This window comes from Hemicordylus capensis, chromosome 9 (genome assembly GCF_027244095.1).
Source record: "Hemicordylus capensis ecotype Gifberg chromosome 9, rHemCap1.1.pri, whole genome shotgun sequence".
Taxonomy (NCBI): Eukaryota; Metazoa; Chordata; class Lepidosauria; order Squamata; family Cordylidae; genus Hemicordylus; species Hemicordylus capensis.
Window position 1 is genome coordinate 21,189,585 of NC_069665.1, and position 144,179 is coordinate 21,333,763.

A 144,179-nucleotide genomic window follows, 5' to 3' on the forward strand; every position below is an offset into this window, starting at 1 on the left:
ATACACTGGAGGCCTGATACAATTTTGACATTAATGTATATAACTTTTATTAAGGCAAGGGTTGCACATAGGTAAATATGTTCAGCATTGGCTGTCAATAACAACAGTGATGGCAAAAATCATACTAGCAGCAACAAAGACAAAAATCCACATTTCAGTTATGACACTTAATGATGTACCTCATTCAGTCAAACATTCATAGTTTAACTTTGGAGCTGGCCACACTCCAACAATTAATTGGTCCTTGGGCTTGATCAGGACAGAGAAGCGTGGTGCGCCATGAAAGACCTGGTTCCAGATGGAGGCTTCTCTGCTTTAGCTCTCCCAAAGGGTCTCCTTTATAGTCCAACTTCAAAGGAGGCGTCTTCCTGGCACAATCTCCTTCTGATCACCCCGTTTCTGGAGGCTGGGGTGAAGAAACCCGCTTACTCAGCATGTTGGAAAGTCCCCCAAGGTTTTATCTGCTTCAGGTTGGTCCCACGAGGCCAGGTTTTGGCTGCCTGCCATCTCAAGAGTTTCGTAGGATGTCTATCTTTCCAGGAGACGTGTTCCCTTGCTTCTTTGGGGTGCAGATCTATGTTGTTCTGCCTTCAGCCAGTAGCTTGCTATTTCCCATGGCATGCCATGCTTACATTTTCCATGCACACACTACTGATCAATAGCAAAAGTAAACATTAGGCGACTATGACATCTAAGCTGAACTATGTCATGCTTGAGCAAACAGTTGATATGGCATCTGGACTTCAGCAAAACCCTTACTGTACCTCTTATATTTGAGGCCTAAAGCAAAAACTTTCCATGACTATTATTTTTCTTAGCCCTCTCTATTTTCATCCCCCTCTTGCTACTGAATTGGTACTTGAGGGAGTGCATGTTCATGAACATACTTGGCTTTCATCACAAACACCATTTCATTCTATTCAAGCAACAATCAGTATAAATTCCGATACCATAGATATTTTTCTTCAAATTCTATTTAATGGTATAATATGATGTATTAGACCCTAGGTGTAAGTCCTATTCACTGATTTACCTCAGTTTGGTAAATAACATTGTAACAAGTGGTGTTCTGTTGTGGTCATGCATTAGCATTTGTGCATCCATGGCAGCTCTTTTCCCATATTTTGTTGTATAACTGCTGTGTAGCAAGACAATACCTAAACACATTCTATTTCTATTGAGCATCACCCTAAGGTGTTGCTATATCATGTTTCTAGGTGGATTTTGGTTATGCTGCCAATAACCCTGTGATGAGATGTATCCCCCCCAACAATAATGTGTATTAGGATGTATCCACAAGATGTATTCAAAAACTTATAGCATTCTTGGAAATTAACTAAAAATGAGCATATCTCTCAAAAAGCCTTTTAATATTAGAGACTATAGAAGAAACGATATACAGTGGCCCCCTTTAGCCCTATGGCTTATACTGAGGTCTATTTTTGGGCCTTATGATTGCATAGAAACATAGGAAGATGCCCTATACTGAGTCAGACCATAGGTCCATCTTACTCAGTATTGTCTACACAGACTGGCAGCAGCTTTTCTAAGGTTACAAGCAGCCCTCTCAGCCCTATCTTGGAGATACCAGGGAAGGAACTTGGAACCTTCTGCATGCAAGCAGGCAGGTGCTCTTTCCAGAGCAGCCCCATCCCCTAAGGGCAAGATCTTACATTCATGCTCGCACATGTCTCCTGTTCAAATGCAAACCAGGGCAGATCCTGCTTAGTAAAGGGGACAATTCCTGCTTGCTACAGCTCTTCTCCATCTAGTTGACACGAAACACTTGGTTAAAGCAAACGTATATTACATTTCCACAATTTGGGAGGCTAATTGTCCAAACTGCTTCTTTGGTTGGTTGGATGGATAGGTAGAGATAGAATTAAAAGACCCCTCTCTAGATATCTTTCAAACTCTTGTGGATAATGTTTAGACTCTTGCACGCAGAAGTGGGCAAAAATATGTGGGTTATACTCCAAAACTATTTCTCTTTTTATAGCCAATCACCCTTGAATTACTGAAAACATCCAAAATGCAAATGTTTTAATATCTCGGTGCCAGGGCTGTTTTGAATACTGCTACGACCCACAAGAGTCTGTATCATTTAATATTTTTTTAAAATCTTAATGTGTTTTTATCTAATATGATTTTATCTTTTCATGAATTTTAAATGTGTTATGTTATATGTTTTTAATTCTGTACACCGCCTAGAGGTTTTTATACTAGGTAGTATATGAATTAAATAGATAGACTGACAGACAAACAAACAAACAAATAGAAAGCCCTCTTAGGCTTCTGAGTAAGACCCAAATTCTCTGTTCAGAGTACAAACCATCATGTGGAATATATATTGATAATTCTCTAGTGATTCCCATTTTCATTCCACAAGATATACAAACTGGGATTAATGGGTGTGGTGCTTGATGTTCCATCTGGTGCTGCCCAAAACATGCTCAATTAGTGGGAGATCCACTGTCCTCACTGACAACCACATATGCAACAGCTGTGTGCACAGGGCAAAGTTGAACATGTGGGAATTTCCTGGAGTAAATTAGCCTGCTCAGATGTTCGGCACCATCTGGGGAAATGAAGGCTCATTGTGATTTTTCAGCTTATGCCCCTAGAAAGGGGAAAGCAGTGATAGCATTGCAATATTTGCAGTCTTCTGTGTCTTACCTTGCTTTTATAGTCCTGACCATTGGGCCTGCAGCAGCCACGTTTCCAATGGTGTTTTAAAAGCTTTTTAAAAGTTTGAAAAACACAAAAATCAATACAAAATTTTATGGATGTTGTCAGAGGAATAGAAAGGAAAACGGGCAGGAATGTCTTCCAAAGATCAGTCCATGGAGAGACTACTACAAAGTGTTCATTGTTACCTAAACCTGAACCCTTTCCTCTGTGCAAGAATGCCTTCAATTTTACTCTAATCGTCTGGGGATAGGGATAAAGAAGGGGAGATAACAGTTGTAAGTGTGACAACACTATAGCCTATTTTTCATCTCTTAGGGGGCAGATGTTGCCAAATATCATCATGAGCGTTCATCCCCTAAGATGGTACTGATGGCAAAAATATGTGGGCTGATCAAGTAAAGTGGGGGAACTAGGGATTGTGAGCCAATGAGGCAGGGGGGGGGGGAAGCATTGGTTAGATAGGAGAGCCAGCATGGTATGGTGGTTATAGTGCTGGACTAGGACCGGGGAGACCTGAGTTAAAATCCCCATTCAGCCATGATACTTGCTGAGTGACTCTGGACCAATCACTTCTCTCTCAGCCTAACCTATATTACAGGGTTGTTGTGAGGAGAAACTTAAGTCTGTAGTACACCACTCTGGGCTCTTTGGAGGAAGAGCGGGATATCAATGTAAAATAACAACAACAACAACAACAACAACAATAATAATATTGCACAGACTGACTACAAACAAAGGCATAACAAGGTAGCAAGGATGATACACTGGAACATCTGCAAAAAATACAAGCTACTTGTAGCAAAAATTGGTGGGACCATAAAATTGTAAAAGTTGTAGAAAAGGAAGATGCAAAAATATTATGGGACTTCCGACTACAAACAGACAAACATCTGCCACACAATACACCAGATATAACTGTAGTCGAGAAGAAAGAAAAACAAGTTAAAATAATCGACATAGCATTACCAGGGGATAGCAGAATAGAAGAAAAAGAAATAGAAAAAATCACAAAATATAAAGATCTACAAATTGAAATTGAAAGGCTGTGGCAGAAAAAGACCAAAATAACCCCAGTGGTAATTGGCACCCTAGGTGCAATTCCAAAACAACTTGAAGAGCACCTCAACACCATAGGGGTGACAGAAATCACCATCAGCCAATTACAAAAAGCAACTTTACTGGGAACAGCCAATATTCTGCGACGATATCTATAATAACCAACAGTATTGATGATAAAATTCAGCCATCCCAGGTCCTTGGGAAGGACTCGATATCTGGATCAAACAAACCAGTCAATAACACCTGTCTGACTGTGTAAATAAATAAATAAATGATAATGATAATGATAATGATAATGATAATAATAATAATAATAATAAGAAGAAGAAGAAGAAGAAGAAGAATCTAGATTTGGCCTGGTTTTCCACGGTTTTAAAAACTGTTTTAATTGTTTGAATAATGGTATTATGTTGTTTTTACAGTTTTTGATTTTAATAGTTAATTGATTTTAGTTTTGTTTTAATGTAAACTGCCATTAGCCATTTTTGGAAGGGCGTTATAGAAACCAAACAGATAGATAGATAGATAGATAGATAGATAGATAGATAGATAGATAGATAGATCCCAGATTATATCTGTTGGGACACTGAATGACATTGCTGCTTTTTACCACTGCTAGGAGCCCTTAAAACCTATCAGTCTGGCTTGGCCTTCTAGGGTTTTAAAACTGTTTTAAATGGTTTAATTGTTAATGGTTTTATGCTGTCTTTAAATTGTTTTGTAATGATGGTTTTTAAAAGGATTGGTTTGTGGGTTTTATTTTTGTTGTACACCGCCCAGAGCTATATAAATGGGGTATATAAATGTTACAAACAGAAAGAAAGAAAGAAAGAAAGAAAGAAAGAAAGAAAGAAAGAAAGAAAGAAAGAAAGAAAGAAAGAAAGAAAGACCTGGCATCTCAAAGAGGAAAAAAAAGTCCACAAAGCAATGTTAATGGGGCCATTAAATTTCACATCTTGATTTCAACTAACTCGCCAGCGTTTTGGCTCCAGGATTCTAGTAATAATACATTGGAAGAGTTATTTTCCCCTTGCTCATATGTGACCCCTGTTCATTCTAACCGGGCCTCTGCCCCGAAAGAAATTTGAGTGGCTTGCAGTTACAGGTTGCTTCGACTCTCTTATCTAGCCAGGGTCAATACAATTCCCATTTGCAAGGTCTCCAGTAATAAACAGGGGCTAATCCCTTGTTCTGTTTTCCTGGCATGTATTTTTAAGCAACAGTAAGCCAAGAGTATATGCCTGTTTTTGCTACAAATCCCTCCTGATATGAGTCATTCCAGTATCTAATGGTTGCCTTAATATGTATTTGAGCCGATGGTCTATACGGATTGGAAGGAAGGAAGCACTTTTAAATTGAGTGCAAGAGGCCAATTGGTGGAAACGTCGCTCGACTCGGAGGCTGGAGATTGTGAATGTTTTCATCCCTATAAACATGCGGCAACGGAGGTACTGAAAACAAACTTCTCAACCGGAGCAATCTTAATCATGTTTTCCTGCAGCATGGAGATTAGCCCTTTCCGTCAGCCCTTGCTCTCACTCTCTCTCTCTCAAAAAAAGTGCAGGCTGTAAGATTGACCTACCATGGGTTTAAATTAACGCAAGCCAGGTTGCATAGATGTTTATCTGGATTCTTAATTATTCTCGTCTCTTCTCAAGTGAATTCTGTAGGGTTGCCACCTCACTGCAATAAATTACTTAAAATTCTAATTATATTTTAATAGGCCCTGCGGCTGTGCAGCTGTACAGAAGGACGCAATGCACCTTGCTTCCATGTTGTGCACCTTGAGATTCCTGTACACAGCTTTCTGGACACAGTGGCCAAAAGTTTCCTAATGAAGTAGGAAGTTAGAGAACTTTGCCCACCAGTTTCTTTGTTAAGGCCGACAATCTGTGTCATGCCAATGCATTGATTGATTGATTGGTTAAGTGCCGTCAAGTCGGTGTCGACTTTTAGCGACCACATAGATAGATGCATAGAGCTCTAGATGTTGTTCAGTCGGGCAGTCCTTGATGCTCAGAAGGATTCCGTGAGGAAAAGGAACTTAAGGAGACTGTGAATATTCTCTCCAAGCCTCTCTTCCAGGGTGTACCTGTTCCATGCCTGTTCATTGTTGTTCTGTGTCCTCCTGAGAAGTTTCTTTAGCTCCGTTATTGGTCAAGGGGCTGCAATGGCCCTTGGCTGGGGATTGTGGGAGTTGTAGTCAACAACATCTGAGAATCCCTGTTAGAGGGAACAATGGAACCATCTTATTTTTTTTAAAATTTTTTAAAATGAAATTGCTGTGCTGTGGAATGGGATGGCAGAGGTGGCGACGAGGGCTCTTTCCACCCTCCCAACTGATGGCCCGTGCTGGCTTTTGGGCCTCTGTTCACACAGAGCTGATCTGGGCTAGCCAGTTCCATGCACATCCCTGTTCACAATGGTGATCGTATGGAACCCGTGCGATACGCCAGTATCATCCTATTTCATTAACAGGGAAATGAGCAGAATAAAATAGATTCCACTGTGTTTTAACACACATTGTTCAATAGGCATCCAAAATCTCAGTGGGCGGTTTCTGCTTTCGGATTTCTGGATGCTTCTTTGAAATAGATCTGACTGCTATTGCCATTTATTTTTCTGAGCATTGTTTTGAGTGATTTCACTGCCTTTAAGTGGCTTATTTACTGATCAGCTGGTTTTGATAGCTGCTGATTATTTGTCATAGAAACGACTGTTTTACATATAAATCCACCCTATTTTACATATTTGTAAACCGTCCAGAGATGTGAGTTTGGGGAGGTACAAAAATATGTTAAACAAAGAAAGAAAGAAACAAAAGTAAATCACATGAATGGCAAAACAAGGTGTAGGGGCCCTGATCCAGAATCCTAGGTGCTCTTGTGCACACAGTGTGATGCTGTTCAAGGAGGTTTCCCCTGCTAACTGAGCAAAGAGGCACCTTTTTAAAGCGGTGATTCTCTTTATTTAGCAGGGGAAGAGCAACTGGCCCTATCCATTCCCAACACAGCATCCCTCTAATGGCTGTTGCTGGTGTCTGTCTTATGTTTCTTTTTTAGATTGTGAGCCCTTTAGGGACAGGGAGCCATTTTGTTTGTTTATTTATATCTAGGTAAACCGCTTTGGGAACTTTTTTGAAAAGCAGTATATAAATATTTGTCGTATTTCTATTTTGTGAGAACGCCCTCTCTTTTATGAGCCCTGCCACCTATTGAGCTCATGTGTGGAGGTCTGTCTGCAGTTGCCACCAGCTCAGCTAGTGGCTACTCAGGGATGAGCCTTCTCTGTTACTGCCTTGAGGCTGTGGAATATACTCCCTGTAGAAATAAGAGCCCACCCCACATCTCTGACAGCTTCCAAAAGGTCTGTGAAGACACACTTATTCATCCAGGCTTTTAATTAGATTAATAGGATCTGTTGTGTTAAATTTTCTTTTAATTTATGCTGTATTGTAAACCATCCCAAGACACAAGTCTGGGCTTTGTGTAGATACACATGCTAAATAAATCTCTCAGTGGGGTTGGTAGTGCTTCCCTGATATCCCTTGACCCACACAGAGTAGCCTCCTCCATTGGAATGAATGGGGCAAGCCAGGGAGCTCTCTGAGTGTTTTGGTGCTCCTTTGCTTCCAAGGAATCCCTGGTTTGGGACATCCACACAGGACTGGCACCCTAGTCTACGTTTTAGCACCCCTAGTCCAAGTTTGAGTTTGGCACGCACATCCCAGCCGAGAAGAGCAGATTCCCAGCTTTCACTTGAGCCGTGCAGGCTGCCCATTTGCAAGGTCGAATGACCAGCCTGCATGGATGACCAGGGGATGATCTGCTTGTGCTGGTTTGAAGACGGAGCAGGAGAGAGTTCCTCGTCCATTACGGAGGTACATAAGAACAGCCCTGCTGGATCAGGCCCAAGGCCCATCTAGACCAGCATCCTGTTTCACACAGTGGCCCACCAGATGCCGCTGGGGAGCATACAGGCAAGAGGTAAAAGTCTAACCCTCCAAAGATGCAAAGATGATGCTGTTAACTTGGGAATCCATCCCGAGAGTCCTGAGAGTCCATTTCTCTTTGGAAATGAATGCTGAGACAGGCCATTCGTAATCCAGAACCGGGATGCAGCTGATGAACTAGCTGTTGATTAGGGAAGAGGTGCAATGATCAAAGCAGACTGTGGATCTGGGGGTGCAGGGTTCTGTCTTACATCGCGCATCATTGTGCAGTACTTCAGGGGTGCAATACAAGTGGGTGAGAGAGAATAATTCGCAGTGCTATATTGTTTCTATTTTGCTGCACCATGTTTCTATTTTGCTTCTGTTCATGCATTGGGAGGAGAGCTGGTCTTGTAGCAAGCATGCATTGTCCCCTTTGCTAAGCAGGTTCTGCCCTGGTTTGCATTTGAATGGGAGACTATATGTTTGAGCACTGTAAGGTGTTTCCTTCAGGAGATGGGGCTGCTCAGCATCCACTTGCTTGCATGCAGAAGGTTTCAAGTTCCCGCCCTGGCATCTCCAAATAGGGCGGAGAGAGACTCCTGCCTGCAATCGTGGAGAAGCCAGTGCCAGTCTGTGTAGACAATATTGAGCGAAATGGGTCAATGGCCTGTCTCAGTATATGGCAGCTGCCTATATTCCGATACACCCCTAAGAACTGGTACCCCACCTAGGCCTGCCTACTGGATGGGCCAGATCTGCATCCACTGTTTCTTTGGAAATATTATATTCAATATATTCAAGGTTGCTTGGAAGTCGTGCTTTCTGACTCAAAATTCTTTCCCTCACCACAGGTATTTGGGGGGGGGGGATTTCTTGGCAGAATTGTAACTTAACATTTTATTTTTAAATAATGCATTAAGGTAGATGATCGATCTAGTGCGGGAAATCAATAGCACAAATCCATTATCATGTCATCCTTATTACTTGTAATTCTATTGATCTGTCCATTGTGGAACAATTAAATTACCTACTTAGTTGAAAATTTAGTTGGGGGCCATCAAATTAAGTTTGTCGGGTATGTTAATTACAGTTCATAATAAGATTAATCTGAATATGCAACTGAGATCCATTACAATTCTTCTCTCAACTTTGAATGGTGATAATAGAATTTGTTTTAAAACTGTGGAGAAGGTTGTGAGGATTAATTAAGAGAGAAGACATCTGGGGAACCAAGAGTGAAGCACCATAATTTTAAAATGCAAATGGGGTCAAAAAGTTGAAGCTAATATGCATGTGCCTAAAAATGAATTGTAGCTAAATAAACAGAGCATGGGAATGCCACGAGAGACTACAACTTCCTTAGCACACCTAGGAGATGGTTGAAAAACAATCATCTGTTTAGTATGCAAAAGGAGCAGAGGATCACAAAAATTCAAATCACACAGACCTTGGGGGCCTTTTCACACTTTCTGCAGAGGTAAATCCAGGTTGGTCACCAAGGACCAAATTACACATTACAGCACTACCTCAGTATTCACAGGAAGTTCCGTTATCTGCAAAAAACACAGATAAGGACACCGTGTATACCAAGTTTCTAAGTCTATGGAATTGCAGGGTTTAGGTTCCTGGAGGTACGAAAATTTTGTCAAAATGGTCAAAAAGGTCAAAATTCATTCATTCATTCATTCATTCATTCATTCATTTGATTTCTATACCGCCCTTCCAAAAAATGGCTCAGGGTGGCTTACACAGATAAATAATAAATAAATAAGATGGCTCCCTGTCCCCAAAGGGCTCACAGTCTAAAAAGAAACATAAGATAGACACCAGCAACAGTCACTGGAGGTCCTGTGCTGGGGATGGATAAAGCCAGTTACTCTCCCCCTGCTAAATAAAGAGAATCACCACGTTAAAAAGGTGCCTCTTTGCCAAGTTAGCAGGTCAAAATTAAGGTGCCTGCTATGCTCTGTGGGCCTCCAGCGACCCAACAATTCCCCTAGAAGTTTAAATTATGCCTTTTTTCCCCACTGAAAACCCTCTTTTTTTAAAAAAAGAGAAGAGCCACAAAATGGCTCCATTTGACAAAATGGCGGCCAGAAATAACCTCCAAGGTAATTTCCAATGGTCTCCAAAGCATGGATACATGCCATGTTTTCATGTATGCAGAGGTTGGGTGTCAATTACCCGGCCGTAGATACGTAAAACTGAGGATGCTGGATCCATGTATAGCAAGATCTACCTGAATATAAAGCATCTACTTGGCAACTGCATGCTGATATTTTTCAACCTAAAGAGCAGGTGCTCTGGGAAGGGATTTCCAGATTGCCACTAACACCTTGCTCAATAAGGACATAAGAAGAGCTTTGCTGGATCAGGCCCAAGGTCTATCTAATCCAGCATCCTGTTTCCCGCAGTGGCCAACCATATGCCTCTGGGAAGCCCACAAGCAGGAGATGAAGGCTTTAGGCCTGTGCATACTTGCAAATGTTAGGCTTGGGTCCAACCCAATCTGAACTGATCCCACAAATGTCAGTTTAGGGTCCTTTGGAGCCTTCAGAATTTCAGGGTCAGTTTTTTTCCAGTTAAAAACAAGAGAGTTAAAATACCTAAAGTAAAACTAGGAAGTTCTGCTCACGGTGAAACCCAAAAGAAAAGTAACGCAACACCAGAGCATTACAAGGAAATGAACATCCGAGAATCTCAGGGAGAAACCTAAGAATTGGACTCTTAATTGTAGAAGAAAATAGGCTAAAGAGCTTTTATTTTTTGGGGGGGGGGAAGGAAATAAATGCACAGGCAGGTGCATAGACAGAGGGCGGAAAGTTTTTCCCCAGCCATAAACATGCCCCCCCTCCAAAGGCTTGCAACCATTTGGAGCTCTGGAAAGCTCCGATTTCTCCTGAACGAGGTCAAAGAAGTCTCAACTGAAATGGGCCTTCCTACTTGAGATTGGGAACTTCTCCAACCTCCTCCGAAATGGCCCATATCAGGCCATTCCCGTCTTTCCTGATGTGACATTGCACAGCCCTAGAAGGCATGCCCCCTCTCCCTCCATTGCTCCCCTGCAACTGCAATTCAGAGGCTTCCTTCCTCCAAACCTGGTGAGAGCCATGGATAGATTTGTCCTCCAAGAATTCGTCCCAGCCATCCAAACTGGTGGCCACTACCCAGTGGCATAGAATTCCATAGATATAATTATGTGTGGGAAAGTACTTCCTTTTGTCTAGCCTAAATTTCCTGGCCATCCATTTCATGGGATGACCTCTAGTTCTTGTGTTGTGAGAGGGAGAAAAACGTCTCTCTACCCACTCTTCCAGCACCATGTATATTTTTATAAACCTCTACCATGCCTCCTCTTAGTCGCCTTTTTTCTGAACTCTGGGGATACTTTTTGCTGAATGATAGGGAGCCACTATGGGGACTCACTATGGTCCCGACCCCGATTGTCCCCCTGAAACTACCATATGCCCCAAGAGGAAAGTTCCCATTGGCATCATGGAACTTGGAACCTTCTGCATGTAAGCATGCTGGTGTTCGTCCCAGAGCAGCCCCATCCCCTGAGGGGAATATCTTATGGTACTCACACATGTCTCCCATTCAAATGCAAACCAGGGTGGGCCCTGCTTATCAAAGTGGACAATTCATGCTTGCTTTCGTAAGACCAGAGCTCCTCCTTTGTGTTGTCCATCCTGGCCTGCTGTGGTGGTGGTGTGCCAGCACTGAGGATTCTTGGCATGGGGGTGGGGGTCTGATACTTCTGGGGGCCTAGGCTCAGCAAGTGCTGCCTCCGAGGGGTCTCTTCTGGGGTCTCCTGCAGGGAGCAAGGGGGAAGCTGTCCCTCTGGATTCATGGCCAGATTAGATTTCCATTTCCATCATAAGAACATAAGAACAGCCCTGCTGGATCAGGCCCAAGGTCCATCTAATCCAGCATCCTGTTTCACACACTGGCCCACCAGATGCTGCTGGAAGCCTACAGGCAGGAGTTGAGGGCATGCCCTCTCTCCTACTGTTACTCTCCTGCAACTGGTACTCAGAGGCATCCTGCCTCTGAGGCTGGAGGTGGCCCACAGCCCTCCGACTAGTAGCCGTTGATAGACCTCTTCTCCATGAAGTTATGCAAACCCCTCTTAAAGCCATCCAGGTTGTTGGCTGTCACCACATCTTGTGGCAGAGAATTCCACAAGTTGTTTATGCGTAATTTGAAAAAGTACTTCCGTTTGTTGGTTCTAAATTTCCTGGCAATCAATTTCATGGGATGACCCCTGGTTCTAGTGTTATGGGAGTGGGAGAAGAATTTCTCTCTATCCACTTTCTCCACACTATGCATGATTTTATAGACCTCTATCATGTCTCCCTGCAGTCGTCTTTATTCTAAACTAAATAGCCCCAGGTGTTGTAGCCTTGCCTCATAAGGAAGGTGCTCTAGGCCCCTGATCATCTTGGTTGCCCTCTTCTGCACCTTTTCCAGTTCTACAATGTCCTTTGTGCTCTACGTGGGACTGCCTTTGTAGTTTGGAAACTTCAGTTGGTTCAAAATGCAGTGGCTAGATTGGTCTCCATGGTCTCTAGGAGAGACCATATTATGCCTGTTTTAAATCAATTACATTGGCTACCAATAGGTTTCCAGGCAAAATGCTGGTGATTACCCTTGAAGCCCTAAATGGCTTCTTCTGCATGATCCCCGCAGCACATTGAGATCATTGAGAGAGGTCCATCTCCGTATGCCACCGGCTCGTCTGGTGGTGACTCGAGAGCGGGCCTTCTCTGTAGACGCTCCTGGGCTGTGGAATGCACTCCCTACAGACATTTGTGGCTTAACATCTTTACCAGCCAGTTAAGACACAGGCTTTTAATACTCTCTGAATGTTCTAAAATTTTTAATTGCTGATTTTCACAGTTTGTTTTAGTTTGGTTTCCTGCCGTGTATTTTTTGTGAACTGCCTAGAGTCTTTGGAGTCAGGTGGTATATACATGTAATGAACAAATAATAAATAAATAAATAAATAAAATTATATCTGCATGTATCTATTTTGCTCCCTACCCCCAGGAAAGATGCCCATAGACCCAGGCTTCAGCCTGGTGTCAGGACTCAGGATTAGGTTGGTCCCCTCTTTCCATTGTGGCTGGAACCTCCTTATCAGGACACTGAACCACTGCCCCAAGTGAGGGACATGGCAATACTATGCTACTGATCCAGTTTGAGCACCCTGGCACTGTTCGTTAGGGGGACCAAGCAAGCAATAGACATGCATGTGCTTTACACAATCTCTACCTTGACTTCTGGCAAGTGCACCAGCCCAATCACAGTTCCCTGGGCCTGGATTCCATTTGCAGTTTCCTCCAAGGGTTATGCCTGGGGCCCCTCTGGGAACCATCAGGTTTACCCAAGGCCTGAGTGATGGATTTGGTTGAATGGCATGGCTTAGCTGACGGATGGTCTCATTAGCACCCACGCTCTGGTCCCAGGGCTGAATTGGCCATGTTTTCTCCATTAAGTCATCTATTGGCTATGCGTATACATATCTTTCTGTTCAGCAAAGGTTTGATGGATGCAGCAGAATGAAAAAAGTGACAGGTGCCATTTTCTACAGTCTTTGCTAACCGTTACAGGCTTCGCTTTATAGAACAATTTCCTGGTTTTCCCTATTATGGTCATCACGGTCTCTAAGGTTCTGAAGTTAGACCATTTCTCTCCTTCAAGTGGACATGGCCATTACTATCCAGTAGTCGCTACAGAACAGAAGTGTGGTGCCATGTGCAGGATGCATCTGAATACTGCACACTGGAGAGAGAGAAATGGGTTGCTTGTGAGTTGCCAGGTGGTATCTGACTGTCTCCTGATCTAGTCCTGTTGCAGCTAGTCACAACAGTGGACAGACACAATTAGACACATGCTTAGCCATTGCTCCCCCTAGAAAACAGCTGCAGGGCATGCTCAGACTGAATCAGGAACATGGTATTGCCATGGCTCCAATTTTAGACAGTGGTTCAGAGTCTGACTTTGATAAGGAGGTTCCAGCCAGAATGGGAGACCAACCTAGTCCTGAGCTAGGCTGCACAGTGGATGCACAACTTTGGCTCTCAAACTGATTTTTTAAAAAAATTGGACTACAACTCCCATAACCCCTAGCCACATTGGCCAATAGTTGAGGATTGTGGGAACTATAGTCTGACACCTGCAGGAGGGCTCTGGATTGGGCATACTTTTGGAATATTTTATTTTATTTTATTTTATTATTATTCTGTCTATCTATCTATCTATCTATCTATCTATCTATCTATCTATCTATCTATCTATCTCTCATATTTATTGATGATATTTATATACCACCTGATATTTACATCTCTAAGTGCTGAGATATTTGCATATGGGATGATATAAAAATGAATGAATGAATGTTCAACACACATACAGTGGGATACATCTTGGGGTTGTTCTCACAACCCGAAACAGGGTCGAAGGAGCACCCAGCCAGGCTAGAAGAGTTTTGCATGCTTTTGGTCAGTGGTCATGTGCTTGCAAAGATCAAGGTAGAAGGAGGGGAGAGTGGCCATGGGGAGATGGGAGCCAGGTAGGGAGGCTTGTTGCTCACCCTCAATACAATGCTGGGGAGAGAATGAGGATTGGCCATGCCCTCCTTCTCAGCTCCCACAGGATCACTTTTCCCTGCCCCTACCTGGATCTTTGCAAACACATAGCCATAGTTTGGGTGGGCACACAGCCCTCCTACCCTGTTCCGGGTCATGAGAACAGCCCTCCTATCTATACTATACCCTGTCTTTGAGAGGGCCAGTTTATGTTCCTTTAAAAAAAATGTTTCTACAATCATTCATACAAAAGCAGGTACTTTTGTTTAGACATCTGTATGCCCACACAATCTAATGTCCAAATAGGTGCATTCGCTTGAATAATAGTTTTGGTTTTCCGTGCTGACCATAAGCATTCCGCTTAAGAAACCTCTCCCAGCTAGGTGGCAAATAAAGATTTCCATTACTGTTACTTTCCATAAAATGAGATTCCTCCGGCCAACATTATTTTATATTTGTTCAAATACAACGTCTCAGAAAGCCTCCGTTGTGAGGGTGCAGGGCCTTTTATTGTCTGTGACGCAGTTCTTCATTTATAGTATCAAAGCAGAGGCCTCTCTCTGCCAGCCAGACTGTGCATTCCAAATAAATCGTACTTCAAGGGAAGCATTTCAAGCTCATAGCACAGTCTTTGAGTTCCACTGCAGTGTGTGTGAAGACAAACAAGTCTCAGTACGCTTTCGCACTTGGGCTATTACTGGATCATAACAAAGAAAAATTGAACTCTGTTGATAACACATCATTTGCCGAGAATGGAAAGGCGGGGACATACTCGTGCACACACAGAAATGCCATTCCAAAAGTGTACACAAGGCCATGGAAGCCTCTATGGAATGGGAAGTACATATTTTGACTAGGATTCTGCACACACTTCAGAAACAGAAGAACAGAGCTTTGCTGGATCAGGATCAAGGCCCATCTCCTCCAGCATCCTGTTTCCCATGATAGCCTACCAGATGCCTCTGGGAAGCCCACGGGCAATAGATGAAGGGATGCCCTCACTCCTGCTGTTGCTCTCCTGCAGCTGGTATTCAGAGGCATCCTGCCTCTGAGCCTGGAGGCAAGCAATAGCCATCCAGATCAGTAGCCATTGGTAGATCTGTCCTCCATGGATTTGATTAAGCCCCCTTTAAAGCCATCCAAGTTGGTGGCTATCACCACATCCCATGGCAAAAAAAATTCTCTAGGAACACAAGGAAATAGGAAGCTGCTTTATACCAAGTCAGACCATTGGTCCATCTAGCACACCACCCTTCCATCTCCTGCAGTTGCCCCTCCTCGTCCCATTAGGACAGCTCTTCATTTTCTCTTCATAAGAACACAAGAGCCTTGCTGGATCCAGCCCAAAGCCTCACTCCAGCATCCTGTTTTCCAGTTCAACCCAATGAATGACCTTCCTTCCTTCCTTCCTTCCTTCCTCTCCCAACTTCTCACAGACAATATTACCTCATTGATTTTTCTAGCACTAGGGATGTGTGACATCGAACTGGCCTGGCTTGAGGGCTCACCTCGAAGTCGAACTGAACCCATTGGGCCGGGGCCAGCTCAGGGTTCTTTTAAAGTAAAAAGAAGGTGGGCTTATCACCATTGCTGAGTTTTAGGGGTGGTGTTGCAGCCATGGAGGGGGTCTCCTGGTTTCCCCCTCCCCCTGCTGCTCTCACAGTCATTTTTGGCCCTTTAAGGGCCATGTTAGGCCCACTTTAGGCTGTTTTCAGCCTGTTACAGGCCTGCCTGTGGCGGCGGCAGCCATTTTGGAGGTCACAGTGCATGCCCAATGGACTGCTGCATGGCCAGGTGATGACCAAGGCCATGCAGAGGTCTATTGGGCATGCATGGCGGCCTCCAAAATGGTTGCCATCACCACAGGCAGGTCTGTAACTGACCAAAAATGACAGGAGGCAGTGGGGGGGGGCATCAGGAGACACCCCCATGGCCACGACAGCACCCCTGGAGCCCTGCCATGGTGATAGGTCTGCCTATATTTTTACTTTTTAAAAAATCCTCCCCTGAGCCGGGCCCGAACCGGTTCAGACAAGAGCTGGACTGTGCCCGGCTCTAGTGTGCCTAGAACCGGAACGGACCCAGTTCAGTTCGAGTATGGTTCTCGAACTGAACACAGTTTTCCAGTTTTGTGCACACCCCTATCTGGCACTTCTTTTTATCCCTGTTGGAGAAAATTGACATAACAATCCAAAATCTGGTCTAAATATATGAATATTCAGTATTCTCGAGATTAAAATATTTACTTGTGATTATCTGGACCAGCCAACCTCAGCATCCTTAAGGGCACAGAACCTTAATTAAAGAGTAAACTACGATAAACAAGCTCCTAAGGGAAACAACTCGATAATTCCAACTCCGCTGAAAATTACCTGTAAGGTGTGCTTTATGTGCCTCAATTTACAAGGCTGTCCAGCAAGTGTTGTTTATCAATCTAATTAGGCCAAAAGCAACCTACAGTAAATCTGTGCAAAACAAGTTTTGCACAGGGAACAAATGCATGCTCCTGAACATAATTTTAACCAGCACCACAAACACTGAAATTAAATCAACTTTTTCTAAGTCAGATTCCCTGGAGCTCTAGAGCTCTAATTCCCCCCTTTAAAAAAAAGAAGGAGGGAGAGGAGAAAGAGAAAGAAGCCACTTACTGAGTTAATTTAGTACCTGACTATTTTGGTAATTCTGAATGGTCTCATTTTATTGAGGATCTCACCATAAATAGGTTGCTTCCACTCTAGTTCTTGTTTTTTGAATTCCTATCCTCTATTTACTCACTTTTAATGCAACATCCAGGTAAAATCATTGTCAGTTCCTTGCAATCCCAACCCATGTTTTCCTGTATTGCCCTACCATGGTTTTTCAGATTTGATTTGTGGCATTTTTATAGGTAGTCCGAATATAGTCCAGTGTGGACAGACAAAGCACTATGAAGGCTCTTCAGGATCCCCATGCTTATAAGTTAAACATCTCCTGGATGCCCATGCCTATAAATTAAACATCTCCTCTTTGCAGGTTCATTTTATTGCTTCCTGTTGATCTGAGCTGGTGATTTAGTGAGTAATTTTAGTGAGTAATATGTTTCTTTTTAGACTGTGAGCCTTTTGGGGACAGGGATCCATCTTATTTATTTATTATTTCACTGTGTAGACCACCCTGAGCCATTTTTGGAAGGGTGGTATAGAAGTCGAATAAACAAACAAACAAACAAACAAATAATTGCCCCTTGAATTGCCCCACTGTTCATATCTGTTCTCACAGGTATTTTTGTGTGGGTCTTACAGGTGTGTGTGTGGAGGGGGGCTTCAATTACTGGTTTACTTTTATTTTTCTTTTATTTAATAGCAAAATATTTTTCAGTGTATTTCATGTTTGCTGATATATGATATTTCTACTGATGTTCTGCTGGCATAGATTTTTATTGATGGTATTTATTTTCTTACTTTATTGCACTGTCTGGAAAGCCACCTCTCAAATATAGATATTTATCCATTTTCAAATAAATAAATAAATAAACAAACAAACAAACAAACAAACAAACAAGCAAGCATCTGCTGAAATGCACACTGCAGCATAGGATTTGTTATGATCAACCTGGATCCTTTGAAGTTGCACAGCAAAACAGGATTTGAAGATTAGACAAGGTGGATTCTAGGTATGATTCTAGGTATGATTTACTGTTGCACTTTCTATATGAACATACATGAAGCTAACTTATACTAAATCAGAACATCAGTCCATTTGGCTAAATATTGGCCACATTGACTTTCAGTTGGTTCTCTAGGGGTTCAGACAGGGGTCTTTCACAGACCTACCTGGAGATTCCAGGGATTGAATCTGGAATCTTCTGATTACAAAAAGTGCACTACCTCGGAGCCTCCTTAAGAAAAGCATACACTTTTTTAAAATACTAAGTTGCTCCTATAGGATTATGCTAAGCCAACAAGAAACCTTCCCTATTGGTCTGTCAAAAGGCAACAATCATGTATACCAAACACAGTTATATCCATTCCAGATCAGTTATATTTCAAATCGCAAATTAATCATAAATACAGAATGATTGTTTTTCTCCTCGCTCTCATGGTGTGACTCTTTTCACTCATAGATTTAATTTAGATTAGCAAGAAGAAAAGGAAGTTAGGTTTTTTTCCCCATAGAAGTTAATTCTTTTTCATCCCACACCTGTACCAATTATGGGGATTATTCATCTAGGCGAGACAGATTTCCCTTGTAACACATCTGAAAGAAAGGCAATGCATATGATAAACAACATTCAAAGGCAAAAAGAGAGTTAAGGATATGTTACATAAAAATGAACGTTACAGGAACATTGTGGTACTTTCTTTAAATGTTATTGTTACAAGCAAGATGCTCATTCATACAACAGGGGTGTGTGCATGAGCGGTTCATTGCCGAACTGGTTCGCCTCAGACTGGGATGGTTTGGAGGAGCCTCTTGGGGTAGTTTGGTCCATGATCTGGCCTCTGCATGCGTGGAGTCCAGAACTGAGTCACCGCATTTGGAAGAACCAGTTTGGTAGAACGGAACCAGTTTGGTAGAACCGGCTGGCCGGTCATGTCCATTTGATCAAACTGGTTCAGCAGTTCAGGCAACCAATATACTTGTAAAGGGGAATCTGGTGAGGATTCCCCTTTCCAAGTACAGAGGGTGGGGGACCCTTCCAAAATTAAGGGGTGGTCAGACAGGGGCAGTGAGAGAAGTAATTATCACTTTACCCAGTCGATGTGGCTGCTGGCACCACTACTTGCTGCCACTTGCCCTCCCTAGTGTGGCTCCAAGCACACTCCTCCTTCACTCCAGCCCGATTGGCTACATGAGCTGTCCTTCTGTCAAGAAGGAAGCCCGCACAGCAGCTGCCCCGCCTCTCTGCAGCCTCTCTGACTGCAGAGAGGCAGCTCTCCCTGTCATTCAAACATGAACAGGAGAGTGGGGGAGGGGGTGCGGTTCCGCGGGTCCATTGGACAAGAGGTGCTGTGTTACGTCTGAATGGGGCCTACCAGTCTACCAATCAGAAGCTAGAGCAGAGAGAGACAACCAGAGGTGAAACAAAGGAAGACCCTTGCTTACTCTCTCTATTCTTAATGCTCCGAGTGGTCAATAGGATAGAAGGTGTAAGGAGTCAATGCTGCTGGAGCTGTATCTCCAACATTTTTGAAGCTGCTAGATCTCAAGATGGATTTTATTTTATTTTATTTTATTTTATTTTATTTATATACCACCCCAAACCCACATCTCTGGGTGGTGTACAAGAAAAACAATACCAAATAATCAAAATTTAACATGATTGAAATATTAAAATCATTTAAAACCCAACATTAAAAACTATTAAAACTGTAAAGGTAAAGTGTGCCGTCGAGTCAGTGTCTACTCCTGGTGACCACAGAGCCCTGTGGTTTTTCTCTGGTAGAATACAGGAGGCGTTTACCATTGCCATCTCCTGTGCAGTATGAGATGATGCCTTCCAGCATCTTCCTATATCACTGCTGCCTGATATAGGTGTTTCCCATAGTCTGGGAACCATACCAGCGGGGATTCTAACCAGCAACCTCTGGCTTGCTAATCAAGTCATTTCCCCACTGCACCATTAAAACTGTACATTGAATTAAAAGCCTGGGTAAACAAGTGTATCTCCAGTGCCTTTTAAAACATTGCCAGAGATGGGGAGGCTCTTATTTCAACAGGGAGTGCATTCCAAAACCCAGGGCCAGCAATGGAGAAAGCCCATCCCCAGACGAGCTGGTGGCAACTGGAGATGAACCTCTCCAGATGATCCCAACAGGTAATGGGGCTCATGGCGAAGGAGATGTTCTGTTCAATACCCAAAGCCTAAGCTGTTTAGGGCTTTATAGATAATAACTATTTGCTTCCAGTGCCTTCAGTTGAGATTTCTGGGAGAAGGAGATGACTTTTTATATATTTATTTATTTATTCTTCCCTATATTAAATATGATGCAACTGTGGATGTGATCTTGGAATGGAAGAAAACAGCACCAGAATAGGCGATCCACTTAGAATTCACCACAGGGAGAGATGTAAGAATAATGAATCTTACAGCAAAAAGTAACAAAGGATGCCATATCTGCTCAATGGGAAACTGTGAGTCCGGCTGACAGATTTGGCAGGCGATTTACATAAAAATCGACGCAAGTCTGCATATCCAGATAATAAGGCTTCTAGTTCAAAAGAGCACCGAGATGACAAGGGAGGATTTAAACTTCAGAGGGGAAGACATGATATTAGATCTTAGACAAAACATGCTAATGACAATATAAATATCAAATCGCAAGGACTTATTAAAAAAAAAACATTTTGCAAAGGCAAGGCACGAATGCGCTCCGAGCATCCTATCCAGACACCAAGGTGAAGTTCTAAGCAAGAATGACGGGGAGGAGGAGACAGGTGTAAGCACATGGTGTTTAATATATTAATTGTGTGTGTGATCTCCAGAGCTGCAGCTGCTGAATAAAGGCAAAGAGGACAGAGAGGGCTGGATTGTGGTGCACAATCTGTATATGTTGGTTTATTACTATTTATTTATTTTTACATTTCTATCCTGCTGTTCCGCCGAGGAGCCTAAAGTGGTGTACATAGTTATGTTTATCCTCACAACAACCCTGTGAGGTAGGTTAGACTGAGACTGGCCCAGAGTCAGCCAGTGGGCTTTATGGCCAACTGGGTATTTGAACTCGGGCCTTCCCGGTCCTAAATTGTGGACGATGCAAGTCATTTAATGGGACTAGAGCAAGACATGCTGTTCTGGTAGCTCCAGGTCTTAACACTCTCATCAGTTTTGAAGGATGAATACAACTGAAGGAAGCCTGGGAGGGTGCGTGGCTGGGGGAGTCAGTCATGTGACTTGCCTCAGGGGGGCCCCCTCAAGGCAGTGGGCCCCCAGACAACTATGTCCCCTACACGCCGCGTTCCTTCTAACAGGGAGTCCCAGATGTTGTTTACAAATCCCAGAATCCCTAGCTGCAATGGCTTTTGCTTGGGGATTCTGGGAGTTGTAGTCAACCACATCTGGGAATCCCTGTTAGAGGGAACACTGCTTGCTATACAGCTTGGGGCCAGGGTATCTGTTGAACCGCATTCACCCATAGGAATCAGCCAGGGCCAGGGGCGTAACTATAGGGGGGGCAGGGGGGCACGTGCCCCGGGCACCACCCCGGCAGGTCACGTGGGGGGCGCCAAAAAGTGGCTCAAAAAGTGGCAAAAAGTGGATTAAAAAGGAAGGCATGAATAAGGAGTCTTTAGCACTATCACCCTAGTCCCTTGAATTACTCTGGAGTCCTTGGTTTTCGGTTTGTTAAAATACAGTCACTCACAAGGGAAAGTCAGGAACAGAACCAGGGCGTGAGGGAGGGGCATCATCATCATCATCATCATCATCATCATCGCATCATAATTCTGATGTTTGAGATACAGGCCAACTTCACAGGGTTGTTGTGAGGAAAAACCTAAGTATAATGTAGTATGTATCATCATTGCATCATAATTCTGATGTTTGAGATACAGGCCAACTTCACAGGGTTGTTGTGAGGAAAAAACACATGTGTGTCAGTCAGATGTATGTTGGGGGGACGGCGGGGGGTGGGGCGGGGGGCGCAATTTCAGTGCTTGCCCCGGGCGCCATTTTCCCTAGTTACGCCTCTGGCCAGGGCTCTTTGTTTATCATCTGGAGCCCTGCTTCTGGCACTGCCATTGACTGAGATCCAGTTGGTGGGGACAAGAGACAGGGCTTTCTCAGTTGTGGCCCCTCAGCTCTGAAATGCCCTCGCCATGCTCCCTCCCTTAGGGATTTTAAAAAAGATCTCAAAACCCATCTGTTTAGAGAGCCTTTAAATTTTTTTTATTGCTAAATTGGTGGACTTAAAAAAATGTATTTGTTTTTATTGAGTTTGTTTTAAATCAGGGATTCTCAACATGGGGTCCCCAGATGTTATTGGACTTCAACTCCCATAATCCCCAGCTATAGTGGCCTTTGGTTGGGGATTATGGGAGTTGAAGTCCAATAACATCTGGGGACCCAACGCTGCGAATCCCTGTTTTCAATGATATTATTTTATGCGGTGTTTAAAAAAAACCCCAAAACCCTTTACATTACTTTTACAGTTGTGAGTTGCCCCGAGCAGTATTGTACTGGAGAGGCAGGTTATCAATATTTTAAGTAATAATAATTTATCAACACAACAACCCTGTGAAGTAGGTTAGGCTGAGAGAGAAGTGACTGGCCCCGAGTCAGCCAGTGAAGGTCATGGCTGAACAGGGATTTGGACCAACACTTTAACCACTACAACATGCTGGTATACCAGGGTCCCACAAAAGTATTGGCTGACATTCAGACCAATTTACTCAGCAGTTCAACTCAGGAGTCCGACTAAAGGGCTACTTAATGTAAATAGGGCTACTCAGGAGTAATTTAGTCTGGATGTCAGCCATCTGGGGAGGAGAACTGGTCCTCTGGTAGTGAGCATGAACTGTTGCCTTTGCTTTGGGTGACGACATGCAAGCACCGTCTGCTGTAAGATATTCCCCTTGGGCGATGTGGCCATTGCTCAGTGGTAAGAACATCTGCTTTGCATGTAGAAGGTCTCAGGTTCAATCCATGGCATCTCCAGGAATGGCTGGGAGACACGCCCACCTGGAAACTTGGAGATACACTACCAGTCAGAGTAGAGAAGAGATTTCTCACAGTGGTTAGCCAGGACAGGCCACTGAGGCTTTTAATGTTGCTACTGCCCCAGCAATGGACTGTCTTTGGAGTGGGAACCTTGTAAACGTTCAATTTCTCCAAGACTTATATATGCTCTTGCAAAACCGATGATTCAGTGGCCATGCACTCTGGTACATGCTCTCTTCATGGCGATGAGAGAGCATGTACCACCAACGCAGGAGAAAGAAATCTCCCAATACTTCTCAAGCTTCATTGCCCTTGGTTTTATGTATTAGGAGAGGAGAGCTGAGCTTTCAGTAGCGAGTAGGAATTGCCCCCTTTGCTAAGCAGGGTCTGTCCTAGTTTTAATTTGGATGGGTGACTACATGTGAGCAGAGTAAGATACTCTCCTTAGGGGAGGGAGCCATAGCTCTGTGCATCTGCTTGGCATGGATAAAGTCTATGGGAGGAGAGCTGGTCTTGTGGGAGCAAGCATGACTTGTCACCTTAGCTAAGCAGGGTCTGCCCTGGTTGCATATAAATGGGAGACTTGATGTATGAGCACTTAAGATATTCGCCTTCGGGGATGGAGCTGCTCTGGGAAGAGCATCTAGGCTCCAAATTCCCTCCCTGGCAGCATCTCCAAGATAGGGCTGAGAGAGATTCCTGCCTGCAACCTTGGAGAAGCCACTGCCAGTCTGTGAAGACAATACTGAGCTAGGTGGACCTATGGTCTGACTCAGTATATGGCAGCTTCCTATGTCCCTATGTCCCAGATTTACTCCCTGGCAGCATCTCCAGGTATTATTCATTCATTCATTCATTCCTCATAGTTTTATACTGCCCGATATGTACATCTCTAGGCAGTGTACAAAATTTAAAACAATATTTAAAAATCAGCACAGATTAAATTAGAACACAATTAAAACAGTAGCATAAAAACAGTAACACAAAACAATTATTAAAACAAATTATTAAAGTAATTAGGGCTGGGAGAGATTTCTTCCTCCTGATTGGCCGCTGTCAGTCTGTGTAGGCCATTCTGAACTAGATGGACCAATGGCCAGACTAGGTATAAGGCAGTTTCTTATGTCTTTGTTTCTGGGTCACCGTGGATTTTTTGGGACTTTCCAGAATCTCTCCAGTTCTTCAGCCAAATGTGAGATTTTTCTGTTCTTTACAGAACAGAAATGTAAATTGATAGCTAACTCTTTTTTCTCCTATGCACCTACATTCAGACCTGATACATATGTATATCTCTGCTATATCCTATTTTTCTGTTATCGATAAGTATATGGCTATAATTCATGAATACAAAGCAATTATATTTCATTCGATTTCATCTCACCTCTTTCCACAGATTTTGGGAGCCTTCCTGTGACAGCTGGGACCCTTCCAACCATCCTAAAGACTCCCGTTCCTCTAATTAACAGCCCCTCCTTACTGTTTCTTGGCAGTCTTTCTCATGGGAAACAGATTTTGGCATATTTATTGCAAAGTGCAGGTCCAGTTATACAAAATTCTTAGGTGGCTGGTTATATAAAATCCATACGTTACTTAACTTTGGACTGTAATATCTGGTGCTCTGGGGATTAGAGCTGATCTTGTGTGGTAGTGAGCATGAGCTGTTCCCTTTGCTAAGCAAGGTTCACCTTGGTTTGCTTTTGAATGGGGGACAACATGTGAGCTCTGTAAAATATGTGGCCATAACTAAGTGGAAGAGCATCTGAGGTCCCAGGTTCAATTTCCAGCATTTCCTAGGTAGGTCCTGGAGAGACTCCTGCCTTAAATCTGGGTGAGCCACTGCCAGTCAACACTGAGCTAGATGAACAAATGATTTGACTGAGTAAGGCAGCTTCCTATATCCCTGTGTCCCCATGAAATATTATACCTATGTGTGACAAGTTGGGATGTGCACGAATCGAAAATCTCGATAAGAAGTTCAAATCAAAACGTGTTGTTTCAATTCGGACGTGTGTGTGTGTGTGTGTGTGTGTGTGTAAAAACTGGGGATAGTCCAGCCATTCTCCATGTGGAGCAAAATGAGCAAAGGGACATAGGAAGCTGCCGTATACCGAGTCCGACCATTGGTCCATCTAGCTCAGCATTGTCTACACAGACTGGCAGCAGCTTCACCAAGCTTGCAGGCAGAAATCTCTCTCAGCCCTATCTTGGAGATGCCAGGGTGGGAACTTAGAACCTTTTGAATGCAAGCATGCAGATGCTCTCCCCAGAGCAGCCCCACCCCCTTAGGGGAACATCTTACAGCGCTCACACATGTAGTCTCCCATTCCAGTGCAAACCAGGGTGGACCATGCTGAGCAAAGGGGACAATTCATGCTTGCTACCACAAGACCAGCTCTTATGATGTTACTGCAAGTTCAGTGTAATCCTGGATTATCCAGTAATAGCATTGCTCTATTTTTATTATTAAATAGGGAGTTGGCCGCAGATCGCTAATGGCTAATGGTAATTATAGGCCTTATTATCCCACGCAGCAATTTCCCCAACAAACACTGCCATGCATTTATATTTCTACAAAACAACTCACCCTGGGTTGCACTTTTTCTTGCAGCCATTCCTTGCTGCTTGCAGAAGCTCTCTTTTGCAAGCACGCACTGGCCTCTGTCCAACAGAAAGTGGCATAGACGTACTTTGCCATCCTGGGTGCACTTACCTGGGAGCAGGTCCTGATGACCTCACTTACATTTGTATAAACATGCATAGGGGGAGCCTACCCAGGCCAAAGAATGTTGTATTCACAGAAAATGTGGGCAAACTCTGTCCAAGTCATGTTTTGAACTTATAATGGATGAAGCTCCTGAAAGACAAATGGCTCATAAAACGATGAAAGGCTATCAAGCCTATGGTTTCCATGGTGTGTACTGTATTTACCTGAATCCCAGGGTTTTTCTTTTTCTAAGTTAAATCAGAACATAGGAACAGCCCAGCTGGATCAGGCCCAAGGCCCATCCAGTCCAGCATCTTATTTCACACAGTAGCCCACCAGATGCCTCTGGGGAGCCCACAGGCAAGAGGTGATGAGTGCATGCCCTCTCTCCTGCTGTTGCTATTTCGGCAGGGAGCGTGTTCCAAAGTCTTGGGGTGGCCACAGAGAAGTCCTGTCCTTGAGTAGCCACCAGGCAAATGCGTGGTAACTGCAGACGGACCTCTCTGGATGATCTCAGTGGCCGGTGGGGCTAACAAAGAAGGCATTCTCTTAAATACAGAGAACTAAATATATCTTAATCTCTCTCTCTCTCTCTTAAATATCTATATATTTAATTCTCTTAGCCAGCATGCATGTCCTGGATTTGGCGGCGGAATTCTCGCAACACGTTGTGAGAGTTCCGCCGCCGAAGGGCGATAGTAGCGGGCAAGACAAATGGCAGCGGGTGGTATTGGCGGGTCGCAAAACAGCCTGAGGAGGCGGGCCGCCAAGAGGTGGCGGGATGGCCTGGCCGTCCCGGGAAAGGACAAGGCGGCAGCACAGCCTGGCCTGGCCTGGTCCCCGGGAGTGGGAGCAGGAAGCGGTAGTGGCAGGATGGCTGGAGGAGGCGCCAGCGAGAGGAGTGAGTGGGAAACAGGCAACAGCGCAAAGCCCAGGCTTCCGTTGGAGGCCGGGGTGGGAGGGAAATGGGTGGTTGGACTTCGCTGCCCGGGAGGAGGTTCCCTGTTCACCACCCGCTGAGGTAAGATGCACAGCGCGGGGGGGGGGGAGGAGAGGAACGGAAGGGGAGGGAGGACAAGAGAAAGGGAGGGGGGCAAGAGGAGAGCAGGGGGGGGATATGGGCAGGAGGGAGGGGGAGAAGGGTGGGAGGGGCGGGCAGGGGCAAGAAAGAGGGGAGCAGGAGGGAGGGGGCAGGAGGGAGGGTGGTAAAGAGAGTGTAGGGCAGGAGGGGGAGGGAGGACATGAAAGTGTGGGGCAGGAGGGAGGGAGCAGGAGGGAGGGCAAGAGAGTGTGGGGCAGAGAGAGTGGGGCAGAAGGGAACAGCCAGCCCCAGCATACAGATGCTCTGTGCGGGTAGGCTAGTATAGAACTAAAATTGTAAGAAATATGGTCCCACATTTGGAAGTCTTCCCAAAAGTGGGTTATCCCATCATCCATGCACAAACAGCTGAATATATGTGACTCTTCTTTGGAGAAATGTCAAAGCCTTTGTATGAAAAAAGCAAACCAATAACTCCCTGTAAGAATTACTAAGCCAGAACCCTTGGGCTGAGCTGTACATTCAAACTGGAAAAACAGAGGCTTCACAACCCAAACTGTGAACGTGAATGGGAATTTGATACCAGTTGACTCCCTTTGAAAAAGATATTTACATTTTCCATGAATTGAACAAAACACGTTTCTTGCAATTGCTGAACGTTCCCTGCTCCTAAAACTGTATTTCTAAAAAAGTAATTTAAACCTTAATGTTTTCTAGTTAATTCTGAGCATGCAGTTAATAGCTGCTAAGCTGCTGAAAACCAATCTGGTCTATCCAATTCAAGAATCAGATTCAAAGATTGGTTTTCATTAACGACTCTTCAGATTTCAAGTAATAGCCTGGGAACGTTCACATGAACTCTGACTTCAGCGAGTTTGGTTGGTTTGATGTTTTTAACGAAGTTGGACATTGATTAATTTGACTCTTTAATGAATCTGAAATCCACATCAATTAATCCTTTAAATGATACTGCCAAGGTTGATGTCAGGTGTTACACTTGAGGGAAGGAATCAGAGATTTGTCTTTTGGTGTGTTCCAGCACCTTGACGTCCATTCATTTGTGATAGTCATCCAGATGTCCACAGTGGTTGAGATAAATTTTTTTACATGTAAATAGAAAAGTAGGAAGTGTGCTTGAAGAACAGGGACTGAGATACTATGCAAGGGTATGTCAACTAAGTAAAGCTGCATGCTGCGCCACCAGGGGCAAAAGAGCCCCTGGTGGCGCAGTGGTAAAACTGCCGCCCTGTAACCAGAAGGTTACAAGTTCGATCCTGACCAGGGGCTCAAGGCTGACTCAGCCTTCCACCCTTCCGAGGTCGGTAAAATGAGTACCCAGAATGTTGGGGGCAATATGCTAAATCATTGTAAACCGCTTAGAGAGCTCTGGCTATAGAGCGGTATATAAATGTAAGTGCTATTGCTATTGCTATTGCTATACAAGTTGTGCAAGTCATGGAAATAGAGAGTCAGTGTGGTGTAGTAGTTAGTGTTGGGCTAGGACCAGGAAGACCCGAGTTCAAATCCCCTTTCAGCCATGAAACCCGGTGTGCAACTTGGGGACAGTCACTTCTCTCTCAACCTAACCCACCTCACAGGGTTGTTGTAAAGATAAACATAACCATGTACACTGCTCTGAAGTCCTTGGAGGAAGAGTGGGATATACCGTATGTTACACAAAAGTAAGCCCATTATTCCCAGTGGACTTTTGCTTGTGTAACACCATTTGCACAATTTGCATGACTTGCATACATGCAGCATTATTGGGCTGATGTTTCCTTGTGCATTATGTCACCAAGAGGTGCACCTAGGTAATTTGGGAGCCTGGATCTAAAGGCCTTTGGAGGGGCCACCTCCCCTGCAAATTAAGCATCATCATGCTTGGCCGGGTGAACACACCATCTGGGACAGAATAAAGAGGATTTGGGGGCCACCTGGGTCTGTGGAGGCCCTGGACTGTTCCCCCTCCCCCGCCAGCCTTCCTTCTCTCAAAAAAGGCCCCATTCAGGTGTTCTTCGGCCCATTCGGACCTTTCCCCTGGTGCGGTGGCCATTTTGGAGGCTGCCACACCTGCACAATGGGCCTTTGTGTGGCCCAGATGACCCGTCAACAACTTCGTACGTTTCACCTTGCACAGCTCTGCCGTTCGCACCACATCATGCTTTATGTGAAATTTCAGTGCAGCAGAGATGTGCAGAAACCTCTTGAGAAATGTCACTTGTCTTCCAGAATCTCATTTGAATTCCCTTGAGAATTCCCACATATTTCTCTTTGAGAAGAACTCTGACATTTCTTTTAAATATCACGTTTTCCAAATTTGTGGTGCAATTCCTAAGATCAAGTACAACGGAGCACATATATGTGCATGCACACAAATATACCCATCGAACGATATGAACAGAAGAGCTCTGCTGGATCAGGCCCAAGACCTATCAAGGCCAGCATCCTGTTTCCCACATGTGGAAAACAGATCCGTTTGGGAAGCCCACAATCCAGAGATGAAAGCATGCTGTTGTTCCCCTGCAACTGGTATTTAGAGGCATCCTGCGTCTGAGCCTGGAGGTATTCTATAGCCATCAAGACTAGTAGCCATTGATAGACCAGTCCTCTATGAATTTTTCTAAGCCCCTCTCCAAGCTTGGGGCCATCACCACATCCGGTGGCAGATTATTATGTGCTGTGTGAAAAAACTTCCCTTTTTCTGTCCTAAATTTCCTGGAAATCCATTTTGTGAGATGACCCCAGATTCTGGTGTTGTGAGAGAGGCACAAAAATTCCTTTCTGGCCACTCTCTCCACACCACACTAATTTTATAAACCTCTATCATGCTTCCCCTTAGTTGCCTTTTTTCTAAACCAAAAGGCCCCAGATGTGGCCTTGCTTTGTAAGGAAAGTGCCTTGCCTTGTAAGGACCCCTGCTCACTTGTCAAAGAGGCACCTTTTAAAGTGGCGATTCTCTTTATTTAGCAGGGGGAGAGCAATTGGCCCTAACCACCCCCAGCACAGTACCTCCAGTGACTGTTGCTAGTTTCTATCTTATGTTTCTTTTTGGATTGTGAGCCCTTTGGGGACAGAGATCCATCTTATTTATTTATTATTTCTCTGGGTAAACCGCCCTGAGCCATTTTTGGAAGGGCGGTATAGAAATCGAATGAATGAATGAATGAATGAAGTGCTGGATAGTCCTGGTTGCCCAGTTCTACTCCTTTTCCAGTTCTGTAAACCCTTCTTGAAATATGGTGACTGGAACGGTATACAGTACTCCATATGTGGTTGCACTGTAGTAGATTTGTATAAAGGCATTCTGATCTCCCTTGTGCCAATATCCTGGCTACACACAAGTTATCATAGCAAAATGAATTTTAATCATATCAACTCACCTGCTAATTTGTTTCAAAGGAATGATTCATTTTGTCACAAATATTTGCAATTATACAAACATCAAGGTGACGTGCATGCAGTTGATTAAAAGCTGTAGCACAGCACCGAAATTGTACTTGTTTAGTAGGAAACAGATAATTGCAACAACTTGAGGGTTTTTTTGGTTCATCTCTGGCAGATATGCAATTCAGCAAGCTATCTCCAGTTTATTTCTCTCTTTCTGGCTGCTAAATTCCCGTCAGCCATGTTAATAAATATAGTGCTCTTAACACTGCAGATTAATGTCACACCTTCATAGAGCAGAGTGTGCTAGTTTTTTTAAAGTGATTGGTGTGTCTGTACGTGAGATACACATACACACACACAAACATAAGACACACACACAGAGGCCAAAAAAAGAAAAGAAAAGCAAGTGTTGAGTCTTTGACAGCTGATCAGTGCTGAGATGTCTGGAAAGCTCTGGAGAGCAGAGAGAGCTTTTTCATTTGGCAGCCGGTTGAAAAGGCAAAGCAGAAAAAGCAGAGGAAAGTAATAGAAAAAAATTAGGCAGTGGCAGTTTTGGAGACCCAGATGGCCCGTCTCTGGTCTGCTGCAGCTGGACAAAGAAAACAGAGTTTTGTCAAATGTTTAGGTATTTATTTAGCAGATTTATATCCTGCCTCTTCACCACTGGATCTGCAAGGCCTATAATGTCTCATATTTTATTTATTTATTTCATTTTATTAGAAGCATTTAATATACCGCCCACTCCCAAGACTCCGGGCGATGTACAATGACATGTAAATAAGGTAACATTAAAAATTACATTAAAAATTGCAAACTAAAATAGATAATGGAAAGGAAATAAAGTAGACTACAGGGCAAATGCCCAGCGGAAAAGAAAGGTCTTCAATAAGGATTTAAAGACCGGTAAAGAGGGGGTGAGACGAATCTGAAGGGGAAGAGAATTCCAAAGAAGTGAGGCGGCAACCAAAAAAGCCCTTCCTAGAACTCTGAACCTCTCAAAAATCAGGGACCGACAAAAGGGCCATCTGAAATGATCTAACAGGACGGGATATAACTGGATGGGAGAGGCGATTCTGTAGGTAAACAGGCACCAAGCCCCGCAAGGCTTTGAAGGTCAGAACCAGGACTTTGAATTGAATTTGGAAGTGGATGGGTGACCAGTGCGGTGACTGCAAAGAGAGGTGTTACCCTGTCATATCTTTTGGCACCCATAAGTAGGCAAGCCGCTGCATTCTGGACCCGCTGAAGCGTCTCGATCCTCTTCAAAGGTAACCCTAGTACCTACACTCATAGTACAACTGTATTTGAATGTGTTGTGTTGTGAGCTGCCCAGAGAACAATTTCTTATGGGGCAGCTAAGAAATAAAGTTTATTTATTATTGTTGTTGTTTACATAGTCAGACAGGTGTTATTGACTGGTTTGTTTTATCCAGACATCGAGTCCTTCCCAAGGACCTGGGATGGCTGAATTTTATTATCAATGCTGTTGCTGTTATTATAATAGATATCGTCGCAGAATATATAGGCTGTTCCCAGTAAAGTTGGTTTTTGTAATTGGCTGATGATGATTTCTGTGGCCCCGATGGTGTTGAGGTGCTCTTCAAGGTCTTTTGGAACTGCACCCAGGGCGCCAATTACCACTGGGATTATTTTGGTCTTTTTCTGCCACAGCCTTTCAATTTCAATTTGTAGATCTTTGTATTTGGTGATTTTTTCGATTTCTTTTTCTTCTATTCTGCTATCCCCTGGTATTCCTATGTCGATTATTTTAACTTGATTTTCTTTCTTCATGACTACAGTCACCAAGTTGAGCCAGAGATAAGCCCCCTGCACGAATTTGTAAATTGGGCCTCTATAAATTATTCCAAGCATTTTGTTTGTCTTAAACCACCTGTCTCAATGATAAGGTAGCCATATTAGCAATACCTTTTCCTGACAGATTCCAAGTTTCCCTTCTGCACAAAATATGTTTTTTTCTTATCCCCATCCAGTGCTAGCAGGCAAAATACTGCTTTGTAGTCTAGTAGTTCGATATACTCTCGGAGCAAGCACTTTTATCTCTCATGGCTTTATTTTGGCTAAAGGCCCAGATGCAGAATCAAGCCTTGCAGGCAATCCAGCATAGCAAGAGTCGAAAGGACCAAGGGAAATCAGTTCAGCCGAAATCATAACTGTAACCAATGAAATTGGAATCTATTTAATGCTCCCGTTATGATTTTAAGTTGGGAGGGGCCTTCCTGGTTAAAAGGGATTACCCCCTCTGATGAATAGAGTAATGCTCTTGGCAGAAGTTTGGAGCAAGGTATATTTTTGTTGTGTTCTCCAAAGTTCTTTCTCTGCATTATCTACACAATTTTGTTCAGTGTTTGTGTTTTTATTCTCACTATCACAAATGGGAGGAGAGCTGATCTTGTGGTAGCAAGCCTGAACTGTCCCATTTGCTAAGCAGGTTCTGCCCTGGTTTGTTTTTTAATGGGAGACTACATGCGAGCACTGTTGGGTATTCACCCTAGGGGATGGGGCCATTAGGGGAAGAGCATCTTGGTTCCATGTTCCCTCCCTGGCATCTCCAGATAGGGCTGAGAGAAACCCCTGCCTGTAATCTTGGAGAAGCTGCTGCCAGTCTGTGTAGACAAAACAGAGCTAGATGGACCAATGATCTGACTCAGTATATGGCAGCTCCCTATGTAACAAATATCCTTTCGGCCCTGGATTATGCTAGCAGAACCTTTGGAACATTAGGTAAGACACTAGCACAATATAACACACACACAACAAAACAAAACAAAACAAAACAAGCCCAGCACATTAGAAAACACACAGAGATACTTCAAAACTCCATTGAAACCAACTGGGATGTCTTACCCTATTTAATTTATTATCTTATATCTATTTCTGAAAAAGCTAAAAATGTGAGGATCCTTTTGAATGTATAACCAGAGCATCTGCAGGCAGGAGGTGCCAGCAGAATACAGGGTAACTCACAGATTTGTCAGTTTCACAAAAATTGAGAGCGGGGTCCCTTAGGGGGGAAATCCCACCTAAACTGCTCAAAGGAACAGAGTGTTTGTAGACTCAGTTAACAGATAACCAGGTCGGGGGAGCTAATGGGACTCAGTGGTGAGGAAGGGGAATGGTGGGCTTGGACAAATAGAGCAGGGAATTTCTCAGCTTGAAGAATACTCCCTCAAGACACAACTTGTTCTGTTTCTGAAAGGGAAAAGTGTCTAAAACTTTCACCATGCTCAAGCACAGGCTCAGGTAACGTATGCACACCAAGGTTATACTGCAACATTTTGTTATAAAAGAACTTTAAAATTTCATCTTTCAGTTCAAGAATCCTAACTTTTTGGTGTTAGAATAACAGTTCTGCAAGATAACTTCCCAATCAAATATCATAAGGACCAAAGCACATTATCTGGCATGATTACTCATATCCCTAGAGCATTGATCAGTTGTCAAAGTATGTTCTAGATCATTTATTTCACCTTTCCCCTCTCAATGGCCCACAGAGGTAATGCCAGAGGATCTTGACCAAGAAGAATCTAAACTCGGAGCGTGAGAAATGACTATCTCTCCCTAGCCACATACTGATGCTCTGAATTACTAAATTCACAGTACACTCAGTCCTTGAGAGATCCATGTGTCAACTTTATATAAGTGACAATAATCTTAATTAGAATTTGGGACATTTTATTTTCACAGGACTATAATTAGGCCGAGATTAACAGCTCGGCTAATCTGCCCAACTGGCAGTTTGTGAAACAGAACATGAAACTGTGCAACCAGTTCTGGAAAGTACAGTCAACCCCCATTGGGGAACATGCACTGCTTACCGCTGAAGACTGCTTACCGGCTGTAATTTCACGTGCAGTGAAATCTGAAGGCAAACTGCAGAATCCTGCAATGGGAGAACTTCTGGGTTTGTTTGGGGTGTTTTTATGGAAGCAACACAAATATTTGAGAAGGCCAGTAAACATTTTCAGGAGGATTCCACTGGACATACCTGATTGTTTATACAGCGCAGGTTGGTGGCAATCCAAACCAGTGGGTGTGCTGCTCATGTGTGGGCACACTGCCACTCTTCCCACTTCTCAGCTAAGGTGCCTCTTTGTCCCTGCTAACTGGGCAAAGAGGCACCTTTTAAAAGTGGTGATTCTCTTTATTTAGCAGGGGGAGAGCAACTGGCCTCATCCATCCCCAGCACAACATCCCTCCAGTGGCTGTTGCTGGTGTCGATCTTATGTTTCTTTTTTTAGGTTGTGAGCCCTTTGGGGGACAAGGAGACAGTTTGTTTGTTTGTTTGTTTGTTTATATCTATGTAAACAGCTTTGGGAACTTTTATTGAAAAGCGATATATAAATATTTGTAGTAGTAGTAGTAGCAGCAGCAGCAGCAGCAGCAGCAGCTCATAAGCTTCCCTTTCAAGAAGCTGTTCCTCATACACTTCCAGAAAGTCCCTGGAAGGAAATTTTGCCCCCCTCCTCCCAAGCACAAGCAGAGACACTTTTTATTTGGTCATGGGGAGGGGGGTTGAATCTTACCTTAGGTCTGGCTAAATATTTGAAAGTTCAGCCTGAATTTGGGGGTAGTGTTGGGAATGAAAGAGTGGATGAAATGCTCTCTGCTCTTTAGAATATCTATAGTTTTATAGAGGGCAAAATTCACCAGAGCTTCTCCAAGCTCCAATCTGCTAGCAAATGTCTTTGTGTTTTTCTGAGATTGCTTTGTTCTCAGGGACATCTTGGGAGGGTGGGGGATGGCAGCTGGTGTGTGTGTGTGTGTGTGTGTGTGTGTGTGTGTGTGTGTGTGTGTATACCCCCACTCCACAGACACACACATAACAGTGGTCCCAACAATCAACCGCTATATTTTGTCTTTGGAAAGTGGCATTCTGGGGAAAACAAAATGGCAGATGGCAGCCATCAGTTGATAAATAAAGGCGAAGTGTGCCATCAAGTTGGTGTCGACTCCTGGTGACCACAGAGCCCTGTGGTTGTCTTTGGTAGAATAAAGGAGGGGTTCACCATTGCCTCCACCCATGCAGCATGAGATGATGCCTTTCAGCACCTTCCTGTATTGATAAGAGCTCTGATTAATTCCTGCCCCCAAATTACACCCTGTCAAGCGTTGGTCCTTGGAAGGATAGACAGCTGCTAATTTGGCCTTAGTGGTTTCAGGTGGGAGGGGAGATTCACATCACCTCCAGCCCCCTTCCTCACCTTGTTGCTGCATTGGCTGGTTTTGGCTCAGAAACACGGGGCTAGCCCACAAGACTAAGCCCTCTTCCTATGCCAATCCCTAATCATCAGTGGGTTCTGGTTTAAATAGTGCTTCAAATCCAGTTCATCCTGGCGGAGGTCCTTTCTTGTGAGTTCTCACTAGCTCAGAGGAGAGGCAGGAGGCATTGCTCTCTTAAAGGGGTTTGCTCACCGGCCAGCATCCTGGGTTTCCCCAGGCTGGCAGCCAATAACATTGGCTGCCTGATGACATCAGCTGCATTTCCATGTCAGGTTGCATGTTAAAAGGAACACACCCGGCTAAGTGGTGGGTAGGTGCCAGACGCATCCCGACACACCCCATTTCTTTCAAATTCTTATATAGTCCCCACAATTTTGTATCTTGTGAATGGAGCGGTTGGGGGGATGCAAATTGATCTAGCAGTATTCTAACAGAATAGATGCATGCTGGGATGAGTGGCTGAGAACAGAACTTCAGACTCACACATTTTTAAAGTCCCCTAAACATAACCAAGGAATCTCTGATGTTTATACTGCTGTCCTCCCTTTCCTATTTATACCACAAGTTCTTGAGGTCAGGAGTTATTTTTTTAAAGCTATAGTTTCTTTCCTCACTCCTTGGAGTCCAGATACGTCGACACTCCCAATTAATGCTCATGCTGAGATCCCTCTATTGTGTTGGCAATAATTGTTCAGTCAACTCATTCTTGGGGTAGGACATGATAGAATCTCTTCTACCAAATAACATTCTGAAAGGTTGCAATGAGCACATGTGCACCGAACCCCCTGCGGTGAGAAACCTTCCCCAGCAATGTGAGACTATAAATTGGATTCCTGGAGACATTTTAAAAGGAAAGGTATTTTTTATATATATATTGGCATTTGTGTAACTGCTTTTCTCACAGACACAAAGCAATCTTACAAAGATTCTTTATTCTGAAACAACTCAATTTTCTCCTTCTTTCCCCCCTCCCCTTTTTTCTGACTCCACCCCCACACCTCCTACAGGATCCTGATGAAGCAGAGAGCAATCTTAACCACCTAAGTGATAGAGCCCACACTTCCAGGAAACTTCCAGGCCATTTTCAACTGGTCGTTATTGGTTGATGAGAGTGGTCTGACATGCTAGTTAAGGGCTAGGCAAGTTGTTGTCTGTAATGATGTGATTGGTGCATTATAGGGAGGAGACACATGTTGATTGGAGGAGTTTGCAATTCTAGGCTTATGCATAAATGACTGTGATTGCCCTTATACACTCGGAGATTCCTTTGTTCTTGGCTCCTCCCCCATGTTCTGAGTAGCTTGGGTGAGGAGACCAGCCCGTTGTAAATCAATAAAACATGATTCAAACATAACAATGAGCCTCTACTCATTAAAGAACCCGAGGGTTATTTCTCCAACAATCCCCATTGGGGCAAACTTCTAATTAACAAAACATAAAAGATTGGTCGATAGAATGCAATGCAACAAATCCCTCCCCTTTATACTAACCAGAACTTAATTGATTTAAAATTTTGTCACATCTTGAAGTTTTTTAGGTGGTCTCCTGTCACGGACACTTCTCTTAAGTCTTGGGGTCTCTGGCACAGTGATTTGTTTTCTGGTACGGAGGATTCTCCATCACTTTCATTGGCCTCGTCTGTGAGGTCAAAACTGGAGGCAAGATCAAATTCCTCTCCAGTTTCTTTCCGGAGATCAGACTCCCTTCCCTCTTTTCTCATAGTATGTATGCTGGAAAGTCTTCAGTTACTCCATTTCTTTCTATTATCCAATAAGACAGAATCTCCTCAGATTTCAGTTATTTGGTTTTGTCCAGAAAATCAAGAACATCCCTTTCTTAATTTATAAGGCAGCCATACTTGAACAAAGTCCCCCACCTGAAATGTTTGCTGTTTTGTACCCCATTTCTGATCCACATTTTATTGCTTCTCCCTTACCCAGTCATGGATCTCTGCATCTTCAGGGTGGGATGGCATGGATAGACGAATCAGTTGTTGCCATTGGGTAAGTTTGGTGATAACTTTGTGTTCTCTCAGTAGTTCAAAAGGTGATTTTCCTGCAGCAGATTGAGGAATAGTTCAATAAGCAAATAAAGTTTCACAGATTGCCTCCTTCTAGGGTGGTTGTTGCATAGTTACCAGTTGTAAACTTTCTTTCACTAATCTGTTCTTTCTTTCCACTAACTAAGCCATTCCCACAAGGATGGTACAAGGAAATAGTCTTGTGTTTTATCTCATGGTTATGCAAGTATTGCTCCATTTCAAATGAGGTAAGCTGTATTCCATTGTCAGTCACTAGTTCTTTAGGAAGTCCTTTCCTCGCAAAAACTGCAGCTATGAACTGCATCATCTTGTTAGTAGTAATGTTGTCAGCACATGAAAATTCTGGTCACCTGGATTAGTAATCCACCATCACTATAGCACATTTTTGTTTTGTGAGTTGGTTTTCAAAAGGCCCCATTATATCCAGAGCAAGTTCTTCCCAGGGATTGTTGGGATACCCTACTGGAGTCAAGGGGATGGTAAAAGTCGGCAATTTGTCAGATACAGCACAAGCCATACAGTGCCTGATTACATTTTCAGTGTGTTTGCCCACATTGAACCAGATTGAACCACGGACTTTTTGTGTGCAAAGTAGATGCTTTACCATGGAGTTACTGATGTGGAAGTAATGGCTTGTGCCAGAAGTGTGCATACCAGCCCAAGGATTCATGGTGCCCATGATGAAGCTGAACCTTGGCTTCCCCTGCCCCCTTTGCCCACACGGACAGGCACCTCCTATTGGGAAGGCAGGTGGTTCCTGTTACCTGCCCACCTGGCCACCCACCTGGTCACCCACCTGCTCTCCTCACCACCTCCACCTACTGCTCCTGCTGGTTACTTCTGGACAGTCGGCCTGCCACAGCGCATTATGATGGCATCGCAGCAATGTGATGCATGCATGTGATGATAATGCACCTGGCGGCAGCAGGAGCAGTGGGCAGAGTTAGTGAGGAGAGCAAGTGCGTAGCCTGGTGGGCAACAGGGATGTGCAACAGGGATGACGCTTGCATGCCTGCAGGTCAGGGGCATGTGACCCAGACCCTCATGCCCCTCCTTGCTTGGAGCCCTAGGCAGCTGCCTAGTTTGTGTAGTGGACTCGTGGGGAACCAGCAGTTGACAAAACGTCTGGTACTGCCAATATGTGTGACATGAATTATAACATCAGCCCTAGCTAGAACTAACCCAAGGAACATTATCGGTTAAGGCACAAACCTTAGGGAACACTATCCAATGCCATTGATTCTCCCATCCTCCCCCAATATACCCCGCTCCCTATATTCACCCTACGTCTCTTTTCGTTTGCCATGAAAGCTCTTTGTCTGTCTCTTTGATCTTGACTGTAGAATGAAGAGGCTCTCTAAAAGGTTAATAGAATAGACGAAGTAGTCAAGGTGAACAAAACAGATGCACACGTCCCAGCTACTCTTGAAAGCTCGCAAGGCCTCCGAGGTTACTGCTCTGAATAGGCTGGCAGATCATTTCAACTTCCTCATTCACTCTCCCGTTTTTATTTATTTCCTACTTATTGCTCCTTTTTGTATGCCTGGGGAAAAAAGCGAGAGGCAATAAATCTATTTAATCTAAAGAGACCAAGGCAGCGTTTGTCATTAAGGCCGTCAAAGGCAGTCGAGGAGAATTCCGTCAATAAGCTTAATGCTCCTTTTGGAGAGAGTGTGGTGAGTTGCTAGTGCCGAGGTGGAAGGGAAGGGAATGAGCCGGCCAGACGGTTTTGTTTTATCAACCGGAGTTGTTTTTGCTGAGGAGTGTCTGAAAGGCGATGATGAGAAACCCAATCGGTAAATAGCATTTATAATTTGGAAACTCATGCAAGACGCTATGGTGTGTGCTATTCAGCAGGCAGGATTCTGTGGGGAAATGTCAAGAGCTTTACTGCAGGGGTTGTGAAAAACCAAACTGATATTATACATTGTGCCTCAAGCCAGACCCAATTCTAGGAACACTGGAGGAATATAGGAAGCTGCCATATACTGAGTCAGACCATTGGTCCACCTAGCTCAGTATTATCTACACAGACTAGCAGCGGCTTCTCCAAGGTTGCAGGCAGGAGTCTCTCTCAACCCTATCTTGGAGATGCTGCCAGGGAGGGAACTTGGAACCTTCTGCTCTTCCCAGAGTGGCTCCATCTCTGAGGGGATTATCTTACAGTGCTCACACAAAAAGTCTCCCATTCATATGCAACCAGGGCAGACCCTGCTCAGCTAAGGGGACAAGTCATGCTTGCTACCACAAGACCAGCTCCAGTGGCATGACATTCTGTCCCGTGTGCTGAGGAGTAGTGCCTGTGAAGAAGCTAGGGATCTGGAGGAAGGATTTGCCTCACAGTGGGCAATTCTAATGGAATCATACCACTTTTTCAATGACTGTAGCCACTGTAGCATAATGGCAATTATGTTTCCCCAATTGTTCACCATGGCATGGGCAGTTCCTGATTTATTTTCACAACAATCCTATGAGGTAGGTAAGGGGAAGAGATAGTGACTGGCCCAAGGTTGGCCAGCGTGTTTCATGAAAGTTTGGGAGTTGAAGCTGGTCTCTCCAATCTCAGTCCAACAGGATACCCAATAAATGACATTGGTCCTATTCTGAGACAATTCCATGGGTAACAGAATCCGGCATGTTACCAGGGGCGTAACTATAATAGGGCAAGGGGAGACAGTTGTCTGGGGGTCCACTGCCATGGGGAGCCCCCCGCAGAGGCAAGTCACATGACTGACTCCCCTAGCCATGCACCCACCCAGGCTTCCTTCAGTGGTATTCATCCTCTGAAATTGATGTGAGTGTTAAGACCTGGAGCTACCAGAACAGCATGTCTTTATCTAGTCTCTAGTCCCATTAAATGACTTGCATCGTCCACAATTTACAAAATCTTAAAAAAAATAAATTAGGATGATGTTCTATTATCTATATCTATATCTATATCTATATCTATATCTATATCTACACACACACACACACACACACACACACACACACACATACACACACACATTTTACTATGCTTTTTATTACTACTGTTCAGCCTCATTTAAGATTTCTTTACTTCATGAGCTGAGCTTCAGTGAGGGGGAGCCCCATTTTAAAATCTTGTCTCTGGGCCCACTCCAACCTTGCTACGCCCCTGCATGTTACCACTTTTTCAATGACTGTACCCAATATCAGATTTCCAGGTTGATGTTATGTATACCCACTGGCAAGAGAACATCTACCATAAGGCTCTTCCCCACCCCAAGGCCCTTAAATATGACAGGTAGTCTCTGAAACATGCATAATATGTCGGTAATGAGATCAGAAATGTCCAAAGTTCCGATTCCTGACATATTATTACTGACATATTTTGCATGTTTCAGACACTATCTATATTTTAGGGTTTTGTAAGAATGTGTCCTTATAGTGGGAGGTGTTCTCTTGCCAGTGGGTATATAGAAATTATAATATCAACTTGAAAATTGGCTTATGGCTACAGTCAAGTAACGTGTCTGATTCTGTTCCTCTTGAACCAATATAGAACCAATATTGTTTAGTGAGTGGATTGTTGTTTGACTGAGACTGGGGAGACCAGCTTCAACTTCCATCTTTCATGAAACAATCTGGCCAGCCTTGACCCAGTCACTATTTTTTACTCTCACTTACCAATACAAATACGACAAATATTTATATACCACTTTTCAACAAAAGTTTCCCAAAGGAGTTTACATAGAAATTTTTAAAAAAGTAAATAACTAACTAAAATGGCTCCCTGTCCCCAAAGAGCTCACAATCTGAAAAAGAAGTGTTAACACCAGCAACAGCCACTGGAAGGATGCTGTGCTGGGGATGGATAGGGCCAGTTGCTCTCCCCCTGCTCAATAAAGAGAATCACCAATAAAAATATGCCTCTTGGCTCAGTTATCAGGGGACCTACCTACTTCACAGGATTGTTGTCAAAATAAAATGGGGACAACCCCCATACCATTGTAAATACCTTGGAGGAAAGTTGAGATAAATACATCATATACCAATGATATCATATCCAGGACCAACTTCACAGAATGTGGAGGTACGATTTAGTCTCTCTCTCCATCCCACTATGGATTTAAAACAATTGAACGCAGTTTGCAGAGAGATCTGCCAATTTTTCTCCTGAAAGATATATAATTGTATAACTAAGTAGGTTTACATAGTCTGTGGGCAATCTCCAGATGGCAAAGAATTGTGCTTACCCCCTTTTGAATTACCCTAATCTATGCATGGTTTTTAAAGCATTTGTACCTTCAAGATCTGACTCTGGAATTATCTGTCATTCTTCTCTATCTCCGTCCTGCCTCTATCATTTACTTACAGAATTTAATTTTATAAGTTTCCTAAACTTTAAGTTCTTCTCTTCCTTTCAATGGCTTCAATTATCTCGATTTAGTAACTTTTCCTTGACTTAACTCTAAGTGAGAGAACAATTTAACAACTTGCTCTCTCCAAACAGTTAGTTATAGATGATTAATCTCCATCCCATTAGTTTTTAAGACTCCCTTAGTGCTCTGTGTCTTCCAAGATATTCTGATGAGGAATTGACTAACACTTAGTAATAAAAGGATAGGCCAGTTTCTTCACAGCCCTTGACAACAGTCAAATCTGAACCAATTCCTACATGTAAAGGGTTTGAATCAAAGTTGTTAGAATCAATGAAGCATATTTTACTTGGGCTGATAATATTGTCCAGTAGAGAGAGAACTGGCCTCTCTCTATGGAATTTATAAGCAGTGCCTGAGCCCAGTCAGTCCAGGTTTGGATATATACAAAGCCACCTGGACTCTGGTTCTTGCAGATGGCCAGATAACCCATCCGCTAGCTGGGTACCAGTAATGGATTAGCCAGGGACTGTAGCTCAGAGGTAGAGCACATGTTCTGCATTCAGAAATTGACAGTTTCAATCCATGGTATCTTCAGCTAAGAGGATCCTGATGCGTAAAGCTGTGAAAGGAGCAGAGCTGGTATTGTGTTAAAGTAAAGTAAAGTGTGCCGTCAAGTCAATGTCGACTCTTGGTGACCACAGACCACAGAGTAGAATACAGGAGGGGTTTACCATTGCCATCTCCCACACAGTATGAGATGATGCCTTCCAGCATCTTCCTTTTTCGCTACTGCCCAATATAGGTGTTTCCCATAGTCTCGGAAACATACCAGCGGGGATTCGAACCGGCAACCTCTGGCTTGCTATTCAAGTCATTTCACCACTGCACCATTAGGTGGCTGCCGGTCTTGTGGTAACAAGTATGAACTATCAAGAGTTTAGGAATATAGAGAGCCAGCGTGGTGTAGTGGCTAGAGTGCTGGACTAGGACCTGGGAGACCCGAGTTCAAATCCCCATTCAGCCATGAAACTAGCTGGGTGACTCTGGGCCAGTCATTCTCTCTCAGCCTAACCTACTTCACAGGGTTGTTGTGAGGAGAAACCTAACCTAAGGATGTAGTACACCGCTCTGGGCTCTTTGGGGGAAAAGCGGGATATAAAATGTAAAATAAATAAATATAAATAAATAAATATAGGAAGCTGCCATATACTGCGTCTGACCATAGGTCCATCTAGCTCAGTATTGTCTACACAGACTGGCAGCGGCTTCTCCAAGGTTGCAGGCAGGAATCTCTCCCAGCCCTATCTTGGAGAAGCCAGGTAGGGAACTTGGAACCTTCTGCTCTTCCCAGAGCGGCTCCATCACCTGAGGGGAATATCTTACAGTGCTCACATGTGGCCTCCCATTCAAATGGAACTAGGGTGGACCCTGCTTAGCTAAGGGGACAAGTCATGCTTGTTACCACATGACCAGTTTGCCTTGGTTTGCATTTGGATGGGTCACTACACGTGATCATTGTCTGCTATAGGATATTCCCCTTGAAATACAAATACAACAAATATTTAGATATCATGTTTCAGCAAAGGTCCCAAAGTGGTTTACATAGAAGGAAGGAAAGAAAGAAAGAAAGAAAGAAAGAAAGAAAGAAAGAAAGAAAGAAAGAAAGAAAGAAAGAAAGAAAGATGGATTCCTGTCCTCAAAGAGCTCTTAATCTAACAAAGAAACATTAGAAAGACAGCAGCAACGGCCACTGGAGGTACTGTGCTGGGGCTGGATAGGGCCAGTTGCTCTCCCCCTGCTAAATAAAGAGAATCGCCACTTTAAAAAGGTGCTTCTTTAACTGAGGATGGGGCTGTAGCTCAGTGGAAGAGCATCTGCTTAGATGAAGAAGTCACCAGGTTCAATGCCTGGTGTCTTCAGGTAGGGCTGGGGAAAAATCCTGCCTGAAACCTTGGAGAGCTGTGGCCAATCAGTGCATACCAGGGATTCTCAATGTTGGGTCCCCAGTTGGTATTGGACTTCACCTCCCATAATCCCTAACCAAAGGCCACTGGGGCTGGGGATTATGGGAGTTGAAGTCTAATAACATCCGGGGACTCATCATTGAGAATCCCTGGTGTAGACAATTCTGAGCTGTAAGACATACCAACCAATGCTCTGGCTAATGGGTCAGCTCCGTATAAGGCAGCTTCCTATGTTACTATGTCTACAGCATTATAGGGTCCCACCTCCTCTGGACAGTGACCTTGTTTTCAGCCTTGGCTGGTGTGTGACCCTGTCTTGGAGAGCCCCATTCTGCATGGCACCTTGAAGCTGACAGTGTCGGGTGGTGTATGTTAGGTACAGAATGTTGGGTCCCCTCCACTACTTGACATTGCAACATTTCTAACCAACATTTGAAGTGGAGCAGCGAATGTCGGTCGTCAGAGGGGACCCAACATTCTCCACCTGAGATTTGTGGGTTCAGATGGCACGGCAGAGGCAGAGGTACCAGAAACATGAGCTTGCCAGGAACTGGTAGGATTCTCCTCCTAACATGCCACATGTGAAGCCGCCTATGTCAACTTTTCAGACTTGGCCTCCCGGAGACCCCTTCCTTGGTGCATTTCCGGGACATGTGCAAGTACTTCGAAGCAGAGTCGACACTCATTTAAATAACCATAAAACAAAAGCAGCATATTTAAACCCAAAGTGCAAACCTGTAATTTAAAACTGCCTGGAGGCAATGATGACTTACAGCCTCACAATTTGCTGCATGAAATTCCTTCCAAAAATACAAGCTGCCAGTCTTCCATGCTGGTTTATTAACCTACCTTGCCAAATGAGCTAAACACGCGGAGCGAGGCTTTCACTCCTGTATCCATTAAATCCCTGCATATGACGGTTCCTGTTTTCCTACAGCACCGCTCCATTTCTTTGTCCCTGTTCTTAGCCCACTTGGTTCCTAGCAACTGCTGATGGAGGCATTTCTTGCAGTGAATTGATGTTGGTGGTCTCAATAGGTTGGTGGTCTCAATACACTGAAGGAGTGGGCTGCTCCATCACTGGTTGCATGGCTAGGAGCTAGGAAGAGATGTAGGTGAGTGCTTCAAGAATGGCATCATTTGAAGGCAGATGATACTGCCACCTTTCTGAAACTAAGCTGGTCTAGATCTGGTCTGTGCCTGGATGAATGACCATCCAAGAACCCCATGTATGCTGCCTGGAGTTTCATGAGGGAGGAAAGGCAGGTTCTAAGTAGAACAAATAATAAAGCCATGGATGTATACAATAACTGCTTTGCTAAGGTTTTCAGCTGCTAAGCCAGAGATCATGCTGAGGCAACAGGAGTGGATGCAGTTGTGTGTTCTCAACCGAGGAGAGCTAGTCTTGTGGTATGACTTGTCCCTTTAGCTAAGCAGGGTCTACCCTGGTTGCATATGAATGGGAGACTTGATGTGTGAACACTGTAAGATATTCCCCTCAGGGGACTATCCCAAGGCTTCTAACCCTGAAAATGGTCTTAACCCAGTTTAGTGTGCAGAAGGGTTACTGGACACTGTGTTTGGTGATCATGTGTCTGCTTCCTACACTGTCTTGAGGTTTTGGCAGCCACCCACCAGGTTTTCCATAGAGGGCTGTAGCTGCCAGGCTGGGAGCAGGAAACGTGCTGCTCTGCACAGCTCTCTCTATGGTCACCTACTTGTATGGCATGAATGGGGTTTCCATCACCTACTGCACCTGTCAGCTCCAGCTTAGACAGGTCTTGATAGAGGGAAGCTTCCCCTGATGGTGGACTTCCATGTGTGACCTCAGCTGCTGCCACAATTGTGTGTGCACAGAGTTTGCCGAACCTGACAGGGGCTCTGCTCATGTGCCCTGCCAGCTCACTAGCCTGGGTTAGGCTTCTGCCTAACCCCCCCCCCCCCCCACCCAATGATTGAGTGTCGAGGCTCACTCTCTGCCCAACAGTCCCCTGAAATTCTCTGCCTAACTTCCAGATCTTGGTTACCGAAGCCAGGAGAATGTCTGGCGAAGAATCTTGAGAACTGGCCTTGGGTGGATTCAGATGTCAAGCCTGCCAGGAAAGTGCGCTCTTGGTTGATGACATTTTGTTGACATGTCCCCCACCTAAAGATTCCCTAACCGCCATGAGGACCCACACAAAGACTCGGTTTGATTGGATCACCTCCATTCTGACAAATGGCACCCCAGTTTTTGACAGGGAACAGTCACTCCACAACTGCCTTTCCATGCCATTCTTCCACCATGGAATCTCCCGCTCTTTGTTCTTGCTTGAGCTGACATTTGAACGGGGGATCTGCCGTGCAAGCTCTCTGCACTTCTTTCATCCCAAATAAGTCAGAAGGACCTGGGAGTGTAAAGCAAAGATGGTTTTATTTCTTTGAACAAGTCCATCAGTAAGTCAGAGTGGAGGTCCATCTCTGCAGCACTTTATATGGCAATAAAACGGGATTACTTCTGTTGGCACTTTCTTCCTAGGTTTCAGTTTGCTTCTGTTGCCCTCTTGCAGAGTTTAGTGGCTGTTGGCAAGGGACAATAATTCATCTTGTTGCTGAGACTTCCAAGATGGAGCCTGTATCGGTTCTTCCCCCACCAGGCTAATAAAGAGATTATGATCCACTCTTTGAAACACTTGACATGATGCGAACTTTCAAAAAACATCATTTAAAGGCTCCCTGAGATTTGATGTCAAGTGCAACATTTCCGAGGTGGGGGGGGAGAAGAGATTTAAAGGCAGGTCTGACATGCACTATTTTATCTTTATCACTTGAGCTGCTTGCTTCCTGTGCTGTCCCATTATTGCTAAGTACAAGTCTCCACTCCCATGTCTGAGCACATTAAGAGCGGCAGAAGGGAGTGGAAATTGCAGCAACAACTAAATGAAGAGAAAAGACGCCCTTTTTGTGTTACCCAGCATCGACCTTCAAAGCCACTCTGCGTAGCTTCCAAGGTCACTATGGTCCGGTGTGGGCATAATGCCGACGCTCTGCAAATCATAGCTTGCTGCTAATAATAATAACAACAACAATAAATAATAAGCAATTAAATTCATCACCATCATCTTAACACACACTGCCTACAAACAAGGCACTGTACAGTATGTAAAAATGACAAAACTCTGCCTGGGAGCTTACAATCACATGCCTACTGGATCAGGTCCAAGGCCTATCTAGTCCATCATCCAGTTTCCCATCATGGCCCACCAGATGACTCTGGGAATCCCACAGGCAAGAGATGAAGGCATGCCCTCTCTCCTACTGTCACTCTTCTGCAACTAGTTTTTGGAGGCATCTTGCCTCTGAACATGGAGGTAGCCTACAGCCATTAGGGAGCCATGGAAGTCACTGCAGAGGTAGTCATTAGCCGTTGCAGGACTACTGCTACTATGGATATTTATATACTGCTCTTCAACCAAAGTTCTCAAAGCGGTTTACACAGAAAAATAAATAATACATAAATAAGATTGTCTCCTGTTCCCAAAGGGCTCATAATATAAAAAGACGCATAAGGCAGATACCAGCGACAGCCACTGGAGGGATGCTGTGTTGGGGTTGGATAGGGCTAGTTGCTGTCCTCCTGCTAAATGTCCCCTGCTAACTGGGCAAAGAGGCACCTTTTACTGTGGTGATTCTCTTTATTTAGCGGGGGAGAGTAACTGGCCCTATCCACCCCCAGCACAGTACCTCCAGTGACTGTTGCTGGTGTGTATCTTGTGTTTTTTAGAATGTGAGCCCTTTGGGGACAGGGAGCCATCTTATATATTTATTATTTCTCTGTGTAAACCACCCTGAGCCATTTTTGGAAGAGCGGTATAGAAATTGAATTAATAATAATAATAATAATAATAATAATAATAATAATAATAATAGATGTAAGAGAATTGACACTTTAAAAAGTGTCTCTTTGCTCAGTTAGCAAAGTTAGCCATGGAGAGACCTCTCCATAAACAGAAGCTTGATCCACCGATGCAGCAGGATGAGGTTGACAACTGGATCTTACCACTTCAAACTGTAAGTGGTGGATCACATTTAGACATTTTCTTCCTACGTAAACAATTATCACCTCCCTGCTGGTAGAAAACTAGCATGAGAAGAACTGGGCTGGACTCAAACTTTTCTCCTTGGCATGGGGCATGGGGAAGCAAGGGTTTTGGAGGCATGGGTGTGGTCATTGCATGAATGGAAGACCACATAGGAACCTCATGACTGATATAACTAATGCTGCATATTTATTTATTTATTGTTATTTATTGTAAAATTTATATACTGCCTTTCATTAAAACGATCCCAATGCAGTATACTCAAAAATTAAAAACAAGACTATAAAAATAACACAATTGAAATATTAAGCTAAAATATAAAACAAATCTGACTAAAAAGATTTAAAATACAAGCATAAAAACTGTACAAAATACAAAGAAGCAGTATAGACAATCATATAAAAGCCTGGGTAAAAAGCCAAGATTTAACACGCTTTCTAAAAACTGTGATGGAGACCGAGGAGCAAATAGCCACTGGGAGAGCATTCCAGAGTCTGGGGGCAGCAAGAGAGAAGGCCCTGTCCCGTGTGCACGACAATCGAACCTCCCTCATTGTCGAAACGCAGAGCAGAGCCCCCTCAGATGACACTGTCAAGTGGGCAGCAACCTTTGGGAGCAGGCAGTCCCTCAGGTATCCCGAGCCCAAACCGTTAAGGTCTTTAAAGGTCAAAACCAGCACCTTGAATTGGACCAGGAAACAAACTGGTAGCCATTGCAGCTCTTTCAAAATGGGTGTGATGTGCTCCCAGCGGGCAGCTCCGGATAAGACCCTAGCTGCCACATTTTGCACTAGCTGCAGTTTCCTTATATTCTTCAAGGGCAGCCCCATGTAGAGCGCATTACAGTAATTCAGCCGTGCCGTGACTAACTGTGGTAACTGTGGCCAGATCTTCCCCAGATGTTATTAGACTTCAACTCCCATAATCCCCAGTCCTAGTGGCCTTTGGTTGGGGATTATGGGAGTTGAAGTCCAATAACATCTGGGGACCCAACATTGAGAATACCTGGTGTAGACAATACTGAGCTAGATGGACCAATGGTCCAACTCAGTATTAAGCAGCTGCCCTATGACAGGGGTGGGGAAACATGGCCCTCCAATTGTTGAATTACAACTCCCCTTATTCCCCAGCCTAATTTTTTTTTAAAAATCTTGGACCATGAATCCTGCTTTGAGTTCTATTGCGGAAGAGTGAAACATCTAGTGGGCCACTGTATGAAACAGAATGTTGGACTAGGTTGGCCTTGGGGCTTGATCCAGCAAGGCTGTTCTTCTGTTCTTATAATGCCAAAAGTATATTTAAAAGATTGCCATTAATTTCTCAGGCAAAAAGTACAAAGGCTGTACATGGATTGTTGTGGGGTGGGCTACATCTTCCCTCTACTCTGACATGGCCCTTGCTAATATGAATCTCACTCATAGGGTGGCTTAGTGTGCCCCTCTGTCGACTGCAAAAAGAGGCATTGTATCCTGGCGGGATCCTTCCAGTATACAAGTCTTCACTCCCATAAACCTGCCCATCATGATGAGGCTGAGAGGAGAACTGGTCTTGTGGTAGCATGAATGAATTGTCCCCTTTGCTAAGCAGGGTCCACCTCATTTTGCATTTGGATAGGCAGCATGGTAAGATATTTCCTTTAGGGGGTGGGGCTGTAGTTAAATGCTAGAGCACCTGCTTTGCATGCAGAAGGTCCCAGGTTCAAGTCAAATCAGTATAGACAATATTGAGCTAGATGGACCAAGGTCTGAATTGGTAGAAGGCAGTTTCTTGTGTTCCTGTTAACTTTTTCCTGGTCACTGGTGAATCACTGGGTGGGTTCAGACAATCTGTGAAAGTAAGTAGGTGGGAACCATAGGTTCCCTGAGAATACACACTTCCAGTACTTTTGCCTCTTCTGCATCATCTGAATGTGCCATTGTCAAGGTAGAGAATGTCAAGTACCCTTCACGGCCTAACATTCTCCACCCAACTTCAATTGTTTGTTATGAATGCTGGGCGAATGTTGAACGTTGAAAGGAACCCAACATTCTCCACCCAACATTGGTGAGTTGGGATAACCTTCAGTTCCCTCCTACCTACTTTCCGCAGGTCATCTGAAACTGCCCACCGTTCAGGTCATACAATTTAATCTTGGGTACTGGAATCAGTAAGATTGGACTTGCCAAGAAGGACAAATTGCAATCATACTCAAATTGAAACAGGAAACATTTTCTTCCAGTAAATATTGCTGAGAATTTTGAACAATACCAAAGCTGTTCCTAAAACAGCTTCAGTGTTACCATCTGCCACAGCAGAATCATCCATCACTAGCGGAGAAATTCTTAAATGCATTGCTGTCAGTTCCGATTTTACGAGGAAGAAGCCAAGCCATCGAAATACAGTATATTTAAAACAATTGCATTGCCAGCAAGCGGTCTAAAGCTTTCAGTGACCTCTGCTTTGCACACAACTATAAATAACAACAAGCAATAATGTCCTACATGATTAATTAAACCTACAGGATCCAAGATGAAGGCACGCCACCATGATATGGGGCTGTTCAATGGAAGGATAGCTCAGCAAATGCAATTACTTTTATATAAATAAATTATTTGGGAATGTGAGAGGAGAAGATCTATCACAGGAGACATTTTAGATCATTAGCGAAAGTTAATTATTGAAGGACATTTTTACCCTAAAGCAAAAATCCCTTAAGTTTACATAGTTGTGACTTGTTTTAAATACTAGATCAAGCACATCCTAAAAACTTACTGGAGGTCATAAAAACAAAAAAACCTGAGACACCCCCCCCCCCCCATTCCCACAATGCGTCTCAAACTGTTGAATGTAGGGCTGGGCCAAAAGTTCCCCAATGAAAGAGGGGTCGTGAAAAAAGTTCATCTCTTAATTTTTGGTAGTGTGGAGACACAATTTTGAAGGGTGGGAGAGTGAAACAATGGCTGCATTCACACATAACAGGGATCCGGAGTTGCAGGGACCTGTGGTTTCCTTACCGTTAGTTCGAACACGTACAACACCAGTCTTGTCCATTGTGCGACCCGAAGTTTCACTGTGGAAACTCCTGTTTGAACCCTTGGTTTGTAGTGAGTTTTCTGCTCAAAACTGAGCCATCTGGATGCAGCACTTCTACAGATCTCTACCAGAGAGAAGTTCATAGGTGAACTAAGCCAAATCAGGCACATTACCAAATGAGGGACAGACTGGCTGAAAGTGTCTTTCTCTCATCTGGGGTTTATTTTAAAATAAAATATAACCCCGTGAGGGCCTGATCCAGATCAGGACCACAGTGCAGAGGTAAGGGCATTTAACCCTTTACTTCCATGCTGTTTTCCTGACAAAACCTCCCCACTAGGGGTGTGCATGAACCAAAAAATGTGGGTTGGATCCGTTTGAAATTGAATAGAATTTGAACCAAACCGCATTCCCCCAATCTGGTTTGGCAGGTGGCCTGTTTAAATTACTGTTTCCAGAAGTGATTGGGGTGTACTGGAGGGGCTGAGAGTGGTGGTGAGTGGCAAGCAGAGGGGAGCAGGTAAACACTTTAAACAACCTTTCTCTCCATTTCCCCGTCACCGCTCCCCTCTCGATGTTGAGTCGGTTCGCATCGAACAGGGCTTGGTCCGGTTTGATCACAGACTGAACCAGTCCCAATTCAGTTCAAGATCGAGCTGCTGGACTGGCCCAGTTCAATGCAAACCAGTTCAACATCGAACTGTCCGTGCACACCCCTACTCCCGACCCTCTTTTGCCATTTCTTACACTGGCTTCTTTGGGGGAGCATAAGTTTCCTGGAGGAAGTTTCATATGGAATAGGTTAAACACCCCCTCTTCTGTGGCACAGTGAAGATCTGGATTGAACCCCTGCTATTTGTACATTAAACTATACCCCCATAATGATGCATTTATCATCATCTCTACTCTGGCCCTTATTCTCTGGACTTCTGGAGACTGGCTTCACTCATCGTTAACCACACTGGAATGGGTGGTTTGAAGATCCCAACTGCAAGTTACCCTGGAGTGCCATGAAGCCACAGAGAAGGTGCTGTAGCCCTTGGTGGCATGCTGAAAATCTTGGGGGAAAGAGTCCAAAGCCATATTTCATAGCTGACATTTATATCCCTGGTCACATAAAAATATTTATTTATGGGCATCCGGCTACTTACTTACATGTTCCACTTCTTGTGCATGATTGTTCAATATTTATGCAGAACCTCCATTAATTAACACTTCAATAACTTGTGATATTTGAATCACCACCATTTTTCAGCCTGCGGCAAAGCAGGCCTCTCTTCAAAGTTCATTAACATTCCCTGTGGTTATACAGTCATTAAGTTGGGGATCTCATTATGTAGCCATTAGGATAACATAAAACCAGTTTCAGTGTAGCACATTTGTTAATTATAAAGTAATCTAAACCAATCCAAAAGGAGAATCTATTTGATTTATTCTAATTGTTTATAGACACTATAAATCCCCCCAGTTCTCGGAATCCAAAGGGGCACAGGAAGACCAACAGGGCTTTTCTGCATGTTGTATATCAGCTTGAGTGTCCCTCTCCTTCATCAACCGGCGTTAAATGCACACCGCTCTGAGGTTTGTGCAGGTAATAGCCAAAGTCCATTTTGCAAGCATTTGCGGACATTTGAGATGCTTAAAAAGCCACTCCATGCAATTAACTAATGGCTGGAAGGAAGGCAGATCTCCAAGATACAAGAATTGTTGTCCCCAAATACTAGAAATATTGCCAGGCACACAGGAATATGGCCAGGCAGTGACAAAATCAGGACAGGAAGGCACATGCTGTTATAGTTAGGGCTGCCACACTGAGATCTGAGTTGATTTAATTATTTTTATTCACAGAGGCAGTGATGTGTATGGTGTTGTACAGAGTGCAAATGGGCAGCTTGGATTGCATTTGGATGAGAGACTACATTTTAAAATATTCCCCTTAGGGGATGAGTCTACCCTGGGAAGAGCACCTGCATGCTTGCATGCAGGAGGTTCCAAGTTCCCTCCCTGGCAGCATCTCCAGGATAGGGCTGAGAGACCTCACCCCACACCTGCAACCCTGGAGAAGCCGCTGCTTCTCTGATTAAATCTGATTAAATCTCCTTCATGATTAAATCTGAGCGGGATCTAAAACATCAAAAAAGTGTGAGCATGCGCACACGTGCATGCCGTAGAGGGTGCACAAAAAACCTCAACCCGGTTCGCACATCCCTACTCCAGCCTAAGTCTTCTGCACTAGCTAGTTGCATTAGGTGTTGGGCACACTTGCATAGTTTAAAGGGAATGATTGCACCACAGTAGAATAGCATGGGTTTGCAAGATCTCCATGACTTTGCACAGCTTCACAATCTTTTTGTGGTCAGAGCCAGTCTTCAGGTTTCTGGTGTCCTAGGCGACAATTGAATTTGGCATCCGTCCAGCTGAGAAGTTCAGATCCTTGACTTTAACTTGAGCCATGCAGGCTATTCATTTACAAAGTAAAATGACCAGTTCACTTGAATGACCAGCAAATGACTAACCTGCAGTGGTTTGAGAACATAGTGGCTGCATTCGCACATAACGCAAGACTGGCTGACGAACTGGGAGAGAGTTCCCAGTCTATTATGGGGGCAAAACTCTCACACTCCAGAGAGGAAAAGATCCTGCTGTAGATTTGGAAATCCAGTCTCAGGCCTTTTTTTTTTTTTTTTTTGGAAATGAATGCTGAGCCAGGCCATTCATAGTCCAGAGAGGGGGTGCAGCCTATGAGACAGTGCGATGAGCAAAAAACCCTGTATTTTGGGGTGCAGAATGTAGCTCTTTGGGAAGCAGGGTAGAATGGTGCTGATTACATTCCTATGCCACTGTGCAGAGAGAGAATATTTGGCAGTGCAATATTCTGTCACTGTTTATTCACCACCAACCCCCCAAAAAACCCTCTGGTGCCCTAGGTGAACATCTAGGCCTGCCTAGTGGAACATAGGAATATGATTACGACAAATGTTTATATACAGCTTTTCAACCAAAGTTCCCAAAGTTCCCACTTTTCAACCAAAATGGTTTACATAGGTATAAATAAATAAAATGGCTCCTTGTCCCGAAAGGGCTCACAGTCTAAAAAAAGAAACATAACATAGGTACCAGCAACAGCCACTGGAGGGATGCTGTGCTGGGGTTGGATAAGGATAGTTGCTCTCCCCCTGCTCAAGAAAGAGAAGCTGCCTTCTACCAAGCCAGACCATTGGTCCATCTAGCTATCGACCCAGACTGGCAGCAGCTTGTTTGAGGTTTCAGGCAGGAGACTCTCCCAGCCCTACCTGGAGATGCCAAGGAGTGAACCTGGGATTTTCTGCATGCAAGCAGATGCTCAACCACTGTGCTACAGCCCCTTCCCCTAAGATAAATATCTTATACTGTTCCCATGTGGTCTCCCATCCAATTTCAAACCAAGGAAGACCTTGCTTAGCAAAGGGGACAATTCATGCTTGTTGTCACAAGAACATCTCTTCTCCTATGGGAGGAATAGGTTTGCAGTAGCGCGCTTTTTGTTCATTGTACATGTGTAGCATTAGTCAGGCTGTCAACCAATCATGAGAATAATTTGACCCTGATTTAGTTGCAATGAGTACTGAGATACCAAGCTATTGAAGACTTATTCTTTGCTGGTTGTACTTCCTTGCATTTGGCAAACACAATGTCCCACTCATTTCTGGAAGCTCATCAAGTTCACCTTAGCTCTCCTTACCCGAATCAGAACTGAAGAAGCTGGTTGTGTTTTCTCCAGGGATTCGGAAGGAATCCAAATCTGTTCTATACTTCCCCTTTTGTTCAGTGATCAGCGCTGATTTAAGCAGGAACAAGAACAAACCGTGACCCAGCTTAGCAACGCTGCAAGAGACAAAGGTCATCGCTTTAATTATATTCCTCATTGTTTCTCATAATTAACTGCATTTGTTAATATTGCCAAAGCTTATATTGTTTAGTGCTGCTAATTAAGCAAGTGATTGGTTGGGAACAAACTTAGTAATGATCAGTCTTCAGGTTTGGGGGATAATTTATTTAACTCCTTCCGGTCTCATGTTTGTCTGCCAGAAAAAAGGAGTCTACTAGAGTCTTGTACGGGCTATTTATTTCTTCTTCTTTTTTTAAAGAAAGTAATAAACTAGTCTTCAATAGAAATATTCCAGAGCAGCCTACAAGCTAAGAAAAATCTCACTCAGGGCTGCCTTTAGGGGTAGGCGGTTTGGACTAGGGGTGTGCACAAAACCAGATTGCCAGGGCAGCTGGCCAGGGTGTATGTATGGCAACCTCTCAAATGTCCACAATGACCACAGAGAGGGCAGTAGTATGTTTATTGTGGTCACAGACCAGATTAACAAATAACAATTAATAGCATTAATAAGAAAATTCAAGCATTTCAAAAGTTTACAAAATCACAAACTGTTCAGATCACTAATGCAGTCTTTACGGAGCTTTGACACCACAAAACAGAACTTTGCCACGTTATCTGAAATTATAGGTTTAAAACTGACCAGCATAATTTCCAAATAAAATTGGTCTGTGTGACCAGGATAAATGGCTATAATAGGAGCAATAAATTTGGTGCGAGCATCCTTATAAAACTGGCAATAAAGAATAACATGGGCGATAGACTCTATATCCCCTGAGCCACAGGGGCAACAGCAGTGATCATAAGGAAGTCGTTTCTATTTACCATCAAGTACCGCCGAAGGGACAGAGAGGGCCAAAACAGCCCGAAAATGGGCTGGGCTGACCTGGCCCATAGAAGTCTGGGGGGAGGTTGGCAGGGGTAAGGAAAAGCAATGGAGTTCCCCTCCCCCATGGCCACAGTAGCAGCCCCTGGAGTCCGCTGGACTGGGCAGTAAGTTTTGTTTTGTTTTGTTTTTAAATTCTTTTAACTTTTATAATCCTGAACCAGCCCTGAGCCAGCTGTGGGAGATTCAGCTCGACCTCGAGCCAAATCAGTGAGTCCTCAAACTGGCCTGGTTCAATGGCAAACCAGCTCGACCTTGAGTCGGTTTGCACATCCCTAATCTAGATGGTCACCCAGGGTGCCTAGCTGATGGGAGCACCAAGCTGAGTTTTGGTAGGAATACAGGAATATCCAGAGTTGTCTTATAATGAGTTAGACCATTGGTCTCTCTATCTCAGTACTATTTTCCTCGATGGGCAGTGGTTCTCCAGAGTTTCTTTCCCAACCCTAACTAGAGAGACCAGGGATTGGGCCTGGGATCTACTGCATGCAAGCAGATGTTCTACCTAGAAATGTAAAGGCCTAGGAGGGGAAAACCCAGGGAAGACATTTTTCCCAGAAAAAACACAACAAAAAGAAAAAACCCTGGGTTTTAAGAAGTTGTTTCCCCTAGGCTTTCAAATATCTAGCTCCACCACTGATCTACAGCCCCATTGGTGGCTCACTGTTCCATGAGTGTACTGTCTGCAGTGAGCTAGGGAGTGGAACAAGCCATATCTAATCTTTGATTCAAAGATCTAAAGGTTGTTTGAGTACTAACTCTAAAAATAAAGTTCTGTCAACCACTGGCTGAATTCGCACGTCACACAGAACTGCGGTTTCGCTCCCCACCCCCACCCCCTCTCCGGTCTGAATTCGGATGTAATGGAGAGCAAGGAGCTTGAAGTCAGTGAGACTGCAGAGAGGAGAAGGAACTGGCTGTGCCGGCTTCTTTCTTGCATGAAGGACAGCACACACAGCCAATCCTGTCCGGAAAGAGGGAGGAGTTTCTTCCCTCCACTCCAGTTACAGGGAACGCAGCCTGCAGTTCTGCATCTGGATGCAATGCAGGTTGCATTCAACCTTGAGTTGGGGTGGCGAAACTCACTACAAACTGAGGGTACAAATTGGAGTTTTGAAAAGCAAACCTCGGATCTTGCACATGCACACGCAATGTGCGGCGTGTGCATCAGGCGCACACATGGCGGCGAGCACATACACAGCCCGTACTTCCAGTATTTCCGGCCAAAAACAGGGGCAGGGTAGGCAGGGAGGAACACTGCCACCCTGGAAACTTTTTTTAAAAATGGAGTGCTGGCGGGGGGAAAGCGTTGGGAGGGGTAAGTGCAACTCCCCTGCCCTTAAAGGAAGACCCCCGCCAGTGTTGAGCCACACCTCCGCGGTTCTGTGCACATCACTATTCTAGCCCCTTAAACTCTAGTTTTGCATCATGTGTGAATGTGGCCACTGTTAAATTACCATATTTACCTGAATTGAAAACTAGGCTTTCCCTCCAAGGTCTTTGAAGTTAGAAATTAGGATCTCATCTTAAATTCTTAAATGAAGCTTTATCTTAAGTTCAGGGTTGTCTTCTATTCGAGTAAATAATGTATGATTCTTTTTTTTCAATTTTCAGTGAGATGTCATCATTTGTTCTAGGTAAAAATAAGTGGAATACTTTGAGTCAACAATTCAATAGATGATAAATTAACTGGGGTGGGAGGCACTAAAGACACTCTTTATTCCGGGTGCTATTTATCCTTGGACTGACTGTACCCCCTCCCCTTAAAATACAGTAGAGACCAAAACAAGATTAGAAGACTGTGGAACAATGCAGCATTAAAGCCATTCAATGAAGTGTCAGAGGGCAAGGAAAATGAAAAGATATTTGGCAGGCACTGGAGAGACATCTACTTAGGTACCTTGTGAGTTTAACTGGGGATGGTAAAGAGGTGATAGATAGTCACTAGACTTCCAACTTTCAGTGTGTTTGTTATCATGCTTTTACATGATAACACACTGTACACACCAGATTTGTAATGCTGTTTTAAAAGCTTTTGAAAGTTTTAAAAAGATAAAAAGTACTAAAAAAGAATTTATTGCTCTTGCCACAGGAATGAAAATTCACCTTGTCAGGAATGACCTCCAAAGATTACTCCATGATGAGAGTACATTTTGTTCATTGTTACTCTAACCCTTTGCTCTGTACAAAAGTGGCTGCAATTTTACTCTTATCTTTTGAGGTTAGGGATAAACAAGAGGTGATTACACCCAGAAAGCTGTAAGCGCGACACTGCTAACTGAACAAAAGAGGCACCTTTTAAAAGTGGCAGTTCTCTTTACTGAGCAGGGGGAGAGCAACTGGCCCTATCCGTCCCCAGCACAGCATCCCTCCAGTGGCTGTTGCTGGTGTCTATCTTATGTTTCTTTCTAGATTGTGAGCCCTTTGGGGACAGGCAACCATCCTATCTATCTGTCTGTCTGTCTGTCTGTCTATCTATCTATCTATCTCTATGTAAACTGCTTTGGGTACTTTTGTTGAAAAGTGGTATATAAATTGTTGTCATCTTCATATCACCTATTTTCCATCTCTGGGAGGGGGGCAAATGTTTTATGAATCACAATTCATCCACCGAGAGGTTACCGATGGATAAAATATGTGGGCCTGGCTCATGGGCTATAAAAGGGTCCTCTCCCAGTCACTGCCATCTCTGACCCCTTTCCTCACCCTATATATAAGAAAATAGCAGCATACTGCCTGCAACACTCTTAACTGGAGCTCTGTCTTCTTCCTGGCCACCCACCAAGAGTCAGGAGATAGTCCAGTCTCCACTGGGTGCTAGCTAACTGCCAATGCAAATAGAAGGAAACGACGAGGCCGTCTGTAGCTCATCTTACATTTTGTCAGACACCCATAGAAGAAATGAATCTAGCAGAGCCTAATTAGAATGTGGCCCAAGATAATATCTGGGCAATCAAGCAATAAATGATGTTATGAGGAACTAGCTGTTGGAGGAGGCGCATCCAAAATGGATAGACATCATTTGTTTTACATTTCTGCAGAGAAAGAATCCCAGAGTCACAAGCGTGTGTGGTGGGGAGAGTGGTGCTGAAAATGGGGGGTGGGGGTATAATCTGATGCTGGATTGTTGCCTCCAGTCTCTCACACTTATGCCCTGCTGAGGACCACACCCCTGGATACTTATGGTGCTGAAGTATGGAATGCTTTACACTCCTAGATCTGTAGGGCAGGCCTGAGGGTTTTTGGTACCCTAGGCAAAGTTGGATCCCCCGCATCCAGCTGAGAAATGCAGAGCTCCATCTTTAAGAACTTAAGAACAGCCTTTCTGGATTAGACCCAAGGCCTATCTAGTCTAGCATGCTGTTTCACGCTGTGGTCTACAAATGCCCCTGAGAAGCTCACAGGCAAGAACTGAGGGCAGGCCCTCTCCCCTACTTTTGCTCTCCTGCAACTGGTATTTAGAGGCATCTTGCCTCTGAGGCTGGAGGTGGCCTATAGCCACAAGACTAGTACCCATTGATAGTCCTATTCTCCATGAATTTGTCTAAGCCCCCTTTAAAGCCATCCAAGCTAGTAGCCATCACCACATCCCATGGCAGAGAATTCCACAGATAAATTATCTATGGAATTCTCCATAGATAATTTAATCTGAGACATGCAGGATGGTAATTTCTGAGGTCAAATGACCAGCCTGTGTTGACGACCAGCAAATGACTAGCCCATGCTTGTTTGAGGATACAGTGGGAGAGAGTTCCGAGCCTGTTATGGGGGCAAAACTCTAACATTCCAGAGATGAAAAGATGCTGCTGTTAATTTGGAAATCCAATCTGAGAAACCATTTCTTTTTGGACATGAATGCTGAGGGAGACATTCATATTCAAGAGAGGGGTGCAGCTGATGAAACTAGCTGTTTATTGGGGGCTGAGGTCCAATGAGCACAGAAGACTGCAGATTTGGGGGTCCGGAATGTGCAGGCCCTTTGGGGGAAATAAAAAGCTGCCTTTCCCCGAGTCAGACCACTGGTCCATCTCACTCAGTATTGTCCACACAGACCGGCAGTGGCTTCTCCAAGGCTGCAGGCAGGAATCTCTCTCAGCTCTATCGTGGAGGTGCCAGGGGGGGAACCTGGGAACTTCTGCACACAAGCATGCAGATGCTCTTCCCCGAGCGGCCCCATCCCCTAAGGGGAATATCTTAGAGTGCTCACATGTAGTCTCCCATTCAAATGCAAACCAGGGCAGACCCTGCTTAGCAAAGGGGACAATCCATGCATGCTACCACAAGAGCAGCTCTTGTGCAGGGTGCAGTATTACATCCTGACACCACTGTGCAGTTCCTGAGGGGTGCAATACAAGAGGAAAAGAAAGAATAATTAGTAGAGCTATATTCTGGCACTGTTTGTGCGCCCTCTCCAAGAACTGGTACACTAGCCCATTGCCTAGGTCTGACTAGTGGACGCGACCACCCTTTGATCTGTTCTATAGTCCCAATGCTTCCCTTTTCTGCTTCTGAATCTTTGGATTGCCATCCATGTATGCAGCACAAACTCAAGCCAAATTATGAAAATTGTGATATGAGACAGAGAAAGGAAGCAAATCTATCATTTTGCACTGCAGCTGGTGACCTGATTAATCAAGGACAGCAAAGCATTCCAGCCCTTTCTATTCCCAAGGCTGGATCATAGCGAGAAGGGAACCAGTGAGGCGATAATGTTCAACAGCAACCCTCGCGTCGACGGCTGTGTTCACATAGCAGGAAGGGGGGGGGGAAGCCACACCATCAATTACTCACAGAAATTTTAATACAAGATGGCCCCAAAGGGAACATTCTACCATAGACTGTCAGAGATTGACCAACAATTAAGACAGAAGCAGTTTGCACCAGTCACTAGCAATTTACTGATTTCCCCATGAAATCAAATGGTATGTTTTGTAGGACACTGAATAAGCCATTGTTACGAAGCAACCACTTGGCTTTTTTGGCTTTGTTGCTATTGGATGGGATTCCCCCCCCCCCCGCCCCAGGAATGATGTAATGTCAGGCAGGGCCAGTGGGCATAGGGAGCCCATGTCCCCCCACCCCTAACCAGCAGCACTCCTCATGCATGGTGCCCCTTTTCTCTCTCCAGCGCATGTGCAGCAGTGGCAGCCTCCCTGTCTCAGCAGTCTGGGGTAGGCTGCCTTGCCCATGCCACTCAGCTGGTCGCTGTGCATGCACAGTGACTATCTGAATTGTCGGCAAGGCAGCCGAGTGCCTTGCTGATCACTCAGCTGGCCATTGCTCCAGGAATCAAGAGAGATTCCTGGGGCATGCTAAGGGCTATCATGTTAGGACAGTTCACACCATCTATCTATCTATCTATCTATCTATCTATCTATCTATCTATCTATCTATCTGTCTGTCTGTCTGTCTGTCTATCACATTCATTCATTCATTTTATTTTGTCATATTTATATACTGCCCCATATAAAATCTCTGGGTGGTTTACAGTTCAAACCCAACAGCAATATAAATCATATAAAACAAATTCGAAGAACCATCAACCAAACTTCAAAACATTTTAACCTAAGAGCCTGACAAAACAAGTGCATTTTCAAAAGTTTCTCGAAAACACCAAAGATGGGGAGGTTCTGATCTTATTTGGGAGCATGTTCCAGGGTTGTGGGGCAACCCTAGAGAAGGCCCCGTTTTGGGTCGCCACCAAACGAGCTGGTAGTAACCGCCGCTGGACCTGCCCCCGATGATCTTAATAGGCAGTGGGGTTCGTGAAGAGGAAGGCTGTCTCTTAAATGTCACGACTGACATTTGGAAGTTCAGTACACACCTGATTTTCAGTCATAGGGGCCCAGAAAGCTGCCATATAGAGAGTCAGATCCTGGTCCATTTAGCTTTGTACTGTCTGCGCCAGGCCTGCTCAACTTCAGCCCTCCTGCAGATTTCGGCCTACAACTCCCATAATCCCTGGCTATTGGCTATTGGTAATTGTGGCTGGGGATTATGGGAGTTGTAGTGCAAAAACAGCTGGGGGGCATAGGTTGACCAGGCCTAGTGTAGATGATACTGAGCTAGGTGGACCAAGGGTCTGACTCAGTATAAAGGCAGCTTCCTATAGTATGCCTGACTTCATGTCTTTTAACAGAAGTGTTGGCATAGGGCCATAGCTCAGTGGAAGAGCATCTGATTGGCATGCAGAAGGCCCCGGGTTCAATCAGTCCCAGGCTGGGGAAATCTCCTGCCTGAAAGAGGAGAACTACTACCAGTCAGTATAGAGAATACTGAGCTAGACCGACCAATGGTCTGACTTGGTATAAGGCAGCTTCCTATGTTCCTAAAAGGTTTCTTCCAAAACCAGATTTGACTTAGTCCTCCAAGAAGGCACCTTGGGTATATCCCTTCCTATCTGAGTGGGCCCTCTGGCCCTCCCCTAACCTTGGTGGTGGGTGTTGTAAAAAATTTCGGTAGTTGTTTTTCAATTACCACCTTTGGCAAGAGTGGCTAACATACAGAGCGAGGATGCACTGGTGCAATGAGAGAGCAGCTTAACCAAACTTCCCAACTAACTGCACCAGGGTAGCAGGCAAGCGACAATTTTTGATGCCCTCTCCTTCTCCAGGAAGCCCTCTGGGCCACCCAGAAATATGTCCCTGAGTGCCGCACAGCCCTCAGGGAATATTTTTGTACAGCCCTCATGGACATACTTTTGGATGGCACAGAGGGCTTCCTGGGGAAGGGGAGGGCATCAAAAATTGCCACTTCCCCCTGCACCACTGCAGTGAATGGAGAGGTTCTATTAGACTGTTCTCTCATTGTACCCATGCACCTTTGCTCTGTAGAATCTGTATATTAGGTAATGTTCTAATGGTAAGCTACTGGTGACAGCCAACAGTCTGGATGGATTTAAGAGGGGTTTAGATAAATTCATGGAGGACAAGTCTATTAATGGCTACTAGTCTGTGGGATATAGGCCACCTCCAGCCTCAGAGGCAAGATGTCTCTAAATACCAGTTTCAGGGACATAGCAGTAGGGCATGCCCTCACCTCTTACCTGTGGGCTCCCCAAAGGCATCTGGTGGGCCACTGTGTGAAGCAGGATGCTGGACTAGATGGGCCTCCTTGGGCCTGATCCAGCAGGGTTTTTCTTATGTTCTTTTTGTTCTTATGTACTGGCTGTCATATTTTTCCGTCACTTTACTTTTCTCTGGAAAAATGTCCCTTGTCTGTGCATTTACTTCAGGGGGCAAACATGGGGGAAAACATTCCATACCTGCCACTGTAACAACTTCTAGCCTGAATTAGGTGTCGAGATTTGCTAGAAAGGTTTCTAAAGCAACCTGTAAGGAAATGTGCCTTACATGAACACATTTGCTTCCACAAACAGCTGTTTGTTTTCCTAGAAGGAAAAAAAATGCATCTTGTTAAAACTGAATACCCCATTTAGCCTCTTAATATTTATATATATATATATATCCCAAAGAGCAGCAAAATTAGAATATCCTTGATCTTGAAGTAATGCACCCAGACAATCTTTTTAATTCTTCCTCAAACATTCCTCCTTCTTTACCCCCTAGTCGCTTACGTGACAATTACATTGCTTACATACTTACTTAAGCTCAATTAGGGCCCTTAACAATCACATTATCTTTAATATGGAATAATTACCTTTTTACTAAGCAAGCCAGGCATCCCAGGCTGGTAATGTCTGTTTTAGCTGGGGAAAGGTGTTGAAATGTCAATAACTTAGACAGCACCTTTCTTCCCCCCACAGGTAAATAGGAACACTTTTTTAAAGCCTCTAATAATGTATTATTCTGTCTCAAGGGTGCAATTATGCCATCAGAAGTGGCACCAGCAGCATATCTGTGACTCTTCCTCCCTTCTGTTTACACAAGTGCGATGTTTAAATTATCTGGTTCTTGTGAATGGTGAAATATTAGCATATCTGAAGAAGGGGAACTGCCAAAGTCAAGCTCTAGGTAGAGACTGTTCAGAACGGGGGGTTGTTTCATGTGGCTCATCCAGTCGATGGACTCCGCTGCTCATAAACAACATGAATTGTGGCAGGACTCAACAGCACTAGAGCCAAAGGTTCTTGGTCCATAAACTTGGGCACCTTCTTGTTAAGCCATTGAAGGCTGCAGAACAGAAGACCATAGAGGCACTCTTGTCGTCGGAATATAGGGAGCTGCCCTATACGGAGTCAGACCATTGGTCCATCTAGCTCAGTATTGTCCATATTGACTGGTAGCAGCAGTCCAAGTTCAGGCAGAAGACTTACTTTCTCAGCCCAAGCTAGAGATGCCAAGGATTGAACCTGGAACCTGCTGCATCCAACCAGATGTTCTACCACTGAACTATTTCCCCATCCAGCAGTGCTCACCTGCAGTCACCCTTCCAAATGCAGACCAGGATATATCTTGCTTTGCAAAGGGGGCAATTAATGCTTGCTACTGAAAGACTGACCTGTCTTTCCACCGGCCATCAGCTGTCCCCTTGGTTCTCTGTGAGCTGGGCTGGCTGTACATGCTTTTGGGGACAGATCTGAGTCTTTGAGCAACAGCTGGCCATACCTGCACAATCTCCCCCTCGTCTAGGCTCTAAGCTTGGCTGCCTGGTTCTTTCTATCCTCCACCTCTGCATCCCTCTTCCAGCCTCTTTTTGGTGGATTCCCCAGCTCAAATCCTGGTCTGCAATTGACCCTGGTTCTGGATTGACCTTCCCCAGCTTCCAGGAGACCTGGGAGAGCCAGGAGACCTGAGAACTGATGGACCATGGGTGGGCAAGTATGGCCCAGCAGGTTGCCTCCTGGTGGTGAAGAGGAGAAGGCAGGGCCTCAACAGATGGCAGGACAGGCAATAGCTGAAGGAGGGAGGATGGAGACAGCTAGATTGTAGAGGGCAGAGTTGGGAAAGGGTGGTTGGGATTGCCCAGGGCTTTATTAAAAGTTTGGATGACCAGGGATGAGGACGTTAGGAGAGATGGGGAGAGACTCCGCCCTAGAGACTCCCAGTGAAGAGCGGTCTGACCCCTCTCTCTGATGGCTGACAGGAATAGGGTGGCAATTAACCCCCTTCCCAGAACCTCTGAGGCCACTTCGTTAGACTTTGGACAGGAGCAGAGGAAGGCAGGCAGTTGGAGACTGTGGCAAATGAGTGACACAAGTGGAAAGTGTGTTTTTCTACAAATCTGTGTATGCAGTGGCTCCCATTGGAAAGAAATGAGGTGACTTTCTTCTGTGGGGAAGTTTTATGTGTGCATAAGAAACCCAGTGCTCTCACAACATGGAGAATGGTAACTAATTTTTCAGTCTTTGGGGAACATCAATGATGCCACTAGAGCAAAAGTTCTCCACCGTGGGTCTCCAGATGTTGTTGAATCACAACTCCCATCATTCCCAGCCACAATGGGAATCACCACCTCTACAGCTGGTGATGCTGGGAATGGTTGCCCAACAATGTCTGGAAACCCAAGGTAGAGGGGACCCCAGCATTAGTCCTGCTAAAGAGAATAGCATATCTGTAGCCTTCAAGTTCATGGAAGATATAGAATTATTTATCCTCTTTCCATAAGAAATCTCTGGAGCAGAACAACTTTCTTTGCAAATGACCAATTGCCCTTTACTTTCTGAGTTTCCATTATAGAAATAATCTTCAACATCTCTCCCTGTTTTCTGTATGTATCTTTTTTCCTTTCTCCAAAAGAATAATTACCTGATACTAATTTTTTCCCCAAGAAAGAAAATCTGTTAGCATCCACACCTAGAGATGATAACAACAATGTCTGGGTTGTTAACGAAACAGCAAAGAACAGAGTGTACCATTTAGCAGGAAATAAGCCATATGTCCTGTTCTAAGGATGAATGAAACTTTCCCCCCCAAAAATCATTAAGATGGCGCCCCAGCGTGTCTAGGTATTTGAGGCCATATGGTCGGGTTTCATTTAATACTACATCTTCTGGGTTCTGTCGGATCATGTCTAATGCTAAGTTTATTGCTGAATTGCGTGTTTATATGCATATGTGTTTGGGTGAAAATCTATTATCTTATATGAACTTGAAGCATGCATGCACGCACAAATGCACACATGCATACACATAAACACACACACACGGCTTGTTCACATGTTTGAGAACTGGGTAGGATAAGCACCATACCTAGTTTCGGGAGCTGAGCACATTCTGCCGTTTTGTGATTGTGTGGAAAGGCGGGGTGGGGGAGGTTGAAAGCATCAGCAGTGATCATCAGCTAGCCTCTCGCTGGGTAGGTGGGCTTTTCCTTCTACCTCATTCAGCAGCTGGGTACAGATGCTGAGTAGGATGGAGCCCCCCTACCCCGGGGGAGTCTAGCTGACAATCATTACTAGAACCTCCTACCTTCTCCCCCCACTTTTCATGCAGCTTCCTAGGTTCCTATGAGCAGTCAAATAATATAACTCTCCCCCTACATGACACTGAAGTGGTACAGTGTAGAAAAGGCTGTGCCACCAGATTTTGGTTCCGGTGTAGATCAGAGCTGCACAACTCGAACGTTAACTTACGGTGGGCCAAAACCAACGGGGGCTTAGTGTGAGGGGGACAAAGCCAATACCGCTGCCACCATTTCCTGAGTCCGATAGGAACATAGGAAACTGCCATATCCTGAGTCAGACCATTGGTCTATCTAGCTCAGTATTTTCTTCACAGACTGGCAGCGGCTTCTCCAAGGTTGCAGGCAGGAATCTCTCTCAGCCCTATCTTGGAGAAGCCAGGGAGGGAACTTGGAACCTTCTGCTCTTCCCAGAGCAGCTTCATCCACAGAGGGAAATATCTTGCAGTGCTCACACATCAAGTCTCCCATTCATATGCAACCAGGGCAGACCCTGCTTAGCTATGGGGACAAGTCATGCTTGCTACCACAAGACCAGCTCTCTTCTTCTAAGCAGGATAGGCAGGCAGGAGGTAGGAGCAATGGCGAGGCAACACGCTACTGTCAGGGCAGGGGCACCACCACATGCTGCCTCCCCCTGCTGCTCGCCCTGACTTCCGGCCCCTCTGCTTCTGTTGGGGACTGGGAGCCTGCTGGGGATTAGGAGGACTGTGTCTGGATCTGGACACACCCAGGAAGCTCCTGACCCCGACAGAAGCAAGAAGGCTCAGAAGCCAGCTAAAGTGCTGGTGGTGGTGCGGAGGGTGGCACATGGTAGCCCCCCCCCCACAGTAGCATTGCATTACCACCACTCCTGCCACCTGCCCACTCACCCTGGTGTAGGTCAAAGCTAAGGTGGCATCTCCACCTGGAAGACTTCAGAAAGCCCCTGCAAACCCTGGAGCAATGCAATCCATGTTGCATGCCGAGTCTATGTTCCTTTGGTGTACTCCGAAGCTAGAGCTAAAAATAATGTCCCTGTTAGGACAACCATCAGCACTGAAAGTTTTTTTAATTTAAGCATCAACTTTACTAGAGGCTTCATTTAAGTTTCACTCGGGAGGATCATTAGTGTACCATGCACACTCATTTGTCTGCTACCATGTCAGAATGATTGAAAACAGCAGTAGCTATTCTTGAATTGTAGCTAGAGTTAGTTATGGAATTAAATACCATTTGGCAAGGAATTAAACAGCAATTGGCACTCTCTATCTCCGAGTGTGTCCATAGCGAGGGAAGGAGCTTTCAGATGGTTTTTGACTGATTGATTGTCTGGAGTGGCTGTGAACTGACTTCGTGTCAACTCAGGAGAACTGCTGGTTCAATCCTACACCACAGAAGCCAATGCAGTTTTTCAGCATATCTTGCCAGAATTCAGAATGAGTCCTAAATGAATCACAAATGGGTTTGTTTTTGTGGACTGGCCTTTGGAACGGCCAGTGCATGCATCTTGGAGACCCTCTCCTGGACATGAAAGGTCCTTGACAGTCCTCTGGGTCTCCCATGGAAAACAAGAAATGAAAAAGAATGGAAATGACAAAGTGGATGACATTAATTCCAAAATGAGCATGATTTTAATAAATGAATAGTTAGAAAAGTGATGTTTTTTATATCAAGATCAAATGAGGAAATGAAACCATTGTTTCCATGCTGGTTGATATTATTGATTGTTCGATTGTTAGATTTGTAGGAGATGCAGCTCCTGATGGTATCAACTCATAGCACGAGCAACTCTATTGACCATTAGGGGCATTAAACAGCCAGTAAGTGCATTCCTTCTCTGAGCATGCTTTCTTTGTCCTCTGATTCCTGTTTGTTAGACTGATAGTTTCAGGTTTCATTCTCTCGCCTGGAGAGAGATAATTCCTTCTTCTCCCTTCCCTCTTCCTGTATGTAGCAACCAGCCAGGCACGTAGGCTTATCGATCTCCCTGATGGATTTCCCAAATAAACTACTTTATTTAGAACTTTTAACTCCATGTTTCCAGACATTATCAATTAGCAAGTTTAATTGAACCAAACCGGGGTTGGTTCGAGTGAACCGGTTCGGGATGGTAAGGGGCATTCCCGAGGCGGTGGAAGCGAGGTGGGGAACTGCTTACTCCACTCGCTCACTGCCGCTTGCCCTCCTGGTGTGGCAAGTGTGCTCCCCCTCCTTTACCAAGATGCCGGCATCCCTCCCTCCGGCATCCCTCCTTTACTGAACCACTGGCATCCTCAGTGGTGGCCCAGTTCTGATTCCACACATGCACAGAGGCCATTTTCATTACCTCTGTGCATGCGTGGAGGCTATTTGCATCACCACACAAATCATGTGGTGATGTATATGGCTTCTGCGTATGTGCAGATGGCTTCTGCGCATGTGCGGAGGTCACGAAAATGACCTCCATTCGTTTAAAAAGTGAACCCGAATTTGGGCCCTCTCAAATGCAGAATACAGGTAGGAAGCATAGTGTGCATGTATGTTGGACATAATGTCTAAATAGCGATACTGTGTCCAGATTGGTATGTGCATACACTGTGCACCGACTATACCTACACTTACTACAATGCCTGAATGGGACTAATTCTTCAAACCAATAAGTCCCTGTTCCCATCTGTAACAAAGCTTAAGGACTTTTAATTGAACCAATTACATATTGTTCCCGTTTACTGCTGCATCAGTTTCTCTTCCCTTCCTCTCTCCCCCCCTAGTAAACAGGAACCAGAAAAGTGTTCATGAAATATTTAGGAAATTTCTATTGTGGTGGTGGGGGCAGGGCAGTCTCATCTTTTTAATGCAAGATTTTAAGTATTTGCAAAAGCTGCTCAGAACCTTTGGGAGCCATGTAGGTTAACCTGGGACCTGATATCAATTTTTGGTTTTTAGAAAGTTTTAGAAAGCATAGTTCTGTATATATCTATATTTAATCTCTTTCCTCTCATGAGAGTAACCTCTTCCCTGCTCAGCTGCAGGGTCAACGTGTTGCTGGCATGGTCCTTGGCTGGGTTTGGTGAGATCTGGTTCAGACACACTTTGTGAAATCTTTAATGACTTGTACAGAAATGCTGTTAATTACTGCAGAGAATTGCTACACGCCTTATACGGTTATCATGTCTGACAGTTCTGCTCCGAGCCACATTTTGGAGCAGTTAATGAAATGCAATTGAAGGCAGTAACCTGCATATTGGCCACGAGAAACTTAGAGGCCATTAGAAACTTCCAACTGCATTTTGATGGTTTATATAATTGCATAAATTCTAGGAATTTGGAGACACATAATTCTAGAATAATCTCCCCACCAAAGCTATGGGGGCAAAGAACTGTAGAGATGTCCAGGCAAAACTAGTTACATTTCAGAAGTCTGGGCTTGTTGGGATGAGGATGGGAAATGGAGGGGCTTTAGCTTTTCATAATTTTCAGTTTTAATTTGAACCTAATCATTGTGTTTTTAAATCTGACTTTTTTTAAAAAAATAGTTAATTTTATTACTTTTATTGTATCTGTGTCTATCTTATTGTTGTGCACAGGAGGGGTGGGGTATAAATATTTTAAATAAATAACATAAATAAATAAACTGGCTGATATTCTCTGATGTCTACCAATAGGAGAAATCCTGAAATTATCTTTAACATTTTCATTAGGGAAAATTTTGCTTCCAGCACTAGCTGGAAGGTTTTTCTCTTCAGCTGTTAGGGAGGAGACCTGGTCTTGTGGTTGCAAGCATGCATTGTCCCCTTTGCTAAGCAGGGTCCACCTGGGCTTGCATTTGAATGGGAGACTGAATGGGAGCACTGAAAGATATCCCCTTTAGGAAACGGGGGTGGTGAGAAGAGCATCTAGATTCCAAGTTCTCTCCTTGGCATCTCCAAGATAGGGCTGAGAGAGACACCGGAACAGCCACTGCCAGTTTGCATAGACAATACTGAGCTAGATGTACCAGTGGTCTGACTCGATATAAGACAGCTCCCTACGTTTCTATCTATTACTGCTATGGATATGTATGTACCACTAGAATACAGGAGGGGTTGACCATTGCCATCTCCCGCGCAGTATGAGATGATGCCTTTCAGCATCTTCCTATATCGCTGCTGCCTGATATAGGTGTTTCCCATAGTCTGGGAAACATACCAGCAGGGATTCAAACTGGTAACCTCTGGCTTGCTAGTCAAGTCATTTCCCTGCTCCGCCATTAGGTAGCAAGCATGAGGGCCTTTTCGGTTGTGGCCCCTCAACTTTGGAACGCCCTCCCAGAAGAGCTTCACCATGCTCCTTCCCTCAGTGTTTTGAAGGAACAATTGAAGACACATCTTTTTAGATATCTTTTAAATATCTTATCCTTTGCTTTTAACTGATAGGTTTCTTTGTATTTAGCTTGTTATTGATAACTTTAAATTTCAGTTTTTAAAACTTGTTATTTTAATTGTGGTTTTAGCCTGGTCTTTTGAACTTCTTAAACTTATTACATTTTTATCCTATATCGTATTTATTTTATTAGTGTTGTAAGTCACCCTGAGCAGTAGTGCACTAAATGGGCAGGATATAAATATTATTACTATTACTATTAATATGAGTACATAGGCAATCAGTGATAGGGGTAGGTTCAGACAACATGGGAAACTCTCACAGTTTCTCTCACAAGAGCACAGCTTTGCAATGCTGTTTTCCTCTGGCTCAAGTCTGTGAGTGCCTTTTCTTGTAGCACGTGGCTTTTTCTACACATGCCTGGAGTGCAATGGGAAGAAGACCTTCTGAGGAAGAGCAAGAGTGCTTTTGACACAGCCTTACCTTGCCTGAACTACCCCTGAGCAATGACGAGAAGTGTTAGGTGGCTGAGATGTCTTTGCTTGCCTTGGTGCATTTTGATCCTTCCAGCTGGGGACAGAAGGCAACTCTCTGGCTGATGCGGAGACCTGAGAATTCATTTCTCAGTTTCCATCACAATCCTCCATGCTGTCAGCTGAAGGGTCCCTTTAAACCAGTTAAAATCAAAACCCTTCCAACTACCCAAATACATCTTTAAAAAACCTACCCCTAGTTGGATTGTAACCTGGGGTACAAACCATTTTATAATTCCCCACGGTTGCCAGTGTTCAGTGATGTTCTGCAGCATTGTCTCTCCAAATAAGTGCATTTCTTGACAGTTTGGTAATTTAGAGAAGGTTTTATCTTTATTCAACAGAAAACAGACCTGAAAATGCGGGGGCAGGCGGGCTCCTACTGATTAAGTAAATAGCTTGTAGAGATACACTTGTGAAAGAGATCCCCAATAATACCTAAATCCAGTGCATTGGAGATAGGAAAGACATCACAGAAAGCTGGACAAATGTATATTATTCTTTGCCTTCAGTTCCTGTCCTTTTAATATTTCTAACCTCATGTTAAGTATCGCCTTGTTTTTGAGTTAAATCTCCAAACAGTTACTTTAAGTGTGATGTCACATAGAAACTCATGGACTGTGGTTGTATCTATCAGAAGAATAACAGTTCCACTGGTTTCCCTCGCATGGTGCAAAATGTCGCTTGGGTGACCTTAGAACTCTCTTGTAGATCTTCACTTTCACTTGAGTGACCTTAGAACTCTCTTGTAGATCTTCACTTTCAGTTCAACTCAAAAGTTTTATAATTTTGGCTTTAGGGTTGCTTCCCCCTTTAGAACATAAGAAGAGCCTTGCTGGATCAGGCCTGATGCCTATCTAGTCCAGAATCCTGTTTTGCCCAAGAATACAGCAAGGGTAAAATCCCAAGATTTCCCATGACTTCTTGCAGCAATGCAGTCTTCTTACACTAGGGCAAACGTTGTTCATTGTGCAAGCACAGTGTTAGAATGTCATCCAATAAAACAACATTTCACCTTTGCTCTGTGTGCCATGCATTGGCAGCACTGGCATCCAAGAAGCTGAAATTTGAAGTGAATTTCACAGGAACATAGGAAGCGGCCATATACTGAGTCAGATCATTGGTCCATCAAGTTCAGTATTGTCTACACAGACTGGCAGTGGCTTCTCCAAGGTTGCAGGCAGGAATCTCTCTCAGCCCTATCTTGGAGAAGCCAGAGAAGGAACTTGGAACCTAGATGCTCTTCCCAGAGTGGCTCCATCCCCTGAGGGGAATATCTTGCAGTGCTCACACTTCTAGTCTCCCATTCATATGCAACTGGGGCAGACCCTGCTTAGCTGAGGGGACAAGCCATGCTTGCTACCACAAGAACAGCTCTCCTCCCATGAGGTGTACCCCAAACCACAACTTCCCTCCAGTCACCAGAACCAGGGACTTGGTTTTGAGGAGCAATATCTGAGAATTCTCAAGGGAAGCCAAATGAGTTTCTAAACAAGAAGTGAGGTTTCTTCATGGACCTGCATGCGTTCACCTCAACCCCTCCAGTTGACTCTTTCTGTGGGTCAGGGGCATCATCCTGACAGTTTCTGGCCCTAGCTGTGTATCAGACAACAAGTAACCCCCAAGCATTCTCTCCCCTAATGATGGCGTTCTCTGGATGGAAACTTTGATCTGCATCCTTCTCTCTGGCTTTCCTCACCAGAACGGTGACAGTGATGTGTGACTGGATGGCTGGCTCCTAGCAGAAGCCAAAGTGAATGTGAAAAGAGTGATCTGCCTCTTAAAGGTCTGACCTAGTGCAGCACCTGTCAGATGACATTACCTTTGCGCTTCATAAGACACAGCCCCAGTCAGCCGATCACATTGTTCACACTGCAGCTTCATTAACTCCTTCGGCTGTTGAGAAAAAGAGGCCTATACTTCCTATACAACGTATTTGTTCCCCTTTTCTTTCGTTCTCACTGGACTGATGAAAGACTGGTTCATACACTCACCTGGCCTGGGAATCGGCTTTGCGTGTGGAGGAACAAGTGTCTTCACCTCCCTGCAGTTCCTCCCTCCATCCAGCTGGTGGCACTGAGAAGAGAACCAACACCACTTCCCCAAGGTACCCAAGGTACATTGGACATTATCAGCACAGGCTACTGATATGTTTCTGGGCAAAGTACAAAGTGCTGGTTATTACCTTTAAAGCCCTAAATGGCTTAGGTCTGGGGTACCTGAGAGAGTGCCTTTCTTTACAAGATCCCCGCCATTCATTGAGATCATCAGGAGGGGTTCATCTTTGGGTGCCACCAATTTGTCTGGTGGAGACCTGGGATAGGGCCATCTCTTTTGTTGCCCCTAGGCTGTGGAATGTGCTCCCCATGGATTTAAGAGGATTGTCTTCCCTGGAGGTCTTCAGGAGAGCCTGAAAGACCCATCTTTGGGGGCCATTTTTGGAAAGGTGGGATATAAATCAAATTAAACAAACAAACAAACAAACAAATCTTTTTAGCTTGGCTAAATGATATTTTAGCTCAAACTAATGATATTTAGTTCTAATGGTAATTTCAAACTGCTTCTAATTGGTTCCTGATTTTAATTCTTACGTATTTCTAGTATTAGTGTAAACCACCGTGAGCTGATTTGGGAAGGGCACTATAGAAATTAAATAAATAAGTAAGTAAAAACTATCAATTAATTATAAATATGGAAGTACAAAACTGAATCATGGAGATGGGCTACACCAGTTTCTTTCACAACCCGGCTTGGGTGGGGTGTCCCCAAATGGCCAGCAAAAAGCCCAAGTAGTTCTAAGCAGAACCTCTGGAGCCTAGTTGCCACTTCTTTTATCATGGTGACTCTTACCCAGGTTGCCCTCTCATGTGCTGTGAATTGAGTTTATATCCAACTGTCAACACAGGAGCCCCAAAGGGGTATTAATTATATTTTGAGTGGCTGCCATCTTGAACCCTATGGCAAATTGGCTTTTTTTTAAAAAAAATCCCACCTCTGCTGGGGTCCTCTATCTCTATCTACCCCTCTGCTGGGGTCCCCTTCCACATGTTGTGGATTTGCTTTGTATCTGACTGTCAGCACAACAGTTAGAAAGCAGTGTTGCCTATACTTTGAATAGCTACCACCTTCAAACAAGATGGGAGATCAGGAAAAAAATGCCCATACCAGGGTCTGCCTAAGACTAGCTCCCATTTGCTGGGAATTTAGTCTGTCTGTCTGTCTATCTGTCTGTCTGTCTATCCATCCATCTATCCATACAATTTTGGAGACTCTTGTTGAAAAGCAGTATATAAATATTTGTTGAATTTGTCATATCTGACTGGCTGCAGAAGAGTTAGAAAGGGGTGTTGCTTATACCTTGAGTAGCAGCCATCTTGAAATAAGATGGCAGATCAGGAAAACAATGCCCATACCGTGGTCTTAAAGGACACCTTCCCATGTTCTGTGAAGTTGGTTTGTATCAGCCTACAAATGCAAAGGTTATTAGATGGGGTCACACACACAGACAAAAACAGATATGGCATTCTAATAAGCCTTCCTTCTTTCCTTCAGATAGTGATCAGCTCATAGGATCATAGGAAGCTGCCCTATACTGAGTCAAGCTACTGGTCCATCTAGCTCAGTATTGTCTACATTGACTGGTAATGGCTCTCCAAGATCTCCCAGCCCTGGAAATGCCAGGGAGTGAACCTGGGACCCTTTGCATGCAGATGCTCTTCCAATGAGCTATGGCTCCAAATCCTAAAGGGAATATATTGTAGTGCTCACATGTAGTCACCCATCCAAATGCAACCAGCAGGCCCTGTTTAGCAAAGGGGATCACTCTTGCTTGCTGCCACAAGGCCAGCTCTCCTTGTCCTGTACCTTCTGAGAACAATTCAGTCTGCAGAACTCAGCAAATGAAGCTTCTTATGGTATGGAGCTCAACAGGATCACTGAATAGTTGCCACCATTCAGATGGCTTCCAAAGGGGCAGTTACAGTTAAAAAACCAACTGCCTTACGTGGAAGATGTCAGCCTGGGGCAGAGTGTGCACCTGTAGATATGCACAGAACACGCCACCACCATCTGCTACAGTTGACACTTGGAAGCATCTCCATACAAGGAAAAGGAATTCAGCCATTCACTCCAGCACTCTTCACAACGCACCAAGATTCATGTTAATTAATTTAGATGAGATCGTAGTAAAAGTCAAAAGAGAGGTCACTTGTAAGAATTTTTCACATCACTGTCAAAGCTTTCTAATTCAGGCCTGAATTTTTAGTTATGTATTCATCCCGAGATGCATTTTCCCCCTCTCCAAATGATCTGATGACCATTAACAAATCACTTTGCCATGTGTGGAATATTACTCTTCGGTGAACCATCGTATCTCAGAAAGACATTAAAATATGCCCTGATTACTGACCGCACTGATTATTATAAATCTTTATTTCCACATTCCCAGGGAGGAAACTGGCTTTGGTGGATAGAAATTTATTCAGAAATGCAGCAGCCAAGGGCTTCTCTCCGAAACTAAAAAATGTAATCATATAATGAGAGCGTGGGAGCCACTCGGAGTAAAACGAAAAATTCAGCTTCAGATCCTTTTGATCCTTTTGCCTTGCATGAGGAGAAGCCTTGTCATACATTAACGATTCTTTTATATTATTTATTAAAAAGAAAACAATAATAATGGCTGCTTTAAAAGGCTCTTTCTTGTCTTTTTCCTGACTGGCCCCACAGAAGCTTGGGGTGCATAGGGCTGACACCATGCAAGAAACCACAGGATGGGGTCTGGAAGTTCCATTGAAAGTTCCATCTGTAGGACATTTTTCCCGGGTGGGGGGAAGGCTGTAATCCTATACCCCTTTACCTGAAAGCAAGCCCCACTTAAATTGAGATTGGCTCAATTCGGGGCAAAGTGTCCCCCTTGCCCTCCTGATGCTCATGTTGCAAGTGAAGTGTGTACCAGAAGGACAAGCAGTAGCTGATTATCAGTAGCCAATGAGGCAGGTGTCTATACTTGTATACAGGTCAACAAGTACAGTCCACAGGTAGACACAGGTGTCCATGGGCAGACAAGCCATAGGTCAATGGTGATCAGGATTTTAAGGTATGTGCAGAAAGCAGGACAGGATAGCTTGTATTTAGCAGCTGGAGAGATGGAGAGAAAGAGGGGAGTAAATGGCTCACCTGACTTCCTGGGTCGGCAGATCAGTCTCCAGATTCAGCTTTTGGTTGGCCTGAAATTGCTTGTAGTTCCTTCCTCTGGCCAGCTGGTGGCACATAGTATAGAATTGATATCTGTTCCCCAAGATTTGGAAGTCACAGCACCCACCACCACCACCACCACCACCACCACCACCACCACATTTTGTTGGAGGTGGTATCAGGAATTGAAACATTCATGAATGGCATCATCTCAGCTACCAGAGAATGGCATGTCATCATAGATATTCAAAAGGCTGGGGCTGGTTCTGGAAATGCAAGAAAATGGAGAAACAGGTGGTGCCACCTTTGCTGCAGATGGGGAAGGAGGCATAGTTCAGTGACAGAGCATCTGCTCTGCATGCAGAAGGCTCCAGGTTCAATTCCTGGCAGCATTTCCAGGTAGGCCTGGGCAAGACTCCTGCCTGAAACGCTGGAGAGCCACTGCCAGTCCATGTAGACAACCCTGAGCAAGATGGACCAATGGTCTGACTTGGTATAAGGCAGCTTCCTATGTTCCACAAGCCTTCAATGACAGATATTTGCTTATTTATACAATTTAGAAATACACAGAGAGCTGCCTTATACCATGTCAGACTATTGGTCCATCTAGTTCAATATTGTCTACACTGACTGGCAGGAGGTTTTCAAAGTTCCAGACAGGGGACTTTCCCAGCCCTACCTGGAGATGCTGCCTGGGTATTTGGACACAAGAACAGCCCTACTGGATCAGACCCAAGGAGGCCCATCTAGTTCAGCATCTCTTTTCACACTGTGGCCTACCAGACACCCCTGAGAAGCCCACAGGCAAGAGATGAAGGCATGCCCACTCTCTTGCTACTTGGGACCTTTTGCATGCAAAGCAGATGCTGTACCATGGGGCTATAGCCCAATTCCCCTAAAAGAGATCAAAGGTCCTGAACACAAGCCTTTACTTATACATAGAAAGCTGCCTTATACGAAATCAGACCACTGGTCCATCTAGCTCAGTATTGTCTACACTGACTGGCAGTGGCATTCCAAGGTTTTAGGCAGGATTCTTTCCCAGCCCTTCTGGAAGATCCCAGGGAGTGAACCGGGGACCTTCTGCATGCAAAGCAGATGCTCTACTAAAGAGCTATGGCCCCATCCTGCAATCTGTGTTCTTATTCCAGTTCAGTTTATTAAAATATTAATTTTACTATTATTTATTTTTCGATTATTAATTTGTATTATATAGAATGCAAGGTGTTGGTGATAATATAACACCCCACTTTTTTGATCTGTCTATAGGGATGGTCTGCAAATGTTACTCATTCAACAGTGTTGCAGGTCACCTTTAAAGGGTGTGAAAATTGATGTGCCAGTTTGACATGGAAGGTGTCGAATTTAGTGATCTTTCAAGCACTTGCACACCAAGCCAGAGACACTGCAGATCTACTCTGGGAGCTTTTCCTTGAGGGCACTTTCCTGACTTCATTAGAGAGAAATAATATGTTTTCATTAGGCTTAAATTGGCTGTTCGGCTTCTGTGAGCCTTCCTTTGGAATGACTGCCAGCAGAGGCTCACGAAAAGCAGACTTGCTTTCTGCAATTATCTCAGACACCAAATGAGGCAAAAAGGCAAGCTTAGGAACATAAAGAGCTGTCTTATACTGAGTCAGACCATTGGTCCATCTAGCTCTGTATTGACCACACTGACTGTTCCCGGGCTGTCAGCAGTCATGTTAACCATAGGCTGCATTTGCACATAACGCAGAACTGCAGGTCCAACAGACCCGCGGTTCTGCTCCCCCTGCTTCCCTGTCCACATCCAGATTTAATGGACAGGCGACTCTCTGCCATCAGGGAGATTGCAGAGAGGAGGAGGAACTGGCTGCATGTGCTTCCTTCTGGACTGAAGGACAGTCCTGGCTGCCAATCACAGCTGGAGCGAGGGAGGAACTTCCTCCCTCAACTCCGGTTGCAGCCCAGCACTCGTACATAACACTGGCACCATCAAACTGCAGGTAAAAGCAGTGAAACCCACTACAAACCAAAGGTTCAAATCAGAGTCTCAGGAGGAAAACCTCTGGTCTCTTTGGGGTCCAAACAGCGTTTTTACACATTTGCACGTACACAAATCTCAACCTCAGGCCCCTTCAACTCTGGTTTTGTGTTACGTGCGAATGAGGCAATGGAGCTGGGTGCAGAATGGGGCCAGGGTGAGGAGAGCTGTTGCTGTACTAAGGGCTGCCTCTCCACTGCTCACACAATGCATTGTGGGATAGCTGGAGGCCCTAGCTCCTGATTTCAGCTCTGGGAGAATGTTGTGGTGGCATATCCAAATAATTCTGATGAGTTTTATATAAACTTATTTCTTTCTGATATGTATACCGATGTCTTGAATCTGGTGGCCAAATTTTGTACAGCTGCAATTCAGACCCGCATATGGTGTGTCGTAGATGGTTAATTCAGGCTCTTAATTCGTTTTGTTTTTATTTTGCTATCTTATTCCATTTTATATTTTATGTAATTGTTCTTAATTGTATATTTTATGTGTATGTTTATGTTTATATGCACTGTTGTTGATGTTCACTTTTTTGTACTCTTGTCTCTGGATTTGATCTGTGTGACGATCTTTGGTTGTAATAAACTGAATTGAATTGCTGTGGTGGCATTTGTGTGGGCACACAAGTTGCAGAGTCAAAATGAGGCTCTGGTCATCTGGAAGCAGGTGGGTAGGTTCCTGCCTTCCCCCCAGCCCACCCCCATTTGGTCATAAGAACAGCCTCACTGATTGAGACCCTTGATATGTCTATTTTAGTCTTATCTACAATGGCCAGCAGTGGTTCTCTAAGGTTTCAGACAGGAGTCTTTTCCCTCAGCCCTACCTGGAGATGCAAGAGATTGAACCTGGGACCTTTGGAATACACAGCAAATGCTCTACCATTGAGCTATGAACCCCATCCCTTAGTATTATCAATATTTATTTATTTATTTATTTATTTGATTGATTGATTGATTGATTGATTTCTATACTGCCCTTCCAAAAATGGCTCTGGGTGGTTTATCCTTAGTACTACCTTAACATTAGTATAATAGGCTTAATATTTACACTGATCACCAGCAGCTTTCCAGGGTTCAAGGCAGGATTCCTTCCCAGCCTTGGTCCAAGTTCACTAGATCGTCCCATTTGTGGTCTGAACCAGAAGGCAACCTCTGTGCCCAGTAATCAGAACCACGGACAGTCAATTCAACATCAATCAAGCAAAGAGTCAGTAGAACTTATATAGTGCAGGTTTTCACATGGATGGTAGATATTAATAAAAGGTGTCAGCATTCGTGGGTGGAAGGAATTCTCCAAGGCAAACCTTCTGCCCTCCAGCACTAAATTCTAGGTGTGAACATGGCCTCAGAGCAGGGGAAGGAGGGAAGTTCATTCACTCCCTTCTTCTCCTATCAGAGGGAGCAAAAAGGTCTGCGCTCCTCTCTGGGAGACAGTCAGACCGACAAGCCCATCTCGTCTCATCTTCTCATTCTCGGCTTCCCCTGGCTTAAATAGAGCCCTGCATTTCAGACACTCCTCCACCCTTCCAACCTGCTCTGTCTTCCCTGGCTGGGCAGGTGTAGTGCCCAGCCAAGCCTGGACTCCTCAAAGGGAGTTCTTCTCTACCTCCACTCCCTTCCTTCATATCCCTGCACCCGCTTTCAGCTGTGGAGTTAATATTGTTGCTATTACCTCTCCACCAAGCTTCTGTCTCCTGGGCTGTCCCTGCCCATCCCCTGGCAGCTGTTGCTGGTCTCTCTGAATCCTCCCTGATTCCTGAGAGATAATTACTGGGGTTGCCTTGGCGTTTGGAGCCTCTGGCTTCTCTTGGCGCTCTGCCATTTGGCTGGATACACAACCCTGTCTCGCAGGGGATGATAGGAACTCCCGACACAAAGACTGCAAATGCTGTTCTTATTTAGGGATCACAAGCTCCCTGGGCTTGTAATGATAAAGTCCTTGATCGAAGGGAGGATCATGCATCTTCCAGCAATCAGTAAGGTGGCTCCCATAAACTGTGCTTGAAAAGATTCCAGTGCGATATCCTGTAAATTGTTTCAGTGGCAACTTGGGGACCCAATGAATAGTTAAGGTCCTACCTTGATGGCTGCCAAACCTGTTTTCACTGCAGACAAAATATCTGCATGTTTCTCAGTCCCTAAGCCAGGTATGTAGGAGCTCCAGTACCTTGATTGTTCTGTTCACCTGTTTTGGTTCCCTGAGTTATTTTGATTAAATTTATACATTCGTTTCCTAAGGGGCAAAAGGAATCTTTTGCTGAATACAATTGGATTACACCTCTACAGAGACTCAGGATTAGACTTCCTGGCCAAGGTGTTTGAGAATCATCCCACAGTTTAGCAAATTAGTAGCAATGCTGTTCTTTCCCCCAGTGTGGAACTTTAAAAACAATGGCTGGTATAGATCTTCTCACTTCGTATAGGATATGCACAACTCAGGATCCTCCAAGATCCTTTATGAAATTTATAGTGTATTGCTGGCTATAGCTCAGTGGTAGAGCATCTCTTTTGCATGGAGAAAGTCCCAATCCTATCTCTGGGAAGGGCTGGGAAAGACCAGGGGTGTTCATGGAAATGGTATGCCTGATTCGGTTCAAGTTTTGGCACCCCGAACACACACACACACACACACACACACACACACACACACACACACACACAACCATTTGGCTCAAATTCGAACTAGTCCAGGAGTTCTAACACTGCAGGTCAGGCCACACAGATGGCCAATGCACATGCATGGCAGCCTCCAAAATGGCTGCCACCAGCATGAAGAGACCCCAAACAGGCCAAAACCAGACTAAAAGTCCAAACTGGGCAAATTGGAGACCTGGGGGGAGGCTGGCAGGGGGACTGGGAATGACCAGCAACCCTTCCGCGGCTATGGCAGTGCCCCCAAAGGTGACAAGGTGGTTGTTTTTTTAAAGTGTGTATGTGTGTGTGTTAGAGCAGAGCCCCTGGTCCTGCTGGGGGATTCAGTTCAAGTCAAATTGGCTCTGGATCATCTTGAGGGCAAGCCAGGGGCAAGCCCTTGAGCCTGCCAAGTTCATTGTAGGACTGGCTCGAACTTGAGCCACTTTGCACATCCTTACTGGAGTCCAGTTGTCATAGGGCCATGGTAGAGCATTTGCTTTGCATGCACAAGGTGCCAAGTTCCCAAGGTCCCTGGCATCTCCAGATAGGGCTGGGAAAGACTCCTGCTTGAAAACTCAGACAGCTGTTGCCAGTCAGTGTAGACATTACTGAACTAGATATAATAAAATTATTATTATTATTATTATTATTATTATTATTAATAATAGATAGATAGATAGATAGATAGATAGATAGATAGATAGATAGATAGATAGATAGATAGATAGATAGATGGGCTGACTTTATAAGGCAGTTTATCAAATCTTGCATTCCATTAAAAACAGCTCTGTACTCTTTACAAGAGGCAATAATCTATATAATTATTTATCCAGGATGATCCAGTCTTGGATGCGTGGCAACCTCTCGTGAGAGTGGCAGCACTACTCACAAGAGTTCCTCACTGAGCGAGAGGAGGCAACAGGTGTGGCAAGGAGTTTGAGGAGGTGGGCAGGCGGGAGATGGGAGGGTGGCTGCCAGGTGAAGCCCTGCCGGCCAGAAGGAGGAGGCAGGAGGCGGCGGCGGTGGGACAGCCTGGCCCTGGCCCACCCATCGGGGTGAGGAGGAGGTGGCGGGTCAACCAAGCCTGGCTGCCGGGAGGAGGAGGCTGGAGGCGGCAGCTGGACAGCCTAGCCCTGGCCTGCCTGGCCCCCGGGGTGAGGAGGAGGAGGCAGCAGCAGGCCCTGGCCTGGCCGCCAGGAGAAGGAGGCGGGAGGCAGAGGGAGCCAGAAAGTGTGTGGGGGGGAGAGAAGCAGGCAGCGGCGGGGGGGGGGCGGCGGCCAGTCGGCTCGCTGGCTGGCCAGACAGAAAGCTGGGCATGCTGGCATGGTGGGGTGACAGCTGGGCCCAACTAGAGGTGCAGATGCTCTGTGCCTGGGCCCACAAGTATTGTTTTATTGCTGAAAAGAACTCTTTGGTCTTGGTTGGGCTTAGGAACTCGATTAAAGCCTAGGTGCTTAGGTTATTATATCCAACAGTCTCAATTTACTAGCAATGTCCTAATTCTCTGATCCAGTGGTAAATCACTGTTCATTTTGAGGAAACCTTTTAACAGATTTCTTGATGTGAGTTTCTAGAGGTGGCATTCTTCAGATTTCAGCCCTTCTCTTCTAAATCTGAACGTATGACACTGCCCTCTTCTGAGTGAGCCCATTGGCCCATCCAAATTATTTTCACTTATTGTTCCTTTTTCATACCATCGTTTTTATTGTTCAGTTTTTTATACCCAGGCATTCCAAGGTGGTTTACAAAGGTTAAAATTAAAAAGCAGATATTTAAAATGGAACCATGTAGGATTCCTAATCCCTTGTTGCAACTTCAGAAACAAGGGCAGGTAGTCTAGAACTCCAAAATCCAGGAAAAATTGGAGAAGATTTTTTGAAACATCCCCAGTGGAGAGAGGGGCTAGGGGGCATAAATCATGCGTGTGGGGAAGGTTCTGCTTATTCTCACCCATTTTGCTTTCAGATTTGCACCCCGCCCCTTCCTATATGATTGTGTCAATCTCCAATTTAACCACTATTGCCATCACATCAGGCTAGACTCTAAGTGGGGTGCAGAGTCATTTTTCTGCAGAACACATCTATACCCCTGCTAACTTGGCAAAGAGGCACCTTTTAACATGGTGATTCTTTTTTAGCGGGGGGAGGGAGTAACTGGCCCTATCCACCCCCAACACAGTACCTCCAGTGACTGTTGCTGGAGTCTATCTGATGTTTCTTTTTAGATTGTGAGCCCTTTGAGGACAGGGAGCCATCTTATTTATTTATTATTTCTCCATGTAAACTGCCCTGAGCCATTTTTGGAAGACATAACAATTTTCTTCTATTGTTTTTATTGTCAGGTATTTAAAATTGTATTTTAATCTGTGACTTTTAAATTGTAAAATTTGGCCATTGTATACCGCCCAGAGACATTTACAATTTAACTGGGTTTTTTAACATTTTAAAATTGTATTGATTTTTACAATACCTTAACAATCAAGTTACACTTAATTAAGTAAATATTGACTTCCCGCTACCAGTCTGCGCGGTTCTTGTTAACTATACATATAAGCCATTGCTATAATAATACAAAACATATATACTCCATCTTACAATTCAATTTTACCCTACCCAACCTGCTGTAATTACTAAATTTCAAACCCTGCTGAAAGGTCCATGTTAGAAAAATAGTTCTTTAAGTAAAGCAAGAAAGGTTCCCAATCTTCTTTGAAACATTCCAAGTTTTCATCCCTTATAAGTGTTGTGAGTTTTGCCATCTCCGCATATTCCAAAATTTTTTATCAACCAGTCTTCTTTTGAAAGCATTTTATTGTCTTTCCATTTCTGCGCGTATACTATTCTAGCCGCCGTGGTTGCATACATTAAAAAAGTTAAGTTTCTTCTAGAGAACTCTCCTTGAGTTATTCCAAGCAAGAAGGATTCTGGCCTCTTAGGAAATGTCAATTTAACTGTTGTTGATGGTTTACAATTTAACTGTTGTAAACCATCCAGAGATGTAAGTTTTGGGCGGTATAAAAATATGTTAAATAAACAAACAAATAAATAAATATTTTAAATTTTGTACACCACCTAGAGATATACATATCAGGAAGTATAAAAATATGATAGATAGATAGATAGATAGATAGATAGATAGATAGATAGATAGATAGATAGATTTATGTATTTAGCATATTTATATACCACCCAAACTCACATCTCAGGGTGGTTTACAATAAAACAACACAGATTAAAATAATTTAAATATAAAAACAATGATAAATTCTATGAATCTAATTAAAATTAACATGATGAGGAAAATTACCCTGAACTTGTCCTTTTAGGCAATGCCTAACCTATCCTTTTAATTTCAATGGGACTTCTTTGAGTAATGTTCTTCATGCTAGCCTGTATTGGTTTCTGGTCTCCATATTCCCAAGTCTGCGTACAATACCTCACAGGGTATTAAGCTGGGTGACTGTAAAGAATTTGGTCCTTTCTCTGCAGGTTGAAAATCTCTGCTGGTTTATTAACCAACTCCAGTGGATTCAGGAGCTTAGCAAAACAAAATGACGGAGTGACAAAGTCCTTGCTCCGTTGCCTTATTTCATGTTTTGGTTGCCGCATTGTTTCTCGCTATATTGGCCACTGTGTTATTAACTTGCTGATTCTAGAGATAATGGTATTTAATTAAACTACTTTGCAGCTTACTACTGTTTGGGGAGCTTGCTAATTAATCTTTATGTAATTGCTTTGCGATGGAGTATAGCAAAAGTAGTTAAATTATACATTCTCCTTCTCACATTGCATCTCATTTCAGAATATAGCACTTGTTAACAAGGAAAGAGTGAAGAGGTCAGAATTTAACTCTTCTGTGTCTGTTTCCATCCAGGTCAACCTTCAAGCTTGTTAGGTGCTCAGGTCCTGTCTGTATCTAGTAAATATTGCACTTAAAAATGCTGCCCATAGTAGCCAGATCATACTAAGGTATCATTAAGTATTTAAGCAGAGTCTCTTAGGTTTTTCTAACCCCTGGCTTTCCCCTTTTAAAAATGTAGGAAGCTGCCTTTTAACTGAGTCAGACCATTGGTCCATCTAGCTCAGCATTGTCTACACAGACTGGCAGCAGCTTCACCGAGGTTGCAGGCAGGAATCTCTCTCAGCCCTATCTTGGAGATGCCAGGGAGTGAAACTAGGACTTTCTGTATGCAAACATGCAGATGATTTCCCCAGAGGGGCGCCATCCCCTTACAATTCTCAGCCCTTTTCATGATGCTCACATGTAGTCTCCCATTCAAATGCATACTGGGGGGGACACTGCTTAGCAAAGGGGACAATTCATGCTTGCTAGGGGTGTGCACAAAACCAGCGTGCCTGGTTTGGTTAAAGTCTGGACTCGGTTAAAGTCTGGACTTCTAGAATCCCATTCATATGCAACCAGGGCAGACCCTGCTTAGCTAAGGAGACAAGTCATGTTTGCGACCACAAGACCAGCTTTCCTCTCCCACCAAGGAAACAGCAAGGAGAGTTGAGCTTGTTACGCCCTACTGACACCTGTGGGCCAGGGCGACTTCCCAACTTTCTTGGGTCTTGATATCAGCTTTGTCTATACATTTACTACCAGATGTGAGAACGGTTCTGGTTTGAACCTTGGTTCGACTCAAACCAGGGGAGTTCAAGTGGTCCGAGTTCAAACTGACCTGGCCCCAGTTTGAACAAGCCTGGGGGCTTACTGGTAAAAGGGAATCCAGTGAGGATGTCCCATTAACAGTAGAGGGGCAGGGAACATCCCTAGGGCTAGAGGGGGAAAGAGGGGAGTCAGGGTTACTTACAAGAAGGATTGGTGGCTGTGGGATGGGGGCTGTGGGGTGGGGGCAGCAGTCTTTCCTCCCCCACTGTCCTCCCCCAGATTAGGTCGGTTCAAATCCAATTCTGATTCGAACCGAACCAGCCAAACCAGTTCTGTGCACACCCTTGCTATCAGGAGGAGCAACTGCAATCCAAGCACTGGTTTGTACTGTTTAGAAGCCTTGCAAACACCACACCCCTTTTCATTGCCTCTGTATTTCTGATGCCCTGCAACCAGCTCGAGAGAGAGAAATATTTTCCCTGCATGCTGGAGAAACGGATTTCAACACTCCCCGCCATCCCCATGTGTGGATTGTAAGTCTCCAAACAGAGCACTTAGCTATAGAGAGAGAGACTCAACCAAGTGTAATGAATTTTATTACATAGCAGCTGTTCAAATAAAGGAAAACAAATTTGCCTTAATAGCTACTTGATGAATGGTCCCTGGTCTTTTTAGAAAGACAGCAACAGTGTGGGCGAGAGGATGGCAATAACTGCAGCAAGGTCAGGGAGGATGTGATGCCAAAGGTAAGCTCTCCTTCAGCGTATTGATATGTTATTGCAGTTGGAGCCAGGCTGAGGCTACTTGAGGATTAGTCCCTGCATTTCTGTGCAATGCTGCCATGACTCTATCCAAGCCAACGTCCTGCCTCTTCTAGTCTTTAGATCATCACACTATAAAAATCACAGCTCCGCCTATTCTGCCTGGCTGCCCTTTATGCCTGGAAGTATTTGATACCATAGCACTTTCTGCTTTATGTCCCATTGCTCAGGGGTAGCACAGGTGCTTTGCATGCAGGAGGTCATTCCCAGGAACATAAGAAGCTGCCATATACTGAATCAGACCATTGGTCCATCTAGCTCAGTATTGTCTACACAGACTGGTAGTGGCTTCTCCAAGGTTGCAGGCAGGAATCACTCTCAGCCCTAGCTTGGAGATGCCAGGGAGGCAACAAATCTTAGACACCACTATAACTCATAAAAATCAGAAGAAAAACAAAATAGGTCTTCAAAAGAGCCCTGAACAAGTCAAGAGATTCTTTCTAGACCTTTAGAAAGAAAAACCTGTGTAATTTCAGAACTTTCCTATCCAGCTTCTTGAAAAGCTTCTCCCCACAATTTATACCATGGCTTTGGAGCTTTGGAATTGCATTGAGCTCCCAAAGATATTTGGGCATTTCTGTCTCAAATTGCTGTCCTCCAAATCCCTTTGCAAGGTCAGTTTGCATTTCAATCACACTGAATACAACACATACTTAACTAAACCATTCATGCTAAACAGCTTTTTGCATATCTTATCTTCCGCTAATCACTCAGCACCTCAGCTGGAGTGGAGAGAGTCAGAGAAGTCAATTTGAATTGCAATGCTTTTCCAAAGAACAAAGCATTCTGTCCAAAACACAGTCATTTCGATTTGGAAACAAAAATCTCTGTTTTTTAATTCTTGATATTGTCTTGGTTACAAAACCTCTGAAATTGCCATTTTCAGGCACAAAACGTTTTGTACCCAAATTGAAATGCACAAGCCTACCCAAGAGGGCAATTAACTTTGACCGCTGATTTGCCCAAACTGTTGGTCATCACACTAGAGGCTGTCCATATTATGTGCACCAAGATACTACTTTGCACCATTAATAAGGAAAGCAGACTGGAGGGCTGGGGGAAAATGCAATGCAAATTCTGTATGATACATGAATGAGTAGACGAAACTTCATCTTTCTGTTCCCCCCCCCTTCTGAGAACTCTTCTTCTTACCATTTCGATAGCTTTCCTTATCTTCCTTTGTCCATAGTTGCTGACAGGAGCTAAACACTTTCATCCATCCCAACCAATTCCTTGTATTTAATCAAATGGCTCAGAAATGACATGTTTGGTGACAGCCAACTTAGTTACCCTGCTGAGATAAAGGGTTGATCAATGTTCTATTATTCTTTCATTTATTGGCTTTCCTTTCTTCGCTGTGCACTCCTGGCTTCAGTTTTGTCAAATACCAGTGCTACGGCCAGACCTTCTATTATCCCTTAAAGTGGCAACTTTCAATCTGTGCTCTGGGGGACTCAGGAGTTCCTTGGAAGTGGAGAGAAGATTTCCCAGTGAGAAAAGCAGTAATGGTGGAATTGTTTCTCTAAATCTGGGGTTTTCATCCCTTTTTAGCCTACTTTCTTTAAGGAAAGTTATCTTATGATATCATCTCTCTCTCTCTCTCCCTCTCTCTCTCTCTTCCCCCTCTCTCCGAACTTCATAATGTCTGGACTGATTTGAACCAAATTTGGTACAGCTGTAGGGACATGATGCAGTAAATTCTCTGCAGCTAAGCAGCTCTGAAATTGGTCAGTGCTTGGATGGGGGGGTGCATCTCTTGGATGTCATCTTGAGGACTACGATGGGGAAAAGGTGGGATGGATAAAAAAAGGATGTAACTAAAATGGAACAGAACCACCTAGCGAAAAAGCCATGTTAATGGTCTTTCAAACAGAACTGGTAGGGAGAGTATTTATACTTCAGTCAGCAAATGGGCACATCTGGTTCAAAACAAAATTAAACTTGCTGCACAGAAAGAACAATCTCACCTTGCAAAAAAAAAAAATTATGTTGTCCATTTCTGGCCAGGTGTCATTAAATGATTTCAAGTTAACCCAAGTACAACTGGAATACTGATGTCTCTGTTAATGGAAAGTGTGTGGAAGAGGCATTGATTGATTGATTGATTGACTGTTAAATTTGTATACTGCCTTTCATTAAAACAATCCCAAGGCAGTTCACATAGAAAAGTTAAAACAAGACTATAAAAATTACACAATTAAAATATTATGCTCAATATAAAAACAGAGATCTAACTAAAAAGATTTGAAAATACATGCATAAAATAACCATACAAAATGCAAAGAAGCAGCAGAAGAGATAATCACATTAAAGCCTGGGTAAAAAGCCAAGTTTTCACATGCTTTCTAAAAAGCCATGATGGAGATCAAGGAGTGAATAGCCACTGGGAGAACATTCCAGAGTCCAGGGGCAGCAACAGAGAAGGCCCTGTCCTGTATGCACAACAGCTGAGCCTTCCTCATTGTCGGCACCCGGAACAGAGCCCCCTCAGATGACCCCGTCAAGCGGACAGCAGCCCTTGGAGGCAGGCGGTCCCCCAAGTATCCAAGGCCAAACCATTAAGGGTTTTAAAGGTCAAAGCCAGCACCTTGAACACACATGCATGCTGTGTTCAAAGTGGCTAAGAACACTGGGGTGAGGCCAATACTTCAGTGGTAGAGCATATGGTTTGCACCCAGAAAGCCCCTTTCATTTCTGGAAAGCACTCCTGTCTGAAACCCTGCAGAGTTGCTGCTGGTCAGAGGAGCCAATACTGAGCTAGGTGTCCTGATCGACTGACTCGTTTATGGTAAGAGTTGATAACTCCCTCTTTTGGCTGCCTGCATGGAACTGCTCAGAGACAAAGTGAAACCATGGCACGAAATCAATAAAAACACACCGACGAACAATCAAAACTACAATCAGTACAGGACACACACGCTCAAATACACACACATACAAATCTAGGTGGCCAGATTTGGCTTTTAAAAAGCCAAATTCTGGCTTACGGCCCATTTGACCCACGAGTATACCCCTTAGGTTCTGGCAACTCTGATATATGTGTGTATGTATGTATTTAGAGAGGGGTGTCAAAACAGGCTTCTGAGTGGACATCCCGAGGGCCAAGTTTTATTTATTTATTTATTTATTTTTACATTTATATCCCGCTCTTCCTTCAAGGAGCCCAGAGCGGTGTACTACATACTTGAGTTTCTCTTTCACAACAACCCTGTGAAGTAGGTTAGGCTGAGAGAGAAGTGACTGGCCCAGAGTCACCCAGCTAGTTTCATGGCTGAATGGGGATTTGAACTCGGGTCTCCCCGGTCCTAGTCCAGCACTCTAACCACTACACCAAAGGGGAATTTTACAGACCTCCACCTTCAGTAAGGCCAGTAAAGGTTGGTCCACCTTTTGAGGGCCACAACTATAAAGGTTCTGCATCTAGTGGTAGATGTTCTCATAGCACAGATAAATCGCAGTTTTAAAAAGACCTGGGTTTAAAAAAGAAAATGAAAGAAACCACAGTGTTATTGAAAGCACTGAATGCTGTTCACACCTGTAAGACAAGAGGAAGAAAGAGAACATATCAGCACATTTTACCTACTTGTGGAGTACTCTTTACCTAAGAGGAAATTACTTAAATGGGAGTGAAGTTCAAGTCCCTGTTCCTTGAGGGTATTAAAAACACATTACAAAGGAAGATAAAGTGTGTGTTTTCCCACAGCAGTTGCTCAGGGGAAAAAAAAAATAAAGATGCTCTTGATCAGCATTATCTCTGTTTAGAAAAACCTGTTTATGAGCTGGCACTGAAACTCTTCCAAGAGTAATAGACTGGGGATGGCTCGTAACCAAAAGTATCAATCAATGTAGTTCATTTTTGTCCCAGTGTCCAAATGTCAGTCCTTCTAGCCAACTTGAAGAATCCTTTTTGGAGGGACTAATCTGAGGAGTCAGGACTGGATTAAGCATCTTGTTAAGTATGCGCTGGTCATACAGTATGTAAGGATGCCAAACATAACATGTTTGCCATGTTACCTGGTCGCTTGGGTGGCCCTGTGGCATCTGGAGAAGGCTTTTGTTCTCTTTAGGGGGCAGTAGGGATAAGAAGAGCCCAGGCTGGTCAGATCCCAGTGGAGTTGAGAGGGCAAGGCAGGGAGAACTGCAGGAAACAGCTCTAGGGAGACAGCTAGCTTGGGTGTGGCAGGAAACAGGAAGTGAGGTCCGGCAGCGGGTGGGGTTGGAAGTAGGTTTTAAGCCCTTTCTGCTCTGTGCTGGGGTATTTAAAGACAAGGCAGCTGATGAGGAGGAGCTGCTTCTGAATAGGGGAGCCAGGAGTTCTGTAGGAGAGGGAACTGGCTGAATGCAGCAAGCCAGGAGGAGGACTTATGTGACAAGCTCACCAACTCCCCTGGCTGATCCTGAGGCTGGCCTTTGGGGGGTTGCTCCTGTCATTCTGGAGTTCAAGTTGAGCTAGGAGCCCACCTCATCTCCTGGGAGTCTGACACAGTATTACTCAGTTATGATCAGAAGAGCCAAAGAAATGACCTCTGGAAGTAATGACCTCTGGAGTCAAACAGTGTGACTGGTATAGACCAGGGCTGGACAATTCTGAGCCACCAAGATAAAAACAGCCTGCCAGCCATTTATGGTGCTCTGAAAGCCACCTAATGGTGCAGCGGAGAAGTAACCTGCCTAGAGAGCAGGAGGCTGTTGGTTCAAATCCCCACTAGTGTGTTACCCAGAATATGGGAAACTCCTATATCATTGCAGCAGCGATATAGGAAGGTGCTGAAAGGCATCATCCCATATTGCATGGGAGAAAGCAATGGTAAGTCCCTCCTATATTCTACCAAGAAAACCACATGGCTCTGTGGTCACCAGGAGTCAACACCGACTCAACAGCACAATTTTTTCTTGCCTTCCTTTGCAAGGAACTCAGTGGTTCACATATTGTGCAATCATACATGAGCTCCCTGGGGAAGAGCGCATGTCTTGCTCAAGCAGAGTGTGCCTTGGTTTGCATTTGGATGGGTGTCTACATGTGAGCACTGTGAGATATTCCCCGCAGTGGGATGGGGCCATAGCTTAGTGGTAGAACATCTGCTTTGCATGCAGACGGTCCCAGGTTCAGTCCAGGTGGCATCTCCAGGTAGGGCAGGGAGAGATTCCTGCCTGAAACCTTGGAGAGCCGCTGTCAGTCAGTGTAGACAATACTCAGCTAGATGGACCAATAGTCTGATTCAGAATATAGCATTTTCCTTTGTAGGGATGGAGCCTTAGTTTAGTGGTAGAGCATCTGCTCTGCATGCAGAAGGTTCCAGGTTTGTTTCTGGGCATCTTCAGGTAGGGCAGGGAAAGACTCCTGCCTCAAACCTTAGAGAGCTACTGCCAGTCAATGTAGACAATACTGATCTCAATGGACCAATGTGACTCGGTATAGGACAGCTTCCTATGTGCCTATCATTACAAGCATGCCAAGTTGCGCAAATGTGAAAATCACAAAAATGGCATTGCGTGAGAGTAAGTCTCCTTGAAGTAATGGGCTTATGCTCATGTAATGGTATTTATTTTCACAATTGTGCAACTTGCTTGGGATGTGCACAAAACTGGCAAAGCTGGTTCATCTCGAATCTGAATCAGGCCGGAGCGAGCCTCTGTGCAGGCATGTAGGTCACCAAAATGGCCTCCACTGATGCACAGAGGCCATGCAATTTGCTGCCGGTGGCACTTTTAAGGCACTTTTTTTCTCCGCTCCCACCCACTCTACTTTTAGGGAAGTCCCCATCCCCCCCCCAACACCTTTTAGTGGTAAAGGGGAGTCCTCAGAGGATTCTTGCATGCAGAAGGTTCCAAGTTCCCTCCCTAACATTTCCAGACAGGACTGAGAGAGACTCCTGCCTGAAACCTTGGAGAAGCCACTGGCAGTCAGAGCAAACAATACTGAGGTAGCTGGACCAACAGTCTAACTCAGTAGAAGGCAGCTTCTTATGTTCTTAAGAGCCAACATTGCTTGATAGCAAGATTTAATAGACCAACCCAACTCTGACCTATCATTACCTCTAAGAGTGATCCTGAAACCCTTGCTAAACCCACACTGAGCTATCCATGGTGCTGACTCTTTCCGACCTAACTTCTACCTTTACCATGCCTGGCCAAAAGGCCTATCCTTAGAATGGGAGAGGATGTTCAGCACCAACCAGTGGGAACAGCATAGAAAGGTAAAGGAGCAATCACTAGCCTTGGTATAACCTGCAGGCTACCTAGAGAGGAATATGTGGGAATAATACAAGCATTTTCAATTCCACTTTGGTGGATGCTGTAAATACAGTACAAGGAAGGGTAGTGTTTTGCTTATAGTCTGGAACTGGTCTTATCAATGGGCAGTACTTTTGTGGTATTAATTGGCAATCATGACATCTCAGCTCCTTTAGTTCTGAAAAATTTAATTAGCTGAGTTAATCCAGCTCCTTAAGCCGTTAGCTCGACCACATCTAATACAAATTCACTCAAACATGCCACTCGATGGAATTTGGCGTAATTGTAGACAAGGTATGAAAAAAATCATTTCCCAAAGTGTCCAGGTATTTTGCTGTGAAACGAATACAATTATTCTTATCACGGAACCCTAAAATCATGTTACTGCTTTTTAAAGGCTGCATTTCTTAAGAAATTCTTCAGATATTGTTGTTACGTATCACAAGAAATACTGAATTTGTGGACTGGGTTTATCTCAGCTTTCCTGGTGAGATTGTGGGTGACACAAATAATGAGGTTTTTGCAATGTCACAAAAGGTAGATAGAACTGTAAACCAAAAAAGAAGGAATTCCTTTCTTATACAAAAAGTTTTAGCAACAGTTTATACAAAGAGATCCCATCAATCTTAGGTTTCCCCCCCTCCTTTACAATTTGCTGAAGCCATTGCTGCTCTATGCCCAGCTCACAAAGCAAATGCTTGTTTAAATGCTGAAACACAGTTCCCATTAGCTACCCCACATTTCATTAGAAAGTACCATCTTTAAAAGGGTATGAGGTCGTTTGAAGTGCATATTTCCAGCCTGCTCTTGGCTTCAGTATAAATATCAGGAATTTAAGCAGAAACCATCCATTTTTTCCAGTGGGTTTTCTCTTTTCCCCTGTAAAGGTTTGCATCAGAGAGCATTTTCTGTGGCAGAGAAGGACAAAGGAAACAGACAGGGAACAGAAGATGAGAAATAGAAAGAAGAGCAATGTAAGGTGCAGCAGAACCTCCAAGAAAGCAAGAAGCAATATGAGTAGCACCAAAGTTAGCACAAATCCAAGATATGAAGTCTCATTCCAAGATATGCAGAAGGCTTTTTCACACTGACCAGCAGGCTAGGAGAAGTGCCTAGTCTGCATAGAAGAGCAGGGTACACTCCCGATTTTCGGTTGTGTGCTTCCGAACATCAGGGTAGGAGGAGGAGATCATGATCGTGTGCCATGCAAAAGCTGGTTAGGACGGCTTTTCCTCCTACCTTAGTAAAATGCTGGGAATGGAATCTGGGTAGGGCATGCCCATAGGGCGTGCTCATCAAATGCTGGGAACAGAATTAGGGTAGGGTGTGTCTAGCCTCACACACAATCATGCTCCACTCCTCCTATCTTGATGCTTGCAAACACATGACTGAAGGTTGGGAGTACACTCGGCTCTCCTACTCAGGCTTGGCACTTCTCTCATCCTGTCATGTGCACACATATGCACCGGGCACTTCTGGGTACTCCTAGTCTGCCATACACCAGGGCAGCAAGGTGGTATGCTTCTGCTCCAAGAGACCATTTGAAAGAACAGCACCATTGAGGGAAACATGCTGGTGGAGGGAGGTGGTAAGAGCACCCTCCCCAGTTTTTAAGGCTCCCCCCCCCACCTTCAAACTGCCTTGTTTACATTTGAATGGGAGACCATATGTGAGCACTGTAAGATATTCCCTTTGGGGGATGGAGCCATTCTGGGAAGAACAAAAGGTTCCAAGTTCCCTCCCTGGCTTCTCCAAGATAGGGCTGAGAGAGATTCCTGCCTGCAACCTTGGAGAAGCTGCTGCCAGTCTGTGAAGACAATATTGAGCTATAGACCAATGGTCTGACTCAGTATTCGGCAGCTTCCTATGTTCCTATGTTGTTCTCCAATTCACTTGGTGACATTTCCAGGTAGAACTTCCAGAGACTTTTGCAGCAAACCTTGGAGAGCTACTGCCAGTCAATGTCAGGAAAGCAGGACTTGTGGTGAGCATGAATTGTCCCCTTTGCTAGGCAAGATCTGTCTTGGTTTGCATTTGGATGGAAGACGACATGAGAGTGCTGTAAGGTATTCCCCTTAGGGGATGGGGCCGTAGCTCAGTGGAAGAACATCTGCATGCTTGGTCAAGAATCTCCCTTTACAAATACACCTGAGCCAATCTGCAAACTGGGCTGGCTTGATGCTGAGCCCAGATCAAAGCGAGCCAGCTCGCACATCCCTAAATGGAAAGAGCACCTGTGTGCTTACATGCAGAAGGTTCCAAGTTCCCTCCCTGTAGCATCTCCAGGAGAGGGCTGAGAGCGACTCCTGACTGTAATCTTGGAGAAGCTGCTGCCAGTCTGTGTAAAGGTAAAGTGTGCCATCAAGTTGATTTCAACTCCTGGCACCCACAGAGCCCTGTGGTTGTCTTTAGTAGAATAACGGAGGGGTTTATGACTGCCTCCTCCTGCGCAGTAGGAGATTATGCCTTTCAGCATCTTCCTATATCGCTGCTGCCCGATATAGTACCAGTGGGGATTCGAACCAGCAACCTTCTGCTTGTTAGTCAAGCATTTCCCTGATGTGCCACTTAAGATGGACACCAGTCTGTGCAGACAACACTAAACGAGAGGACCAATGGTCTGACTCAGTAGAAGGCAGCTTCCTATGTTCCTTTATTACCCCTTTTTGGTAATACAACCTAGCACGGCAAATAGCTGAAGCCATTTCTTCAAACCATAGTGGAAGATTAAATTTGAAATACTCTGCTCATTCAATCTCGTGAGGACGACTCATCCCTCCCATTCTGAGCCCTGGGGAGGGAGACGCCTCCTCCCCCTGCTGCTGATTGTACCGGGTGTGCAATTGGGCACCACTTTTTAATTAACAACTCAAGTTAAATGTGCTTTATTAAAAAAAACAACACCAAATGTTCTATGTTGCATCAATGGAGAACGAAATTACTTTTCCTGTAATCCCTGCATGGCTCTTAATGTTTAAAAAGTTTGCAGTGTTAAATTTAAGGACAAGAAAGTAACTCAGGTAGGATGTATGAAAGTCTTCTAGAGATACTGCTATACTTTCCCCCAATCAGCCTTTGGATGAAATATTTAAAGCATACTGGATTCTGCATATAGCTGCAGAGTAATGCTGACTGCTCTCTTGTAAAATTGATTAGGACTCTTCACATATAATGTGGAAGTTTTGGAGAGAGGGGGGTCTTGCTCAGTATATTCAGCAAAACCTGCAAAAGCACCTAGATGCATACAATTTGCATGTGTTCAGAGACTTTATACACATGATCCAGTGTACTGGAGACCTCTCCCCCATTCGAAAAGTATTTGTAACCCACAGAACCTACTGCCACCATGTGAGCAAGAGCAACCCAAATTAGTTAGTAGGATACATGGATGCCAACTGGGCAGAAGATAGAGATGAAAGAAAGTCAACTAGTGGCAATCTGTTTTTCTATGGAGGAGGGGCAATCTCATGGTTGAGCAAGAAACAATTTATTGTAGCTTTATCTTCAACCAAAGCTGAGTATCTATCTGTGGTACAAGCTTGTCAAGAGGTTATTTGGCTGCATAAACTTCTAGATTTTGGAGCAGTTGCATTGACGCCTACTGTAATGTATGGGGACAATCAAAGTTGTCTTATTCTGTCACAGAGTGAGAAGGTTAAAGAGAGAAATAAACGTATTGAAGTGAAACATCAACTTGTAAATGGCCTCTGTGCATGCCTGGAGACCATTTTATTGACCTCTATGCCTGCACAGAGGCCCCAAATGAACCTGCCCACTCAGGGGGAGGCTGGCAGGGGTGGGGGGATCCCCACCGACCCCACAGCCGCAGCAGCCACAGCTGCTGCCTGCACTTTAACGGTAATTTTTTGCTCCCCTTCCACCCCATCTAGGCTTAAGGAAGCCCCCCTGCTTTCCCTTTTACTGGTAAAGTGGAATCCCTTACCTGATTCCCCTTTACCAGTAGATGTCCGAGCATATCATACTGTCCGGTTCGACCCCAAACCGGGCCCAGTTCAAGTGTGCACGGAACCAGACCGAGTTGGCTCAGGTTCAAGCTGAACCGGCTTCTCTGTTTTTGTGCACCTCCCTCGTTTGTATTTCTTACTGGATGCTTGAGACTGTTCTTTTTCTGTTAGGGTTATCTTTCACTTGGAGTCGGACTGTTGTTTATGATTTGATTACAGTTAAGTAATAAACCTTAGCGACTTTGTTCAATAAACTTAGCCAGCCTAAGTTTCTGCTCTGTTGCACTCTGCTACAGGAACATGTTTGGGCATCATGGAAGAGTTTGGTAACTGGGAGTTGCTCTGAGAATTCCCTAAACTCCGTGGCTAACATCCAGACAAAATTGCAGAAACATGCAATGCAAAGATGTCACACTAGCTCCATGTTCTTCATTGTAAGGCCGGGTGAAGGGGGAAGTGGTGGTCCCCATTAAGCCTAGGTGTACGGCTACCCCCGCCCCCAACACATTGTTTATTGGACTTGTGTGAAGCTTTGGCCAAAGGCCAAAGACTCTGCATAGTCTTCCTGGCACTATGAGGAGATGACAATTTTCACCGTGCAGTAGGAACATAGGAAGTTAGCTGCCATATACTGAGTCAGACCATTGTCCGATCTAGCTCAGTAATGTCTGCACAGACTGGCAGTGGCTTCTCCAAGGTTGCAGGCAGGAGTCTCTCCCAGCCCCATCTTGGAGATGCCTGGGAGGGAACTTGGAACCTTCTGCTCTTCGCAGAGCGGCTCCATCCCCTGAGGGGAATATCTTGCAGTGCTCACACTTCTAGTCTCCCATTCATATGCAACCAGGACAGACCCTGCTTAGCTAAGGGGACAAGTCATGCTTGCTACTACAAGACCAGCTGTCCTCTGTGTGTTGCCCAGCCCCAGCGGGCTCCTTTAAGGGAGAGGCCCCTTTAACAGAGCCCTCTTTTGCTCCTGCTCCATCTTGAAAGGCGTGCAGGAAGTATAGTCCTTACCACTGTTCTCCTCACAGAGTTCTGAAGAGAGGGCTCTGTCTCTCCTAGAGGGCCCTCCCAACACTGAGAAAAGCACGGTACTGTCTTAAGGTCAGCACTGTGATGAAAGGCTCTCACACTGAAAGGAGGAGTTGGGGTTTTGTTTTGTTTTTTGGTCAAAGTGTCCCCTGCTTGAAAACTAGCAAAGATCACTGCCCTACACCATCTTGGAAGGTGTGCACTGTCTTTTTGTGTGTGCATGAATTTTCATTTGTGATGATGTTTGGACTATTTTAACCCAGACTTGGGAGACCCAAGTTCTCATCTTCACTCCACCATGAAACCCACTGGGTGACCTTTGGGCCAGACAGTAGGGTTGTTCTCACGACCACAGCTCCCTGGGTAGGAGGGGGTTAACCCAGGAATGAGTGGTTGTCTAGGGCGCCAGGAGCCCTCCCAACCCAGCCGTTCTTAACCTGGGAGCCCAGATTCGCTACCCAGGTTTAAAATGAGGTAGGAAACACAGAGAACCATCCTACCTTTCTTTTGGGGTCATCTTCCACACCGGCACATTTTAAACGGTCTTGTAAACCGCCCAGAGAACTTGTGTTTTGGGCGGTGTAAAAATGTGTTAAATAATAAATAAATAAATAAATAAATAAATAATGAACTGCTCCCAGTCTGCTTTACCAAAGAGTTCTGTGGGAAGCAGAGCCGGGGGAGGAGAGCTGCTTCAATACTGAGGGCTACCTCTCCGCTGCTCCTGCAATGCATTCTGGGATATGTGGTGGCCTCAGCTTCTGGTTTCAGCAATGGAGAATGCTGCTGTGGTCTTCATGTGGTGTGAAAACTGCAGAGCGCAAAGGAGGCATGAGGTAAGAACGTGCCTTCTCTCCAGTCCACCTTGATATGGTCATAAGAATGAGCCCATCCTCTCTCAGCTTAACCTATCTTACAGGATTGTTGTGAGTATAAATGAGATTTCATAAATAAGGGGACCATCTATGCCACCCTGGGCTCCTTGGAAGATGGGGGAATAAAAATGTAAGAAATAAAAATCAAATGAATAAATGCGGACCTCCACTCACCTAGATAAACTTAGCAAACAGCTGTTGAGTAGATGCACATTGTTTGTGGGACAGTATTCCTATGTGACTGTAGTATTATTGTTGTGTTTGTATCTGATCAAAGATCGTAATAAATTCATTCATTCATTCAGCCCCCATTTAGACACCCATTCTTCCTGTGGCCATGTTTATCTGGCATATACCACCTGATGGCGCAGCAGGGAAATGACTTGACTAGCAAGCCAGAGGTTGCCGGTTCGAATCCCCGCCGGTATGTTTCCCAGTCTATGGGAAACACCTAGAGATTTACATATCAGGCAGTATTAAAATATGATAAATAAATAAATAATATCGGGCATCAGCCATATAGGAAGATGCCGAAAGGCATCATCTCATACTGTGCGGGAGGAGGCAATGGTCAACCCTTTCTGTATTCTACCAATGACAACCACAGGGCTCTGTGGGCGCCAGGAGTCGACATGGACTCAGCGGCACACTTTACCTTTACCATGTGTATACTTTGCCTTGGCACCATTATGTTAAATATGCTACATAGCTTGCTGCAGTGCCATTAACTGAAAGTACCAGTGTGCATATATGCGGTGTAAAAGAAAATATAGTTTATAGATCAGAGAAGAAAGTGGACCCAGATATGTGACTGCATTCCTCTGTTAAGTCCATCCATTCAGTTTGGCTGTTCAATTAGCTTTATATTCTGTTCTTCCTTTGAGGAGCCCAGAGTGGTGTACCTGGTTATGTTTTTTCCTCACAACAACCCGGTGAGGTAGGTTAGGCTGAGAAAGCAGTGACTGGCCCAGAGTTACCCAGTGAGTTTCATGGCTAGATGGGGATTTGAACTCGGGTCTCCCCAGTCCTGTTCCAGTGCTTTAACCACTACATCATATTGGCTAACACTAACCTTTAAATTAGAAGAAATTATATATCTGTGGGGCACATTTTAAGCAAATAGGTTCTTTTATCACATTTAATCATATAATGTATTGGGGAATTTTTCCTTCATAGGGTTGCAATCGTGATTCATTTTACGTTCCTCTTCTGGAGGTTTGCATACTAGCAATTTCTCATCCATAAACTCACAGCGTCTGCCTCTTTCTTGGTGGATGCATTGTTTCTCCTGGGTGCAGAAGAAACAGTAGCCATTAATATCCGGAAGACAAATTCTCCTCATTTTTTGGTCTTTTCAGTGGGATCAGCAGTTTTCAAAAATTCAAGGGATATCAGTTTCAGTATGAAGATGTCAGCCAGTTTAGCTCCTGGGGTGGCCACAAAGATGAGAAGAAGGAACAAATGAGTATTTTTCACATGTCATCTTCACTGTCATGGCTGTCTGACAATGGAAAGAGGAGATTTTTTCACTTCCGCCTATCGCTTAAGAAGATAAGAAAGGTTTTCAGATGTAAGTTAGTACTGAACATAACCAGAGCTTACCCCTGCTAACTGGGCAAAGAGGCACTTTTAAAAAGTGGTGATTCTCTTCATTTAGCAGGGGGAGAGCAACTGGCCTTATCCATCACCAGGACAGCATCTCTCCAGTGGCTGTGGCTGGTGTCTATCTAATGTTTCTTTCTAGATTGTGAGCCCTTTGGGGACAGGGAACCATCTTTATTTTTATTTTTTATGTAAACCGCCTTGGGGACCTTTGTTGAAAAGTGGTATATACATATTTGTTGTATTAATAGCAGAAGGAGGCTTGTATGGATCAGACGTTGAGTGGGATCAGGACCCAACAAGGCCAAGGAGACCCTGAAAATGAGGCAAAGACTCAGCTCAGAAAAGAAATCATTATAACCTTCCTGTCCAGGGCTGGTATTGGGGACACCCTGACCCCAACATTAAACCCAGAGTTACCAACCCAGAATTATATGAAATCTAGGCCTGTATCTGACTCCATTTTATTAAGGAATCAATTAATGCCTGAATTCAGATGCAATGACTAGGGCATGACACCCAGGTCTCATGACTGCCTCTGCTAATTGCTTTGTGAAGGTAGAGGCAATCCAGCATCGTATTCTTAATGTTTGTGAAATGAGTACCCAATGGAGACACAATGGCCAAGCTTGGTCTTCTATCCAAATGCTAAAATTTAACTTGCTATCAGATAATGTATCGGGGAAGCTAGGAGCTGAGCTTGCATTTCCTCTTACAGCAATGCTCACACCAGTTATGGATGATTGCTCTGCTCTGCCCAAAGGGGATAATCCTATCTCTCTCTGAGAGACATCCTTTATGTAGAATTAGAAGTATTGTTACACCTGATTGCTGTCTTTAGGAATTCCACCCTATGTAGATGTACACAAAAGAAAATGATTTACACCTATAGCTTCATTTCTTCTTTTTCTAACACCTTTTAACCCTCTTGGGGGACCAGGCGCCAGAAAAATCTGGGGACAAGAGATGATGCCCATTTGCAAGCTCAGAGATGCAGATTTGCTTTGGGCAAATGTCAATAGAACAATCTCCCTGGCCCCCAATTAAAAAAAACAACACAAAAAAACACAGCAGCTAACAGGAGATGGAACTCAGAGCCTGGACTGAGCTAATATCCTGAACTAATATCGATAATTAAAAGACAATATCCAGAGGATAACAGGAACGGACACCTTTTGTGATCCTGGAGACTCAATGGACATCAAAGGATGAAATCACCATAATAAGAAGGGAGTCTCTGGACATGGCAATTAGCAATCTTTGCCTAACAAACAATATTTGCTCATGTGCGTACCCCAAGTGCTTGCTGTCTAGCTGCGTAGTAGCAGAAACATGGAACCTGCAGATAAGAGACTGCTCAGTTATTCTTGCCGTGAACCAAGGGCTGACTCTGTCTGTGAACCCCAGCACCAGATCCTTGCACCTGAAGCCTGCATCGCTCTCAGGCTCCAGCAATGAACAAGTCCTTTGAAGCCTTCTCCATGAACCTGGTGAGATGCCTATTCAATGCACAGTTCAGCCTGCTCCCCACTTCCCTCCTCCCTACTAACCAATGCCATCCTTCTCCTAAGCCCTCCCTTCTTTCTTCTTTCTCTGCTTCTCTCTAAATGTTTTATTGGGATTTGTTAGATAGCTGTAATTACTGACTGCACACACATATGTTCGCTGAGCACATTGCACTACACCTTGAATCAGAAACATGTTTTTAATTTGGATGACCTATTTGAATGTTATCCTGATGAGCAACTTTCTATAATAAAGCCCATTGAACTTTCTGAGTGTGTCTCCCTCTATCTCTGCCCGCCCAAATCCTACATGGTCACCATCTCCAAGAACCAATTCAGATTGTGTATTATGTGACTTTGGCTCTTTCCCTCTGAGCGTATACAGAGTGTGAAACCAGATATAGTTCACAACACTGGCCTGAGGGATTTTGATGCCCTAGTCAAAGTTTGACTTTGACATGCACACACCCAGCCAAGAAGTGAAGAGACCCAGCTTTAACTGGAGTGGTTCATTTCTGAGGTTCAGTCAAACAATCTTTATTGGTATGGCCACAGACCAGCAAATAACAGTACAGATCAGAGAAATAGTAATTGCAATTACTAATTACTCTACTGTGCAATTAGTGTAGGAACGCAAACCATGCTGTATCCAAACCCCCTATGCAGAATACATGACTGATTTCACGGGCAATCAATCAGAACTTGGCGACGTTTACAGATTTTTCATCTTTCTGGTCTGATAACAAAAAACTTAAATGAAAGAAATCTGAATGACCTGAGAAATTAGTTTAAAGCGGGGAAATGTAAAGCTGGCGAAGATCCTATACAGCTCACATTAAAGTAAGACAAGAGACGTAGTTTCGATAGCACCTGATGCGCAGGGGCAAAGTCTTTGAGCGTATGGGATTTTCTTGCATTTTCCTTCAAGCACTGAGGTACATTTGTGAGGTCAAATGACCAGCCTGTGTTAAATGGCCTGTGGATTACTAGCCCGTGCTGGTTTGTGGATACAGCGGGAGAGAGTTCCTGGTCTATTATGGGGCAAAACTCCAATGCCCCAGAGATGCAAAGATGCTGCTCTTAATCTGGAAATCTAGTCTGAGACCATTTCTTTTTGGAAATGAATGCTAAGGCAGCCATTCATTTTCAAGAGGGACTGCAGCTGATGAAGCTAGCTGTTTATGGGGGGGCTGAGGCACAATGAGCAAAGACAACTGTATTTGGGGGGGGGCAGAATGTGCTTGGGAAGTAGTATTACACCTTACATTCCTATACTACTGTGCAGCAGTGTTCCCTGTAGCAGGGATTCCCAGAGGTTGTTGACTACAACTCCCACAATCCCCAGCTGCAATGGCTTTTGCTTGCAGATTGTGGGAGTTGTAGTCAACAGCATCTAGAAAATCCCTATTACAGAGAAGACTGCTGTGCAGTGCTTCAGGGGTACGATGCAAGAGGAAATGAGAATAATAGGTAGTGCTATATTCTGGCACTATTATGCACTCTCCCAAGAACTGTTGCTCTAGGCAACCAGCTAGGTGTTCTTACTAGACAGGTGGGCCCAGTTCCTGCCCTGAAAGAATAGCTTGGCTGGGCAGAGTCAGTCCAACTCCATATCTGGCTAGGTTGTTGTAGTTCAGCTAGCTGCCACATGGGGCAGCATTGTGCAGGTATGTTAGCCGTTGAACCCCTGAGTATGAATACGAATATGATGAATGCTTATATATACCTCCTTTCGACAAAAGTTCCCAAAGCGCTTTACATAGAGAAATAAACAGTAAGTGCCTTCTGCATTTTATATACGATAATTCTTAACCTTGGGCCCCCAGATGTTGTTAGACTACAACTCCCAGAATCCCCAGCCTTTGTGGCTGGGGATTCTGGGAGTTATAGTCCAACAACACCTGGGGGCCCAAGGTTAAGAAATCCTGCGATAATGCATATAAGAACAAATATTTATATACCATTTTTCAACAGAGTTTCCAAAGGCCTCTGGCTGGCTACTGCCGGAAACATAATACTGGGCTGGATGGCCTTTGAAGTTCATTCGTTTCTGGAAGTAGCGCTAATGGAGAAGTTCCTCAAACAGAGCAAAGCTAACAAGTAGGCAAAAAGCCAATGAATTTGATCAATCCAGTGTGAAGTATGTGATACACAAGTTTATTAAGATCTTCCATCAAGATCTCAGTGGCAGGTGTCTTTTGAGTTCGCAAGACATGATGCTGAGGATTGAAATTACAGTTATCAGAGTGCAAAAATGAAATGCAGATTGAAGGCCATTGAAATAGCCTTTTTTTCTCCCTCTCACAGCGCAATTATTTGATTTTTCTACCTTTGATTTTTCAGGCTTTAGCCACTCTGAAATGAAGCTTTTCAGCACCTACCCAAGTACCTTCGTTTAAATAAAAAACAGAAAAGATTTCAAAAGAGGAATAAGTTGGTAACTCAGCACAATGAGCAAATTAAAACTTTCTGCATTTATTCTGTTTGTCTCCCCCCCACACTAATGCAGCAAAAAAGAGATAGCAAACCAAGCACCAAAGACCAAAATTTGGGATGTATATGCCAAAGTTTAGGATGTACCTGTACATGCCATTTTTCTACATGATTACATACAGGTCAGAAATAACCCCACAGATTTTTGCCTCTATTAGGCTCATCAAATGCATGGCTTCTCTCTCATACAGTGTTTACAATAGGGGTGTGCGAGTTGGCTTGGTTCGAGCTGGGCTCAACGTCAAACCAGCTTGGCTTGACAGGTTTGTTTCAAAAAGGAACCAACCCCAGTTAGAACTGAACCGGTTCAGTGCTCCGCTGGCAAAGGGGAATCTGGTGAGGATTCTTTTTTACCAGTAAAAGGACGGGGGGCTTCCCTTAGCATAGAGGTGGGAGGGAGGGGAATCAGTTAGTACTTACAAATACTATCATTGGCAGCTGGGGCACTGCTCCCCCCCCACCTCTGCCAGCCTTTCCCAGAGTAATTTGGACTTTCTCTGGCCAGATTCTGGCCTCCGTGCACATGTGGTGGCCATTTTAGTGACCTCCACACATGCACAGAGGCCATCCAGTTCGGATTCGAACCAAACCGGCAAAACTGGTTTTGTGCACACCTCTAGTTATATGATTTTGGAGTGCTAATATGATGGAATAGCTTTGTAGTAGCCCACTCTGACAGTGGTGCTCCAAGGTCCCAGGTAGATGGTTTTTGCTACCCTGGTTCTTTAAATACCAGCACTGCACCTGTTAGTCATGAGGGCTATATGGAACCTCCAGATTAAAACAAAAAAACTGAGGCAGTAAGTGTAGGGGATAATTTGAGTATTTAGCAGAGAAACCCAGTTTAAAGAGATGAGATCTGGAGACAACTGCCTAAAGTCTAAAAGAAGTAAAGGTTTGTTTGAAGAAGTAACACACTTAGATAGAAAGCCTGCACCCTGCACCAGCTCCCTTGTGGTGGAACAGAGAGAATGAAGAGAAGGGAGTGTCTTTAGTACCAATCACAGAAGAGTTAGAGAAGAGACACAGAAATAAGAGAGAAGCAGGGGCAGTCCTATACTCCGTACCTCCACTCCTAGAGTCCCAAGTGGCCAGTAGGAATTGCATGGTGGGAAATGTCAATGCCTATGGACCTTTAGTCTGATAGGCCATAGCTTACTGCTAGAGCATTGGCTTGGCATATAGAAGGTCCCTGGTTCAATCCCTGGCAGCATCTCCAGGTAGGGCTGGGAAAGACTCCTGCCTGAAACCTCGGAGATCCATGGCCAGAGCTTAGTGGAAGGACATCTGCTTTGCATAATCCAGGGTTGGATTATGACATACTGAGGTCCTCAACTAGAAAGCCCCATCGCATTACCATTACCCCCCCCCCCCGCAAAAATCAACAGAAAAGACAATGAAAATTGAAAGATTAAAGCTTTATTTTTTACTTGGCAAAGATGTTAATGGAAAGACTCATAATCTGGCAGAAGGTTATCTTTTCATAAGCGTATTTGCATTAGAAACACCTTGAAATGGAAACACGTTGTGTAAAACTGGAGATTCAGTCATTTCTTTGGCATTCAGAGGCCCTTCACAATGTGAGACCTTAAGCGGTAGCTTATTTAGCTTATGCCTAAATCTGGGGCTGCATGCAAAGTTCCTAGGTTCAATCGCTGGCATCTCCAGGTAGGGCTTGCAAAGACACCTGCCTCAATCTTTGGAGGGCTCTTCTAATCAGTGAGAGGGAACATGCACTCTCCAGCTGTGGTTGAACTACAACTCCCATCACTCCCATCATCCCCAGGCACAATGTATTGGGAGGAGAGCTGGTCTTGTGGTAGCAAGCATGACTTGTCCCCTTAAGCTAAGCAGGGTCCACCCTGGTTGCATATGAATGGGAGACTTGTTGTATGAGCACTGGAAGATATTCTCCTCAGGGAATGGAGATGATCTGGGAAGAGCATCTAGGTCCCAAGTTCCTTCCCTGGCAGCATCTCCAAGATAGGGCCAAGAGAGATTCCTGTATGCAACCTTGGAGAAGCCGCTTCCAGTCTGTGCAGACAATACTGAGCTAGATGGCCCTATGGCCTGACTCGGTATATGGCAGCTTCCTATGTTCCTAAGAGCCATCTGAGAGCCATCTAAGAGCCAGCTTCCACCATGGGGAATCAAGAGTTAAATCATGAAATCTCCTGCTAACTGAGCAAAGAGGCACCTTTTAAAAGTGGTGATTCTCTTTATTTAACAGGAGGAGAGTAACTGGCCCTATCCATTCCCAGCACAGCATACCTCCAGTGACGGTTGCTGGTGCCTGTCTTCTCTCTCTTTCTTTCTTTCTTTCTTTCTTTCTTTCTTTCTTTCTTTCTTTCTTTCTTTCTTTCTTTCTTTCTTTTTCAAGATTGTGAGCCCTTTGGGGACAGGGAGCCATTTTATTTCTTTATTTATATCGATGTAAACCACTTTGGGAACTTCTGCTGAAAAGTGGTATATAAGTATTCACCATACATTTATTTATTTATATCTATGTAATTGTAAACCCCTTTGGGAACTTCTGCTGAAAAAGCGGTATATAAGTATCCGTCGTATATGCATTCTCGTCTATAAAATGCAGAGGGCAATTACTGCTTTCGAGCCCTTGCCAGCAGCGCAGCAGCATTCTTGCTTCCTATTACTGCAGGTAGATGTTGATAATTTAAAAATGACTGTGTGTACGTTGCCTACCTGCTAGGATGTAATTATCAGTGCTCCATGGGGTGGCTTGGAATGGGAGGGGGGAATAGAGAGCCCGGCATTTCTCTTGCAAGCGAAGCTGCCTGGCAAGGTGTTGAAGAGTGGAAACGCTGACAAGATCGAAACCAGAGCTTCACCCTCAAGCGCCGCCTTCAAAACATCCGCCGTCCCAAATGGAAAACTATCACACCAAACGATGTCTTCTCAAATTAGGATCTAATTATTTACTGCTACAATGTATCCTGGTGTAATTAGAGTTGCAGAAAATAGCATCCAAGTGGCTCCAAATGAGGTGTTTTAGAGTAAACAGAATGGTAGTGACATGTTAACTAATTAGAGTTCAGAAATGATTTTTAAAAAACGCAGCAACAGGTTAGAGGAAAGAAAGATGCTCCTGCCATGTCAGGGTCTGGCCATCTCTCTGTCTCTCTCTGTCTCTGTCTCTCTCTCTCTCTCTCACACACACACACACACACACACACACACACTATAGGCTCCTTCGCTTGGGGCTGGGCTACCTGAGAGAACCCCTTGCCCCATATGTCCCAACCTGGACCTTAAGATCTTCTTCAGAGGGCCTCCTCCAAGTGCCCCTGCCGAACAAGGTGAAGCTGGTGGCTACTAGGGAGAGGACCTTTTTGGTGGTGGCACCCCATTTATGGAATAGCCTCCCCAGTGAGGTTTGCCTGGCTTCATCACTTTGTTCTTTTGGATGCCAGGTGAAGACCTTTCTCTTCACTCTGGGGTTTGTTTGTTTTTTAATTCTTTTTTTTTAAGTTTTGAAATGGTTTTGTACTGTATTTTATATTTCAACACGTGGGTCTTTGAGGGCACAAATAGCAAGTGAACGCGCAAGAATGCAAACATATAAAACAGGTATATTTATCCCAATATGCATTAGCAGATACATTTCAACACGCAACTTAACATATTCCCATCCCAACATATTTCTTCCCCACTCCCCCCTCTGTCTCTAAATCACACTCGGCCGCCTGGCGCAGTGTGGGCCAGCAGCAACCACACCACCCAGGACAGACTAAAGAGGATTTGGGGGTCCCCAGGGGCTGTGGAGTCCCTGGACTTTGGCCCCGAAGTCCAGGGGTAAGAGCACCACTGATAGTGCTCGGAGCTGGAATGTATATCTCAGACAGAGCAGGTCCTTTCTTAAGCACCAAATGCTGAAGTCATCTTGGGTTCTTGTGGTAGAATTTAATGTTGCTCTAATTGTGTCATTTCCCACTTAGCAAACCAACAGCAAGAGCTGCCTGATCTAAACAAAAATGAACATGGTTTCCCTTTGTGACTTGCTTGCTTCCCCCTATGAGAAGGGCAGCGCTTTTGTCAAGAGGAACAAATGAACATTTTGCTACAAGCAACGAAGACGCAAAGGTCATCAGTATTGTCCGGTGTACTTTTTCATTAGAATTCAATTTATGGTAATGTTTCCCAAGATAAATAAGGTCCTGGGTCAGCGACAAAGTGGCTCGATATACTGCAGGAAGTCGAGTAGACTATACATCACAGGCTCAGTTTCTGGCCTTGTGTCTCTGAGAATGGCACAATACCAACAGGGCACGTATTAAAGTATTAGCGTTTTTAGGCCAATGTTATTCAAGGCCATTTGTAATAGGTGATGTCCCGTCTCCCTGCTTCTGGTTAACCACCAGATCTTCCATTGTTTATAATACCGGTGACCCCCAAACTTGACTAGACCCTAAATAGTATTTTGTGGTTTGAACTTGCTTGAAATGAAATCTCTCTTTCTCAAAGCTGATCTTGTGGTAGGAAGCATGAATTGTCCCCATTGCTAAGTAGGATCTGCCCTGGTTTGCATTTGAATGGGAGACATAGGAACATAGGAAGCTGCCATATACTGTGTCAGACCATTGGTCTATCTAGCTCAGTATTGTCTTCACAATACTGAGCTAGATAGGGGAGGGCTTAATGATCTCTGCAGAGAGAGCGGGATTAGCCTGCAATCTCTGCAAACCCTCTGGAGGCGGGTCTCATTGATCATGGGACCCGCCTCAGTGTTTATCACAGCATAGTGACCCTTCCAATGTTGCTGGTGCAATCTTGTATTTTTATTGTGAACCTTCTTGGAACAGAGAGCCATCTTCTACTTCCCATGTGCTATGTATGCCACTTTGACTCTCTCTCTCTCTCTCTCTCTCTCTCTCTCTCTCTGTGTGTGTGTGTGTGTGTAAAAGCGGTATATAAATATTCTAAATAAACTTTAGTCAATCTTGTTTTAGAAAGAGGGCAGGCAGTTGTGGGATGAGGAATTTAATGGCTATGGAGCTGAGCAAGCACTCAAGTAAGAGGATAGTGGGTTTATGGGTTTGCAGGAGAGCTGGGAGGAGAGCTGCAAGCATGGACTGTCCCTTTTCCTAAGCAAGGCCCACCCAGGTTTGTATTTGGATGGGAGACTACATGTGAGCACTGTAAGATATTTCCCTTAGGGGATGGGGCCACACTGAGATGAGCAGAAGGTTCCAAGTCCCCTCCCTGGCATCTCCAAGATAGGATTGAGAGAGATTCCTGCCTGCTACCTTGGAGAAGCCGCTGCCAGTCTGTGAAGACAATACTGAGCTGAATGGGGCAAGGGTCTGACTCAGTATAAGGCAGCTTCCTATGTTCCTATTTCGAGTTCAGTCCCTGGTAGCTTCATCTCCTGATGGACCTGGGAAATACTCACCTGAAATCCTGGAGAAGCTGCTGCCAGTCAGTGTAGACAATACTGAGCAAGATGGACCAATGGTCTGACTCAGTATAAGGCATCTTCCTATGTTCCTGATGAAGCTAGGATATTATTTATTTATTTTATTTATTTTTACATTTATATCCTGTGCTTCCTCCAAGGAGCCCAGGGCAGTCTACATGGCCATGTCTTTCCCTGCAACAAACCCCATGAAGTTGGCTAGGCTGGGGTGTAAGTGACTGGCCCAGAGTCATCCAGTGAGTATAATGGCCACATGGGGATTTGAACTCAGGTCTCCTCGGACCCAGCCCAACACGCTAACCTGGATGATGAGGGGGGAAGCATCTTTTGTATTGAGAAAGGGACAGGATGGAGTGAAAGAAGTAGGCAGACGCACGATGGTGGACATCCAGAACAACAGCGGCAGGGGCGTAGCAAGGTTGGAATGGGCCCAGAGACAAGATTTTAAAATGCGCCCCCCCCCCGAAACTCAGCTCATGAAGTAAAGAAATCTTAAATATGTTACCACTAAACAGTGGTAACATATTTGTTACCACTAAACAGTGGTAACAAAAAGCATAAGGTTTTGTAAATTGTGGACGATGCAAGTCATTGAATAGTACTAGAGAAAGACATGCTGTTCTTGTAGCTCCAGGTCTTAACACTCACATCAATTTCGGAGGATGAATACCACTGAAGGAAGCCCAGGAGGGTGCATGGCTGGGGGAGTCAGTCATGTGACTTGCCTCAGTGGGCCCCCAGACAACTCTCTCCCCTTGCCCCATTGTAGTTACGCCCCTGAACAGCGGTGCGCCTGCAGATGGACATGGAGCTAGCACAAAACTATTGCACTGCTTAGTTGCACTAAGTCTGGAAACTAGCGTTGTGCTGCCACAAGAATATTTGCGCTCAGGCAACAGTAGGGGCAGAGAGCTGGTCTTGTAGTAGTGAGCCTGAATTGTCCCCTTTGCTAAGCAGGTCTGTCTTGAATCATGAAAATCCTGAATAATGAAAAACTATCTTGTTTTAGAAAGAGGGCAGGCAGTTTTGGGGTGAGGAATTTAGTGGCTATGGAGCTGAGCAAGCACTCAAGAGTGAAGTGTCCCTTTTCCTAAGCAGGGTCCACCCAGGCTTGTATTTGGGTGGGAGACCACATGTGAGCACTGTAAGATATTCCCCTTAGGGGATGGGGCCATCGCTCAGAGCATCTGCTCTGCATTTAAAAGGTCTCCGGTCCACTCCCTTGCAGCATCTCCTGGTAGGTCTGGGAGAGACCCCCTGCCTGAAACCTTGAAGAGCTGCTGCCAGTCAGCATAGACAATGTTGAGCTAGATGGACCAAAGATCTGACTCAGTATAAGGCAGCTTCCTACGTTCCTGTGGAATGACCCACTACATTCAGCATTCTTGAGTCTGAATTCTTAGAGCTCTTTGAATCCATTTCCCCCAGTTTCTGGCTATCCTTGTGGTTTGTCTGATATCCCCCCTCCTCTCCTCCTTCTCCTCTCCTCCTCCTCCATACATTCTCAGCTCTGTGTATTCAGTGACTGGTTTACCAAAGAATGTTAACAGAACAGGAATCCCGCAATGTTTCCCATTCACAAACAACCAGTGTGACAGTGCATTGTATTGCAGGGCAGTACAAGTCCCCGAAAGAAGGCAAACACAAAGACAGATGTATCTGTAAATATTTACAACACTTTGCATTTGATTCTGTTTCCATTCAGGCCTTGCTCAAAGCATCTGTCAATGATGAACAATTGAGAGGGGAAAATGATAATTAAAAAAGGATCATAGATCAGAAGGGAGAGCCACCCAAGTTGATCCTTTTTAGTTGCGGGTGCACAGTATGATAGGACTTCCTTAGAGAAGTGGTGCTGCCTAAATTAATTAGAAGTGGTACAATTTAATCCAATAAAAGGAATTAATTCATTCTTTATCAGCGCTCATTTGAACTTTTACAAGAGAGTGGAGATTCCAACGGCTGCTTCCATCTTCAGAACTGAACATTATATTATAGGACACAGTTCAAAATTAGGAACATGGGAAGCTGCCTTAAACTGAGCCAGACCCTTGTCCATCTAGCTCAGGATTGCCTACATGGACTGGTCTAGTCCTCCCACAAATCCTTCCCATCACTACAGCCCTCCAGCTGTTTTTGGACTAAAAGTCCCATAATCCCCAGCCACAGTGGCCAATAGCTAGGTATTGTGGGAACTGTAGGCCAACATCTTCAGGAGGGCCAAAGTTGTGCAGCCCTGCCTTAGCGGATGGGGCTTTAACTCAGAGGAAGAGCATTTGCATACCAACATGCAGAAGATCCCAGGTTCACTCCCTGGCATCTCCAAGTAGGGATGGGAAATACCCCTGCCTGAAGCCCTGAAGAGCTACTGCTGGTGTAGACATTGACAATACTGAGATAGATAGATCAGTGGTCTGACTCAATGGAAGGCAGCTTCCTATGTTCCTGTCTGCAGGAGAGTCAACATTTTGAAGCCCTGTTTTAAGCTCTCAACTGGTTTCTTTTTCTTTCTGCATATTTTCAAGCTCCTAGATCTATTTAAATCTCCATTTTTTGATGTTGCCTGTTACGAAAGGTGAGCAGAGACTTGAATGATCTCAGAGAGAGAGAGAGAGAGATCATTATTTATTCAATTGAAGGCCTTTTTATGGATGTCTTCTCTTAACGGTCACCTGGGCCTGCTATGTAAATTTCTTAACATCTCATACTCCGAATGCTTTTAAAATATATGATTCATCTCAGTTTGGTGGCTTGATGGAATCCCAAACCTGCAGTGAATTTTTGATGCATCGCTTAAAAGATTTGCAGAAAGCTTGAAATCTGATGGATCTGAAAGCGGGCTGACTAGGCTGCTTGGAAAAGGCTATTGCCTGTTTGATTAGGAATGTGTGTAGATGTGGGGGACGGAGTTGTAGCTCAGTGGTAGAGCATCTGCTTTGCACCCAGAAGGCCCCAGGTTCAGTCCCTGGCAGCATCTCCAGGTAAGGCTGGGAGAGACTCCTGCCTGTCACCTTGGAGAAGCCACTGCCAGTCTGGACAGAAAATGCTCAGCTAGATGGACCAATGGAGAGCTGGTCTTGTGGTAGCAAGCATGACTTGTCCCCTTTGCTAAGCAGGGTCCATCCTGGTTTGCATTTGAATGGGAGAGTACATGTGAGAACTGTAAGATATTCCCTTTAGGGGATGGAGCCACTCTGGGAAGAGGATCTAGGTTCCAAGTTCCCTCTCTGGCATCTCCAGATTAGGGATGTGCACAGAACCAGCTGGCCCAGTTTGGTTTGAGTCTGGACCAGACTTGAACCCGACTGGGCCAGTTTGGTCCGGCACCCCCTCAGACCCCGCACTCCGGTTTGGTTCACCTCCGGGGGGGGGGGTTCGCGGACCAATTTTGTAAAAATAAAATGAATTTTCTTAACCTCTACTCCCCTCAGGGGAGTTCCTGGAGGTGGGGGGGAGGTCCGTGGAGGTTCCCTCCCCCCGCTGGCCTTCCTCAGCCAGTTCGGCCACTCTTTGGCTGGTTTTCGGCCTTCGCCTGGTGGCCATTATGGAGCCCGTGCTCCTGCGCAGTGCACCTCTGCATGGCCCGGGCCATGCAGAGGCGCAGTGAGCATAATGGCTGCCAGGCCACTGGGTGAAGGCTGAAAACTGGCCAAAGAGCAGCCGAACTGGCAGAGGGGAACATGAGGAAGGCCAGTGTGTGAGGGGGTAACCTCTGTGGACCCCCCCTCCACTGCCTCCAGGCACTCCCCTGAAGGGAGTAAAGGTAATTTTTAAAAACAAAATTGGTCTGTGAACCCCTGAATATTCATGGGTGTTCAGTCCGGGGTCAGACTGAACAGGGGTGGTTTGGTTCGACATCGAACGGTTGAACCGAACTGGTTTGATGTTGAACCTTTTTGACATCAAACCTGTTTGCACACCCCTACTCCAGATTGTGGTAGCAGAAATTCCTGCCTGCAACCTTGGAGAAGCCACTGCCAGTCTGTGTAGAAAATACTGAGCTAGATGGACTATGACCTGACTCAGTAGAAGGCAGCTTCCTATGTCCCTGTGACTCAGTATATGGCAGCTTCCTATGTGCCTATGTACACTAAACTGACTCTGATTCTGGTATGAAAATTGTGATGGGGGTCAATACATCCTCCTATGGCTGCATTTTCATTTGTGAAATGCTGGGGAGTACAGAACAAGAAGGTGGCCCCCAAGGATGCCATGTGTGTGTCTTTTCTTTGGCAACATCCCTGCTTATAAAACCATGTGTGTCAGTCACCAGCCAGTCCTAATTACATTTCCCCTGGCAATGGGGACTGCTGTTTTTAAAGATTGGTTGAAGAGCCCGTTGCTTGTGAACCATCTCCCATGGCTGTCGGAGCCTATTTCAAGAGAATGAGGTGTCAGAATTTTTAATGCCTCATATATTCTGGAGAGAGATAGTAAAGTGCGCTACTTTGACCTTTCCAGTGTCCTGTAATTTGATTCATTGGCCGATCCCATTCGGCCCTATTTATAGCCATAACAAGAAGAGGGAAACGCTTAGTGCGGCCAGTACATATGTAGAAAACATTGCCAAAGGGAAGTGCTTGATGGGATAGCTGTTGAGCCAGTGACAAATGCACTGCCTTCCAGCGGCTCAGCAATGCAGCCGGGGAGACGGTGGGGCGGGGGAGGTGGGGTAATGCTTTCCAAATAACAAACTATTTGGCCAAAGATTGGGAAATGGGAAATAAACTGGTCTTAAAGTAGCGAAGAAGCTACCACAAAGAAAGGTGAGCAGGAAAAACTGCTGACCAGGGTTGTGAAGGATGCAAAGGCAGGATGTTTCAGGAGCTCTAATTTAGATAGGATCTTAAGAAATTGGTTGGGCGATGGAAAACATTGCATACGGAGTTTGTGGAGACTAGAAGTGTGAGCACTGCAAGATATTCCCCTCCGGGGATGGAGCTGCTCTAGAAAGAGCCTCTATGTTCCAGGTTCCCTCCCTGGCAGCATCTCCAAGATCAGACTGAGAGAGATTCCTGCCTGCAACCTCGGAGAAGACGCTGCCAGTCTGTGAAGACAATACTGAGCTAGATGGACCAAGGGTCTGACTCAGTATATGGCAGCTTCCTATGTTCCTCTGCTTGTAGAAAAGGACTTGCTGAAGCTCTGTTGGGTGTTAGTGGTCTTGCCAGGGATGGATCCAAGGGGTAGCAAGGGGTAGTGAGCACTCCCCCTCCCCAAATATTTCCCACTCTCCATTTTTCTCCCCCATCCACCAGACTGAAACCTTGCAGTAAAGGGTCAGTCATCATATATCATGATCCTATAACTTCCCCATTTCTGGTTGTTTTTAAGCGACATCTGAAGATGCATCTATTTTCTCAGGCTTTTAGTTCATACGGTTTTAAAAGTGTTGTTGCTAATTATTTTGAATGGTTTTACATGATTTGATGATTTAATCATTGTCTGTGCCTTTAATGTGTAAACTGCCCAGAGATTTGATCTTGTTTGTTTTAACTAACTCAAGTCAACATAAAGCATAGTTCCCCCAAGTACCTACATCGTGGGAAACAGTGGCCTCCAACAGTTTCTAATGCCTCTGCACCTGCAGCTGAATGACAGCAGACTAATTGAATGCTTTAAAGAAGATTGGAAACCATTCTTGTTGTAGCTAAAGAACTATTTTCCTACTATGGATTTTACACCAGGGTTTGAAATTCAGTAATAATAGCAGGTTGGGTAGATTAAAATTGTGTTTGTAAGGTTTAAATCTATGTTTTGAATTATTATTATAGCAAAGGTAAATTTTATAGTTGATGATTCATGAAGAGGTGTGAGCGGGAAGTCCATATTTGTTTATTTGTTGTGCATGTTAATAAGAATATTGTCAAAATCAATAAAATTTTATTTCCTCCCCCCCCAAAAAAAGAATGACAGCAGACTAATAACTTTCCATTTGCTTAGAAACAATAAATCTGGAGTAGCGGTGTGCACAGAACCGTTTTTGGAGATTCGGTTCGAATTCATACTGAACCGCGGGTCCTTGAACTGGTTTGGTAGACCTGGCTGGCAATCCGTTCCATCCAGTCAAACTGGGTCAACCCAGTTCAACTCAGTTTTAGGGGCTGCGGTTGCAAAGGGGAGTCTGGTGAGGATTCCCCTTTACAAGCAAAAGGGAATCCTGCCTTTAAAAGGTGTCTAAGAGTGACTAGGGGCAGCGGTGAGAGGGCACCTTACCGGTGGCACCAGCAGCTCTACCCAGCAGTGCAGCCCGCATGGCGGCATAATTCTGGCCTCCATGGATGTGTGGAGGCCAGAACCATGTCACCGCTGCACAGGCTGCGCTGCTGAGGGGAATCGCCTGCATGAAAGATGCCCTCTTGCTGCCACCCCCAACTGTCCTTAGAAACATTTTAAAGGCAGAATTCCTCTTTGCTTGTAAAGGGGAATCCTCACCAGATTCCTCTTTGCAAGCATAGCCCCTCAAATTGAGTCGAACTGGTCCGTAACGGACAGGGCCCAGTTTGGTTGTCACTCTGACCAGCCACCTTTTTTTTTAGGCTGGTTCAATTTGAGATTGAACCAGGCCAGTTAGAATCAAACCCGGTTCAAACTGAACTAGTTCTGCACACCTCTAATCTGGAGCCCTGCCAGTGAAAAAGTCCATAGTCCAACCAAGAAAACTCTTCCTCTTCTTAATAAGTACTTGCCCCTTCCGTTTCTTCATAGGGTTGCTTGAGACTTCCTCCAAGATCACACACTTGCAGTTAGCTATTTACCATATACAGCTAGCACACCACTTTTTCTCCCTCTGCCATTATATTTTCCTCTTTCTCTTCATTCACTGGGAAGGAGCAAATATCATTATTATGTATTCAGACTGTCTCCAGCCGGCAAAACAAATCAAACCATGTGCCAGAATTACCTTCTAAAAAGGCAAATCATATACAGTATATATACAGATAAATCAGAAAGATAGATAGATAGATAGATAGATAGATAGATAACAACAACAACACCTGTCTGACTGTGTAAACAAAAATAAAAAATAAAATTTTATTTGTTAGCCACTCCATAATAAATTGTTATATGGGTGGCACACAACAGTAAAAATATCCAATTAAAACACATATTGCAAAACAAACACAATACAATAGAAAATAGAAAATACCAAACAATCCAAAACCCTTTTTAAAAGCCTGATACACTGTTTTCACCCTAAATCAATTGTTTCCAAACTTTGTGCCTTGATTCGTCCCTTCTCATGTTGTTCTGTCTGCCAGAAAAACTCCTCCAGAACCACAGTTTTCTGCTTACAGCTTTCATTTTGTAACCTCTGGCACATTTGCCTCCGGTTTGCCATTATGTGTGAAGGCGGCCATAGAGTTGGAGGTGCCCTTGGAAGTCTTCTTGTCCAACCCCCCTTCTCTGTGCAGGAAACTGCAATAGCATCCCTGAAAGGTGGCTCCCAGCCTCTTGTCAGAAAACTTCCCGGGAAGGAGAGCCCATGACTGCATGAAGAGAGCTTGCTGAACAGCTCTTACAGTGAGGACATTCTTTCTAATGTGTAGGCTAAATCTGCTTCCATGCAGTTTCAACACATGGCTTCTAGCCCTCCCCTCAATGGCAACGGTGAACGGATCCACTCCTCCTCCTATGAGCCATTTCTCATAATCTGTGAGAAGTGCTCGAAGGAGCGAGTGGAAGAAGCCTCGAAAAGCTTACCTCCCCTCAGACTATCCTCTTCCTGTTTCTGGGTGGCCAGGCTGTCCGCCCAGGTGACAGCCAGCTTCTGCCAGTAGCTTCAAGACTTGGGGTGCCGGAACGTGTTGCCTTGTGTTGCCCCACCCCCGGAAACTCCCATAATGCACCACTTGTGATACCGCCTCCCCTCCCCGAAGCCAGCCAGGAATGCTGCAGTCTGCCAGCCCCATCCAGGGCTGACAGACGATCAGTAAAATGGGGTTAGGAGAGAACTAGAGGCAGGTTTGCCACCGAGGTGCTGCCAGGATCAGGTACGATCCCGGCGGTACACATGCAGAAGCAAAACTGGGCTGGCCTTCCTTTGCTCTTTTTTGCCTGTGTGTGTGAATAGCTTCTATATGACAGCCCTTCAGATAATTGAAGGTGATTATATGCTGGAGAAAATGTCTCCCTTTATGCTGCAGAAAATGGTGTTGGAGGCATATTCAGTTCATACGTAGCACTAGCTTCACCACTGAGCCTCCTCATTAATCTGGAGGGTCATCATTTACCTCAATGCACTTCTACGGCTGCATAGGAACATAGGAAGCTGCCATATACTGAGTCAGACCATTGGTCTATCTAGCTCAGTGTTGTCTTCACAGACTGGCAGCATCTTCTCCAAGGTTGCAGGCAGGAATCTCTCTCAGCCCTATCTTGGAGATGCTGCCAGGGAGGGAACCTGGAACCTTCTGCTCTTCCCAGAGTGGCTCCATCCCCTAAGGGGAATCTCTTCCAGTGCTCACACTTCTAGTCTCCCTTTCATATGCAACCAGGGCCGACCCTGCTTAGCTAAGGGGACAAGTCATGCTTGCTACCACAAGACCAGTGGACATCCAGTGGTGGGTTGACAAGATGTCTTCCAGGGAAGCCTGTCTGCTCATAGTGGGATGTAATGGCTGGCTGGAGTTCACAAAGTCTGCCTGTAGGTGCTGGAGGTAGGGACCATTCCAGGGATTTGTGGGGAGGGAATAAAGGATCAATGGTCTGGTGCCTGTGGGCTTCCCAGAGGCATCTGGTGGGCCACTGTGGGAAACAGGATGCTGGACTAGTTAAGCCTTGGCTTGATCCAGCAAAGCTCTTCTTATGTTCTTACATAAAAGTTGTAGCCTTTCTCCATTTTGTCCCCCATAACTGGTATTCAGAGCCATGCTACCACTAGACCGGATGGACCTGTGTAATCAGTGCTCTTCTCATGTGCTTACTTTCCCACATCTTTCATCCCTGTGGAGCTTTCCAAACGATTTGAATATATTCGGAAACATACATTATTGGGCCGTATAGCATTAAAGCTTCGAAATCAGTGTAAACAATAGCCTGATTTGCATTGACATGCTGCTTTTCCCATTATTGCAAGCCTTGAAATACACTAAGTAATTTCATTCTTTCCAGCTGCATTGTTTAGATAGGACGATGGCATCAGATATCCTCCCTGTCTTTAACAGCCATTGGAATTGCTCCTACAAAGGAGAACAGCTGAGCTGCCTGCTAAGCAGACATCTTACAGCCTCTAAGTAGAAAAAAAGTAGAAATAAGGTGTGTGTGTGTGTGTGTGTGTGTGTGTGTGTGTGTGTGTACACAATAGGCATGTCGCCTTCTGATCTTCTCCCTCAGCATCGAAGCTGCTTAGTTTAATCTTTTGACCACAAATTGAAAAGAGGCATAAAACATAGCATCAGGCAGAGATGTTCTCCTGACACCTATTAAATGTGGCCATTCTTTTTAAATCATCTTCTTTCCTTGGTTGTGCCACTCGGTAGGAAGCATGAGAAATGTAGCAGTGGGGAACCCCAGCTTTTTATTTCAAGGAGTGAAGCATGTTAATTTGCTTGACTCCGTTGGGAAGTTGACTGTGTTGGTCAGGGCTGAGATGCAGGCAGCTGTTGAGTTGGAACTGGGAGCTGGGAACCAGCATCTATCCCAAGGGTCAGAACCCAAGAGCTCAGACTGGGTGGAGAAAGATCAAGCCAGGAACAAAAGTTACAACCATTGCCCAAGTAAAGTCACAGCCTAACAGGAAATCTTTAGGGAGGTCCCTCCCATGGTCAACCTGGGTGGGTGGAGTCACTCCAGTATCTGGGAATTCTTTGCTTTTTTTAGATGCTCCGTCTTGTACCCCTGAAGACTTACCACCTGGGGCAGCTGTGTACAGAGATGGGCCCTCTCCCAGCAATTTTTGTTAAAGCTGATTTCGAAGAAGTCCTATTCATCAGTAGAATAGTAAGCTAAGAGTTGGAGATTCTTTTCTCCCCACTCCATGCTGGATCCCACTATCTTTTTAGTTAAGTTTAGTTTCTTTTTAGATTGTGAGCCCTTTGGGGACAGGGTTATCCATCTTATTTGTTTGTTATTTCTCTGTGTAAACTGCCCTGAGCCATTTTTGGAAGGGCGGTATAGAAATTGAATTAATAATAATAATAATAATAATAATAATAATAATAATAATAATAGCCCTAGTCAGACATTATATTCCCTACTCAGACACTGAGGCTGTCCTCTAGCTTCATGAAAAGCCCAGCCTGAGCTAGGCTGCTTGTGTAGAGTACCGGTTGTGTAGAGTATTCATGCAGTTGTGTGAATGACTGTACTGGTGTTCATTTTAAAAGTGAATCTGGGTGCAGGTCCCTCAAATGCTTGGCTCATATGGGAAGTGTACTGCTCAATAGAATGTGTGAATAATCATACCTGTGTACAGATTTTCACCTTTGTACATGACAGTGTACACTCATAGGGATGTTTAACATAATGCATGAATGGGGTTTATGAGGTGCTGATCTGAATTCCTTCAGATGATGAAATCCTCTCACCCACCACTTGTTATTGATAAGCAGATATCAGTATAATATCCCATCACCCCAGTCACAATGCCCATAGGACTTATGGTCTCCTGTCTTCCTAGATCTGTAGCCTGAGTGTTTGAAACAGGAAACTAAAGCCGCATTCTAATTGAATTGCAAAACACTGATTGAATTTTAAAATCCATATGTATTCCAGAATGCTTTGCCAGCTTCAAGTTCAACATTTTGATTAAGTCCTTGAATTTGAACAATGATGGCTTAGTTTCCAGATCTAAGTATATCATCTTCTAGAGTAGGCCTGCATAACATAAGGCCCTGGGGTTGGATCTGTCCCTTGGGGACTTTTTTGCTGGCCCCAGGGGTGGCCCAAAGTTTTGTGCTGGCTGAGTTGAGGCTGCCTTGCCCCATGGCCCTAGTGGCAGGTCAGCCCCCTTTCAAAATTAACCTTTACAATCTTTGAAAGTGCAAAAGGGCCAGGGAGGAGGAAAGATTACTGGCAGACTCTCCTCTCCTCATGCTGCAGGTAACTGATCATTGTTTTCATTAACATTTTTAACTAGCAGAGTTTACCCAGCATTGCTTGTGGTTTTGTGGCTCTACCTGCTGTATATCTGTCTGTCTTTTTGTGCGGGGTGGTTTCTGTGGTCCCCGGATACCCTATATTCCTCATAGGGTCCTAGTAAGTCACCATGCCAAGTTTGGTCCTCAAAGGAAGTGGGAATGCAAACAAATGGATGTTCAACTTTATATATTAGATTATTCAACTTTATATATTATATATTAGATGATCCATGCATTCAGCATGGATGCAGTTTGTAAGAGATGTGGAGCCTCTCTGAGCCCACTTCCAGTGTGGGTGATCAAAGTGATTAGATGAGTATAATTGCATTCATTTATATTTAATAATTAATTTTAATGTAGTCATTAATGTGCTGAACATTTATCTTGGCCCCCACACATCAAGTCATGGTTGGTTCGAGCTCACCAGGGTATTTGAGTTGTACACCCTTGTACTAGTGCATGAGATGTTCCCAATGTGAAACTTTAAAAGATTGGGCAAGATACATAGAGGCTAGCACCAAAAGGAAAGAGGAGAAAAAGAAGGGATGGGGAAAGTGAAAATCTTCAACAAATGTTGACCCTCAAGCCATATGCTAATTGCAGTGTTTTTACAAGAGAACCCAGATCAGCCTTTCCCGAAAGCTACATCATGTAAATGAGACTGAAATCTTTCAGCCTGCTCCACTTGTGGCTAAGTAATCAAAGATGCTTTGGAGTGTCACATCTGATCAGCTGCTTGTGGGTTTTATGCACAACTAGCTAGAGTGGTGGTTAGATCAGTGTCACATCTGATAAGGATTCCCTTGGCCACTGCCAAAACCAAAGCGGGATATTTATTTACTGATTTAAAATGTCAGAATCCCACCTCTCCTGCACTTCAGGTGGGTCACCACCTATAAGTGAGATCAGAAATCCTCACCCCCTTAGAGGAAGAAATGATTAAAAAAATAGCAACCCAAAGACAATAAATTAGCAGCAGCGGTTTATGAGCCGACATAGCATAGTGGTTAGGGTGTCCATCGTATTCTTGCTGTCCTCATCTTTTAAAAAAACCCACAGTTAATATACCATCAATCACCACTGAAAAAAGATGCTATGGTGCCTCTTTGCCCAAGTAACAGGAATGAAGTGTGGATATAGAGAATTTCTCCATTCCCATGTGATAGCAAGCACGACTAGTCTCCTTTGCTAAGCAGGGTCCACACTGTTTGCATATGAATGAATGGGAGACTACATGCGTGAATGCTGTAAGATGTTCCCCTCAGGGATGGAGCTGCTCTGGGAAGAGCATCTAGGTCCCAAGTTCCCTCCCTGGGAGCATCTCCAAGATAGGGCTGAGGGAGACTCCTGCCTGCAACCTTGGAGAAGCCACTGCAAGTCTGTGCAGTCAATAGTGAGCTAGATGGTCTGACTCAGTATATGGCAGCTTCCTATGTTCCTATGTTCTACTTCCTTGGGTATGGTGCACAACTGAGCCTTCCAACATATATTCTCACCCTGAACTCCTCATGTGAGAATATTCATGATCCAGAACATTTTAAGACAATTTTGCCACATGTAGAACCAAAGGAGTTCATGCACAATTATGATGGGAGATGCTGTTAATGTTTTGTTAAAAATGCATTAATTTTACTCTAGCACCTGCCCAAAGCTCATGACCTGGGTGGGTGGGGGAGATGATATTAATTAATCACAATCTTTACAAGGTAAAGTTCAAGTTATGTTTGAATGTTCATTACTTTGAATCTTGGCAGCTAAGGTCAGTTTCTGGAAATGATGGGTTTTCAGCTGTTTCAGCACACACACACACACACACACACACTCATGCTGACTGAGGAATGCAAAGTGCTGGGTAATGATGAAGCAGAGTCAAATGTCATCCAAAACATATAAGCTGCACTGACTCCAGCCACTTTGGGATGATGAAAAAACTTCTGACACGTGCCCTTACCGAAGTCCTGAAAAATAGTCAAGTTGTTATAATACAGCATTTTGCAGCAATTAGCTCCTTAGGTTTTCTGGTCAGTCAGGCAAGCACTTCCACCACCAAGATAAATGGAAAGATATTTAGACGGAAATACCTTCATTAAGAAATCTCCTTCCTCCTTCTCCCTTTCTCCCACGATGGTTCTGATCACTCTATGGCTGACCATAATAAAACAGCTGAAAGACCTCTCTCTAAAACTTACAAGGTGCATGGGGATCAGAATTAAATCATAGATTTAAATCAGTTTGGGCAAACCCAACTTCACAATGAGGTCGTTCACATGGCCAGCTCTACGAAACCTGGGCTTACAGTGAGACCTACTTGCCATTTATGTGGGTGCATGTGCTGCCTGCAGCCATCTTGGCCATGGAGGCCGGGGGGAGGAGAGTACCAGAACAGAGAGGTATCCCAATGCTCCGCACTGCTCGTGTGGTGCATTATGGGATATCTGGCATCCTGGCTTCCTTCTCCCAGCCTCTCAATCGCTGTGCCTGTCACCACCATGCAACTCATCCAGGCTCATGTGTGGCTGAGCCCTGTTTGGACTCGGATCATGTGGGGGAAAGCAGGTAGGCTCCTCGCTTCCCAGACTTCCTCCTTCCCTGTCCTTGCCACGTTGGTTATGTGGATGGACTTTGTGAATAGTTACTGCTACATCTAACTTTAAATGCAGATTAAAGAATGCTGAAGAATTTGTTGTGTATTTCAGGATGTTTGTATTCTGGAAGCACTTGAAGCATCTATGAGTTAATTGGGTTGTTCTTGTTTCTTTAATTACTGAACTTTTTTTTTTTTAATCTACTCTCTAAAACTGCATTTTGCCATTATTTCACTCTGTTACTGCTTACAAGATGCCCCATAGCTGGTCATTACAGATCTTCAAAATATAAAGGCATATACCTGCCACACTTAGTAAATGGTATTCTTTTTTTCTTTTTCTTTTTCTTTTTTATGTTTTAGAATTAATATGTTGTTAGTGTACACAGTATTTTCCAAGGTCATTAATTCATATATAGATTGATAGTTATAGTTATAGTTATAGAGATAGAGATAGAGATAGAGATAGAGATAGAGATAGAGATAGAGATAAAGGTAAAGTGTACTGTTGAGTTGGTGTCGACTCTTGGCACCCACAGAGCCCTGTGGTTTTTCTTTGGAGGGGTTTACCATTGCCATCTACCACATAGTATGAGATGATGCCTTCCATCATCTTCCTAGATCACTGCTGCCCAATATATGTGTTTCCCATAGTTTGGGAAACATACCAGCAGGGATTCGAACCAGCAACCTCTGGCTTGCTAGTCAAGTCATTTCCTCACTGCACCATAGAGAGGTGAATATAAATATGATCAACGAAGTAAAGTAAGTCCAACCCCGACAATCATAGTTGTCATGCCCTCGTCCTCGGATAGCGAAGAAGAACAGGAGGTTGGCAACCCTCCAGCAGGGGCAGAAGAATCTGAAGGGGAGAGCTCAGCTGTCAGGCCGCAGGAGGGAACTGAGATGGATCCGGATGAAGCTTCTGGACAAGAAGGCCCATCTGGGGCAGAGGAGATGGGGGATGGAAGGCCTGAGGACAAACAATCATTAACCTCCCCAAGAACGGAGGTGTGCAAAATGCCGACAGCAGCTGCAGACACTCAGACAAAGTCAGTGGCTCCTCGGCAAGCACCAAGATAAACACTGAACCTCTGACAGCTGGTCGGAGAAGGAGAGCAATTAGGCCAAGTACTATAAATCAGTCAGCAGGCAACGACCAAGTTTCTGGAAGCAACGAGTCATTTGTGCTTGCTACAGACCAAGCCTCGGCTACATGGAATTCCCAGCTTCGTGTTCAGACTCTGGAGACCCAGGCTTCCCTGCTTGAAACCTGATTCCTGAGCAAGACCGGACAGCTTCATCCAGCCTCAATACCTCCCTTAGTGGACACCTTGGACCTTTGGGCTCAGAACTCTTGGAATCTGGTGAGCAACATAGGCTGCGGGGGAGACAGTGGAACGATACTCGATAGGGATTTCTTACAGACTGGAGTGGATTCCTGAGCTACCGGCTTCCCTGACAGAGTCCTTGGCCCAGGCAGCGGATGGACAAGCTCACCGGAGTGGATTCCTGAGTCACCGGTGTCCTTCGACAGAGCCCTTGGCATGGACAGCGGACAGACAAGCTCGTGACGATAGCCCAAAATCTGGAACTGGCAAGACAAGGCAAGGCAGTTGGGGTTTCAGCACCCTGGACAGCTCCCAGTGAGCTAAGTTCTCCAACAAGGTCCAGAGCTGGAAGGAGGTCTTAAATGCCTCTGGAGTCAGCTGACCACCTCCAGGTGTTGCCTCCCTACAGAGCAGAGAGATTGAAAGGCTCACTTCTCTGGCCTGGAGTCTATCATTTCCCCCCAGCTCCATCAGGTCTCTCCTGGCTCATTGCTGGCTCTGCGGTGCAGGCTTGGGGGAGCATAAGTTCACTGGGGTGGTGCTCAGACTCGGTGCCTGTTGCTTCAGGGGTCTACCAGCTGACAGGCTTGGACTTCATCCTGGTGTCAGGGCTTGGGCTGAGACTGAGCCTGGGACTGGCTCTTCCAGCGCAACTGCACCTACTCCTCAGGGCTAGATTCCATGCTGGGATCATGACACCCGCAGAGTTAATCTAAGCTTTATTTATTTGAACATACAAAACTGTCTCATACCGAGCCAAATCACTGGTCCATCTAGCCCAGTACTATCCAATCTGACTGGCACTGGCTCCCTAAGGTTTTGAGCTGAAGTTGTTCCCACCTCTACCATCTGGGATAAACTTCACTGGAGATGCTAGGGATTGAACCCGGGACCACCATTGAGCCACAGCTTCTCATGGTATATGCTGCAGAAGTAGCCACAGTCTCTCACAGAAATTCACCATCTTAAAACATCCAATGAAAATAGACTTTTTAAAAAGTGCATATTATTCCGGTGAATAGTGAGGGAATAGCAAAGGGAGGAATGGGTGAGGTAGTGGTAGAGGTCCTTCTGTATGTCCCACTTTATCTGAGGTATGGTTGGTGACCACATATGAGAGGGCTTTCTCCATTGCACCTAGGCTTTATTATTAATTTTTCTATGTAATCCACTTTGAGAACTTTTGCTTAAAATGGTATATACATATTCATAGTCTAGTCTAGTCCAATTTCTAGTCTAATAGGGATTCCCAGATGTTGCTCACGACAACTCCAAGCATCCCCAGCTGCAATGGCCTTTGGTTAGGGATTCTGGGAGCTGTAGTCAACAACATCTGGGAATCCCTGTTAGAGGAAACACTGGTCTTGTCTAGTCTAGTCTGTGGAACTACTTGCCCCTGGATATCTGTCTGGCCCTAAATTACAATTCATATGTCAGAGGTCTGACAAAATTCCCGGGCAGTTTAAATCCCTCTCAAAGATGAAGTTTATGAGGAGGTTTTGGATCAACACAGACCCTGATCTGGCTTTAGTTTGCAGAACAGAAACAAAGTCTTGCAGTTCTTTCCTGCTGATAATGCAAAGGAAGAAAAGGACATTTAAAAGTAGCATTATGATGCCAGAAACGTACAGTACAGATGGGTACCACAACGGTTCCAGTGAGTGAACATTTCACATTTTTTCCAGTTCCTTGCCCTGAATTGGGAGCCAAGATACAATCAGAGAATGGTAAAGAAAAACATCTCAGGATATCGTTTGACATTCAGCGATCAAGGGTGAACAGAGAAATAAAATTCACAATATAATTTGCAATGTCTCCTGCTTGCATTGTAGTCATTTTGCAGCCATTCTGTTATACGACGGATTTCAATTAAGAAGAGAATGCCCATTCTTCCCAGCTTTCAGCATTGCTAAAGAAGTTAAAATACAGTTTTGTTTGGGGTGCCAGGGAATCTCTACCTGATGTGAGATCCTTGTCTGGCATATGGGGTGGGGAGCACTCAGGCAGCTTCCCAAAATAGATTAGAACCCCCCAGTGGGTCATGATGAGATGGAAAATTGTGGGCATGTAGCCAGGATCCCATCCGAGATGGTTAAGGCACTACATAGAATGATGGGCTGTGAGGGTAACAGTAACTGAACCAGCAGGAGTGGTCCTTCCATGAGTCAAGGTGAGGCAGTCACCTCAGGCAGAAGATTATTGGGTCACTAGTGAGGCAGCAAGACATCCCCCTGCCCCTGTGTCAGGCAACAATAGGATATGGAGGAAAGGGGTTGAAGAAACCCGCCCCAGAAGCTAGCTTAGCCCATCTGTGGCCACATGAATGTCCATCACTGTCCTCAACTGATGATGTAATGGGTCACACACTGACCTCATTGGCCAGGCAAATGCAGGAGCGGCCCTGGCAGAGAACATCAGGGAAGGAAGCGAGGTGGCAGGCCTCACAGCTCTTGTGACAATCCTCTGGCTGGATCGGCCATGGCCACACCCCTGCTAGAGAGGAGCAGCCGATGAAGAGAGGCCACACACAGATGAGGGCTTTGACTTATTTATTTATTACATTTCTATCCCACCCTATCCATCCAAAGGCTCCGGGCAGTGTACAACAACCAAAAAACAAACAACTATTAAAAAACATTGGCCTAAAATTATATACAACCAATTTGAAAACAGTTTCAAACCAGTTTAAACAACGCACACACACACACACACACACACACACACATTCAAGAACAATTTGAAAACCTGGGAAGGCCAGGCCAAACAAATAGGTTTCCAGGGCTCTTTTGAAGGCCAACAATGAGCCCAAACTACGAATTTCTGCTGGGAGTGCATTCCACAGTCCAGGAGCAGCTGAAGAGAAGGCCTGGTTCTGAGTCAAAGGCCTGGTTCCGAGTCGCCACCAGATGTACCAGTGGTAATTAGAGACGAAGCTCTCATGACCTCAACATGACTCGTGATATCTGCGTGAGTCCAACAAAGGCCGAGGACAACTGAGCAGGAAGAAGGTGATGGACGTAATGTCACTGTCCCTCTCCTTTACCAAGAGCTCTGAGGCCCTGACCGGAAAGTGAGGAAGGACCAGGAAAAACATCACAGTGGACCCCTGAGCTTCACACCCTGCTTTTCTGACATGTGGCTGATCCCTCACCCGGTTTAGACTTGGAGACATGCTCTTACACAGCTTCACAATGTGTTTGAAATGTCATCATACTCATTATTTTGGTGTCTTTCAAACTCGGCTGTCCTGTTGCTCACCCCTGACATCCAGATCATATATAAGTGCATCCTACCCACCCACCCCAACCCCTGTATGTAGTTAAATATACACATTTGTTAAGATTTTTGTGAAGGGAAGAAAGAGGTTAAGTAAGATAAGAATTTGTCACAATAATTGGAATCAGTTTGTCTTCTTTTGAAATAGATGGTTTAATCAGAATGTTCCCTTGGAAATATTAGCATTTTGATGGAAAATTTCAAGTTCTTTCCTGGTAGATTGAAATGCATATATTCAATTATTTAAAGCTAAAATGATATTCTTTTAACTGATATGCTCTAGATTGACTTTGTTGATGTTAAAATTAAGTCTATTTTTCTGAGTTGGAGTTTCTTTGAGTAGAAAATTGTTCCTTTTAAGAATGGCTAAATTGATATTTAATGAAAAAGAGAATCCAAATAGACTTACTTCTCTGTGTTGTATGGACCTCAATTATCAGATATATACTTTGGGTTTATTAGTACAGTACAATATTATAATTTTTGTATGTAAATGCCTATGTTCTTGGCTTAAAACACTAATTATAATTTTTTTAATTAAAAAAAATCTTCTCTTTATGCCCCATCATGCCCATTCTCTTCATTCTGCATCACAACAGATCTCTCGGCATACTCATTTGTTACTGTATTTTTCTTCCTGTGTATTTTAATTTGGTTTTGTGAAGGCTGAGCTCAAATGCCGCTTCAATTTGCAGACTTAAGAATGGGGCCATTTCAATTATCCAGAGTGTAGAGAAATGAAGCAAAATTGGGCTAAAGTTGAGAGTTTTCCAGTGGCAGAAGCAGTGGTTGTCATTTTCTCCCAGAATGCCCCGGGTGGATATAGCATCGTTCACAGGAGCATTCTGGGAAGGGATGATAGCTGCAAACCAGTGACTGAGATGACCATCGTTGTTCTCAGAACTGGCAGCAGTAGCAAAAGTGTGGAAGCCTGTTGGAAAAGGTCATCCCCTGATGGTTCCCCAAAATGTTTGAGAATGTTTCTGGCTCTCCCTTATTTCTGTCCCTCTTTGCTGCATTCAACTGCTGCAGCTCATATTAGTTTTCACTCTCCTGAAAATTCACAGGCTGAGGGAGACTCTGAATCCCTCAGAGGAGCTATAGCAAAGTGGTAGAACATCCTCTATGCCTGCAGGAAAGCCAGGTTCAACCCAGGTACGGCTGGGGAAACCTTGGAAAGCTACTGTCAGTCACTGTAGACAAAACTGAGATGGATGGACCGATGAACTGACTTGGTAGAAGGCAGCTTCCTATATTCCTATGAGGGCACATGGAAAAGCATGTTAGGGGATGGGGCCGTACTCAGTGGAAGAGCATCTGCTTTGCATGCAGAAGGTCCCAGGTTCGATCCCTGGACGCATCTCCAGGTAGGTCTGGGAGAGACTCCTGCCTTGGAGAGCTACTGCCAGTCATTGTAGACAATACTACGCTCAATGGACTAGATGGAGGAGAGCTGGTCTTGGGGTAGCAAACATGACTTGTCCCCTTAGCTAAGCAGGGTCCAGCCTGGTTTGCACTTGAATGGGAGATTACATGTGTGAACACGGCAAAATATTCCCCTTAGGGGATGGGACCACTCTGGGAAGAGCACCTGCATACCTGTTGATTGAATGATTGAATTTATATACCGCCTAATATAATACTTGCATGCAGAAGGTTCCAAGTTCCTTTCCTGGCATCTCCAAGATAGGACAAGATTTTTTTTTAATTGAATGAACAAACTACCAAAGCACACAGTACGTTACAAAAGCACAGTTATATACAAAGTGGTTGTTTGTACATCATATATCTACAAAGATTTACAAACAAGGATTTGGTAACCCACAGGGTTATAAAGTATCTGCAGGCAGGCTGAGAGAGACTCCTCCTGCCTGTATCCCTGGAGACGCCACTGCCGGTCTGTGCAGACAATACGGAGTTAGATAGACCAATGGTCTGACTCAGTATATGGCAGCTTCCTATGCTCCTATATCCCTACGACCAGTTTCTGACTCAGCATAAAGCAGCTTCCTATGGACCTAATCAAGTGGTCCACCTGCTTGGATTCCCTTTTGTGGAGCAGTCACAGACCTCTTTATTCCCCCTGCCCCTGGCTTTTAAATCTGTGTCTGAGTGTGCTTCCGATGCATGTCTGCACCCTCTGCTCATGATGTCGAGTGATCGGTGTTCACTGGCATCCTGTCAGTCGGCAAACGGCAGCTCTGTCTCCTGTCGACGGGAAACCAAAGATTCCCAAGCTGCTGCGCTTGAGAGCCAGAAAGTGCGCCCAGTGATATATTCATAGCCATGCCGAGTTTATACAGCCTGCGTTTGCGATGCTGTGTGCGCCTGGTGAACATAAATGAAAATACATGTTGGCAGGTGCCGAGATATGGATAAATATACACAACGCGGCTGTTTGTCCTTTACGGCAGTGAGCCTTAATTTACTCTCCGTGCTGTTCAGGCATTCCTGCCCATGCACCGCTTGATAATTCCCTGCCATTTTGTTTGCATTTCTATTAAGTGGTGCTTCGATTCCATTCTTACTCCTTATAAAACAGCAAATTATATGCCTTGTGTGTGTGTGTGTGTGTTTTTTACACTGTATTGAACAGCAGCTTCTGAAACACCTGGCAAGTCATAATTACACGAAAACATACAGAGAGAGACACACCGACACACAGACACACATATCTTTTATAGAATTCACTAAGGCATACCCAGGACTCATCCCATGTGTGGCAGCTCTCACAAGAGTTAGGAGAGCTGCTGGATAGGATAGTGATGGGGACAGGCAAGGGGGAGAAAATGGTGGCAGCAGCTGGCAGGTCCAGGAGTTAATGGTGGAAGCTGGACGATGGGTGGCCAGCCAGGAAAATGGCGGCGCTGAGGAGGTGTGGGCGGAGAAGGCAGGGGAGGAAACAGCGGCAGCAGGTGGAGGAAGGAAGGAAACAGCGGCGGAGGCGGGTGGTGGGGGTGAAGGAAGGAAATGATGGCGGAAGCGGGTGGCCAGGCGGGAAACGATGGCGTCGGTGGGTGCCGGCAGGCGGGAGGGGGGAGAAGGTGAGGATGGGTGGGCAAAAACAGTGGCAGCGGCAGGTGGAGGAAGGAAACGACGGTGGGGGCAGGTGGCTGGGTGGGAAGAACTAGAGGTGCAGATGCTCTGCGGCCAGCCCAGCTTGTGTGTGTGTGGGGGGGGCATAGCAAGGTTGGAGTGGGCCCAGAGACAAGATTTTAAAATGTCTCCCCTCACTGAAGCTCTCATATATATATATATATATATATATATATATATATATATATATGGTTTTGTAAATTGTGGACGATGCAAGTCATTTACTGGTACTAGAGAAAAACATGCTGTTCTTCTAGCACCAGGTCTTCACACTCACATCAATTTCAGAGGATGAATACAACTGTAGGAAGCCCAGGTAGGTGCGCGGCTGGGGGAGTCAGTCATGTGACTTGCCTCTGGGGGGGCAAGGCAGTGGGCCTCCAGACAACTGTCTCCCCTTGCCCTATTTTAGGGGTGTGTGTGTGTGTGTGTGTGTGTGTGTGGCACTTCAGTGTATCCTACTCTCCCCCCACCCCACAAAAGGGCCTCTGTCTTGGCTGCACATGAGTGACTAACAAGTATCCTCTCACTCCGGAGGCAAAAGGGAAAATACCCAACACACATGGATTGTCTGGGTAAAATCAGTAAGCAGGTGGAAGCTGGGCTTAGCATCTTGTTTGCGAATCCTTGCTATGCTGCCTCTTGCGGATCTTCAGTTCAAGTTGAATTTGGGCTTTCCCAGGTGTACATCTTAAAGCACTTTCTGTGGATCAGAATGAATATTGTTTCACCATTATACTTAGTAATTTGAACCACCAGGGTTAACATTAGGGTGGTACAAAATGTTTCAGTATCGAAATGTTTCCTTTCAACAAATTGCAACGCAAAACTTGTGTGTTCACTCTGTGAGTGCAGCTTGTTCTGGACATAGGGAACAATGGGGAAACCTTCCCATCTTAAAAGATTCCCAAGCTCTCATGCTGTCTCCCATCCAAATGCAAACCAAGTCAACCCCTGCTTAGCAAAGGGTGCAATTCATGTTTGGTACCACAAGACCAGCTTTCCTTCTCTGAGAGGAGAAGTTGAAGAAGTTCTGCTCAACTTTGGAATGGGATCAATGCCTCCTGAATGCAGACCTCAAATAATTCATCAGAAGGTCTTGGCGGGCATATTAAACATTGTTATGAAAAGCTGTCCCTCAATATTAGCATCTCCTCTCCTCTAAAAAAAGCTGCCATTGACACAGTATGTGTCATAAGCAAAGTTCTTGGTGCTGGAGACCACAGACACTTGATGTGCCCAAAGGGTAGACTTAACCAGCTGGCTGTTTTCCTCATTTGACCCGGACAGCAGAATTTTACAATGTTTTTTTTGTTTTTTTTTAATAATGCAACTTTTCACAAAACCTTTCTTTAATCCAGTGTAGCTTCTGTGATAAACAGTTCCAGACACTTCCTTGGCAGACATTTCCTTGTGCTTTTCAATGTGGTCAATTTTGAAAGCTGTCAGTTATCAAGGCCTAGTGCCAGGCCAAAATACCATTCCTCAAACTTGGCCATCTTTTTCATATTGTAGGATTTCAGAGATTTAGTGGATGGAGACTATATTGCCAGTGATAGTGATCAAATTCCCACTGCTAGTGGGTAGCATTTTCCTTCAATACTAGTTCAACTTCCTACCCAGAAGATGCCAGATTCAGGACAGAAACATTGCTTCCTGCTCTGACCCTTGCTCTGAAAGGACTTCATGTCAGTGCCATGAAGCCAAATCAGAGTGAGGGCAGGAGTTGGGAGCAGTTCCTCCTGCCCTCGTTCTTGAACCTTCTGGGAAGAAAAACTGAAGAAAACAATGTCTGAAATGAGAGGGAGGCATGAACACTTACAAGCCAGCCCCAGGTTTCAGGGAGCACTCAGGAAATTTCTCTCCATTGGTCTCTTACTACCTGGGTGGGCCCTGGGAAGGTCGCTCCACCACGTCCACGTGAAGAAGTCAGCCAATGTAGATAAATCTCAAGTGGAGCAAATATGCATGTGAACTTAGCCAGAGACTGCTAGATCACTAAAGAACTAAGCTAATTTCCTTCGAGCATGAGTGTTTGTGTCAGTCTGGAGGCTGATACATTTGACTCTCTCCTCTTTTGTTTATGCAGTAATTAATTGCATCAATGTGGAGAGAGAAGCATGTTTTCTAGAACTTGCTGCTGTGATTTCCCTGGACCAGTTTTGGAAGCCCTTTAGAGAACGCTGTGTGTTTTTAACCAACCTTCCAGAGGACTGATGAAACAACAGCTTTGCCCAGTCTCTTTCTATTCACATCCCTGGTAATGAAATGAAGAAGATTGCCACTGTGCTTATCTGTAATGGAATTGAGTATCTTGCCTTTATTAGAGCAGATACACAAATGGACTTTGATGCAGCTGCTTGCACACAAACAAATGAGATCAATTTTTATCCTGCTTGCAGGAACAATATGATTTCAGCAGGCTGGGGAAGAAGATGACATTGTTTTAAAGAAAAGCAGAGTTAAATATGTAGGACTGATAAATATGTGAGTTATTTGGCTGTCACCAAAGCAGAATGCATCTGCATGTTTAAAAAGCTTGTGGAAGTTGGAGAGAAGGAAATTAACATGAGGGGCATGCCACACATTGCTTACGAATCCCGTGGCTTGCCTCCACGTTGCCACAAGATAAATTTCACTTTTGAAAACTGTTAAAAGCACTTTCCCTTAACAGCCAAATGTATGAGCACCAGTTTCTGTGTTTTGTCTTTTTGTCGCACTTCAGTGTGACCAAACTGCTTAACAAGGCAAGGCACTATGTGGTGGGGCTTGTTTCTGGATTGAGTACTATAGAATCAAGCTAATGGATTATGTCAGCGGGATGTAGGGTGAAGGGGCGGATCTGACAAATGCCAGTTCCTGTGTTTTGTCTCTTTGTCACATTTCAGTATGACCAATCAGCCTACCATGCAGAAGTAGGCTGATTTCTGTGTTTTGTCTCTGTGTCACACTTCAGTGTGACCAATCAGCCTACCATGGCATGGTGCTATGTTGTAGGGGCAGGTTTGCTTCTCGATTGGGTATTATGGAATCATATCAGTGGGTTCTGTTAGCATTCAGAGTGAAAGGGAAGTTCTGATAAGCACCAGTTTCTGTGTTTTTTTAATTGTTGTCACACTTCTCTGTGACCAATCAGTCTACTATGGGATGGTGCTGTGCTCTGTAGGGGCAGGCTTGCTTCTGGATTAGGTATTATGGAAAGCCACTCAGTTGTGTTAGCTACTTTCAGAGTGAAGGGGCAGTTGCACTAAGCACCAATTTCTGGGTTTTGTCTCTTTGTCACACTTGGGTGTGACCAAAAAGTCTACCTTGAGGTGGTGAAGTATGGGCAGGCGTACTTCTGGATTGGATATCATGAAGTCAAGCCAATGGGTTGCATTAGCTGGATTCAGGTCGAAAGGGCAGTGATGATAATTGCCAGTTTCTGAGTTTGGGCTCTTTGTCACACTTCAGTGTGACCAATCCATTTAACACTGGGTGGTGCTATGCTAGGGGCAGGCTTGCTTCTGGACTGGGCACTATGGAATCAAATCAATGGGGTGTGTTATTTCAAGGGGAAGTCCCGATACATACACAAAGGCAGTACATTTGGATTTGGAAAGATTTGGTTTCCTGAATCAATTTCAGTGATTCCATCATCAGTTACAATAAGCTGGATCTTTCCCTGGGAAGACCAAATAGATGCCTTACAGGAAGGTGCCATAACTACATGATCTGAGTTCTGTCTTGAAGATGCAAAGTGAGTACATGTTTCTGCTTGAGGATGGAAGGAAGGGATAAATTGCAAGGACAAAAGAGGGGACCCCCCCACCCCCACAACATGGATTTCTTTAAGACTAAATTTCTCATTTTCTTCCCCAGCTCTAAGGATCCTTGAATGTTCCTAATCACTATATTTCTATGCAGATGGGCAGGAGGCTACCTTTCTCTTGAGATAAAGTCAAGTGTTAATAAGAAGGCGGCTTTATCCATTCTTTGCCAAATAGTGCTCATCCAGGCAGTCTGTTAATAGATTCAGCGGCAGACCGTGCTCTGTCCGGAGCATCTTCAGTCTCTCGTTTTCTAGTGGCAAAAGATCAAGGAAATTAAAACTGAAGCACTGTAACTGATTTAACTCGAAGCGGTTGCTTCTCAAAATGCCTGAGTAAAAACCTGGCACTCTAAATTTCCCGGAATTTGGTTAAAAAGGAATTAGAGAAATCAAGTCTTGATTGCGGGAGAGGGAACTGAGGCACCCAGCCAAAGCCCCCACTTTTGGAATCCATGTTTAGTGCACTTATTTTCCCCACAATGCTCTCTGTTCTTCATGAAGGCATGATCAAGCCCTCTGAAGTGCCTAAAATAATCCTTTGGATCCTGATTGATTGATTGATTGATTGATTGATTGATTGATTCATTCATTCATTCATTCATTCATTCATTAAGTGCCATCAAGTCTGTGTCGACTTTTAGCGACCACGTAGATAGACTCTCTCCTGGATGATCTGTCTTCAACTTGGCCTTTAAGGTCTCTCAGTGATGTATAGTAAATCAGAAATGCTCTCTGAATGCTCTCTGTATGCTCTCTGTATGTGTCTTGTTTTGAGCATGAGCCAAACAATACCATTACTACTTGAGAGTAAATAAACCTTTGATCTTGTTATCTCATCTGGGCTGATGATTATTGGGCTCCATCTGCCCAGGAACGAACCTCCTTATTGGGGACAAGGTTACCCTGATACATCATCAGTGGTGCATTCATTGTTGTCATAATCGAATCCATCCACCTTGCTGCTGGTCATCCTCTTCTTCTCTTTCCTTCAACTTTCCCCAGCATTATTAGACCTACACGGGTCTAATAAACAGTTACCCAGGGAGCTGAACTGAGAGGCAATGGAAGCTGTCACTGATTTCTGGGCCTTGGAATGAAGATCATTGCCTTAACTCAAAGCTCTCAATGAAGCACCAAAGCACCCACTTCGGTCTGATGATGCAACATGACACTTTCTGGAGAGTGGATTCTTTTTCTCCTTCTGTCTTGCTTGCTTGCTTTTTTCCTCCAGTGTAGTCAGCCCTGAAATTTCCTGTCCTGTCAAATTCCCTCTGACTATCTTCCTCCCCACACATCCAGGCATCGGACTGGAACATTTCTCCGTAACTGCTTCTCGGCTCCGTGCACCATGGTGCTATAATATGCTGAACATTAATCACTGGGCATCGTGCCTATCCTAGCTTTCTTCCCTGGTTTTAATGAGGTGCCTTTACTACTAGATTAGATACTGAGATTTTCTATGCAGCGTGACTCTTGAGAGGACCTTGCTTGTTTTTAATTTTGTGTTTGCATCTTTTCTTAAGCGGGACCCTTTATAAAAAGTGCACACACCAAACATTGGTTCCAGGGTCAACCCCATCATCAGGACTGTTCATAAGGTCTAGTAGTTCTCATCTTGAAGCCGAGTAATTAAAAGTAGAACTGCCACCCAACTGAATTGTCAGTGTCACGCAGGAGTACTTGACTGCTGAATAAGAAACACGAGACCAACAGTTGACTTCAAGAATTTGTTTTCAGAAACGAACAAGTAGTGTCCACAGAGTGATGCTCCACCTCCAACTCCTTCCCTGACCCTGAGGGAGAATCAGATTGGATTATTTTAGAATAAGTCCATAGCTCAGTGGAAGAGCATCTGCTTTGCATGCAGAAGTTGCCATGTTCTGTCTGGCATCTCCAGATAGGACGGGGAGAGACTCCTCCCTGAAAGTTTGGAGAGCCACTGCCAGTCAGTGTAGACCAGGGATTCTCAGCGTTGGATCCCCAGTTGTTATTGGACTTCATCAACTCCCATAATCCCCAGCCCCAGTTGCCTTTGGTTGGGGATTATGGGAGTTGAAGTCCAATATCATCTGGGGACCCAACGTTGAGAATCCCTGGTATAGAAAATACTGAGCTAGATGGACCAATAGACCGACTCAGCACACGGCAACTTCCTATACTTGGATGTCCAGGCAATAAAGTTTACAATATCTTTATTTCCAGGCAATAAAGTTTACAATATCTTTGGGAGAACCCTTGAAGGCTAACCTCATGATAACTCCATTTGGATGCACTTCACTCAGCCCAGTGAGGTTGACAGTCAGTGTGGTGTAGTGGTTAGAATGTTGGACTAGGATCAGGGAGACCCAAGTTCAAATTCCCATTCAGCTATGAAGTTTATTGGTGACTCTGAGCCAGTGGCTTCTCTCTCAGCCGAACCTACCTCACAGAGTTGTTGTTTTGAGGGTGAAAAGGTAATCCAAAAATAATCCAAATATCCCATAATAATAAGTTGTTCTGGTAAGAACTAGTCTGCCTACTTTCCTTTCACTATAATCTTTATTGATAATTGCCATCCACACAAGTTAACCCACTTCAGCCTTAAATGTTCATACACCTGCCATCTTGAATGGGGTGGATGACATCATCACAAACTATGCTGTTGAGGTGTCCCTTCATGTCCCTACAACTGTTACCAATCTCATTCAAATCAGTTAGGTGGTTCACAAATTAGCCCACTTGCACCTAAAATGTTCATGCATCTGCCATCCTGAATTGGGGTGGATGACATCATCACAAATATGCCATTAAGGTGTCCTTATGTGTCACTCACTACAACTGTTACAAATCTGGTTCAAATCAGTTAGGTGGTTCACAAATTAGCTCACTTGCACCTCCAATGTTCATTCATCCATCATCTTGAATCAAGGTGGATGACATCATTACAAACTACAGCCATCTCTGGCCAATTGCAAGGGTCCCGTTCCTGGAAACTCTCATGATTGGTGAATTTGCCGTTGACAAGACATTGAAATGAATGGGAAACAGGGGGTTAGGGGAATCATGAATGGGAAAGTACCTACAAATAAAGGGGGGAAGAAAAAATCCCCCTGACCCCTGAAAATGATCCCTGGCCCCCAGATATGACCCTGAACTCCCCAAAATAATCCTAACCCCCCAAATAGCTCCTGAACTCCCCAAATCACCTCCTGACCCCTGGAAATGACCCCCGATGCCCAGAATGACCCCCTGAACCTGGAAATTTCCCCCCAAATCACCCTTTTTTTAAAAAAGGCACCAAACCGCGGATACTTGGGTCACAGTTGGTGAGGGTGATGACAATTTCCCAGTTGTGGATACACAAATCCGTGATTGGGAAACTCACGATTGAGGAGGGACGACTGTATGCCCTTGAGCCAATCCTATGCTTCAACTGTAACAAATTTGGTTCAAATCAGTTAGATATGGGTTGGGCGGAAAGGAAGGGAGTTGATGGTGGATGAATGGGAAGAAGGAGTTGTGGGCTGGCTTTGTTTCTTCCTTGAATTAAACCTGAACAGAATTGATTGTTTGGAGTTTATGTTATGAATTTGCTGCATTTGGAATCTGTGACTGAGATTGATGTTCAAGTGATATTGCATTTGTAATGTATGATGTGTTTTTATGAGCATCATACATTATAGTTATTTTTAAAAAATAGGAGTGTGTCACAAAGGCAGAGCAGCTGAGCAGGTTTCCTTGTGAGTCACAGACAGAGGAAACTGGGAAAAGAAGCAGGGAATGGGAAAGGCAGTGGAGGAAATCTTTCCCTCTTCCTACTGTCTCCAGGCCTAAAAGAAAGAAAGCTCAGTCTGGAAGAGGAGGAGGAGAGAAAGTCTAAGACGTATAATGTCTGCTTGAGACTTGCCTCCTGTGGGAAAATCTGTTGGGAAAAAGCCTCTATAGCCTAGCAGCAAGACATATCTAGCTTTCATCATATACAGCTGTTAAGACCTGAGCTTAACTAGCTTTAGGCAGATGTCATAACCTAGGAATGCCTAGAGCATAAGGCCAGTGATGAGACCTAAAGACTGATATCTCCCTGGAAGTAAGCAAGTTTCTGAGACCACAAAAACCTCTCCCTATCACAGAATGGAGTAGCATTCTTCTAAAATCTGAGCCAGGGAAGATTTGGGAGGTCATAATGCTTGCCTCATATATTAGGTGAGCATTAAAAGCCCGTAAGACTCATGTGTCCAAGTCAAGAAATATGAGACATCTCTAATTCCGAGGAATTCAGAAGAAAGCCCAGAGTAAACCCACAGGAACTTGCAGCTTCTGAAAGGATGCTGAATTCACAGGGGACCCATCTCACCAGTGCCACCTAGCAATAAGGAAAAGAAAGAATGAGGTTTGCTGGTCCAATTCATCAGCAGAAAAAAATGCATTGAATTTTGTGCTTCTGTCAATTCAGAAGATAGAAAATAAAATCTTCAGTGCTGTCATCATGGAATTTTTTGTTCTCTTAAACCCTGTCTGTTTTTCAAATGTATATTGGTTTCATACCAATGAAACTGTCATGGCATCCCTCAAAGAATAGTGAGTAACAAAGCTTGGAGAAATGTTGGAAATTATCTGTCAGAAAACTTGTCTGTGTACACAACCCAAACCACAATTATTAGTAGTACTGGAAGTTTTTTGTTTTGTTTTTTACTTCAAAAAATATTGGGTCCCATGGGAGGGACCAAATTATAGAATATTTTAGATCCTAGGATCACAAGGAGAAAAATTGGGTAGATTAGGGGCAGAGCCAGGGTGGATCCTAGCTGAAACTATGGTTGAGGTAAAGTCTTTAGCAGAGGGAACAGCAGTGTGAGGGGTGTGTGAAATCCTTCAGTTGGGGAGTCTGAAATTTCAGGGTGGGGCCAAATTCAACCATGGCTGCTGGCCACCTTTGTGTTTAAACCCCAGACCCCCAGAATGAAGCTATTTGATTACTGTGGCTGAATTTGGATGTTACTCAAAACCAGAGTTAAATGGGGCAGAGGTTAGAACTCCGTTACATCCGAATTCGTGCAACCACAATTTCGAACCGTAAGTGACAAGTGGTTTGTCTTGCTAAACTCCAATTTTAACCTTCAGTTTGCACTAAGGTTCGCTGCTGAGACCAGAGTTTTGGCTGCCAAAGCATTATGTCTGAATGCGGATGGTGCCATAACCATGCGGATGGTGCCATAACCATTTTGTGAGGCTTTTGAAACCACAATAATAGAGATGATGGTACAGACCTGCCCAGGATTATGCCCCCTCCATGCCTGCAACGCTTCTTGCTGATTGCCTTTCCAAGCACCATCCCCGTCCCTCCTGTCTCCGATGCAGCAATGCAGTTGCCTGGCAACAGGGACACCGCCACGTCCCATCCCAAGCTTGTCAGCCTGTCAAGTGGCAAAGTCACAGAGGAGCATTCCCTCTCCCCACACTGTCCCTTGCTTCTCCCTCCTGGCAAGCAGGAGGGAAAGGGGACAGGATGTCCGGAAGGGCACTAAATGCTTCGCTCTCTGAGAACAAAGTGACAATGATGTATGTTCACAAGCACAAACGCTCCAGGTGGCGACATGCTTATGGGGTGCCCTTGGAGGAGGGTACGCGGGATCGGGTTTAAATGGCAGCCCGATGCAAAGGATTATTTAACAGCCAATTTCTATCCCCCCCCCACAAATAAGTTGGGGAAGGGGTGCCCAGCCACTTCCCCTTGGGACCTGTGCACTCCTAGGCTTATTCATGAGACGGGCCAGTCCACAGGATTAGCATTGCCCCAGTTCAAGGAGCAATTCAACCTGTGTGATGATGGCGGATGCTGTTCCCAAGTGGACCATTCACTCACAACACATGAGAAGAACCATCTGTGGGGTGTCAGGCAGAATCACTAGCCATGTATGATGACAAAATAATCCCTTCTCCCACGTACAGCTTTCTCATGAGCGTATCGGGCCATGGGGACTCTATCGAGCCAGGTTGTTCTATTCAGGAAAGCTGCAGGGAGAGGTACACTGGTGACTGCTCTCCCTGTCTTGGCAACTGCCAGCAGTTAGATGTCAAAGTGTTCCCCCTGCCATCCCATCCATGTGCACCCTTGCTTATGTGCACTACCGATATGTGCACACTTGCTTATGTCCCAAAATGGTGACCCCCACCTTCCTGCTTCCTGGGGTAGCTGGAAATTGGGGCTTCCCTCTCCCATGATTCCCCACAGTGGTAGATCGGCATATGGTGCAATGCTTGCCTGCACCTGGAAATTTTGAAGGGAGTAAAGATCTAACCCTGAACCTGGTATTCCCCCTGTCTGCACAGGCGGTTTGGCTCTGACACATGGAACATCACAATCTCCTTAGGGTTCATGCATGACTTCTCATGGGAGGAGGGGCTGCATTGCAAAACCTTTGTTGGGTTTGCTCAACTCGTGAGCACGCAGTTCGACGGAAGACCTAGAGTTCTCATCCCAATGGCCCTCTCCAGTAGACTGGCCCTCTCATAGTCATCCACCAGCAGCAAGCTGCCAGGGAGCAGGAGTGTGATTTGGTCTGCATGGACTGCTTTGCTAGCCCTCACAAGAGCATCTTAGGTCACAGCAGGACAACCTCCTCCCGGATCCTTTGCCCTCCCTCATGTACATATCCCCTCCTCATGTACATCATGTCCCCTTCCCTTTCCTGAGTAACAGGGAAATAGTGTCCCCCAACACATACACACACCTGGAATTGTGCTTGTGCAGGACAGTATTGTTTCAGGGCTCTTAAGGTAGTGGTGGTGCAATCGCTGTCAGAAGAAGCACTGGAATGGCATGGCATGGCATTTAAAGGGATTTATATGCCCTTTCCATGCCGAAGATGGGGCGGACCATTCTGAAAAGGCGTGATCATGCTCGGCATGCCCTCTTCAAGATTGTGGCTAATCACAGCCACTCTGGTGATGTGTTGACACTTTGCCCACAGTCTGGCTACTGTGCTTGCTGGGATACGGCCTCAGTGGCCAAAAGCAGGGAGGAGATCCACAGGAGGCTGCCGAACCGTGGTTGGACGAATATCTGCAACACAATTTATGGTTTCTAATTGAAACGGCAGGTTCGTCAACCTCTGGTTTCATGTTACGTGCAAATTCATCCTGTGTTTGATCTGATTGAAGTATCTGATTAAAAACCAGGGCAGCTAATCACCACCAGCAGGAAAATTGCTACACCTGCAGTGACTTTTGCCTTCCACGCATGAAATTTAGCTGCCCGAATTAGGGCACAAAGCTGAAAGGGGACATTTTCTCTGAGTCTTCATAGAATCTGAATGAGTAGGGCCTGGCAAAATCTGGAGATCAGTGGGTTTTGGTTGCTGGTTGAATGTCGGTTGCCCGATTGTCAGTTGGCAACCTAATTCTCAGGATTCCTGGAGGGAATGAAATGACAGTCTAGTTTATGCCTGTAATATGGACACACCAGTGTTTTCAACAGCCAGAAGAACTCTATAGCAATGCTCCCTTTAACAGGGAATCCCAGATGTTGTTGACTACAACTCCCAGCATCCTCAGCCAAAGACTATTGCAGCTAGGTATGCTGGGAGTTATCGTCAACAATATCAGGGATTCCCTCTGACAGAGAATATTGATCTGTAGTCTCCTAATATGTTGTTCCTTTTGTGGCAAACCACTTCCTGTAATCTTCCCCATCTTTGAGTGGGCAGGTCTATGACTAGAGCAGAGCTGTCTGCCGCCATTTTGTCCTTCCAAGCACACATTACATACCTTTAGCCCCTCCTCTCCCCACTATCCATCCAGCTCTCCTCCTTCCCCCGTCTCCCATGATTTACAATAAATATGAATAGGGAGACCATGATTTACAATATATATGAATAGAGAACCTTAAAAGAGTGGGCTGAATACTTTATTGTTTTAAGTCAGTTGCATTGGCTTTTAAGCTCCCAATAAATTTAATTTATATAAATACAGGTGTCATGGTAAGTCACAGCCTAGTGCATTAGAAAGCATTCACTAGTCTTTTAAGGACAAAGATGATTAAAATCAAGTTAGCAGGATGAATCATGAGAGTGCCTAATGCACTATGCTGAACATTAAGTGAAGCGTCTTGCCCACAGAAGCGCTTTGAGGGACCGCCGTCAATGTTCTTGCAGATTCCTGGGTAATTGCTAATGGCTACGAGAAACTCTAAAGTTTTTGCAGGGGAAAAGCTCCAGCTGCAATCTGGCTGTCAAAACCTGTAAAGTTTGGTCTGCCATATTCTGCAATGCAAGACAAGCATTAAGATGTGATGGCGTTTATGTGCCATTGTGTGATTCATTTTTATCCCGCAATGCATAATGGTGGTGATGCCTGGCAAAATCGGAACTTTTACTTTGGACAAATTGCTTTCCTTGGCTTGCCCTCTAGCTTGCAGTTTGGCTGCATCCAAAGTTTCTTTATTTAGTTTAACTTCTCTGTCCCACTCTTCCTCTGAGGAGCCCTGAGTGGTTTCAGTGGTTATGTTTGAGCAGTGAGTACTCCTTCTGAGGCCCTGCTTCAAGTCCCCCACCACCCACCCACCCACCCACCCACCCACTCAGAAGCATGCTGAGTTGGCACAAGGGACAGGGTCGTTTCTGTTGTGGTGCCCAGAATTTGTCCCTTCTTCCCAAAGGAAGCCCATCTGAACCCAGTAATACTTACTTTTTGGTGAGCTTAATTATTCTAGCTGACCTTTGTAGATCTTGCCTTTTGGCAGGCAATTTGAGGTTTGGACTGCTGTTGTTCCTATGCTCATATTAGGCAAATTAGGGGGCTGGTGTCTTGATCCCAGACTCTGGAACCCCTCAGGTGAAGGATGAGACAGAGAGTTCAGAGGGAGAAACAGAATGGGCGATATCGATAACTCAGCCCAAGGTGACTACATGCCACTGGGGACCCCCCCCTTTCAACCTGGGTGAACCTGGGGATCTCAACTAGCACCCCCGCCTGAACCTGAGGCAACTGCCTTGCCATTGCCCTCCAAGCTGGAGGAGTCCTCTGAGGATCTCCTGCTCACAGGAGAGGCCTCCCCCTTGCCACAGCAAATGTCTGCAAATTGGGCAAGGCCCCTTTAAACATCCAAAGTTGCCTATTTAAGGGGTGGGGTTGAACCCCCCTGCCTTAGCAGCAGACTACCAAATCCAGCAGTCTGCTGAGAGACCCTGCTGGAGCAACGTCCCCCTGTTGCTGGTTTGCTCTGGCCACGGACCTGCCCTGCTGCCCTGGGAGCTCTCCAGGGTCCTGATACAACCCTGGTCTTGGTTTTTGAGGAGATTGTGGGGCAGCCCAGAGCAGGATAGCTCAGTGGAGAAACTCACCTGCACTCTTTTGAGCTGGCAGTCACTGAGGTCATTCACACAATCAAAAACTGTGTTCTACCTGGGTTTGGGAGTTCTGTGTGCTCCCAATTTTCGGTTGTATGGAAGCAAGGTTGGAGGAAAATCTGGGTAGAAGTGATTGTGTGGAAGTAAGATACCTGGAGGGGCCACAGAGTGAACCTGAGTTCTTCTGCATGCTAGCATACAGATGTTCCTCCATTGAACTATGGCCTCCATCCCCTACAGGGAATATTTTATAGCTCTCTCATGTCATCACTCATCCAAATGCAAACCAAAACAGACCCTGCTTAGCAAAGGGAAAAATTCATGCTCCCTACCACAAGACCAGCTCTCCTCCCCTGCATGCTAGGTCCTTGAGTGGGTCCTTAGGTACATCATAGCGGGTATCTACAACCCACTGTGATGGACTGGGGTCCCGCTCAAGGGAGTTTCTACAAGGCATGTGAATCCAGATATGAGTCCAGTGTATAATGTACAGGATCATAAATCTCTTGAAGATGTATTGTGGCTCATTTTTTACTTAAGAAATGCCTTGCAAGCGAC